The sequence below is a fragment of the Dasypus novemcinctus genome, chromosome 8 (assembly GCF_030445035.2).
Source record: "Dasypus novemcinctus isolate mDasNov1 chromosome 8, mDasNov1.1.hap2, whole genome shotgun sequence".
In the NCBI taxonomy this organism is placed as follows: Eukaryota; Metazoa; Chordata; class Mammalia; order Cingulata; family Dasypodidae; genus Dasypus; species Dasypus novemcinctus.
The window spans coordinates 58,093,319-58,237,497 of record NC_080680.1 but is presented as its reverse complement, the minus strand read 5'-3'; the positions used below and the strand labels follow the sequence as shown (position 1 = coordinate 58,237,497).

Genomic DNA, 144,179 nt, shown 5'->3' with positions numbered 1-144,179 from the left:
ACAGCATTCCTTGCACACATCAGCACAGTGCATGGGCCAGCTCATCACATGGGTCAGGAGGCCCTGGGTTTGAACCCTGGACCTCTCATGTGGTAGGTGGATGCTGCGTCCACTGAGACAAATTCACTTCCTCATAAGTGCCTCTTAATACCCCCCAGGAGAAGTCTAGTACCCTAAAAAAAAACCATGAGCTTTGGATTCAGAAAGATCAGAGCTAGGATTCCAATAGTTATCTTACAAGGTAAATAGCCTTGTGCATATCACTTTCTCTGTGTGTGCCAGTTTGCTCACCAATAAAAAGGGAAAAGTATATCAATCTCATATATTTGCTATGAGATTTAAACAATACATACAGACATTACAAACTGTCAGTTTTTATCACTGATTGTAGAACTCAATGAGAAATTATAATGATCCTTGATAAAGGAAGAGAGTACATTACACCTGGGGTGATTTGATCTGGGGGAAAGAAGTAATAAAAGAGTTTTTACTGAAATAACGGGTGTACAGGGATACCTAAGAGACAAAAAATAAAAGTGGGAAACTGTTCTATCCCTAATTCTCAATAAACAAGTCTCAGAGAGAGAGACAAGGGTCTTAATAAACAGACTGAAATGGGGATTCAATCAACCATGGTGCTGAGAAACAATTAAGGGCTCCCATAGCCAGATACAAGGGGTATTTAAAACAGTCAGTGATTCATGTAACTAATAGAAAAATAATTTGACCAAGGACCAGAAGGAAAGAATTTTGGCCAAGATGGGGGAGGGGGCAAATCCCATTTCTCCAAGGACCTTCTGAAGAGGCAAAGCTTGGGGATAGTGGTAGAAATACCAGTGATGCTGCCATTAATTTCAGCATCTACTATAGTGTTAAGCACTGTACAAGGTACTTTATATAAAAAATCTCTGATCCTTACAACTCTGCAAAGTGTTGTCCCAATTTCAATGGAGAAAACTAAGATTCAAAGATTAGAAATAACTAGCCAAAAGTCACAAAGTAACAAGGCCAATATTCATAACCATCTGACTTTAAAGAATCTTTCTACAATGCCACTGTTGATACAAACACTTTAAGTTTTCTTATCTGAGGTTTATTATCCTCACTTCATTTAAAGAAACTGTTCTAATTCAGAGACACTAAATGACATGTCTGAGACCACTCGGCTTCCATATAGGGTATACCCTAGGACTCAATCAAGTTCTTCTGATACTGGGTCCCAAAATCTTTCCACTTTACCAACATGTTCCAAAAGTCAGACCCAAAGAAACTATCTTCATAATGGAAATAAGAGTTAGAACCTAAAGGAATAGATTCTTCAGTACATAAGGGTAATGTTCAAGGCTCAAAATACATATATTGAATGTTTCTATTTTTGTGAAACTTAATAATACATACATATATGTGCACACACATGCATATGTGTTAGAACAATTTGTGCCTGTTCTAACCTCTATTTACCTCAGACCTCTAACCTCTATTTACCTCAGAGGAAAAGAATTTCAGGGGAGAAGTATGGGAAGAGACGGCTTATCAAACTTTAAGAAAGTTATTTCAAAAAAGATCCAATAGAATCTTCATTTTAATAAAGTGCATAAAACTTTAAAAAATGAAGATCAAAAGGATTGAAGATCAAATGAAAGGACAAAATATTGACTGACAAAGAATATCATGTAGATCATAGGAGTCCCTGAAGAAGAAAATCGAATCTGGGGAACAGAATAAATGCTAAAACTATAATTCAAGGAACCTCTTACGAAATTAAAAAAAAAAATTTGTCTAGATTTGAAAAAGCAGACTGTGTTCCTAGGAATATCAACCCAATACAACCAACACATGTCCTAAAATAATTACTGGGCTTTAAGGAAAAAAAAAAAAAACCTTTCAGTATCTAGGAAAATAAAAGCATATGACCTACAAGGGAAAGAATATCTGATTATTCTTAGACATTTCATGCCAGAAGAATATAGAAAAAAATATTTAAGATATTCAAGGGAAAAAAAGTGCAAGCCAAGGACTTTATATCCAGCAAAACTGACTTTCAAATATAAGGAGTACACACTATTGCCAATATGCAAGAAATCAAGGAACATTGTTCCCACTGCCCTTCCTAAAGAATATAATAGATAATGAACTTCAGACAACCATAATGACTAGAGAGACATTGACATAAGGCCAGGTGATGAGCATTTAATATATAGTTACTTGAAAATTAACATTAAATGAGGTTCAAAAAGAAAGAGTAGTATGCAATGGCAATAGGCTCTAGCAATGTAGGTACATTACAATCCTAAAAATAGATGATTTATTAGTGGGAGAACATAAGCAAAAAGAAATTCTAATGTTTTTAGCAATCATATCTGTGATAATACTATTATTCTGACACTGTTTTGTATGTAATGTAGGATCAAAGAAATTACCAGTCCAGTAACAATAAGTATTTGCTAGTCCCCTCAATTGTTGTCTTGAAACATTTATCACTTTAAGGGCGAGGGGGGAGTTGGAACCAATGTGGCTCAGTGGTAGAGCATTGGCTTCCCACGTAAGAGGTTCAAGGTTCAATCCTTGGTCCCAGTATCTTAAAAAAAAAAAAAAAAAAAGGAAGGGGGGGTGAGCTGGAGACCTTCTTGGCAAATGGTTGTTTTCAGTTCTTAAGAAGGAAAAGTTCATGGTAAGCCTAGAACGTCTTTTCACACCAGATAGCAAGGAAGCTATCAAAAACTACCTAAGGTCTTAGCAAAAGAACACAAGAGGCAACATGAAGAAGCTCCCTTGGCCAAAGACAGAACAATTCAACCTTCAGTAAAGATAATTTTTGCAGTGGATAAAGATCCATCAAATATGTTTAACTCCATAAGTTAAGAAGATATTTTAAAAATTCCTTATCTTCAAAACCAATGAGTTAAGAAAAAGTATAAGAAAGTATCCTGCCAGGAAGCGGATTTGGCCCAACGGATAGTGCGCCCACCTATCACATGGGAGGTCCAAGGATCAAACCTAGGGCCTCCTGACCCCTGTGACGAGCAGCCCACTGCGCACAAGGAGTGCTGTGCCAAGCAGGGGTGTCCCAGGCATAGGGGAGCCCCATGCGCAGGGAGTGCACTCCGTAAGAAGAGCCACCCAGTGCCAAAAAAGTGCACAGCCTGCCCATGAGTGGCACCGCATACACGGAGAGCTGACACAGCAAGATGACACAACAAAAACGAGACACAGACTCTGGGTGCTGCTGACAAAAGCAGATACAGAAGAACACACAGCGAATGGACACAGAGAGTAGACAACTGGGGGGGAGGGCCAGGGAAGGGGAGAGAAATCAATAAAATAAACAAATAAATCTTAAAAACATATATTATCCTGCCTTTTCCATATGAACTGTACCACTGGGTTATCAATAATAGATGAAGAGGGAAGCGGACTTGGCCCAGTGGTTAGGGCGTCCGTCTACCACATGGGAGGTCCGCGGTTCAAACCCTGGGTCTCCTTGACTTGTGTGGAGCTGGCCCATGCACAGTGCTGATGTGCACAAGGAGTGTCATGCCACGCAGGGGTGTCCCCCGCATAGGGGAGCCCCACGCGCAAGGAGTGCGCCCCGTAGGGAGAGCTGCCCAGCGCGAAAGAAGGTGTGGCCTGCCTAAGAATGGTGCCATACCACAAGGAGAGCTGACACAACAAGATGACACAACGACAACAACAAAAGAAACACAGATTCCCGTGCCACTGACAACAACAAAAGCACACAAAGAAGAAGACGCAGCAAATAGACACAGAGAACAGACAACAGGGGGAGGGAGGGATAAATAAATAAAATAAAATAAAAAAGAAAGTTATTAAAAAAAATAATAGATGAGAAGTATCTATAATTATTTTCAAAGGAAATTGAGCAAAAGAAATGAAAACCAATAAACAGACACAGGCATTACATATCAATAACCACTAACACCATACTCAAAAAGACAACTAGACATTATGTGTCTGCTATAATCTTGTCAAACACCACCCCTATTGTCTTACCAAAGGGATGAAACTGAGTGTGCTCAAGCCTCTGGATGCAGGAAATAGAAGGCAAAGGAAGATAAATCATGAGGCTACAATCAGCAAATCCAAACCATGGGAAAAGTGTATGGGATCTTCAACAGAAAAACTGTTGGGAAAAGGAATGGAGAGAAAAACTATAGATTAAAAGAGATGTAAAAAATAAAATAAAATAAAATAAAAAAATAAAAAAAGATGTAAAAGACACATCAAAAAAAATTTTTTTAATGGGGACGATTTAACAACAGCATCTAGGGATGCATATTTGTATGAAAAAACTTCTTTTAAATGTAAGGAATTGATTTCTGTAACTCAGAATAATAGTTAATGGGAGGATACTGTGATTAGATTGGGGCACATAGAAGAGATTTCTGTGATGGCAGCAAAATTCTATTTCTTGACCTGGGTGGTGTTACCAGGGTGCTTACTTTCTAATGAATCTTTAAGTCCTATATTTGTTTTGTCTGATTTTCTGCCTCTGTTTTATTTTTTTTTTTAAAGATTTTTATTTAAATCCTACCTAAAGTCTCCTTCGCCTAACTGTGATTTCTAACTGTGATTCTCTTTCCTTCTTTTTCTGATCCTGATAACGCTCAGGTACAAGAGCCTACCTTTGTGTTACAGGAAGACTAAATCAATCAAGGGTTAAAGTCAGGTCTGTGACAGAATTTAACTGTGACTGAATTTCCATGCTATTGAAAATGGCAGAGAAGATGTAATAAAATCTACTTCCTTTTCTCCAACAGAGTGAAAAGAAGGAAAAGAATGATGAGGAAAATAAAATAGCAAGGAATGGTGATGAAAATGTCAGTGGAATAGGAAGCTAAGTTTTAAAAAAAACTGCTCTGCCCCCACATAATATTTGTTCCTAGATTTACTGGAAACTCCCCTTCGAAATTTCAGAGTTACGACAGACAATAATTTGACTAATCTATAAGTAATTTAAAATTCCTCATAACGTGTGATCAATGTCAGTCATTCTCTTCCTGAGTATCTGTGCAATTCTTTAAATATTGCTATTCATTTGAAAATATTCATTTCATCATAATCTGTGCAAAAAGCCACTCCTGCTGTCATTATTCCAGTTTGTGACAAAAATTCCTTCTCCTGGTATTGTGCTAAAAACTTTCTATAGATTATATCATTTGACTCTAGACAACCTCAAGGGAATCATACTTTTAATATCACCACTTTATATGTAAGAAACTGGGAATTAGAGATAGATATTCAGTAACTTTATTCAAAGTCATAACCACTAGTTAGTGACACAGTCAGGACTCAAACCTAAGTCAGCCAACTTAGAGCTCTGCTGTTGCCTTGTACTTGGTCTTCAGGACATGGCTCGCTCACCCCCAGCCAAAGAGCATGTGAGACCATGATTGTTAGGGAAGCACTTCTGGTCTGTATGTTTCTCAAACTGATCTTAATTCCTCACATCCAAACTAATTACTAGTCAGTCTTCTCAAGGAAGGATGGATGGCTCTAATCTGCGGATTCTCAATCCAAATGGCACTTCCACAGGGCTGGGCTAAAATCAGGCTATCCTCAAGCAGTAAAAGATTCAGGCAAAGTTTAAAGCAGATTTTTATGTTAATATACTAATAAATCAATCTTCTCTTGGTAGTAGAGTTGGGCCATTCTCACCATTCCTACTGAAATAGATAATGGGTATTATATTATTCTTCAGTAAAATGGTTTTTAAAAATAAATAATAGGGAAATTGAGGCCAAGGACAGTCCACTTTAGATTTCAGAACCACTGCTGGTACAAAGTTTTCATACCACCTAATCAGATCCCTTATCCAAAATCATGATTTTCGTACTCACATCTGGGTCCTTCAGTGGGTCATCCAGAATGTACTCATCTCTCAGCGTGTCTGTACAGATGAGAGAAAAAGGGAAGGGGTTGATGAAAAGACAGAAACTTCTATTATTGAGTGCTTACTATGTGCCTGACACTGGGCTAGGCCTACACAATTTCATTTAAGCTCCCAGTAACCCTCTGAGATTATTGTGCACATTTCACAGAACAGAAAACAGGCTCACAGAGGTTGGGTGACTTGCATAAAGAATTCAAACCCACACCTAGCTGATATCAAAGTCCATCCTATTTTCACAACACAGTTCTATCAGCAGAATTATATAATATACTTCACCTTTAAAGTCGAATTTGGTTTAATCATCAAAACAAGGCAACTAAAGGGACTAAAACATTCAAAATTTTAGGATAAAATGAGACTTTCAAGACCAGCTCCATCTTCTCTATGAGATAGATAAGGAACCTAATGCATAAAGAGGTTAGGTTATTTGCCCGAGATCACACAGCTAATAAATGGCTGAGGCAGGATTAAAACAGAAAGCTCCTCATTAATCCCTTCATTTTACTTCCTTGCAGGTTGCACTGCCTTTGTTTCCTCTTGACTTCATGGGATACCATGTTCATTTCCTCGTTACTAGGCACTAACTTAAAACGAGTAGCAAAATAGGTTCTTTTCTCCAAGGTTACCCAACTATAAACACCGATGTTTAAAGTATTTGAAAGAGTTGAACACCAACTGAAATTGCTTCTCAAGTAAGCTTAAGCAGTATCATTTAAGATCCTCTCAAAATGAATAAATCTGGACTTGCCTAGGCTAAAAATCACATGGGATAAAAAATGTTCAAAACATGACAGCCTCGTAAAAATTCACAGCTTACGTTCATCAAACATTTATATAGCGCCTAGCTTGAGACATGTTTAAAGAAAGAATTTTTTTTAAAAAGAAAAAGACGTGGTCCTTGCTCTCGACGGGCTTATTGATTCTCGGGAGGTAAAGAGCCCCGCAGTCGGAGTTGTAAACCTGAGTAGCTCCAAATCCAGGTCCTCTGCTCAGTCGTCTGGGTCTGCGGTCTCTGGCTAGGATGCTCCTAGATCTTCTTCCAAGGAGTACGAAGAGACCAATCCAAGGAGTGAGAGGCGTGTCCCCACAAGCGACACAAACCGCCCCAGGACAGCCCAAACTAACTCGGCGTTCCCTTAACCTTCACTGCAGCCTCCCATACCATTCCTCTCAACACCTTCCGACCAAGTCGATCATCTCGAAGCCCCCATACCGGCCAGTTACCTCAGCGGTCTCTCCAAGTCCAGACCGCACACCCCTAACCTCAGGGGTAGCTTCCAGTCTCAAGGGAAGGAGGAGATCCTGACACAGACCGCAGGGGATAAGGAACTGAAACTGTTGAAACCCGAAGGCCTCTACCGCGCGGAAAGGGGCGGTAAACAGCAAAGGGGATGGAGCGGGAGAGGGAGCCCCAAAGAAACGAAGTTTACAGCAGCCGCGTCCGGAGGGTGGGAACTACCGCCAGCAGTCTCAGACCCTCGCAGGCCTTCTGAGGTGTCCCTGGCTCCGCCCCGACCCGCCCCTTTCCTCCCGCCGTTCGCAACACGAAGCTCTAGGTTACGTACTTCCCAAACGCCGGGTTCCGATTGGAGGAAGATGAGCGCCCGCGAAGCAGCGCGCCTTCTCCAGAAGATGAGCCGGCGCATGCGCTGTTGCTGGGGAGCCCGCGCGCCGCGCTCCCGGCCGCGCGCCATACCGCGCTCGCCTTCTTGTTAGACTGAGAATGCTGCTGCCAACGCTCTAAAGTGGTGTTCTCAGTGTAGTGCCCCAGGTTGCCACCTCAGCATCCGCAGAAGCTGACTGAAATGCTCATTTCTAAGCTTTACCCCTTTCCCGCATCAAGTGAATAGAAATCTGAGAAGTCGGATGCCAGAACCCGCATTTTTTTAACAAACTACCTCAGCTCCTTGGGCCCAGAGTAACCCTTCGGGTTCCGTATCTTGGTGCCAGGACTTGTGGAAAATTCTCAGGGATCGACTTCTGCAGAAGAGGCTGGTTTCCTGCTATACGGACCGCTGCTTTCCTCTTCCTCCTCTAGTGTATACCGGCTTATGGTTGCAAAGAGACCCGTAGGAACGGTTGTCAGTGCGTTCATTCCACTGCACAGCCTTTCACTGAAATATTTCATAACGAGGTACCTTGCAAAAAAAAGTCCTTGGAGCCTTAGCGGGTGTTCTAAAAAATGGCACAGCTTGGAATGGAACAGTATCTCTAACACACACACACACACACGCCTTTCTCTTGCTGATAATTTATACTTTGGTTTCTCCCAGTAGCTGCTTCACAATCTGCTGCGGCTTTGGGGAGATTGGAAAACCAAATCTTCTTTTGTTCTTAGGCCTTTGAAAGCCTATTCCCTGAAGACAGTGTAAACAGGCGGGATTTGATTAAGATTTTATCGTCACTACCACCACCTCCACAAAAAAAGGTGTTTAATACAAAACGAGCCTTTTATTCTGAAATCGTCTCGTGTTAACTGTAATCAACCTGAAACCAGGTGTAAAGTCTTTCCCCATCTCTCCCTCGGGAGAACCAACGGTCCTGAATGCAAATATAAATTAAGTTTAAAACCTTAATTCCTGTGGCACTGAAACCTTAATTGGTTGAATTTAATCATTTAGATTTTAAAAGGAAGCCTATCTTTGCTTTCTAATACTTGCCCGAGAAAGAGGATAATTGCTTCCAAGGAAACGGTTTAAGGAAAGCAAAAAATAGGCCATTCTCACATTTAGAAATGAAATGGAAAATTACAACAGACTAACGAGATAATGGTTTATTTCATATATTTTTAATTTTTTATTTTTGTTTAAACAAAATAAAAATAAATATGGAATGGCAAGAATAAATGCCAAATGTACTGCACTACACTTTATGAATAATAGGTTCAACATGAAGACCTGTAATCTACATTTATTTGTTCATTCAGCCTTATTTGAAAACAGTTACGTACCCAGCATGGAGTTAGGTGATATAAAAACAGGATATATAATAAAGGTACGGTAAGGACCAGAAAAGGAAAATGTTAATGTCAGTCCTGAGTGCCCAGTACCCAGAAAGACTTTGTAGAGAACTTTGAGCTTAGTTTGGGAAGAGGATTACAGATTCACCAAGTTGGTGGAATTGGAAGACATGAAAGCAACAAATACCAGCACTAGAAACAGGATGAGGCATTTGGAAAACTGGAAGAAGCTGTGTTCAGTGGGGGTTGGAGGTGGGGAGCAAGTAGGGAGGGTGACAAATGAGGCTAGAAAAGTAAGCTGAAACCACATCATAAAGGGACTTGTAGGCCAAACTAAAGAATCTATCAAGCAATGAAGCTAATAAAGGGTAATGAAGCAGAGACGTGATAATACACAATAAATAAGACTATTCTAAAATCTTTGTAGATTTTCTATGTTTTTCTGGAAGAAGGTCAAGTTTCCGTTGTTTCTCATTCACCTAACAGACTACTACTAAAGAAAAGCTGTATACAAAGAGATACTCTCCAACCCATTTCCCTTTGACCTCAATATCACTGTACTGTACTCACCTCACTCCTCTTTCTTCTTTCTACTAATCCTTTTTCAATATTATTAGATCCATCCCCATCACACTAACAGAACAGCTTCCAAAGACTGTAATGACCTTGTTGTCAAATCCCACACCTCCTGGCTTCACTGACACTTTTACTCCCCTTTATTTCTCTCCAACACAGGCGAGACTGCACTCCTTAGTTTTTCCAACTCTCTGACCCTTTGTTGTTCTCAGAGAAATGTTTTCCCCTTCTTACCACTCAATCTATTTTCTCAGATTCTGCCCTCAAACTTCATGTTTTACCATGTAAGCTTCTACAGTGATATCAGTTATTCTCACAAATGTGAACGTTAGGTCTATGATTTTCAAATCTTTATCTCCATCTCTGACCTCTTCTGAACTCTGGTCCTGAATTTTTAGCTCCTATTTGAGTTGTGCCATTTTAATGTCTGGCAATATTGAATTCAACATAGCTTAAACTTAATCTTCCTCAATTTCTCTCCAGAACACTCCAAGTCTCTACTTATTAGAGAAGTCTAGAGAATCTTTGTTTCTTTTCTTTCAAGAATCTCTTAATTCCTACATCTAAGAATCACTAATTCCTACATACTGTTTTCCTAAGTCTCCGCACCTCTGTTTCAGTACTGCTTCATAATTATACAGGTGGATTACAAATTTCCCTTCCTCCTGATGCGAGTCACACAACTCCCCCTTCTCTTCCACTACTGAACATTTTTATAAGATGACAATTAACATCCAGGGCATTTTTGATCTGTAAAAAATGAGGAGAGGGTCAAAAACAGAAAAAATCAAAAGCAGACCCAAAGGGGAGTATACCTAGATGACACTGTGAGCAGGTTAAAAGCTGATTCTGAGTCTCAGGGGTTTCTAAGCAGCGCATAAACTATACCCTTTTGACCCTGGAATAACCTCCCCCAGAAGGTTCAAGCACCAGATGCTTAATTATCATGCTGCTTTGATATCAATTCTTAGAACTGAAAGGCTTTGCCTCAATTGTTGCGCTTACTGGCTGGCTTTGGTCCTTTGCGCCTTCAATCTCTATTCTGTATACAACAATGAAAACGATCTTTCTAAAATATAGCTCTGATTACATTACCCCCTTGATAAATCCTTGTAGTCGCTCCTCGTTGCTTACAGGATAAAAATGAAACTTCTCCCCTGTGAATTAAGGGCCTTTTCAATCTGATCCCTACCTTCCTTTCTAGCCTTGCTTCCTCATAGTATACAATAAGTCTCCCCTCTCATTCACAGTAGCAACATAAAACACAAAATATTTGGAAATAAATGTATAAGAGGTAGGCATAACTTTCAGATATATAAGTCAATACAAAAGATTTAAGTCTGGATTATATTATTGAGCATATAATATCATCCAGGCACTAAGCTAAGTAGTTTCACATTTATTTTAGTTGCTTTTTCTCTAATTTTCGTAACCTGTATTTGCTCTGATACATGGTCACTGAAAAAACTAGGGCAATTACAAAAAAATAAAAGTCTTCACAAAGTCCTACCTCCCCATTATACATATAACTGTTAAGAGTATGTGATCCTTTCATGGTTCATAAGCATGATGAATGAGTATTCAAGCATTTGTGTGAATTGTGCCTTCCTCAAACCTTGTGTCAGTCAGTTGGCACCTTTACCCATCTGACATGAAAAAAAAAAAGTGTGGCACATTTCTTTAGCTTCCTAATGTTTTTATAAATAGTCTTTAAATGTTCATTTTTTAAGTATATTTACATGCATGCAGGCACATACACACATAGAGCAGAAACTGCTAATTGCTTATCCACTCCCCATCCCATCTCTTGCTGCTAAACCCAATTGTTTGTGGCAGTAAGAAGGTAAAACTCCAGGGGATGAATATTCTAGTCCTGCCCATACTGTTTCCTGCTGCCAGTCACTGGCTCTCCCAAGCTATCTTGTACCTAAAATTGGCTATGTGACCCATTCTGGACAATAAAATGTAAAGGCACATCTACTGTGAGAATAGAAAATGCCTTGCTCTTCAGTGAGACTCTTCAGATGCCAAACCATTCCCGGAATGCCTACCTCTGTCTTGAAAGTAAACAATAAGTGGCCTTAGAGCAGGGGTTCTTAACCTTTTTTTGTTTCACAGACCCCTTTGCCAGTCAGGTGAAAACCACAGACCCCTTACTAAGTCCACACTATATTGTGTATTATTTAAAATTATATCATACTCACACCAACATATCCCCATGAGAATAATGTTTTTTTGAATTTCAATTCAAGCTCACAGACCCCATGCTAGGAAACCCTGCCTTAGAGTCTAAGTCTATGTTAGTCATATTTTCTATCGCTTGAAGTCGGTGGTGTGTGTTCTGATAGAGGGTGATGATGGATACTTTTTAGTTTCCTAGCTGCTAAAAGAAATGCCAAGCAATGGGTTGGTTTAAACCATGGGAATTCATTGGCTCAGAGTTTTATGACTAGGAGAAGCTCAAGATCAAGGCATTATCAAGTCGATACTGTCTTCCAGAAGACTGTGATGGTCCGGGGCTAGCTGCCCCCAATCCTTTGTCTTGGCATTTCAGTCACATGGCAAAGTACATGGCAGTCTCTCCTGGTTACTCTGGGTTCTGTTGACTTCCCACTTATCCCTGTGGCTTCCTCTCTATGTCTGAATTTATAAAGTCTCCAGTAATAGGATTAGGATCCATTCTGATACCTTAAATCAACAAAAGGTCTTATTTACAATAGGTCCACACCCACAAGAATGGATTAAGTTAAAGAACATGTTTTTCTGGGGTATATCATCCAATTCACCACATGGGGGAGATTGAATTTGTAGTGTTTGTTGATTTTCATGATGTCAGTGTTCACACCATGGTCAGTTTCATGCAATAAACATGATATCTCTGAATGCAGAGTTGAGAAGAAAGGTGTACTTTCAACTCTCAGGAGTCCTGTGTGCTCTTGAGTCTCTATGAGCCAGCTCCAGTATATCATTTCTGGAAGCCAAACAAATGCTAACTAATGCATCATAATGCTATGTGTTATTAACTTTGCATTAAAGCATAGACAAAATTGTCAATATGAAAAATATATACCTTTCTATGGCTGCATTGTAATCTATTTTATGAATACCCATAGTTTATTTATCCAGCGATATATGTTGTTCCTAATCTGATTCTTTTATTTTAAAATTAAACTAAACTATAAATTTCCAGTACAGAATTTGATGGATAAAAGGGTAAGCATTGAAAACTGAAATCTACATAATTATCTGTCCCTATGTTAAGCAATTCTTGGGCCAAGTAGAAAAAACCTGGCTTCTTGTTCAGGAAATTCATGCTCCTGTAATATAAGGCTATGAACAGATTGCTTATCAAGACCAACAGTTTACCTATGAAGAACTACTTCAAAAGACTTCTGGCAGAACAAGACGGCAATGCATGACACTCCACGGTGCGATTTCGGTAAGAATCTTTCAACAATTAGCAAAACTAGGCAGAGCCATCTTCAAAACTCCAGAAAAGTGTTAAAGGGTTGCAGTTACTGGACTAGTGCCAAATCACAGAACACAGCTGAACAAACTATAGAAGTTCTTGAGTGCTCCAGTAGCGCAATCAGTTAACGTGCAGTACTTATAAGAAGTTCTTGGCATCTTTGCTTGTCCCTGCCCACAGTGGGGTCCCTCAGCCTTTTAAAGAAAAAAACAGTGTCTCCCATGTGTGCACACTGGAGTACCTATATGTCAGTGCCAATCTCTCAGGTAGCAGCCTGAAAGACTGAACAAGGAAACTTATCTGGATCACTCTAGCAGAACTTGCTATGCAAGAAGAAGCACCTTGCAGATAGCTGGGGCAGAGAATTACTAGCTTTGAGACAAAAAAGAGCACCCCAGAGCATGGGTAAGTATATTTCATAGGAAGTAAGAGGAGATATTCTTATTCTTTTTTTTCTTTCTTTATATTCTTATTTCTTTTCCTGGAGGAATTCCTAAAGCCACAAATGAGCACAAGCCTTGGACAAGACACAGGCTCAGAAAAGATGGAAAGTATGTGTACTTATTTTCACTTAGGGCCAATGTTCTTAATAAGAGAGCTAAGCAAGGAATGTGAAAGGTGTTTGTTGCATTGGTTTATTTGTTTTTGTTAGCTCCTGGCACCTAAAGAAATAGCTGTCATATCACTAACTGGGCACAACTTCTGGAACAGAGAGCTCAGGGAAGAAATGAGAGTTAATACATTAAAATATTAAAATGTACAATATGTAACAAAAGAGTACAGAACAAACAAAGAAACAGGAAATGACGCATCCAAAGAAACAAGATAAAACTTCAGAGGCCATCAACAAGGAAGATCAGAATTCGGACATTTGGGACAGAGACTTTAAAAAAAGACCTTCAATATGCTCAAGGATATAAAGGAAAACCTGGAAAAGAAATAAATGATATAAGGAAAACTGAACAAATTGAGAAACTCAGTAAAGAGTTAAAAATATTTAAAAAGGGTTAAAAAGATACACTGGAGTTGGAGAATACAGTAATTGAAATAAAAAATGGTCTGGAGGGTTTTAATAGTAGATTGGAGTTGGCACATCAAAGAAACAGTGAATTCAAAGACAAGACCATTGAAATGATTCAGGCTGAGGTGCAAAAAGAAAAAAAAATGAAAAAAGTGAACAGAACCTAAGAGACCTGTGAGACACTATCAAGTGGAAGAATATAAACATTAGGGGAGATCCAGAAGGAGAAGAGAGAAAGGAATATAGAGAATACTCAAAGAAATAATGGCAGAAAACGTCTCAAATTTCATGAAAAGCATGATTATACACAGTAAAGATATAAAAAAAAATAAGTCCCAAAGAGGATGAACTCAAAGAGAGCCATGCCCAGATATGTAGACATACTAGTCATACTGTCAAATGACAAGAACAAGGAATTCTGAAAGCTGCAAGAGAAAAGCAAAGTTATATACAAGAGAGCCCCAAAATGATTAAGTACCAATTTCCCATCAGAAATCATGAAGACAAGAAGGCAGTGGGACAAAATATTTAAAATGCTGAAAGAAAACCATTGCCAACCAATATCTGTTGAGACTGTCTTTCAAAATAAGAGCAAAGGAAGTGGCTCTGACTCAATCGATTGGGCTCCTGTCTACCATATGAGAGGCCCTAGGTTCACATCCCAGGCCCTCCTTGTGAAGGCAAACTGGCCCATGCCTGCAGAGAGCTGACGGCCTGCGCCCGTGGAGAGCTGGCATAGCAAGATGACACAACAAAGGGAGACAAGCAGACAAGCAGAAGAACACACAGTGAATGGACACAGAGAGCAGACCGCAAGCAAGCTGCAAAGAGGGGGCAGTAAATAAAAAAATGAAAAAAAAATCTTAAAAGAAATAATGAGGGTGAGATTAAGGCTTTCCCATATGAACACAGCTGAGGGAATTCGTCACCTCTAGATCAACCTGCAAGCAATGCAAAAGGGAATTTTCAGACTGAAAAGAAAGGCTATGAGACAGTTTAGCTAAGTGGCATAAAGAAGTAAAAACCTAAAATAAAGGTAATCATAAGGTTACCTTTAATTGCCAGTACTATTATATAGTATTTTTTGAAACATTACTCTACTTTTTACTGTTTACCGACTCTAAAATGCAATGCGTGTAAAGTAATGATAAATATATGGTTTTGGACATACAATGTATAAAGATATAATTTTTAACAAATACTACACAAAGTCAGGGGATTGGAGTGGTATAGGAAAAATGTTTGTGTATGCTATTGAAGCTAAGATGGTATCAAATTAGACATGATTTTTGTAGATTTAGGACAATAAATTAATCCCCATGGTAAGCAAAAAGAAAATATTTGAAAAATATATACAAGACAAAATTAGAAGGGACTCAAAATGGTACACTACAAAGAAATCAAATAAATATAAAAGCAGGAATTAATAGAAGAATTTGAGGGACAAAAAATATGCAAGAGTACAAAGACTAAATAGTAAAATGGCAGGAAAAAATCCTGCATGATTTGTAGTTACTTTAAATGTAAATTCATTAAATTCTCCATTCAAAAGGCAGAGACTGACAGAATGCATAAAAAAGCAAAACCCAATTATTTGTGTTTACAAGAGATGCACCTTAAATCCAAAGACAAAAATAAGCTGACAAGGAAAGGATGGAAAAATATGCCATGCAAATAGTAAACCAAAGATAGCTGAGTTAGTTATACTAATAGATAAAATAGACTTTAAAAAACTATTACAGGAAAGCGGACTTAGCCCAGTGGTTAGGGCGTCCGTCTACCACATGGGAGATCCGTGATTCAAACCCCGGGCCTCCTTGACCCGTGTGGAGCTGGCCCATGTGCAGTGCTGATGCGCGCAAGGAGTGCGGTGCCACGCAGGGGTGTCCCCCACATAAGGGAGCCCCACGCACAAGGAGTGAGCCCCATAAGGAGAGCCACCCAGTGCAAAAGAAAGTGCAACCTGCCCAGGAATGGCACTGCACACATGGAGAGCTGACACAACAGGATGATGCAACAAAAAGAAACACAGATTCCTGTGCTGCTGACAACAGAAGTGGACAAAGAAGACCACATAGCAAATAGACACAGAGAACAGACAATTGGGGTGGGGAGGCGGGAAGGGGAGGGAAATAAATTTTTAAAAAAATTTTTTTTAACTATTACAAGGGGAGTGTGGATGTGGCTCGTGCAGTTGAGTGCCTGCCTCCCACACAGGTCATTTCCTGGTGCCTTCTGAGAAAACAAACAAACAAAACCAACAACAAGCAAAACAACTCAGGGAAGTCAATGTGGATCAGTGGTTGAGTGCTCACTTCCCTCATACGAGGTCCCAGGTTCAATCCCCTGCCCCTGGTAACTCAAAAAAAAAAAAAACTATTACGTGAGGAAAACTCACTATATACTACCCTCATAGAGCTTACATTTTAGTGAAAAAACTCAGGTAAGAACTGAAAACAACATAATTCCTTGCCTATAGGTTATACAATCATGGCACCAAACATGCTCTCATGTCTACCACTATCCTGAAATCTATCAATATAGGCAAGTTTTGCCTGTTTTTAACCTTCATATAAATGGGATCATATAGAATATTAGAATATTTAGAAGAGCTATTAATTTTTTATATGTCCCCCTCTTGGACAGTCACCCTATGATAGTTCAGGATTAATTCTAATATCCATTTAGTTCATTCTCTTGAAAATTTTAAGTAGTAGTTATATTGCCTCTAAATAATGGGAATTTGGTCTCTTCCGTTTTGGTAGTTATGACTCATTTCTGTACCCTAGCTTATTGCATTGGATAAAATTCCAGAACAACTTTAAAGAATAGAGATTATAACTTTCTTCTTACCCCTGACGTTAACGTAAAATTCTTCTTACATTTTCTCCTATTAACTATAATTTTGAGTTATTTATTGAAATTATTTGTATGTGAAAAAAGTACCTTTCTCTTACTAATTTGCTGTTGTTTTTTAAACCAAAAACCAATATTTGCATCTATGATGAACACTGTAACTGAAATATTGGATAAGAAAACTAGTGGGAAATAATCAAAATATTACGGAATTTTTTAAAAAAGATTTATTCCCCCCCCCCATCTATTGTCTGCTCTTTGTGTCCATTTGCTATGTGTTCTTCTATGTCTGTTTTTATTTTTATTAGTTGGCTCTGGGAACCAATCCTGGGACCTTCTGGTGTGGGAGAGAGGCGATCATTCTCTTGCGCCACCTCTGCTCCCTGGTCTGCTGCATCTCTTATTGTCTCTCCTCTATGTCTCATTCTGTTGCATGATCTTGCTGCATCAGCTCTCCGCGTGAGTCAGCACTCCTGTGTAGGGCCGCACTGTTGCACAAGGCAGCACTCCTTATGCGGGGCAGCACTCTGCGTGGGCCAGATTGCCACACAGACCAGCTTGCCTTCACCAGGAGGCCCTGGGTATTGAAACCTGGACTTCCTATATGGTAGATGGGAGCCCAATTGCTTGAGCCACATCCACTTCCCTACCTGTATTTTGTCATTTTAAAATACATTCAGTGGATAAAGTTTTTCATTCACCTGGATAAAACTCAAGTTTGACATTTCTGATCACTCTTAGGTAATGGGAAGGCCAAACATCCCCATCGTAGGCAAAGTCTAATTTCCATTCAGTAATTATAATGTCTTGTCCAATATATGAATCAACAAATCAGCAGTTCAATCTGTATTCACAGATAAGATTTCTTCATCTTTAAGTAAGACCTAGTTTCAAGTCGATTACTTGTCTTTATGAAGGAAACTTTGTCAAATTCTTTCTTTCTCACCCATTCCTTCAACTTTTGCTAGCTGAATTTTCTGAACTTCCAGTGTTTGGAACATATAGAGGTAGGAGATAAAAGAATGAGTAGACAATTTATGTTTCCTATCTGTTGTAAGATGACCTTATACTCTGTTGGTCTAAATAATTTGTGGGCACAAAAATGTTTTTCATTAAAATATTACTAACATATACACCTCAACATGAAATTTTACAAAGTGGACACACCTATGTAACTAGCATGCAGATCAAGAAATAGACCATTGCAGGGGAAACGGACTTTGGCCCAGTGGTTAGGGCGTCCGTCTACCACATGGGAGGCCCGCGGTTCAAGCCCCGGGCCTCCTTGACCCGTGTGGAGCTGGCCATGCGCAGTGCTGATGCGCGCAAGGAGTGCCGCGCCACGCAGGGTGTCCCCCGCGTAGGGGAGCCCCACGCGCAAGGAGTACACCCATAAGGAGAGCCGCCCAGCGCGAAGGAGGGAGCAGCCTGCCCAGGAATGGCGCCGCCCACACTTCCCGTGCCGCTGACGACAACAGAAGCGGACAAAGAAACAAGAAACAAGACGCAGCAAAAAGACACAGAAAACATACAACCGGGGGAGGGGAGGGGAATTAAAGAAATAAAAATAAATCTTTAAAAAAAAAAAAAAAAAAATAGACCATTGCCAGACCCCAGAATTCTCCCTCAAAACACCTCTCAGTCACTAGCCTTATTCTAAATTCAACCGTTATCCTGATCAATATAGGTTAGTTTTGCATATTTTTTATCTTTTATGTACACAGAATCATAAAGGATTTATTATTCTGTCCTGGCTTCTTTCACTCAATGTAATGTCTGAGATTTATCCATGTTATTGAATGATTCAGTAAGTCATACTTTATTTATTGCTGGATGGCATACCATGTGGTATGAATATGCCATAGTTTATTCTTCCACCCTACTGTAGATAAACATTGGGAAGTTTACAGTTCAGTCTAATACATGTAATTCTACCAATTCTGTCTTATACATGTTTTTGATGCATATATGTAGACATTTCTGTTATGTATTGTGGCAGTCTGATATTATTTATGATTTCCAAAAAGAGCTATTGATTATGTCTGTAAACTGATCTGTTCATCTGGGCTGGTTACCCTTTGATTGTATTAGATTCAGCTGAGATGTCTTTGATTATGTTAAGGTTAGGGTTTTGATTTGACCACAACATTAGGGCAACTCAGAGTTGAGTCCCTGCCCCCTTGGTGGGCTATATAAAAGGAATCCTCAATCAGAAGTAGATATACAGAACCAAATATGTGAGAAAAGAGGAAGGGGACTCCATAGACATGGAAGAGGATCCTGCAGCCCCAGGAAGAGAGATGAGTCATTAGCCTGATAGTTTACAGCTCGCCTTGTGAAGAGACCAGAGCAGCTGAGCCTGGAAAGAAATGAGCCCTCTAACCTATAGCTGAGATAGGAAGAAGCTGGCACCGTGGAGCCTTAAGAGAGAGAGGAAGGCTGAACCTTCACACACATGACTCACCATCTTGCTTCAACAGGTGGCAACAGACTTTGGGTGAGGAAGTACCTCTTATGGTACCTTGAGTTGGACTCTTTATGACCTTGTAACTGTAAGCTTTTACCCCAAATAAATACCCTTCATAAAAGCCAACAGATTTCTGGGACTTTGCATCAGTACCCTTCTCTGACTAACATATGTATAAACCTAGGAATAGCAATAAAGAGATAAAAAATTCCAGTGTTTACTGCCATCTTTTTCTGGTTTGAAGATTTTTGTGAACTATTCTGAGGTTCTTTACTAGTATCCTCCACCTACAACTCCTACGACATGGGCAACTAGTTTATTCTTCTAGCTACCACTCTCTACTCAGCTCCTGGCTTTCAAACGATACTCCACATGATCTCTGTTTTGGGGTCTCGTTGTCCTTTGCAGGAATCTTCTTAAGCAGGCATCAACAAGGTCAAGGCTCACCCTGTATGTTCCCTTTACCACAGGGGACATATATCAAGTTCTCTAAGAGATTGTATTAATCAGCCAAATGGGTGCTGATGCAAATACCAGAAATCTTTTGGTTTTTATAAAAAGTATTTATTTGGAGTTGAAGCTTACAGTTACCAGACCATAAAGCATAAGTTACTTCCCTTACCAAAGTCTATTGCCATGTGTTGGAGTAAGATGGCTGCCAAAGCCTACCAGTGTTCAGGCATCCTGGGTTCCTTTATTCCTGGGGCTCATTTCTCCCTGGGTTCAGCTGCTCTGCTCTCTCCCATATGTTTACTTCCCAGGCTCCAGCTCAAAAACTCCAACCTCCCTTCCCTGTGGTATGGTTTCTCTGTCTCCACCCCCCTGCTGGGTCTAATATAAATGGAAATATAGAGAGAGATTCATTCAGACAGAGAGAGGAAAAAGGAAGCCTGCATATTTAATTTTGCAATATGAGAGAGAAGGTTGATTAAGCATAAAGCCTCCAAGAAGCTGGGCCCAAGTGGCTGGGCCCACAAAGTAGCTCAAAAGGAGAACAGCCCTCACTATTGCAGGGTGGTAGGAATGTGGAGAAGCATGGGAAACATACAACTCGAGTTACCTATGGACTATGGTTAACAGCAATACTGTAATATTCACGCATCCAGATGTACTGTGTTGATAATGGGGAAGTATGGAAAAAGTGTGCCAAATGTACACTATGGACCACAGTTGGTGGTAATAGCCTGATGACGTTATCTCATAATCTGTAACAAATGTTCCACTACTGTGTGTTGGGTTGGTAAAGGGGTATTGTATAGGAATTATACACATGTGCATGATTGCTTTGTAAGTTCACAACTTCTGTAATAAAAAATATATTTTTAAAAAATAATAATAGGGTGGATTAGGAGGCAATTCACCAAATATAAGATATGGACTGTAGTTAGTAGTAAGATTTTTATTACATTCTTTCATAATTTGTAACAAATGTCTCACAACAATGCAAGGTGTTGTTGGTGGGTTGATGTACGGGACCCCTGCATGATGTTTTACATGTTTGTTTTGTAAGTTCACAACATTAAATAAACACTTATTGTTTATGTATATTCATATATGAATGATATACTTTAATAAATTTTTTTTAATCTGTAAAAATAAATAAATAAAAAATAAAAAAGGAGACCAGCCGGGCTATGTGCCTGATAGCTTATACCCGAACTTGGTATAAGCACAAACAGACAAAACCGATACTGGAGGCCTGGAAAGAGACAAGACCTATGCCAGCTTGCAGCTGAAATCAGGAAGAAAGCAGAGCAGCTGAGCCTGAGAGGTAGCCTGAAGGGGAAGGCAGAGACCAGGCAGAGATCACTGCCATCTTGCTTCAACACATGACATCTCACTTTAGTGAGATGCCTCAACTTGGATTTTTCATGCCCTTAGAACTGTAAGCTTGTACCCCAAATAAATATCCTTTATAAAAGCCAACACATTTCTGATACTTTCCATTGGCAGCCTTTTGGCAAACTAAGACAGACTTCTAGAAATAATTGTGGAGTGAATTGGGGAAATATGTTGGAATTTGAAAAACCACATGTAGGTATAAGAAGCAGAAAAATTAAGTTGCTACTGTTATTGGAATATGGTGGGATTTTTTTTTTCTTTAATCAGAGAGAAAAGATTTGAAATGAGAATTGCATAAGGCAGACATCTTTGTAATTCTAGATATTTCAAACAGGAAGAGACTTATGTTTAATACAGTAGTTTATTGAATAATTGGGAAGGCTAGAGGAAGAAGCTCTAGACTGTGTGAGATAAACTGTCACTTCGGTAGTCTCTAATGAACCAGGCTTCTTAGTTGTCACACTTTTGTGGAGACCCAGTCCCTTGAAACTGAAGTGGCCCTGTGACCTTTTTTAAGCAATAGAATGCAGTGCAGTGACACTATGCCAGTTCTGGGCCTAAGTCTAAGAAAGCGTAGTACTAACTGTTTTTACTCTCTGTGGGAAGCTATCTGCCTGTAAGAAATCTAGAAACCATATGCAGAAAGCACTTAAAGAGGTACAGACTACAAGACCAGAAAGTAAAGACTCAGGAGACCAGCCAATAGTGAGAACCCAGACCTCAGGCATAAGACCCATATTGAGTGCTTCCAGCCATCTTCTAGCTGTGTGAGTTACCCTAATTGTGTAACTGAAGATGGTGGACCCCAAAAGATCATGTCCTTGGAGCAAATCCATTCCCATGGGTGTAAACCTATTGTAGGTGGGACCTTCCTTTTAATTATATTACTTCAGTGGGTCTTAATCCTCTTATTGGAATCCTTTATAAATGGGATGAATATGGAGAGAGACACAGAGAGAAAAGCTATAGCAGCCCAGAGAGAAACCCACAGAAGTTAAGGGAGAAAGTCAGGAGAGCAAGCAGCTGAAATCAACAGAACCTGGGAGAGAGAAAGCCACAAACAGAGCAGGCAGAAGCTGAAAGCAACAGATCCTGAAGGAGAAGGCAGAGACCAACAGTTACAACCAGGTGCCTTTTCAATAGCACCTAGTCTTCAGGGAGAGAGCATCGCTTGATGATATCTTTTCCTTTTTTTAAAAGGTTTATTTCTCTCCGCTTCCCCCCTCACCCCCCCCCCCCCCCCGTTGTCTGCTCTCTGTGTCCATTTGCTGTGTGTTCTTCTGTGACCACTTCTGTCCTTATCAGTGGCACTGGGAATCTGTTTTTCTTTTTGTTGCATTGTCTTGTGTCAGTTCTCCGTGTTTGCGGTGCCATTCTTGGGCAGGCTGCACTTTCTTTTGTGCTGGACTGCTCTCCTAATGGGGCGCACTCCTTGAGCATGGGGCTCCCCTACATGGGGGACAGCCCTACCTGGCACGGCACTCCTTGCGCACATCAGCACTGTGCATGGGCCAGCTCCACACGGGTCAAGGAGGCCTGGGGTTTGAACTGTGGACCTCCCATGAGGTAGGCGGATGCCCTATCCATTGGGCCAAGTCTGCTTCCCTTGATGATATCTTGATTGGACACTTTCCTCAGCCTCGTAACTATAAGCTTGCAAGAAAACAAACTCAATTGTTAAAGCCAAAAATATATGAAGCTGGTATATTGCTTTTGCCAGTGTTTAGCAAACTAAAACATTAACTGAGGCATCAAACATGGAAGTGAAGGCCTAGCCTCTGCAGGCACCACATGGAGCAGTTATAAACTGTTTTCTATGCTTTGCTCCAATTCCTGACTCACAGACTTATGAGAAATAATTAAATGGTTGTTGTTTGAAGCCACAAGTTCTGGAGTAGTTTGTGATACAGCAATAGATAATCAAAAGAAGCTTCTTTCAAACCCTGAGGTAAAGAACTCTCAAAACCATATCACAGAATTGACCTGATAAGAAGATTGCCACTGCCACTGAGCTCAGAAAAATGCAGCCTCTGCTTGCACTTCTGCCAGCAAAATGCTACTTCATACCCTACTCATTTCCTCACTTCTAAATCAAAGTTTCATGCAAGTGCTTATGACCAGTGAAACTTAAGTCACAGTCTAAGCAGAAGAGAGGCTGGAAATGTAAGCTTGGGGATTCTGAGAAAGCAGGATTCATTCTGCAGTGAGTTATTAAGATCTGAAGAGGCTATTCAAAAGATCCTAAGCACTCAAAAATTCTTTACCCTTAAAGAACTATTTTAGGAAGTCAGAGTTTGGTGGTCATACTCAAGGTCCTTATTTTTTTTTAAATATATATTTAATACTGAAGTTGTGAATTTACAAAACATTCGTGCGAGTGTGTGGAATTCCCATACAACAACCCATCACCAACACAACATACCATCTTGGAACATTTGTTACAGATTATGAGATAAGATCATCAGACTATTACCACTAACTATGGTCCATAGTGTAAATTTGGCATATTTTTTTCCATACCCCCCTATTATTAACACAATCCATCTTTGACATTGATGCAATATTGCTGTTAACTATAGTCCATAGAATATATTGTTTTCCCCATGCTTCTCTACACTCCCACTACCCTGCAATAGTGACATGTATTTGTTCTAGTTCATAGAAGGACATTCTTGCATTTGTACTATTAACCACAATTTTTATCCACCTCTGGATTCACTGTATCATTCAGTCCCTAGATTATTCTCTAGCTTTCTTTCAACTGATATTTACAAACCCAGACTACCCTTTTCAGGCACAAACCCATTTAAAAACCAGCTGCTACTCATTAAAATGTGTTACCATCAACTATCCATTTCCACTCTCTTACAGTCAAATTAATTAAAACTTCTACATTAAGTATCAGCACTCTTTCACAGCCCTCCCCTTATCTCCTAATAACCTATACTCTAGGTTTTATCTCCATGTGTTTATTCTTCGTTTTCAGTTCATAATAGTGAGACCATGCAACATTTGTCCTCTTGTGTCTGTTTTATTTCACTTAGCATAATGTCTTCAAGATTCTTTCATGTTATCATATGTGTCCCAATTTCATTTCTTCTTACAGCAGCATAGTATTCCATCATATGTATATACCATATTTTGTTTATCCATTCATTGGTGGATGGACATTTAGGTTGTTTCCATCTTTTGGCAATTGTGAATAACATCACTATGAACATCAGTGAGCAAATGACTGTTCGCTTCACAGTTTTCAGTTCTTCTGATATATTCCTATTAGAGGAATTGATGGATCACATGGCAGTTCTATATTTAGCTTGCTGAGGAACTGCCAAACTGTCTTCTACAGAGGCTGCACCACTTTACCATCCTACCAACAGTGAAGGAGTGTTCCTAATTCTCCACATCCTCTCCAACACATACTGTTTTCTGGTTTTTTAATAATGGCCATTCTATGTGGTGTGAAATGATACCTCATTGCTGTTTTGATTTGCATTTCCCTAATAGCTAATGATATTGAAAATTTTTTCATGTGCCTTTTGGTCAGTTGTATTTCCTTTTTGGAGAAATGTCTATTTAAGTCTTTTGTCCATTATTTTTATTTAATCCATCCTCCCTCCCCCCCCCCCCCCCCCCGCCTTGTGGCTTGCTTGTTGTTTGCTCTCCGTGTTCATTTGCTGCGCACTCTTCTGTGTTTTGACTTGTCTCCCTTTTTGTTGGGTCATCTTGCTGAGTCGGCTATCCGGGGTGCTTGCAGGCTGGCGGCACTCCGCAGTGCTTGGGGGCCAGCCGCTCTCCGTGGCGTGTGGGTGAGCCTGCCTTCACAAGAAGGCCCTGGGATGCAAACCCAGGGCCTCCCATATGGTAGACGGGAGCCCAACTGATTAAGTCACAGCCTCTTCCCCTTTTTTGTCCATTTTTAACTGGATTGTTTGCTCTTTTATTGTTGAGTTGTATGATCTCTTTATATAGAATGGAAATCAAACTTTAATTAGATATGTGGTTTCCAAATATTTTCCCCCATTGAATGGGCTGCTTATTCAACTTCTCGCTGAAGTCTTTTGAGTCACAAAAGTGTTTATGTTTGAGAAGGTCCCATTTATCCATGTTTTTGTTTTGTTTTGTTTTTGTGGGTTTTTTTTTCTTTCATTTCTCATGCTTTCAGTGTAAGGTTTAAGAATTCACCACCTACCCCTAGGTCTTGAAGATGCTTCACTACATTTTCTTCTAGGAGCTTTATGGTTCTAGTTTTTATATATAGGACTTTGATCCACTTTGTGTTAATTTTTGTATAAGGCGTGAGATAGGGACTTTCTTTCTTTCTTTTGCCTATGGATATCCACATCTCCCAGCACTATTTGTTGAATAGATTGCTCTGTGCCAGCTGAGTGGGTTTGATAGGCTTGTCAAAACTCACTTGACCCTGGGAAGTGGACTTGGCCCAGTGGTTAGGGTATCCGCCTACCACATGGGAGGTCCACGGTTCAAACCCCGGTCCTCCTTGACCTGTGTGGAGCTGGCCCGTGCGTAGTGCTGATGCACGCAAGGAGTGCCCTGCCCCAGAGGGATGTCCTCTGCGTAGGGGAGCCCCACACGCAAGGAGTGCGCTCCGTAAGGAGCCGCCCAGTGCGAAAGAAAGTGCAGCCTGCCCAGGAATGGTGCCGTACACACAGAGAGCTGACACAACAAGATGACACAACAAAAAGAGACACAGATTCCCGTGCCACTGACCACAAAGAAGTGGACAAAGAAGAAGAGCAAATAGACACAGAGAATAGACAACTGGGGCCAACTGGGGCGGGGGGGGAGGGGAGAGAAATAAATAAATCTTTTAAAAAACTCACTTGACCCTAGATATGAGGGTCAATTTCTGAACCATCAATTAGGTTCCTTTGGTCTATGTGTCTATCTTAATGCCAGTATCAAGTTGTTTTTACCAGTATAGTTAGGTAATATGACTTAAAGTCCAGAAGTAACAGTATTCCATCTTCACTTTTCCCTTCTAAGATGTCTCTGGCTATTAAGGGCGCCTTACCCCTCCAAATAAATTTGATAATTGTGTTTTCCATTTATTTAAAAAATGCTCATGGAATTTTTATTAGGATTGCATTGAATCTGTATATTAATTTGGGTAGAATTGACATCTCAGTGATATTTAGACCTTTTAAAATTTCTTTTAGCAATGTTTTGTAGTTTTCTGAATACAAGTGCTTTACATCCTTGATTAAGTTTATTCCTAAATATTTGATTATTTAGTCACTATTGTAAATGGAATTTTTTTTCTGACTTCCTACTCAGATTGTGCATTACTAGTGTATAGAAACACCACTGATTTTTGCATATTAATCTTGTATCTTGACACTCTACTGAAATAATATAATAGCTCTAATTGCTTTGTTGTAGATTTTTGGGACTTTCTAGTTAAAGGATCTTATCTGCAAATAGTGAAAGTTTTACTTCTTCCTTCCTAATTTAGATGTCTTTTATTTCTTTTTCGTGCTTGCTTGCTAAAGCTAGAACCTCTAGCACTATATTGAACAACAGTGGTGACAATGGGCATCCTTATCTTGTTCCTGATCTCAATGGGAAAGCTTTCAGTCTTTTGCTATTGAGTACAATGTTAGCTGTGGGTTTTTCATATATGGCCTTTATCATGTTGAGAAAGTCTCCTTCAATTTCTATCTTCTGTAGTATTTTTATTAAGAAAGGTTGCTGAATTTTGTTAAATGCCTTTTCTGCATCAATTGATAGGATCATGCAATTTTTCTTCTTGATTTATTGATGTGGTATACATGCTGACTCATTTTCTTATCTTGAACCACCTTGCATGCCTGGTATAAAACCCACTTGAGCATGATGAATAATTCTTTTAATGTGTTGTTGGGTTAGATTAGCAAGTATTGTGTTTAGGATTTTTAGGTAAATAGGTTTGTAATTTTTTGTTTGTAATATCTTTATCTGGCATTGGTATTAGGGTGATACTGGCTTCATAGAATGAATGTGGTAGTATTCCTTTTTGCTCAGTTTTTTGGAAGAACTCATCAGTGAAACCATCTGGTCCTGGGGTTTTCATTTTGGGGAACTGGTGACTATTTCAATCTCTTTACTTGTGATTGGTTTGTTAAGGTCTTCTATTTCTTTTTGGGTCAGTATAGGTTGTTCATACATTCCTAGGAATTTTTCCATTTTGTCTACATTATCTACGCATACAGTTGTTCATAGTATCCTCTTACAAACTCTTATTTCTATGGCGTCAGTAGTAATGTCCCTGTTTTCATTTTTATTTTATTTATTTGCATCTTCCCTCTCTTTTTCTTTATAAGTCTAGCTAAGGGTTTGTCAATTTTGTTAATCTTCTCAAAGAACCAAATTTTGGTTTTGTTAATTTTCTCTAATTTTTTATTCATTCTAAATTTCATTTATTTCTGCTCCTCTGATCTTTGTTATTTCATTCTTTTTACTTGCTTTGGGAATTGTTTGCTATTCTTTTCCAGCTGTGTAGTTAGGTCATCGGTTTTAGCTCGCTCTTCTTTTTTAATGTAAGCATTTAGGGCTATAAATTTCTCTCTCAGCACTACCTTCTCTGCATCCCATAGATCACGAGTTCCTAACCTTTTTTGTTACATGAACCTCTTTTCCAGTCAGGTGAAAAGCACAGAATACTACTGTAATTTATTGTATACAATTCCTAAGTGAAGGAAATGCTATATTTCAGTTTCAGGTCAGAGAAAATAAAGAGAATAAGTTGATTTTTTTCAACTTAAGCTCATGGACCCCCTGAAATCTTTCCATGGACCCAGTGGACCCCTTGTTAAGAACTCCTGCTATAGGTTCTTTTTTTTTTTTTTTGAAAGAAGCTTTAGATCATCAAAAATATACGGTGATTCCCATATATCCCACATTTTTCCCCTCCCCAACTTTTCCCCATCAACAGCATCCCTCCTCAGTGTGGTACACTTGCTACAATTGATAAACACATATTGAAGCATTGCTACTAAACATGGTCTACAGTTTAAATTACAGTCTATACTATGCACCTCACACTTTTATAGGTTTTGACAGAATGTATAATGGCCTGTATCCATCACTGCAATGTCATGCAGGACAATTCCAATATTCCCAAAATGCCCCATGTTATACCAATTCTTCCCTTTCCCTCCCCTCAGAACTTCTGGTGGTCGCTGCCTTTATATCAATGATACACCTTCTTCCATTGCTAGAATAATAAGTCTACTTTAGTCCATACTTGCATTCTCCCCTTATGTTTATTTTTTCCTCAGTCATGAGGATTTGGAGGATGGTGATGTCCACTCTGTTTCTGATTGAGAGGAGGCTTAGATCCTATGGGCAGATGGATAGAACTGTCCTGCCTGCAAATTCTTCTTTGTGCTCACCCAGTGTCTTCTTAATATCTTTAATCTCTTTAGCCATCTCATTGAATTTATAAAGAAGATGTCTTGGAACATCTGAGATTAGTTGCCTCAACTCCTTTATGTCTTCCAGAGACTTATCTTGTTCCTTTGACTGGGCCATATCTTCCTGTTTCTAGGTATGGATTATAATTTTTTATTGATATCTTGGCATTTGGCTTACTAGATGTATTTATTTTGGGCACAGTGTCTTCTTTAATTTAGGGCTTTCTTGCCCTTTCTCCTTTGCTGGTTGTGTACAGAGGATATAGTTGGTACTGTACACTGTGGAGTTTGAAGCTGCCTCCATTGCCCCAGGAACTGATGAAGCTTCTCCTACCTTTCTCCTCTGCCAGGGGTAGGGACAGAGACACAGCTGTGTGTAATAACCCAAATCGTGCAGACCAAGACAGTCTGTAGTTGCCTGGAGAAATTGATACAGCTTCATACCCCTTCTTCCTCTCCCTAGGGTGGGGATGGAACTGCAAGTGTAGATAGCAATCTATGCAGTGCATGTCCAAAATGACCACAATCAACCAAGGTAGACTGATGTAGTACCAGCCCCCCTCCTCCCCTTGCCAGGGTTTTGTGATGGACCCTCTAGAGTGCCCAACAATCTAATCCGTGTGGGCCAAATGTGCCTGCAGTTGCCCTGAGGAGCTGAGGAATTACTGTCCTTCTGCCCTTTATAGGATGAGGGAGGATCCACAGGTGCCCAACAGTTCAGTTCCTAGAGTCCAAAGGTACCTGCTGTTACCCAGAGAGGCTGAGGAAATACCAGCCCCCTCCTGTCCTATTGGGGGATAGGGGTGGATCCATAGGTGCCAACAGTCCAGTCCATGCAGGCTAAAAGTACCTGCCATTGCTTGGAAAGGATGAGGAAACACAACTCCCCTTCTATCCTACTTGGGGGCATGGATGGAGCTAGAGGTGTCTGACTACTCAGTCTGTGTGGATCAAAAGCACCTGCAGTTACCCAGGGAGTTGGGGAAACACTACCCCCCTCTTGTCCTATAGTAGTTGCAGGTGGAGCCACAGGAGTACAACAGTCAAATTAGTGCAGGCCCTGAGTGCCTGCTTTTGCCCTGAGAGCTAGGAAACATCAGCCCCCTCCTATCCTGGGGGGGGAGGGGGGGGAGGTACAGGGGTGGAGATGGAATTGAAGGTACTCAACAAACCAGTTCTTATGGACCCAAAGGACCTGCAGTTGCCTAGAGAGGCTGAGAAAACACAGCTCCCCTCCTAACCTTTTGGGGAGCAGGGATGGAGCTATAGGTGTCCAAGTATCCAGCTGTGTGGGATGAAAGCACCTACAGTTGCCCAGAGAGGCTGAAGAAACACCAGCCCCCTCCTATCATATGACGGTAGAAGGGTGGAGATGGAATCAAAGGCACTCAACAAAACACTTTGTGTGGGCCATAAGTGCCTGCAGTTGCTCAGAGAGGCTGAGGAAACACAGCTTCTCTCCTATCTTATTGGGGTGTGGAGGTGGAGTCCTATATGGTAGAAGGGAACCCAACTGCTTGAGTCACATCCGTTTCCCATCACTGCAATTTTCAATCAGCCCCACTTCTTCTCATGCTGGGGGCAAAGTTAAAATGGTGGCTACTGGCCTCTTTCCAACTTGGACAGGTTCAAACTTCAGCTGTTCTTAGGATTACTCTTTAGCTCGCTGAATTTACTAATCAGTAGCTGAAGTCGGTACCCAAACTTCTCTTTCTTCCCTGTTTTTGGGAAATTGAGCTTCCAACTCCAGCCACAGACTAGTTACTGCTAGTAGAGGATGGGCTGTCTCTTCCTTCCATTCTTTCAAAGATGTTGCAGGATGCTCTTCTGGTCTCCAGGGCCCCCCAAACAGGTGCTTTAGATAGCTGTGATTAGATTACTAATTGCCTTGTAGGACAAGTTGACTCTTGGACACCTTAATCAGCCACCATCAAGGCCCTTATTTTTAATTATCTTATGGCTTGTTTTATTATTTTTGTCTTACAATTAATAATGTACTCATATGCTATTCTGCCCATATGCCCACCCCACCTCTCATTCCAACTCCCAGTAGTTTAAGGGAAGATGACAGAAGTTGAAAGACCACCTTGAAGGAACAGATACAGGGAGCACTGCAAAAAGATGCCATCTTGAATAAAAATTTAATGTCCTATACAGGTTCCAAAACAGTTCAAAACATGCTTCTTTTCTTTTGTGAGTGGTTTATCTTGTCTCTGGCTTTAGAAATAATCCCATGTTTGCACTCACTTTCATTGTTTTTCTTTTTTTCCTAACAGCTTTATTTAGGTATGCTTTACATGTCATAAAATTCACCCACTGTAAGTGTGCAATTCAATGAGATCTTGTAAATTTATAGAATTTTGAAATCATCACCACAATCCAGTTTTATAACATTTTCATCACCTCACAGAAATATCCTGTATGGCTATTTGAAGGTGTACCCCATACACCCCTAGCCCTAAGAAATCACTAATCTTTCTGTCTCTAAAAATTTGCCCTTTCTTGAGGTTTTATATAAATAGAATCATACTATATCATCTCCATTTTTTAAAAGAAAAAAATTCCTATTTGTCTTTACATGAGAAATATCCATTTGTTCTAGAAACTTTAGAAAATGCAGATTTATAAAAAGCCAATTTTAATTCCATGACCAGGAGCTAACCAGCATTAGTTTGTTGGTGTCCATAAAAAAAAGAGTAAAGTTAAAACTCTATATTGTTTTCTACAAGGCCCTGGATCATCTAGCATCTTCCAAAATCTACAACTCATCTAATGCCTTATTTCTCCATCCCTCCCTCTCCACACTCCAGGCAAACAAGTTTTATTCAGTTTCAGGAATATTTCAAGTTCTTCCATTATCCTTTGACTGACTAGCTTATTCTCTTCCTTTAAGGGACTGTTTAAACCTCATCTCCATAGATAGCTCATCTCCGACAACCCTGTCTGAATTAGTCCAAACTCACTACCTTATTTCCTTCATAGTCTTTGTTTCAATCTAAAATTATTTTATTCATTTGCCTGCTTACCTTTGTTTGTTTGTTTGTTTGTTGTTTGTTTCTTCCATTCAATTGTAAAATCCATGAGGTTGGAATGGCTAATATTGATTATATCCCCTCATGAAACAGGCACTTGATAAGTATTAGTGGAATGAATGAGTAAAATAATATTATTTCTTTTCTCTGTGCTTCAGCTGCCTCATCTGAAAATGGGTAAAAACAGCACTTTCCTCATAGGATTTTTGTGAACACATAGAAAGTACTCATTAATTAGTTTTTGAATCTTTTAGGAGGACTTTGTTGATTACCTAATTCCCTTAGGACTATTTAGCTTTTATTTTGGTTATACTACTCTCTTCCCTTGGAATGTCCTATATCTTTGGATTGCTTTACCTATTTCACACACTGTGGTTGGTATAGTAATAAGGTCCAGGGGCTCATCCTCCCATCCTCTCGCCTATCTAGAAGACCAAGGAGAATATTTAGATTTGGGCTCAAGAATATGAAGAAAGAAATTGTGTATATGTCCTATACCATTTGCTCTATGTCTTCAAGAGAAATGCTCTTTTGCCTTATGACTCTTTTTCTCAACTTCGTCTTCCTGAGCTCCCTCTCAATTCCAGAAAAATGTTTTCATGGTCCTTAAGAATGCGCTAACTTTAGCCAGTATGTAGAGTAGACTTCAGTATATAGGGACCCAAAAAAAAAATCATATGAGATTCAACCCAGCACAAGTTCAAGGGTTACATGGAGGGGGTCAAAACCATAATGCCATAGCATGGAGCAATATGCATTCTTCTATGCCATCTCTCTTCATATCTCCCTTATGAACCTTGATGGTAGACAGCTAACTGAGATCAAGACCCTCCTGTTCACTCTATTTCCATCAAGGAGATGGCTAACACCTGGATTATGCTGTTTTTTTCTGATTTTCTCTCAACTCCAATGACGCCACTCTCCTTCTATTTCTAAGTTAGGACAAGAAGTGTTCTTTTTTAATACAACTACCCCGAGCTTTTGTAAGGCACCCTGAAATAGAAAGCTTTGTTGTGCTTTGAATGCTTTACTGGACCATAATGATATAGGAGACAAAGATAGAAATCCAGTATATCTCTTTTCCTTCTTTATCTTCTCCCCTATCTAGTAGGCAAGAAGTAGCAAGGGTGAACAGGCACTGAAATGAACTTGAGAGACTTTACCAATTATAAACTGGATTGAAGAAACTGATTGAAAAGCTAACTTTTACATCCTTCAGAACTATTTTTGTCTTAATTTTCCCCTTAGCAAGAATGTCAGAGAAGAAAACACATGACAACTTCTTAGTTCTGGGGACTATCTCCCCAGTCCTACAGCTATTTGGACTAATTTATTTTATGTATATGTAAATCCACACTTAAATTCCATAATGTGCACCACCATGTTTCTCCTTTCTATTCATATACATTCAAATGAAATTATAACTACATTCTAAATAGTTTGTGGTATTTAATTTTATACAAAGGGGAAATGTGTATCTGCACTGAAAAAATAAAATTCGATCCATCTGCAGAGTCCTAAAAATGACATTGACATTCATCAGTGATGATGTAGTATGTGGAGAAAGCCTCTAAAATCATTCCCAGTGTATTGTTTACTCATGCAAAAAATTACAAATTTCATCATGGAAAAAAGTAAATATGTGTGAATCCTGGCAACACTAAACATTTCTGTGTCCCAGAAGCCCATGTCACTGAAACACTGCAAAATGGAAAATATTTCCAAAATAGAGTTAGAGGAAATAAAATTATAGCCTAATTTCCATAGCTCTGAATTTATATTTTCACAATCAGTATACTGTCTATCTTTATGTTATTATTTATATCTTCATTTGTAAACACCTTTATATAGTTTTTCAATAATGTTTATTTAATATTACTTAAGTCCTGAGTAAAGGGTCCATAGAGAGGCAGAATTCAGTTTTCTTCTCTGAATTTGGAGAGCTTTTTATTTGTTGCTCAATTTTGATATTTTTTTTAATGCCGCACTTACAAATTATTTTTGTACTTTGATCCCTGTGAGGGATAGGGTTGGGAGCTTAGGTGCTCAGTAATTATCTGCATTTTAAAATATATTGGTTCTTTAAAATAAAAATGGGAAAACAACATTTTCCAAAAGACAAATGACTAGCCAGACGTAATGGTTCATGAACATGCTCAGGCAGGAGGGAAGAAGCTGGTTAAACTAGAGAAGTTACAAGAATTGCACCCAGAATAGAAAAACAGGAGAGAAGGACCAACAGAACTGTTTGAAGCAAGAGCAAGAAAAATGACCAGTGACATTTGAAAGACAAGACTTCCTGGGCAGCATGTTATAGCCTAAATCCAAAGAAGGGAATCTATTTTCCCTCTAAGAGATATGTACAGAGCAGAGGAAAACTGGCTTGCCTAGCAAGATCAATGAGGACAACATGAGATTTAAGGATCAAATTATTGACCAGGACAAAAGGGATGGAAGAAACAGACTTAGACATAATCTTAGTCCTCCATGCAAAATAACTATTTTAATTCTGTAGGGATTAAGATTCAACTTCCATTTGTGTAGTTTATTTAGTGTGGTTTTTTTGTTCTATCATCTTGATTAAGATGGATTATATTTCCCAGAATCTCCTTCCCTGCAAGTCTACAAATTATTATTGACCAAAAGAGGAATTTGAGCAAGATTTGAAGCAGCAGCCATTACTCTCTGAAGGGCACTGTGTTTAGATGCAGGAAGAGACAGGCGTAGAGGTACCAGCCGGTTTAAGTTTATCTTTACTTTCCTCCAATTCACATTCAGCAATTCTTTCCAGCTTCTGACCCTGATGCCCATCAAGACCTCAGACATAACACCTGATTCTTGGTGACTGACTCACAGTGCTGGAGCCTGAACGGAGATGCAGCTTCCCATAGATCTCCTCCTAAACCTTTGCTTTTCAATCCCATTTTGGCAGCAGGACTCTTGAAATGACTTTTAACATATCCTTGGAACTTCACTTCTCCAGTACCTCCCACAATTTTGTAAAATCTACATCCTATTTTTTAAAAGTAAAAAAAAAAAAAAGAGATCTTTATCCCATAATTCATAGGGATTGTTTTTGTAATCCGAAAGTTATTAATTTCAGCAGTAGGGTAATATGGTAGCAAATACTAAAACATGTGGCATTATCTTTGGACAGGGCAGCTTGTAGAGAAGTGAGGGACGTTGAAGACACTGTCATTAGTGACTGGAAAACAGTGAGGAAATTGCCTTGGAGGCTGGAGAAAAGGGACCCTTTTTATGCAGGGTCAAAAGGTTTGCAAATAGGATGTTGGCTGTGTTGGGAATAGACAAATTATTTTTTTATGGCTAATACATGAAAGGAACCTCACACAAATAGTCTAATCCCTCTGCAGTTGGACCTGACATAGATGATATAATGCTTGCTGGATTTGGAGCCAGGGACAACATGTGAGGAGACTTTTGGGGAGGGGAGAATGTTTATTGAATGAGAAAGAGGTTAACTGTGGTTAAAGGAAAGTATGGTAGCTAGTCTCAAAAAATGACTGCTATTGATTCTTATCTCCCCTGTATACATTTGCCCCTCCTCATGTTAAAAGATACAGTTTACTTCTCATTCTCTTGAATGTGAACTGTCCTATGACTTGCTTTGAACAACAACAAAATGCAATATAAGTGACATTTTTGAACTTCTGAGTATAGATGTTAAGTAGAATGACATCTTTCGCTTCTTTGTCCTTAGATTCCAGCCACCATGTAAGAAGTCCAACCGTGAGGAAACCCACACTAACCACATGTATAGGCCAAATAGATGAGTACTGAGGAGCTAGACTAAGTGAGTGAAGAAGCCTTCTTAGACCTTCTATCTGAGCCTAGATCAGCCACCAGTCTAACACAACTGAGTGACCCTAGCCAATGCTACATGGAGATCCAGTCAGCTGAGCCCTGCCCAAATTCCTGATTCACATAATTGCGAGAAAATAAGTCACTGTTTGGAGTCGCTAAGTTCTGGCATAATTGTTTTTCAGCAACAGAAAACAGAAACACTTTGAAATATTTATAGTGTGTCAGGTTGCTATTATTCAAGAACGCCCCAGAAAGAGAAAAATTGTTTATAAACTGGTCTGTTTCTCTGGGTGTGATACCCTTTGGTTGTATTAAATCAAAGGTTTTAAGTTTACTCAATAAAAGATGAGGGCTTTGATTCGACCACATTAGTAGGGGTGTGACTCAGGGTTGAGTTCCCTGATATAAATGGACACACTCTCAAGACCAGACACACAGAAGAGGAGATAGCTGTCATGTTTGATCCTGGGGCCCTGGGGAGAGACAAACCATTCGTCCGATAGTTTGCATCTAAAGAGAACAGAGCAGCTGAGCAGCTGAGAAGGCCTGGAAAGAAATGAGCCCTGTGCCAGAGACTAATCTAGAAAGCCCTGAGAGATGACCCCTAGGCCAGCCTACAGCTGAGATCTGAGGAAGCTGGGCCCACAGAGACTTAAGAGGACGAAGGACTGAGAAACCAAGCAGAGATCGCCTGTCCTCTTGTTTCATTACGTGGCAACAGAGTTTGGTGAGAAAGCAACCCTGTGTTGTCCTCTTTAGAGTCTTAACTGAAACTTCTACCCCAAGTAAATACCCTTTATAAAAGCCAACAGATTTCTGGTACTTTGCATTAGAACCCCTTTGGCTGACTAATACAGTTTGGTATATAGATTTATTAAAGCATACCTGGTATTGGTTTTAGTAACAAATAGAAAATCTGCCTTTCTTTTTTTCCCTTGTGGAGTTTAACAAACCGTTCTCAAATAATTATTTTGGTTAAAATTTCCAACTTCAGAACTGTGTTGTTTCTAGCGGAAATATGTAAACTAAGGAGGACCCTTATAATCATCAGGTATAAAGTATGCAATAACAAACTGGTTGGGTCTCTGATCTCAAAGATCCTCCAAACTAGGTAATGAGACAGAAAGTTTACCTAAATGGATTGTATAGAGACTTATGCATATGTATGGAAGACACTGTTGATTAACTGAATTCCTACTCACAATCCTTTTCTCACTTGTACTTTCCAGCTATGAGTGTCTAGGTAACAATATTCTGCCCAATGAGACATAAACAGAAGTCAGCTGGGTGGGGCTTTCTCTCTACCAATATCTCTTAAGAAAAAAGGTATTGACCTGGTTAACCTGTCCCTTCACCCTATGCCCTGTCTTCCCGCTTGAAATTCAGATGTGATGCCTGGAGTAGCAGCATCTTCAAGGCATGAAGAAAAGGGTAAGTGAAATGAAGAGATACTGCACCCTGCTGCAATGCCAGCATCTGCCTATCTCTTAATTCTTTTGCCTAAGCCATTATTGCAGAGTTTTCTGCTAATTACAGCCAAAAACCTTTTTTAACTGAGGCAATATGGTAATTTAAAAATGAATACTATAGAAAGTAGTGATTATAGGATTTTAAAATAGGAGAAGGAGGTTATAAGAAAACACCTAAGATGTGTAACTAGGTTTGGATCATCAAGAAAAGCAGAAAAAATAGACTAAGCAGAAAGTAACCCAAGATATTTCAGGTGGAGAGAGTGGTGTAAAGGAAAGACAGAAAGAAAAGCATAGAAATAAACCATTGTCTTAGTCTGTGAGTGAGGTAATGAGCTTCTGTACTTGGGCGGTGGCATTGAAAGTATATAGGAAAGGAAATTACTAGGATAAAGTAATGATAGGAAATATTTAGCAAAGGCTTACTATGTGCAAGGCACTATTATAGTTCATGGGATAGGGTTATAAACAAAGCAGTCTCTGCCCTCTTATCTAACAACATAGGAATGTTGAAAGTAAAAGTATAGAAAAAGTTATACCATGGAAACATTAATCAAAAGAAAGCAGAACTAACCATGTTAATATCAGATAAAGCAGAATGCGGAGCAATGAAAATTACTGGAGACAGAGGGACAATACATAATAATGAAAGGGTCAATCCATCAAGAAGTGTTTGTACAAACAACAGAGCTGCAAAACACATGAAGCAAAAGTTGGCAGAACTGAAAGGAGAAGCAGACAAATTCATAATCATAGTTTGAGACTTCAACACCCTTCTCTCCCCAATGATAGAACAGCTAGACAGAAAAAAGCAAGGATATAGAAGAACTCAAGAACACCATCAATCAGCAGCATCTAATCGATATTTATTGAATACTCCACCCAACAGAAATAGAATACTCAAGTTCCAATGGAACAAATACAGGATAGACCATATCCTGGGCCATAAAATAATCCTCAAAACATTTAAAGGAATGGAAATAATATAGAATATGTTCTTTGTCCCTATTTGCAGATGCCATGATTATCTCTATAGAAAATACCAAGGAATCTACAAAAAAATCTCTTAGAACTAAGTGAATTCAGCAAGGTCATAGGATGTAAGATAAACATACAGATATGAAATGTATTTCTATATACTAGCATATACATCTACATGGACACTGAAATTAAATTGTTCAAAATAAATGAAATAGTTGTAAATCCAACAAAATATGTTTGGTACTTGTATGATAAAAATGACAAAATTCTAATGAAGGAAGATGTAAATTAGTGGAGAGATATGCTTTGTTCATGGACTGGAAGAAATGACATAAAAAAGATGTCAATTCTTCCCATTGTTTAAATACCAACCATATTTTTGTGGATATAGCAAGGTTATTCTAAAATTTATGTGGAAAGTAAATAGCTGAAACAATTTTGAAAGACAAGAATAAAGTGGAAGTCACTCTATCCAATTTTATGATTTATTATAGAGCTTCAGTAATCAAGACTGTGTGTTATTAGCAGATGGAAAGACATAGTGGTCAATGGACCAAGAAAACTCAGACATAAGCCCACACAAATATGGCCAACTATTTTTTATTACGATAACATATATATATATCATAACATCTGCCCATTTTAAAATGTGCAATTCAGTGGCATTAATTACTTTTACAATGCAACTGATTTTTGACAAAAGTGAAAAGGCAATTCAATGGAAGAAGGTTAATTTTATCACAAATGGCACTGGATATCCACAGGCAAAAAAATGAACCTTGACCTAAACCTCACACCTTATATAAAAATTTACTCAAAATGGATTATAGATTTAATATAGAATATAAACTAGAAAACATAGGAGAAAAATTTGGGGAACTAGGGCCTGATGAAGAGTTCTTAGATGTGACAACAAAAGCATGACCCATAAAAGGAAAAATTGGTAAGGTGGACTTCATCAAAATTAAAAACTTTGAGTCTGCCAAAGACCCTTCAAAGAAGATAAAAAGACAAGCTACAGACTGAGAGAAAATATTTTCAAAATCTTGACAAAGGACTCATATCTAGAATATGTAAAGAACTCACAAAACTCAACAGGGAAAAAAAATATACCAGGAAGCAGATGTGGCTCGAGCAGTTGAGCGCCTGCCCTACCAAATGGGAGGTACCGGGTTTGGTTTCCAGTGCCTGTTAAAAAAGACTAGCAAGACAGCAAGCGAATGTGATGGGCTGGCATGGCAAGCTGACACAAGATGATGCAGCAAGATGATGCAATGAAGAGACATAGCAAGTAAACACAATGAGAGACACAACAAGCAGACAGTGGAGGTGGCTCAAGCAATTGGGTGTCTCCTTCCCACATGGGAGGTCCTGGGCTCCATTCCCAGTGGCTCCTAAAAAAGAAAGACAGAGAGCAGACAGCAAGTGCAAACAATGAGGGGGGAAGGGAAAAATAAATAAAGTAAATCTTTGGGGAAAAAAAATCCTATCAGAAAATGGACAGAGGACATTTCACCGTAGAGGATATAGAGATTATGAATTAACACATGAAAAGATGTTTAACATCACTAGTCATTAGGGAATTAATGAAAATTAAGACCTCACTAGAACTATGAAAAGCAAAAATAGTGACAATATAAAATGCTGATGAGGGTTTGGAGAAACTGGATCTCCCCTACAATGCTGGTAAGAATTGAAAATAGTGTAGGCACTCTGGGAAACAGTAGGCAGTTCTTGAAAAAACTAAACATGCATCTACCATATAGCCCAGCAATTGGACTCCTAGGCATTTATCCCAGAGAAATGAAAAACAATATCCAATCAAAAGCTGTTTACAAATTTTCATAGCAGCTTTGTTTGTAATGGCAAAAAATTGGAAACAATCAAAATGTTCTTCAATTGGTAAATGGTTGAATAGTGTACATCCATTCTACGGAAGGCTATTCAACAAAAAAAGCAATGAGGAGGGAAGCAGATGTGGCTCAACCACTTGGGCAGCCACCTATCACATGGGAGGTCCTAGGTTCAGGTCCCCATACCTCCTAAAAGAAGACCAGGTGCTGCTTCCTGCAGCAACAGAGCTAGACTCCGTCCCCCACCACAACAAGCTGAGGCCATAAGCCAGCAGACGCCGCAGCTGGTGGGGAGCAGATGTGGCTCAGTCCTCTGGGCCCTTCCTTCTCATGTGGGAGGTCCTGGGTTCGGTTTCTAATGCCTCCTGGAGAAGGCAAGCAAACAATGAGCAGACAGATGAGTGAACCATCTGGGGGAGGGGGGGGGGAATAAATAAAGAAAAATAAACTAAATATATATATATAAAATAAAAATTAAAAGAAAGAGGAGATCTTAAAAAAATTAAAAGCAATGAGGGGAGCTGATATAGCTCAGTGGTTGAATACCTGCTTCCCATGTACGTGGTCCTGGATCCAATCCCTGGTACCTCCTAAAGGAAAAACAAAAACAAAAAAGCAATGAACTATTGATACACATACATGCAGCAACTTGAATGGCTTTCTAGGGTATTAAGGTGAGTGAAAATAGCCCATCTCAAAAGTCACATATGATTCCATATATGTAACACTTGTAAAATGACAAAATTATAGGATCGAGAACAGATTAGATCAGTGGTTCCCAACAGTTAAGAATAGTGGTGCGGGAGTTAATTATAAAGGGTTAGCATAAGGGAGGTCTTTATGATGATGGAATAGCTCTGTATTTTATAGCAGTGATGGTTACACAAATCTACACATGATAAAAATGGAACAGAACTAGACACATACATTGGACCATTGTCAATTTCTTGGTTTTGACATTGTACTATAGTTACTTAAAATGTAACTGTGGGGAAATGGGTGAAGGGTACATAGGACCTCTTGTGTTATATTTATTGACAAGCTCCTGTGAATCTATAATTATTTCAAAATAAAAAGTTTAAAAAAATAGGCCTATACATTGAAGGATCAAGACAAGGGTTTCGTTTAAGGTAAGGGAAATCAGGGAAAACGGACTTTGGCCCAGTGGTTAGGGCGTCCGTCTACCATATGGGAGGTCCGCGGTTCAAACCCCGGGCCTCCTTGACCCGTGTGGAGCTGGCCATGCGCAGCACTGATGCCCGCAAGGAGTGCCTTTCCACGCAAGGGTGTCCCCCGCGTGGGGGACGCGCAAGGAGTGCTCCTGTGAGGAGAGTGGCCCAGCGTGAAAAGAAAGAGCAGCCTGCCCAGGAATGGCGCCGCCCACACTTCCCGTGCCGCTGACGACAACAGAAGCGGACAAAGAAACAAGACACAGCAAATAGACACCGAGAACAGACAACCAGGGGAGGGGGGAAAATTAAATAAATAAATAAATCTTTAAAAAAAAAAAAGGTAAGGGAAATCAACTTGTGTTCATGAGCATTAGGAATGAACCAGCAGAGAGGGAGAATTAGTGTTTTCTCTATTTTTTAACATGTGGCCCTACAATGCATTCTTTCCTTCATTGTTTGCATATCCCCAAAGTGAATTTTATTTTAAAGAATTTTGTTTCCTTGAGTTTATATTATGAAAACAATAAGTATAATGAATACATGATCCTTTGCAATTCAGAGCCTCCCTTCTCCCCACCCCCAAAACAGAAAGAATTAAACTTGGAAGGATAAGGGAAATTCTTAACTCTTCCCTGTGAGACTGCAGGGACAAAGGTATGGAGGTGAAAGGCAGATAAGTACCTTAACTTTGCTTTTTTTTCTGTCTTTTAAAAAATTTTATTGAAGTATATCACTCATTCATAAACATACATAAACAATAAGTGTACTGTAATAGTTGTGAACTTACAAAACAAACATATAAAACATCATGCAGGACTCTCGCACCTCACCCTACCACCAATACCCTGCATTGTTGTTAAACCTTTTAAACTAATGATTAAAGAGCATTGTCAAAATATTGCTACTGGCCAGAGTATTTTCCCCCAACCCTCCCATTATTATTGTGAAATGCTTGAAGGCAGAAATTCTCTGTGGGAGACAAGACTGAGAGGATCCAAGGTTAACTGTGAACTTTAAAAGTATTGAAATGATTTGAAAAAGTCATGGCAGAATATACAGTGGGGAGGAAACAAATTAATGAAGTGCTTGCAGAGTTGTAATGAGAGTTCAGTGGCAATGAGAGTGATTGTATACTTTATTCAGTGGTAGTAATCTTTCTCTTGTGCTCTATCTATGGGCTACAAAGATATTTAAGGGAACAGACAATCAGGATCAACTGAGATGAGAAGGCTTCTGTATATACTGGGTGTATCACATAAGCCTACTGAATTTTCACAAACCTCTAAGAGGAGGAAGGAAACCTCATTCATAAGTCTGAATTTCCTGGAATTGGAGTCAGAATTATTTGTTATTTAAAAAAAAATAAAGAAATCAGATGTTTCTGTGTCACTCAGTTTGTGAATAAGATTCAAACTCACCACATTAATATGAATTTTTAACTTAAAGGACTCACATGATTTTCATTTTCGTTAGCAATATTTGTGATCTAGTAGAGAAAATGAAAATACGGGTCCCAGTCCGCCTGTTGCATCTTTTGAACTGTGTAAAAAGAGTAAGAGTCTCATAAGATCAAACCAAACACAGCATTGATTAAAAAAAATAGAGAGAGAGAGCATTAAAGTACTTCCCTCTTGTTCCAAAGAAGCAAATCTTTTCAGCTGTTCCCACCACTTATCTCTAGGATTTGTCATTAGGTGGGAGGAAAATCCCTTTTGACCAGAGGAACCAGTATATGTTGGTGAAGCTTGAGTCTTAAAATGTAACTGAAAAGTTTCCTGGGACTTAAATATATTGATTAAAATCCAAGATAAAAATTTAAGTGATTCTTTCAAAATGATTGTGTTTTTCAATATTTCCAAAAGCTATCATATCATATAGTATTTTTCTAGTCTATCTTTATCTTATTTAACCTTATAAAATATTTAAAATTTTCTAACTCCTAGGAAGAAAAAAATTAAAATATTTGTTAACTGCCCAGACTGAGTAGTTTTTACCAGGTATAGCTTTCTCTTTCATTAAATATTATACTTTGAAAAAATTTGATCAATTCATCTCAAGAGAAGCATTTCCACCATAATTTTCATGATAAATAGTATATAAAAATGTTTTTATATATACATTGCTTTGATCAGTTTTATGACTAATTATAATGAAAACCTGAGGGAAAAAACCTATACATTACAATCACAAGGAAAAAATGCACTGTTTGCAATTTTAATTTATATACATATTGTTGCAGAGAACAATGATAACTTGATCAATAAGATAGTTTTAAGTATAAAATGTATTGCACTACAACAGAATTCTGTGGTGCCAATTAGAACAGAAATGTGAGTTGAAGAAGAAAAGGAAAACTAAAGAAGCACTTATTCATGGTTTTTGAAAATGTGAGATTATATTTATCAAATTATTGTGTATTTATTAATATATTACATAGGATGTAACATTTTTTAAAAATCTATAATATGCTGGAAACAGCATGCTTTGGAATAGTTACAAGTAATGTTGGAAAATGTTAGATTTCAACTTACAATGCGCATCTTGGTACAATATTTATCACAACTGGTCCTAGATGAGGATTTTCCAGGAAAAAAACAGTGGAGTTCCATTATCAAATAATTTTGGACATGGTTAAAAGTCCCTCTTAGAAATTCACAAAGTAAACGAACATATTAAAAATGTTAGCTTTCTGAAAAGTTCTGCTGTAAGAGCAGCATTCCCAAACTCAACTCACCGGTCTACAGAATCCCCCTATCCCCAATTTATTCCTTTTAATTTCTCAAGAAATACTACTGCTCTTTGTACACCCCTCCAGAAATGCTGAGCTAGAAGAATGAAAGACATAAAGAAAATAAAAGACATCATCAGGTTGGCAGGACTATTGACCAGAACAAAGTATCCTTCCATTTTCAAAGTCATGCCCCTCAGGTATCCAAATCAATACATGAGCTTGAAAGTGCAAGAAAATGAGGAAGAAATAAGTAAGATGAAGAACAACAATAAAAAATGCCACATACACATACACACACACACAACAGAAAAATAAGGAGTGTGGTTCACAGACACATGGGATAAAAGAAGCCTTATTTGAAATATAAAAAAGACAACCAAGTATCTGAGATGAGAAGCAGTCACAGAAGAGATGGCGTAATGATTTTAAAAATTCCACTGGAATAGCGCATAGTGTAAGCAGTCATCAGAATAGGTACCAATAACACTCACAGATCAATTGTCAACCCCTGTCCTCATTTAGCATCTTTCTAGCAGTTCTAATGAGCATCCAGGCCATTAAAGCATCTCTTATCCCATATGTCTGAGAATGACACTCCTCTAACCATTGGGAAGCCAGTTCAGCAGAACATATAGTCACAGTTTCACAAGATAGTGCACCCTGGTTTTTCCCCACTTAAGGACCAAAGCTCTGCATGCTTCTTGATATCTGGGGGAAGCTAGACCTAGACCAGATTTGACTGAACTAGCTCTGTGATAAATTCTCTTTATTTTCTCCATATTTTTACTAGCGTCTCATTAACTATCTCCCCATCATCAGTCTTAAAATATCACATAGGGAAGCAGATGTGGCTCAGTAGACTAGGCTCTTGCCTACCACATGGGACATTGCTGGTTCAGATCCCAGCACTTCCTAAAGAAAACAGCAAGCTGATGCAATGGGCAGGTATGGCAAGCTGACACAACAAGATGATGCAATAAGAGATGTGGGGAGGAATAACTAATGAGAGAGACAACAAAAGCAGGCAGCAGAGGTAGCTCAAGCAATTAGGCATCTCTCTCTCACTAAAGAGGTCCTGGGTTCAGCTCCTGGAGCCTCCTGAAGAAACAAGGAAGATCAATAGACACAGCAAGTAAAAAACAACATGGGGGTGGGGAGAAATAAATAAATCTTAAAAAAAAAATCACATATAAGAAAACAGTTTTTTGCTAGTACTTCTACTGATAAGGGGTTATCGGAAGTCATTCACAGTATTTGAAAACAAACCCTAGTCTCTCCTTAGCTATTTTATGCTTTTTGTAGAAGCCAAGGTACCATTGCAAAACATTTTTGCAAGTATGAATGTTTGTATTTGGTCCAGGAACAATACATTTTAGACTGGTTAGAATTTCTAAAAGCTTATTTTAAAGCAAATGAAAAGCAACTGAACATGAGTTTGTTGTCTCTAGAAGAATTTATGAAAATATGGTATAAAGGTAGTTTTCATTTTCCTTTTATTTTAAATATTATACAGAGCTATTATTAGTGACATTTTTTTTTAAAGCCTTAAAAAGTGCCCCAAATATTGATATTAAGTGAATCAAACACCAGTCTTTGGTATATTAAGCTTTTGTTTTCATGCATCTGTAATTTAATCTTCTTTTGTAATACAAAATTTTGCCTTTGGTACAACTAAATTAAAATTGAGTGCTAATATGTTGTATATACACAAAAGAATATGCTTTGGTGGAAGAAAAATGTCCTTGGAAGTTAAGCTGCTAATGTGGTTGTAGTCATCCTTTTTTAGTTTTTAAAGTTTTTGTTTGCTTTTTGTTTATTTTTTAAGCAGGATGCAACTTAAAATTTCCTTTGCATCAAGGTGTATGCAAAACATTGATGCAGTACATCACAAAATGAAAGTTTGTATTTAATGAGGAGATGCTTTACACTGTACTTTTTGGTGTTTTTTGGAAAAGTTACATTTAGATCTGTTCTGAAGGTGTTCATTTTAAAAAAAAAGTTACAGGTTTCATATGATTTATTCTTAGTTATAAGGATTGAGTTGTGGTTTTTAGAGTGTTCTGTGTTGTAAGGAACTTTGTAGTGATTATTAAATGTAAAATTATTAGGGTTTAAAAAAAAAGAAATCGGTTTGGGAAGTGGACATGGCTCAACTGATAGAGCATCTGTGTACCATATGGAGTGTCCAGGGTTCAATCCCCAGGGCCTCATGACCCGTGTGGTGAGCTGGCCCACGTGCAGTCCTACTGCACACAAGGAGTGCCGTACCACACAGGGTTGTCGTCTGTGTAGGGGAGCCCCAGGCTCAAGGAGTATGCCCTGAAGAAGGGCCGCCCCACGTGAAAAAAGCGCAGTCCGCCCAGGAGTGGTGCCACCCACATGGAGAGTTGATGCAGCAAGATGATGTAACAAAAAAGAGACAGTTTCCCAGTGCTGCCTGATAATACAAGCAGACGTAGAAGAACACACAGTGAATGGACACAGATAGTAGACAACTGGGGGGGGGGAGAGAAGTAAAATAAATCTTAAAAAAAAAAACAGTTCAAGAATTGCTGTTCATACTGATAAGTTTAAGGTGTGTTACAAATATTCTATGTATTAACATAGAGAATTATGTATACACTCCATGAAAAAGGTGTGAAGGAAGGGATTATCATTGTCAAATTTAGGAAATAAGTATTAACTCTCATTTTAGAAAGATTTCCACTGAAATGGCTAAAACTGATGTCTTTGTAGCTGACAAAAAATGTCTATGCTTTCAAAAAGTTAACGTTTGAGTACAGGAAAAGCTCAAAGTCAAAACAAAAATACCCTCAGAGGTCTTCATATCTGCTTTCTAAACCTAAAGGATAAGGGAGTCCCTCTTAGGGTTTTTCAGCTGCCCCCTCCTTGCATTCATGTGAAACAATATTTATTGAAAAAAATATGATTGAGTCCTTGCTAATGCCAGGCACTGATGAATAAGATAACAAATACTTCTCATAGTTTAAAGACTGGTAGGGAAGATTGTAAATGAAATTACACTGCAATAAGATGAGGTCAGAAATATTTTCAGAGGTGATTTTGGGTTGAGTCTTCTAGGACCAGGAGTTAAACAGAATGGGCCAGCGGTGGGGGCAAGCCGGGTATATGGTGAAGTGGAGAGAGAAATTGTCAGGAAATTTGAAACTGGGAATACTTTCAAGTCCAAAGACATAAGGTGAAATAGGGCGAGGCTGCTTTTACTTCCAGCATCTTCTAATTATGAGCTCCTCTGCCAGCTGCGTTGCTGGCTCGCTGCTCCGCCTAGAGGCAGTGAGGGATCATGAAAGGCTTAGGTTTTGGAGCAGACTTGGGCTGGAACATTGCCTGGATCCTTTGACTAGATGTGGGATTTGGGACAAATTGCTTAACTACTGTGAGTCTATTTTCTCATCTGTAAAATGGGAATAGTAGCCCAATATTAAATGAGGCAGTGCAGGTCAAGCAACTGCCTCAATACATTTAGGTTTCTTTTCCTCCTCCCCCTTGCTTAAGTTGTTATGGAAATCGAATTCTTATAATGCTCTCAGATTTGCTCCTCAGATCCCTCTAAGGAGGCTGGCTATGGGGCAGGGATGCATCAAACCGCTCAGGATCACTGTAGTTCAGAAAAACTCTCCAAGTGGCAAGGATGAGCCCAGCCTGATTTCCCTGCCCCCTCTCCCCTTGCCTCCCCCGCCCGCCCCCTCAGATTCAGAAGGGCTGCTCCCAGGGAGTTTGGGCTTTTGTTCTCAGGAGACTTAACTACCACCTGTTTTGCCCTGACTTATTGTTCAAAGGGTATCACCTGTTGTCTCCAGACAATCACAAGTTGAAATTGCCCAAACTTAAAAGATAGCAAGAGCTACTGTCATTCTTTCTTTCCTTTTTTTTTTTTTTGATACTAACACTAAGCCATCTACACTTTTATCCATTTCTTTTCTGAAGACCCCACTTAAAGTAACTCTTTCCTCTTTACTTTCTTATTCTATCATCTAGAATTAATTTAAAAAGTACCTTTTAATATTAATTATAATTTATTGTTATTGTCTGTCTTTCCCACTAAATTCTAAGTTCTTACAGCCTACTCTATAGTATTTTCTACAGCAGTATTTCTCATACTTGAATATGCATAAGAATCGCTTGGGGATCTTGTTAAAATGCAGATTCTAGTTTAGGAGCTCTGGGGCAAGGCTTCCACTAATGAGCTCCCAGGTGATGCTAAGGCTGCTGGGCCCTGAACCACACTTGGAGCTGCAAGGCCTTATAGGTTTTAGCATAAAGAGGGTGCACAAAAATGGTTACTGGATGATGCCTTGGTCTCTCCTACTAAGTATGTTGTAATTGTCTTTAATACATCTTTGTTTATTCCTGTGCATGATATATGAACAATGATGACAGTTACTCCTTTGAGGAATTACTTAGTATGACCTTCTTTCTCTTTTCTGGTCACAAGATTAATCCAGAAATGGGTCACTTAAGGAGTACTACAGCTATATATGGATGTTTTCTACTTTTATCAGCCTTAAAACAGAAAGGATAACTTTTAGAGAATCATTTTGCCCCATTCTTGTACGGGAACCTACAGAAGCTCCCTACTGTACATCAAACCAAATTCAAATTTAGGATGAAACCCTTAAAGACATTTACCAACTATTCCCTCTTCCTTTCCAGTCAATTTCTTTTTATGTTCCAGTTGGAAAACTCTGAATATTGTCTAGGTATGATTTAGTCTCTTCAAACTCCTTTCTGGACATTTACATTGGGAATGTCTTTTTTCAGTCTTTTTAAAGGCATTCATATCTCTTTCAAGAATTTCTCATCCATTTTTGCCTACTCAATATAACTTTTCCTGATTTATTCCCAGCTGTGAGTTCTTTATTTAAAGGTGTATTAAGTAGGTGCTAATATTTATGATTTAACATTCATATGCCTTTTTCATATGTTCAGCTTCTGCTTTGAAAGCAGAAATATCTGTTCTTGTTCATGCTGGATACTTGACGTGCAGTAGGTACTGTTTTGTTCAAAGATGACTGAAACAAAACTTAAAATTGTTTTATTTTCAAAATGGTTTCTTATTTAATACACATTTCTTGGGAAACTGAGTGAATGGTAATGTATAAATAAAATTAGACATTGCTAGTGACATAGCCCTAGAATAGTTAAAATATCAAACTGTCAATTCACTTCTAAAGGCTGCGCATATTACAAGCAGTGTATTAAATAATGGTTTTCATTCTTTGGAGGATCAAAAAAGAAAATTATCTTTTAAAATTCCTAGAAGAGTATTTTATGAGTTAAAACATTTGAGGTTTAATAATTCCACAATGTACCACCTATCAGCTGGCATTGCACTAGGAAAATAAAATTTAGATGCAGTTAAAATTTAGCACGGGCCAAACCCACATCCTATCCAAAAGGCTTACGCTTTCCTGTATTTTCTACCCTTCACCTTTTTGCGTTAGGATTGCACATTGCTTAATAGTTCTTGGTGCTTTCAATAAAAAAGCAATGAGATTGGGCCCTCTCATATTAAAATATCATGGAAAAGGAGACCACAGGCCCATTTAGGGAGGTGCAAGAGGCCTACAGGCTGCACAACTGCCTCATGCTCCGATTTCATCTATGGGTTTTATACAACTCCTGTTCTCTGGGTGGTACAAATCGCGCAGATGCAGCATTAAGGCCTCCTAACCCTGGAAAACGAAGCAAAACCATGCAGTTTAGGCGGCTACGTTCTCCTAATACACAGCCAAGAACTGGAGGCCCGGATACCCGCCCCCAAACTCCGGTCCACAACAATCGTTTCCTCGCTCCCCGCCTTTTACATACAGTACACATACAAATACACACACGCAGAGCGGCCAGCAGGGGCGGGCCGGGCACAACCACTCTGCCAACCGCAGGGGAGATCAGCAGAGGGCCGACATATTTTCGCGCGTTCCTTTACCTTCACACCCATCTCTCTCTCCATCTGGCACATATTACTGCAAAAATGTGAAGTAGGTGACCTAAGTTCTTTAGAAGCGCCGCTTCGGAGCCACACATCTTGAGCGGGAGCTGTTTATCCCCCTTCCCCCGGAAAGCAGTTGGTGCTGTCCCAGGGCTAGCGGGCGCCGAGCGGGAGCCGCGCGGGAGCAGCGCAGCGGCGACGGCGGTAGGGGCGGCGGCGGTTGTGATTCCGGGCCGTTGAGACGCCTCTGCGGCAGCTGGTGGCGCAGGTGGCTTGCGTGGACGCTGGCGGAGGCGGCTGGCCGGTAACCGCAGCCTCGGTGCCCGCGGCCTAAGCAGGTGAGCGGGCGGTGGGGGCCCAACCCGCCCTCCGCCTCGCTGGCCTCGCTGCTGGAGGTGGACGCGGCCCGCCCGGGGCCGACGGGCGGCTGGGGGCGGCGACCGACGGGAAGCAGGTTGGGGGGTGGGCGATGTCGTTTGTGGATGGAAGGAAACATACCCCTTTTCTAATCCATGTCTCTCCCAAATCTCCATCTCTTTTGGGGGCTTAAGCCCCGTGGAAAAAAGCCAGAGGAAAGATGGAGCGGGAGAAAGGGAATTTTGGGGGTCTGAAGCATCCCTGCCTCAGGTGGTGGCGTCTTTTCGGCCGTCGAGAGGCGGACCTGCCGAAGCCTTGCAAGGGGTGGCTTTGGGGCCGCGGAGGCCGCGTACCTCCTGGGGGAGGAGCGGGAGGCGGCTCTCCCCTCACTCCCACCCCCATCTCTTTCTGGCCCCCTCCCCCTCCTCCATCCCCCATCTCTCCCCATAAGGCCCCTCCCTTCTTTTTTCTTGGCTGTAATCGCCCTCCGGCTTTCCCTCGCAGGCGCTTCTGAACCCGCGGAGGTATCCTCCTCCCGCCATCCCAGGCTGCACGGCCGGGCTCGCCGCCTCGGCTCCCGTCTTCCTTCCTGCATCCCCATCGCTTCCCGCACCGCCGCAGCGCCTTCCTGGCCTTAGGACCCCCGGCATCACCCTCGAAATATGACTCGCGATTTCAAACCTGGAGACCTCATCTTCGCCAAGATGAAAGGTTATCCTCATTGGCCTGCTCGAGTAAGTGATTTTTTAGCCTTCGTATTTAGCGGTTCTACCTACCCGCCCCCCCTCCGCCCCCCCGGCCTGCTTCCTACCCTTTCTCTCCGTCTCTCTCCCTATTTTTTTTTCTTCGTGTGCCTTTCTTCCCCGCCCTCTCCCTTAGTCTCATTTGTAACCTGACCTTTTTCATTTTAGTTTTTTGCCCAGTAATCTCCCAGCTAATTACAATCCAGGTGCTCCTAGATACTTGTGGTTAGTTTTTCACAGGCTTTACAGATTTTCTTACTAGGAGACAGTTAAATGCTAGTTAATGTTCCATTGTAGGTGAAAATAAGTGAATTTTATGTTTAAAAATTAGTGAGATATCGACATTTCCTTAATTTTGAATAAAAATGCATACTATCATGGAATTCGTGTAAATCACACACAAACTCTGATGTTAAAAAGAGATATATGATTAAATTGAATTTAGAGATATTCTCTTATATGTAGTTGCTGAGGCCTTCTGGAATTGTTTAATAACAGTGGATATTCTTGAGAATTTTTTGAGTTAGCACCAAAGAAGGCCCAGAAGATTTATCTCAGCATTGTTGTTGATGAAATTCACCTTCTGACCTTGGAAAAGTTGTTCTACTTCTGGGTGTTTCCCTTAGGCAGAAGGAGGGGTAGGACAGATTCCTGGGTTAACATCTGGTGGTACAGAGAAGTGATTAAGTGTCAGTAACTTGAGCTGAGTCTGTCTAAATATCTGGGTGCTATTTTCACTAAAGGAGTTTTTTTGTTTAGCTTGTGGGTTCCAGGTTTTAGCACTGTGATTCATAGGACCTAAAAAGAGTTGGTGTCCGTAGGCTTATAGAAGCCCAAGATCCTTTTTATGTATAAACGTGATTTTCCCAAATCACTAATTTTCTACTAATTTACTTTTTTTTCCAAAAGGTTATTTTTAGGGATATTCCTAAAATTTTAGTTATATCAGCTGGGAGAGTAATGGGGGAAAACATACTTGTCAGACTGAATCATGGAGCGTAGAGCTGAAAGTGCTGTGTTCATTTCTTTAAATTTAACTTTACAGATTGATTTACAGGTTTCCATCCCCAACTTGAGAATTTTTTTCCCCCGCAGTCTATCATATCTATCTTTTTAGTGAAGTCTTCCTTGAACAATATATACATAGCTGCTACTTTATTTTTATTTCCTTTGTGTTAAACTTTTATTTTAAATCTGGATGCTTTGACTTCCAGATAGATTGTAAGTTTCTTGAGGGCAGTAGCCATAAACGGAATTGCTGTATACTCCCACAGTCTTTAGTACATAATCATGCACTTAAAAATCAATGTATTTCATGTGTAAATAGAGCCTAGGGAAATTGGACAGGTTTAAGACCCTTGCAAGAGTAATTTTTCACAGTTTTAGCATCCGTTTTTATGTTGAAATGTTACCAAATCTGAGGTTATCTGATACATCTATATCCAAATTTCCACAATGTAGTTAAAAGCCAAATAGAAATGTTTTTAAAATTGTTTACTTCTCTCCCAAACATCCTCCCCGCCACACCTCAATATGTTAGGTGACAAAGAGTTGGTACTATTAAAATAAAAGTCTTTGGAGTATCAGAGTATTTTCTTTTTTTGTCTCTTTCCTGTATCTCTTTTTTGCTGAGAAGCAGCTGTGCTTGATTGACATTTCTTATGTCCAAGAATTACATTCCTTTTCCTTTCTTCTCTTCAATCTTATAAATTGTAAATCTTTGCTTTAGAGAGTTTAGAGTAGGTGTTTAGGTCTCAGGTATAAAAATGACACTAATTGTTCCAATTTTGATTTTAACATTTTCTCTATCCACATATCCCAAACTTCATTAATTTTTAAGTTTTGAACATTTTTGTAATCTTGTACTAGTAATATCCTTAAAATCAACTTTAAAGAAAAATTACCTAACATCTATTAAACTCACTAGGTCTTGGGCATTTTCAAAGACTGTTAATTGCCAGCAGAAGCACAGGAACCAGATTCAGAAAATAACCCTTATTTTAAGGGTTCTGAGGATTTTCAGAATTCTTTGTACCTCCCTACAAAGTTGAAATGACAGGCATAATCTTCATCATGTGGGGAAATTAAAGTCCCTAGAGGAGGTTGGGTGACAGTGATTCTTTTGATACTTGAAAGCTTCAGACTGCCCCACAGATAACCAACTAATCCTGTCATCTTCATAGTCTTTTTCTTTTTTTTTTTTTAAAGATTTATTTATTTATTTCTACCCCACCCCCACCCCAGTTGTCTGTTCTCTGTGTCTATTTTGTTGCATGTTCTTCTTTGTCCGCTTCTGTTGTCAGCGGCATGGGAATCTGTGTTTCTTTTTTGTTGCGTCATCTTGCTGTGTCAGCTCTCCATGTGTGCGGCACCATTCCTGGGCAGGCTGCACTTTCTTTCGTGCTGGGCGGTTCTCCTTACAGGGCGCACTCCTTGCGCGTGGGGCTCCCTACGCGGGGGACACCCCTGCGTGCATCAGCACTGCTCATGGGCCAGCTCCACACGGGTCAAGGAGGCCCGGGATTTGAACTGCAGACCTCCCATGTGGTAGACGGATGCCCTAACCACTGGGCCAAGTCCGCCACCCCATAGTCTTTTTCTTAATCTATAATGCATACAAAACATCACATAGTAGGTTGGTCCTCTCATTGTCAGCTCTCTTAATGAGGCCAACCGATTCTTACTTTAAAATTATGAAATTGAAAATAGATGTTATTAAATTCTACCTAAATACTCCTGCCTGATGACTTTAACCCTGAGAACTGCTCTCCTTTTTATTAGTGAGGAAAAATGACAATTATTACAAACAGAAAGCAGCACCTAATACTTTCTTCCATACTTAAAAGAATTGAGAGAGGAATGTAAAAGGAACAGGTAACCTCATATGATTCGGCCATGTGAGTGTAATTTTCTCAGAATATGTCTTTCATACTTTGGGAAATAAGGCTTTAAATGTTTGTTCATGCTGCTTTTACATTGTTGGACAGGTTTAGACTCCCTTATCTGAAATGCTTAGGGTAAGATATATTTCAGAATTCAGAATTTTCGTATTTTAGAAAGGTTATACAATGGTATATATACCATATATTTCACTGCTAGTAGGGTCTCAGGTAAAGTGATAACTGAGCACAGTATCTGCAGAGAAACAGTATTCATATTAGATGGGATTCAAGAAATGATTGAATAGCCTTAATGTCAGTCTAAGTTTGCCAGCAAATGAGTTTTTTAAAAAATTGTTGGTTTTCAGAACTTTCTTGGGTTTTAGAATCAGAATAAGGCATTGTGGACTTGTAAAACAGGTTGTTATATTAGATATTTCTTGAACATCTTGCTCTCAGTTTATTCAGGTGTGTTGAGGTACGTATGATTTAAAATAATTTTAAATTTTCTGATCTTTCTTTTAGGTAGATGAAGTTCCTGATGGAGCTGTAAAGCCACCCACAAATAAACTACCTATTTTCTTTTTTGGAACTCATGAGACGTAAGTCATTTCAGTTCTAAAGGCAAATCAAAGTTAATTTGGCAGGGTCCGTTGGGCATAAAATGAAAAGCAAACAGACATTAAGGGGAGAATTAAAACATTTTTGAAAATTGCTTTTGGGAAGAGTCCTTGAGTCTCCCTTAATTATTTTATTTTTAAAGTAGACATTAAAGACCCTATAGATGTAACTTTAAAAAATTGGAATAGATGCTTCCTTAACCAGAAAAGGAAGGTATGTATGAATATTGTCAGCAATCAGAATAACTCATGAATGAAAGTATGTAAGGAAAGTTTTCAGAAAGCCAGTCAGTGTTCAGATTTAATAAAAATGCTCTCTATAAGGACTACTTGGCACCCTGTTTTATTTTAGGCTTTGTGATATTACCTACACAAATTATGTATATTATGGGTAAGATTAGAAGAATAAACCTGGATAATTCCTTCTGTGTATTTATATGGTCCCGAAAGGACACGGGATAGTTTTCAAAAATTGTAACTAAATGTTCACCTGTATTTTTAGGTACATGGGATTTTCCTAGGGCTATCTTATTAATTTCTAAAAAGAATATTCCTGTGAACCTCAAATTTAATAGCCTTACAAGCTCTATATCATCTTGCTGATTTTGGACTTGAAGTTTAGAATTTGAAATAATTTTGATAGACTTTCTTATCTGTTACAAGTAGAAACCTTACCACATCAAATGTAAGTGTAAAGTACACTTGTATGTGTGTACAAGTAATTTTAAAGCACATCACAAGGCCTATAAATGCAATTAAACTATTGATATTTTAATTAGAATTCATTGTATATTCTGAAGAGTGGCTGCAATGGCAACATTTGGTTTACTATTGCTCAAGTACTGTGCAACTTTTCACATTTAATAGCTTTATTGAAATGTAATTTGTATACCATACAGTTCACCTTTTAAAGTGTAAGGTTTACTGGGTTTTAGTGTATTTTTGGCGTTGTGTAACCATTGCCATTACTAATTTTGGAATGTTTTCATCATCCAAAAAAGAAACTCCATACCCATTAGCAGTCACTATCCATTCTCTCTCCCCAGCTGTAGACAACTGCTATTCTACTTTTTCTCCAGATTTGCTGGTTCTGACATTTCATACAGTATCACAGAATTTCTTTAAAATAATTTTGAGTTCAGATTTGGGTTGGCTCTCTCTGTAATTAGATGGAGTATAATTTTGTGAGATAGAGGAGTTTCTGATTCCATGGGATAAACCACTATTAAAGAAAATCTTCACTAAATACTTTTAATAGGGAAAGGTATCTTTTAGTGAAAAATTGTGTACCATGCATTGGAGCAAGGGTTTTCAAAGTGTACTAAAATTTTTGGACCCTAAGCCACGTCCACTGAGTCAGAAACTCTGGAGTGTAGAGCCCAGTGATCTGTTTGAGCAAGCCCTCCAGTCAGTTCTGATGCATGCTAAAGTTTGGAAACACTGTATTAAGGTAATTTCAGTAGACCTTAGAATTCAGTTTCACAAGTTTAGAATTCTTTAAATCTGGTTTTTCTGAAATAGAACAGATGGGTGCTTTATAGAACACATAGTCTGCTTTGTTAAATTTAGGAGGGAAATGATTAATGCCTTCCCCAGTGTTTTTTTAAAAGTGCAAATTTTAACATTGTAAATATTTTGTAAATTTTAAATCTGAAAACTACAAATTAAACTTTCATAAGTATTGTTTGGCTATTAGGTATTTTAGGTTAATGAGGACCATGAATTAATATTCAAGGAACTAAAATACATTCAAGGAATTAAAATGTATTTACCTTTAAAATTAAGCTAATATATTAAAGTTACAGTTCAAAGTCATTTATACTTTGTGCCTTAGTGTTCTCATAAGTATACATTAATCTTAGGAAAGGTGATGCTGCCATACTTGTATGATTGGTATGGTGGCTTACTGTGTGTAAAAATTGTTGATTTTTAGAAACTAGATTTTTGATAATTAATTTGCCCCACAACTTTGGGTGGGGGTGGGTATTTGACCTTTCCATTTGAATTTTACATTAATGGGAATTCATTCTAACAGCTAGTACGGAAAGAGACAGCATGGGAATAACATACAGGAAGAAGTGGCAATTTGGAAAATGTCACTTATATATAACTGATTTATAGATTACTCTCTCATTATAAATTTACAGCAGAATCCTTTTGTGACCTACATTCTTTTCCTAACCCTATAAATGTCTGGTTTTTCTTAGCATTTTATGACATAATATTGAAATCATCCAGCAAGCCAGTTTCAAATACTAGTCAACAGTGAGCTCTTACATATTCCCAACTGTGATCATCTAGGAGATAGTTTAAACCTAACATATTCCAAACAAGACTCTGGATTTCTAACCCCAAGCCTTTTTTTTTTTTTTTTTTAAAGTACCAGGGCCAGGGATTGAACCTAGGACCTCTTACGTGGGAAGCTGTCACTCAACCACTGACCCACATTGGCTCCTTGAGTTAATCCCAAGGCTGTTTATCTTCCAGTTTCTCCTTAGTAGATTGGACTGTCAACCCAGTTCGTTTCTGGAGCCAAAAACCTTGGTGTAATCTTTGATTGCATGTTATAATTGTTCTCTTTCCTAGTCAGTCAGCAAGTCTTGTTTTTTTCCTTTAAAATGTATTCGGATCTATCCACTCTCTTCTTTCTCTCTTGCAGCTGAAGTCTGTACAGTAATTATTCCTGTAAATAGTGTCTTAACCCTACCTTGTTTCCATTCTTCATATATAAAAATATATGTGTATAAAGAGTCAGTGATCTTTTTACCCCAATCAGATCATGTCATTTCTCTGTCCAAAAACCTTCAGTGGCTTCCTATAAAATTATCAACAAAGAAATCTCAAACTTTATCTACAAATGCTGTTTGTAAGGTTCAGTATGAGCTAGCCTATAGTTAACCTCTCCAACCACATAGCATTTCCTACCGTTTGTTTTTATTATATACAAATATACCTCTTCTTGCCTCAGGTCCTGCTTTCTTGTTTTCTCTTTGCTGGGAAGGTTAAACCTTCGGATTTTCTATGTCATTTAGTTGTTCGTTGAAATCTTCCTTTTTATGCTTTATTTTCTCCACTGCATTGATGACTTGGATTTTTTTTGGGGGGGAGGGGGAAGGTCTTTCACCTCTTTCACCCCTAAGTGCTTAGGGAGTACCTTGTCTATCTTGTTTGTCATCATTTACTTAAGTGCCTGGCACATAGTAGCTGTTAAATAAATATTTGGTGACTGAATGAAAGTTCTACACACTAGATAAAATCATTTGTGGATTATGAAGTTACTAATCTGTCTGTTAACCAATGTTTATCGTGTTTAAGACAATTAGATTAGAAGTTTGTCTTTCAGTCCCACTGCCATTTCAATCCCAACTGCTGTTATGACCTTGGACAGGTTACGTAACCTTTCTATCCCTTCCTTTCCTTATTTATAAAATGGGAATAATGATATGTTCTACATATCAAAGTATTACATGAAAAATGTTTAGAATAGTGCTTGCCACATATTAATCAGTAAATGAATATTAGCTATTATTAGTTAAAAATTGTTAATTTTTTTAAGAAGTTTTATTTCATTTTCTAAACAAGATGGATATTTACAAGGTAAAGTGACATTGCATATTTTTCTGAGATTACTAGTAGTGTTGCAGTTTTGAGTTTTGCTGATTGAGGGAATACTGTCATCAAGAACTTTTTTTTTTCCCTGAAAGTCTTGAAAACAAAGGTGGCATTTTGCTTCTTTTTGTCTCTTCTGCTCTTAATTGTCTTAATACAAAGAGATTAGATGTTTAATTTTAGGAACTTTTAAAATATACATCACTGGCTGTTTTAAAATCTCATTTACAATTTAGGAGTGAAAATGAATGGGGGGTACTGGTGGTGGTCAATTTTTCTGAGTAAATCATAGGTTAGGATTTTGATTTCTTTTATTCTGGTTCTTGTTTATAACTTCTATAGTACAAACATAGCCACTTGTGTTCATATGGGAGTTGTATAGTTTCTCAGAAGCCTTATACTAAATAATGAGGAAAGGATCTGTTTTATTCATACCAGCAGGTTCATACCCCATAGTAGGTGCATATTCAGTTATCTATTATTAGACCATTTTTCTAATGAAAATAATGCATGTTAATAAAATCATCATAATATAAAACATCTGTATAAAACTTCCAGTTTTTTGTGTTTTAATAATGAGAAAGCACCAAGTTAGAATCAGTATATTTCAGAAAATGGAGCTTTCTGTTAAGTAATATTACTTGGTAACTGTTAAGTAAGTTTTGAGCTATACAGATCTTTAGCTCTGATAGGCTTTCCCACTTTCTATATGTGACTTGTAACTTTCTTTAAAGGGAGAGTTCTGAGTGCTTGATAACAGCTTTTGTGAGGAATGTGTGTGTTTTGTGATATGTACACTGGTTACAAAAATGGGAATTTAAAGAGATAACTGTTTTTAATGACCTTTGGTATATACACTTATGGCCTTTAGAAGTAAGCTGTATGAGAGTCACATTTATAGGACTTAGATATACTTCAGAATATAAAATTAGTACTTCATTCGGTTAATTTGCTATTTTCTTAGAGTGTTTTACATTATTCTTGGTTCTTACAAGCTTTGACATTTGTGTTTGAAGTCTGGGTTGGAATGTATAAGAATATGGAATTAGTATTTTATTAGTAGATGTTTCAAAGACTACTACTACAGTAATAAAGCAAACTCAGAAAGCTTTTAAAGGAACATTGCTACATGGTTGAGACTCTGCTTTCAATAGAAAGATGACCTTGCTGCAATCAGTTAATTTTTCTGGCCTTCAGTTTTCTAATATTTAAATTAAAGATTTTGGTGATCTATTAAGTTTCCTTTCAGCTCTGGAATTTGGTGGGGAACTTACCTTGCATTAATGTATATTTCTTTGTTGCTAAAATTTTTAAAAGCAAACTTCTTTATGCAGGAAACAAACTCATTTTAGCTGCCTTTTTTTTTTCTCAAGAAACAACCCCAAAATCCATTAATGTTGTAATGTGTTTTTTTCCAGGCTTGTCTATGAATTTTGTTGTGACATTTCCTTTCATTTATTATGTCCTTTTTTTTTTCTTCCCCCAAATAAGCATTTTGGCATATTATTTTAAAATGGAATGCGTTGAAGAGTGAATCAGAGCTACTGTTAACTCTTTGACAACATTCAGGCTTTGTTTTTTTAAAAATTTTATTACAGAAAATTGTTCACATAGACAAAAGTTGAAAGTAGTATAATGAGCCCCCATTTATTAGCTTCAGCAATTAACTCACAGCCAGTATTGTTTCATCTCTAGCCCTATCCACACTTAACACCTTATTCAAATCCTCTTTCAGACTCGATTTTACAGATTTATTTTTGGTATTTGCCATTTACGTAATTATATTCTGCTTTTATTTTTCATGTTAAGCATCTTTTATATGTTATTTCAATATGGAATTCTTTGAAGAATGAATCAGTCAACAGCCACATAAAGTGCTGTGTGGAACCTAGTGATGGCTGCCTGAAACCTAATCTGGAGTCCGTTCACCCAGCCTGTGGGAATGCATCTCCAGGGGGGATACCTTTTTCATCCATCATTGTTAGGAATTGTCATTAAGGAGCTCCTCCAACTTGAGATATCCTTTTACCCAACTTAGAATTTATTGTGAAGATATTTGCAGAGAGAATAAAATATTTATAGCTGTAGTATTTTATAATAGAAAATTTGATATAGAAAATGGTCCAACAATAGATTAATTTTGGGATAGCCATTCAGCAAAATAATAAGCAGTTGCTAAAAGAGTTATTGACATGGAAAGCTGTTTTAATTTGAAAAAAAATCCACTTATGAATGAGTTTCATACATTAAAGTTACATATTTATACGTATATATAAGTGAAAAGTGGGCTGAAAACAGTGGTTTTCTCTAATTGACATAGATCATTTTGTTTTCTTTGATGACAGGCTATGGTATTTTTTAACAGCTTTATTCAGAGATAATTCATATCCTATATAATTCCATTTAAAGTATACTTTCAGCAGGTTTTAGTATAGTTATGGAGTAGTGTGGCCATCAGGACAGTCAATTTTAGAGCATACTCATTACCTTGGGGGGAAAACCCTGTTTCCAGTAGTAGTCACTTTCCTTTTCTCTGCTATTCTACCTTCCTATTGTTCTAGGTAATCACTGATTCATGCACTATTTCTTATTCTGGACATTTCATATAAATGATATTGTACAATAGATGGTCTTTTGTGACTGATTTTTTCTCATTTAACAGTGGTTTTCAGGATTCATTCATGTCATAGCATATATCTATTTCTTTTTATCAGCAAATAATACTCCATTGTGTAGATAATACTGTATCTTATTTATCCATCCATCAGTCTTTGATGCACTATTTGGGTTGTTCCTACTTATTGGCTGTTATGAATAATGCTACTGTGAACCTTTGTGTTTTCATTTCTCTAGGAGTGAGGTTGCTAGGTCAAATGGTAATTTTTGAGCATTTGCTACATTTTCCCAAAGTAGTTGAACCAGTTTACATTCCCACCAGCAATGCATGATTGATTTGTTAAGGTTTTCTCTTAATGCAGGTTCATAGTTATTTAATTTTTGGTATATTGATAAAAATATGAATTTTAATATGACTTAAAAATGAGTAGTAAAATAATAGAACTTGGAAATCTGAATAGGGAGAAGCAGGGGGAAATTGGTAAGAAACTATTCAGAATAAAGTTAACCAAGTACAATAAAAAGATACATGTAAAACGAGATGATGTGGAGAAAAAGCAAATGCAAATGATTACAATAGGTGAATAGAATTCTATAAAGACTTTTAGGTTGGACTATTCTACCTATGTCATAATTGTGAAATAAGGCTCAAGCAAAACAAGTCTAAAAAACAATATAAAGTAATGGCAAAAAAGCAAGAATGACAGTATTGCTGTATGATAAAAATGGAATTTCAAGTCAAAATCATGAAGAGGGTAGAAGGTTACAGGCACTCCTAACTTTGCATAGTTCCAGTAAGCATGAATTTCATTTACCATGGTTTAGGTAAATAATACTAGTCCCCCAATAGCAGGTTCAAATTTCACTTACCAGGGTATATTTACTGTGAGGAATTGCATAAAGTACAGACCTTTACTGCTAGCTCGAAAGTCTGCAAATCACTATGACACATCTTTCAAAGTCTTTTGGTGATTATTCACTGTGCATCTGTTACTCAATTCAAGTGCAGACAGCAAAGCATGTTTTTGTATTGCCTCTTTGTCTCCCAATGATATAATATACCCGTTACATTTTACAAAAATAAATGAAAGAGGAAACTGGCCAACAAAGATGAAAGTGCATCAAAGTGGAAAGTAGTAATGCTGGAAGTGAATTCTGAGTCAATAATTCACTTTGTGAATTATTAAGGAATAAGTAGCTAACTTTGTGAATGTAAACATGCCACAGTTGGAGAGACACTAAATGTGCAGCTAAAGGAACTCAATAAGGGCAAACAAAATGCATGAGGAATGTGGTTATGAATAGGATGAACATGTCCTAGAGGATGTGATGCTGGCAAAAACCTTCACATTAAAAATATGTGAAATATTTCAAAACATTGAAGACACAAAGGATAAAATGTTGGAAGCTGATCCAAACTTAGGAGTGTAATAATTTGCCAAGGCATAGAAAAAAGGCTCACTCCCTGTCAAGTTACATAGTTAGGAGAAGGCAAGCACTATTAAACTACTCAGTAAGGTTTTTTTTTTTTAATTGTGAGGAAATCTATTAATAAAAGGAATTTGCCATTTCAGCCATTTTTTAAATATACAGTTCACTGGTATCACATACACATTGTTATGTAATCATTGTCATTTCAAAATTTTTTTCTAAACAAACAGGTTTTGTACAAAGAAAATAAAACACTAATCTCAGTGTTTCTTATATTGCCAAGTAGAGTGTACTAAATAAATATTTTGATACTTTTTCATTTCCCTGTGCATTTAGAACCTGGTAATAAGGTGTTTAATGTTTTGACAATTTTTAAAGATGGAACAATCCATTGATTTTCATTTCCCACTAATTGTTTTTATGATTTCTCATTGCCATGCAAAGTGAGAGGAATTTTTGAGATTAAAATAACTAACAGTCTCAAGCCTTTATTACCAGATAACATCTAGTTCAGTCTTGCAGCTTCCAAATTCTTTTGATACTGCTTTGTCCTCTGGACTTAGGAAGTATACCTTTAAAATAATACCTTGTTAATTTTTTCTGATTTGTAGTAATGGGCAGGAATGAATGATTCTTAATAAAGCCTGAATCAACAAATGAGTTGATGATTTAAGTTTAACCCCAAAGTTAAATTACTTCATAAATCAGTGTGTTTAATCCTGGTGTAATATTAAGCACTATTTTGAAATTGGGATGTGTAGTTAAAATAGAGATATAGTGAATATTCCTGAATTGCAGAATTTAAATAACGAACATTGGTTTTATCCTTTTAATTGAGCGATATAGTCTACTTTATTTGGAAATTTTTATTTCAAAACCTTTCTTAATTTAAAATTACAGTGGTAACATATACAGAACTCTTGTTTCCCACTTTAATCACTATCCAGCATACAGTCCAGTGGTGTTAATTACATTCACAACATTTTGCTACTACTACTATCACGAAAATCTATTACCAAAGCTTTTTCATCACCCTAAACAGAAACACTCTGTATATGTTGTCCACCCAGTCCCTGGTAACATGTAATCTACTTATTTTCTCTGTATATTTATTTACTTATTTTAGGTATTGCATGTAAGTGAAATCATGTAATACTTGCCCCTATTTCATTGAACTTGATGTTGTCAAGGTTCATCCATATAGGATGTATGAGAGCTTCATTCCTCTTCAGGGTGAAAGAATATTGCATTGTATGTATATACTACTTTTTATTTATTCATTTATCTGATAGATATTTGGGTTGCTTCCACCTTTTCACTATTGTGAAAAATGTATCTGTGAACATTGATATACAAGTATTTGTTTTGAGTCCCTGGCTTAAGTTTTTTGAGGTAAAAGTAGAATTGCTGGGTTTGCAGTAATTCTATGTTCAATTTTCAGAAGAACCACCAAACTTGGCAACCAAACTATTTTGAAGTAAAGTTATATTTGGTTGCAGTTATATTGTGCTATTATATCAAATGTTGTTATTTTTAAATAGAATTACGAGCTTGTGATTGAATTTAATGAATTATTTGGAATTAAATATAAAATTGTATTTACCCTTTTTATAATATTTATAATGGTATTTTATATAAGAATCTTGATTGCTTTATAGGGTAGTGCTATTTAATAACTTCTGTTATGCATTTAATTGAGATTGTTTTGCACTCATGTTTTTTTCTGTCCTTTTTATAGTGCTTTTTTAGGACCAAAGGATATATTTCCTTACTCTGAAAATAAGGAAAAGTACGGCAAGCCAAATAAACGAAAAGGTTTTAATGAAGGTTTATGGGAGATAGATAACAATCCGAAAGTTAAATTTTCAAGTCAACAGGTTAGTCATATTTTATAAAATTTAGTATTATTTATTCAGTCTTGGGGAAGAATCATTATCCTAGCAGTAGGAAAATAAATATCAATTTAAGAACCTTGTGAATTTCAGATTAAATTGTTATGCTCTCATTTATGAGGTTGAACCTTGTCCTTTTTTATACCTTGATGAATTGATGAAAATAATTACCTACATGATTAAACTGATTTCAGAAAACTGGAAAATACTCAATAATTTAGCTCCTCCTGATAGTTTGTTTTAATGCATCATTGAATTTAAAGCCATACATACTGTTCTCTTAAATTCAGGTTTTGTGACTTGAAGGGTGTATGCTTGAGTTTTCTAATTCTCTTTATTTTTGAATCCATAAAATTGAATTAGAATGTGGACCTCATGTGGATTAAATATGTGACAGAAGTACTTCTAGCACTATATACAAATTTTACTAATATTAATGGTGCATAGAAGGAGCACCTCAGACTCTTTCTCATTGTTTTTCATGTGCCCAGAGCTTTTGCTTACTTCATATATATGTGACATTAAATTTCCATGAAATAGTTTGTTTTTGCCCAGTTTTTATCAAACAGTGGAAATTACTGTTTCTCTTCTCTTTCTTCTGTCCTGGTATTGGTGTTACTTTAGAACATTTTTCCATATTGTTGATTGTACTCTTGAACTACATGTATATTCCCATATAGATGTTTTAGGATTTAAAATAAACCAGAATAAGAGGGTCCTATGTTAGAGTAGCACACAAGTATAAGAGGAGGTCTCTACAAGAATGTTATTGGGACAGTTTCTCATTCTTCAATAAAATTCCTTTTTTGAGACAGCAAAACCTTGGAAGAGTGTGAGTAAACTTAAAGGAGATAGCAACAAACTGAAAAATCTGAAACTTTTACTTTTCTAGTCTCAAAGGTACCATGATTTTGTTACCTTTGAGAACTTTTCAGATGCTTTTGTATCTGAACACTTACTCTTTGTTCTGTTGATGTCCGAATACTGTTAGATGATTCATTGTAGTACTCATCATACTATATTATGATTGCTTCTTTACCTTCCTTTAGCTGCCATAGACTTTATATCTTTTATCTATGTGCCCAGTGTTGTTATGTGTGTGGGAAGAAAAGGTATTCACTATAAATATATGTTGTATAACATGGCCAGCAGACAACATGGCTGCAAGACCTTGCTGAGTTTAAACTTGAGGTCCCAGTTTTTCTTTCTGGGACCTCCCCTTGGCCCCGGATATTCCAAACAGGCCTCACCATTGGTGGGGTAACCAGTAACAGCTGGGGCCCCTCCCCTTAGCATTAGAATAATGCTAAGGAATAATAAACAGTTTAAAAGATAACCACACAAGGCAGAGCTTGCTTTCTCTGCCTGGAGGAGCCTGCACCAAATCTTGGTATTTCCATCCTTCTCTCCTATTTCTCAGCAAGCTCTGTTCTTTACCCCATTTCCCAATAAATGGTTTTTACTGGCCCACCTAAGTATTTATGTTCTGTGACTGTTGTATGACTGTGAGAATGGATGGTTTCCTGTCAGTCTTACCTTGACTGTGTAATTAAGAGGACATCTATCTAAAGAGACTGAATCGATTATTTCCTAAAACTAACTTGTAATTTCATTTGCATCATCTGATGTGTGACTGCACATTCATGGTCTTTTTCATTCTTGACATTGTCCATCATGGTCCTAGTGTCCTCTGCTCTTGTTACACTTAATCTCTAGGTAGTTTTTATTGTGTATATTTGTAATTTTCCAATTCCAGTGAAATTTTTCATAGCTTACATAGATAATACCCAGCAACATTCTGTCTTTCCCAAAAGTACGAATGATTGTTCTGGTTTGGTGTACTGTGTGTTTCCCAAGCCCCCATACACTTCCCTAATAGCACATTCCTAGAGTTTGGGTAGAGCAGTGATGTCCTAACTTTCAGAAGACAAAGTCATTTTGATCATAATTTTCAAAATTTCTGTACTATGAGTAAATTTTCTGAGCATTTTTACATTATTTTGTTATAACTTTATGATAATTTTGTGGGTTATCAGCATTGCCTTTATTAAAAAGAAGAAATCAATCTAGAGTTAAGAGGCCTGCCAAAGGAAACAGCTAGAAAAAGACAATTAGGATTAGAATTCAAATACTTAAGACTATGAATGTAAGCTTTTTTCTCTCTAGAATATTTAAATAGTTGAATACAGTGTACTATGCTAATCTAAATAATTTTACATTGTATTTTTGGGTATGTGTTGTTCAGAGCATCAGCATAGTATTTTTTCTCATTTCTGCTTCAATACAAACGCTTGTAAGATTTTTTTAAAGAGCAATTTTGAAAATTATTTTTAAATTGTTTATATTAAAAATTCCCTAAGGAACAGAATCAGGGCACTTTTCTAAATTTCTTCACACAGGCCTTTAATTTTTGATGGGGAGAATTTTGAAGTTGGGGTTAAAAACCTTACTTGGTGTAATTAATAGACTTGATTGCTCACAGGCTACAACTAAACAATCAAATGTATCATCTGATGTTGAGGTTGAAGAAAAAGAAACCAGTGTTTCAAAGGAAGATACTGATCATGAAGAAAAAGCCAGCAATGAGGTATGTTTAATTTCTCTTGCATCCTGAACCCATTTTGTTGTTGGAAGGAAGAAATTTAATGAGTTGACAATATCAAAGTAGAAAAATAATCTTTAAAATAGTTTAGTAATGAATGAGAAAATAAGTCTCATGTAAATATTAAATACGATGTCAATTAGTTTATGCATTTTTAAGATGTATGCAGTTATTCTGATATCTATGCAAAACATGAGGTCCAGTTATACAGTGGGTATTGTAGGCTAGGAATATCTTTAAGGAGAGATATTTTAGGATCAATGTTCTAAAAAGGGTGTTGGGGTAAATTTTTACAAATCATGTTGTTTCCAATTTTATAGCTGATTATTAATGAGTATACGTACTTATTAATGAGTATACATACTTCTAGGCCTCATGGAGTGGTTGTTAGATGGTCTTCATTGTCCCAGCCATCTCATTAAGTTCACAGCCTATAATTCTGAATTCTACTGTAGAAAATGTTTTTTATAGGGAAGCGGACTTGGCCCAGTGATTAGGGCATCCATCTACCACATGGGAGGTCCGCGGTTCAAATCCCGGGCCTCCTTGACCCGTGTGGAGGTGGCCCATGTGCAGTGCTGATGCGCGCAAGTAGTGCAGTGCCACGCAGGGGTGTCTCCTGCGTAGGGGAGCCCCACGCGCAAGGAGTGCGCCCCGTAAGGAGAGCCGCCCAGCGCCAAAGAAAGTGCAGCCTGCCTAAGAATGGCACCACCCACACGGAGAAATGACACAAGATGACACAGCAAAAAGAAACACAGATTCCTGTGCCACTGACAACAGAAGCGGACAAAGAAGACGCAGCAGATAGACACAGAACAGACAACCGGGGTGCGGGGGAAGGGGAGAGAAATAAATAAATAAATCTTTAAAAAAAAAAAAATGTTTTATAAATTTAAATAGATAAACATCATTGGCATACTAAGGTGACTTTGACATCCGAAATGCAGGGTTTTTTTGGTGGTGATACTAGCTTTTTTTCACTTAAAATGTTGACTTTTTTTTTTTGAGGTACCGGGGGCCAGAGATTGAGACTGAACCCGGGATCTTGTATGTGGGAAGCTGGTGCTCAACCACTGAGCCACATCGGCTTCCCTGAGTTGGTTTTTTTCTTTTGTTTTGCTTGTTTTTATTTATTTTTTTATTGTTTGTTTGTTTTTAGTTTTTTCAGGAGGCACTGGGAACTGAACCCAGAACCTCCCATGTGGGAGGTGGAAGCTCAACCACTTGAGCCACATCTGCTCCTAATGTTAAGACTTTTAATGTTTCTAATTTCAAAAGTCAGAGAAACAAAGTAACTTTACCCAGAACTTAGTGAAAATTGTCATTTGTCACTTTTAGCTTAGAAAATTTCCTTCAGCCTTGGCATAATTTGTCCAGTTTCACCTGTATTTTTTTTAGGATATGTCTAAAGCAATTGATATAACTACTCCAAAAGCTGCCAGAAGAGGAAGAAAGAGAAAGGTAATTTTTACTGCCTAAAAACAGGTTTTTTAAAAGAATTCTTAATTTAAGTTAGGTTGAGGAATGTAGAGTTAAGAAACCTTTTACTCTTTTCTTTGTTTACTCTGAATTCTTTTAAATTTTTAAAGGGCAGGTTATGTTGTCATTAAAACTATCTGCAGTTCTTTTCTTAGTGATAAAACAACCTTATGATAGTTGAATGGTAAAGGAAATAAAATGTACCAGTTTTCACTCATTATAATGACTTTGCCTCCTTTTTTTCCTATGAAATGGATAAAGTATATATTGGTAGGGTTGTTGAGAAAATTTAAATGAGTTAACATATATAAATTGTCCAGGATAAATCCTGACACATTATAGGGTAAAAAAAGTTTATTATTGCACAAAATTGATCTATAAAATAAATGTATGTGTGTGTTATGTGTAGGACTAGGTACATGATAGGCTTTTAGTTAATATGATCTCCTTTCCTATAAGAAGTTTTGTTGGCTCTCTGCCTAAAGGAGCCCACACCAAAACTTCGTGTGTATTTTCATCCTTCTCTCCCATTTTTCAGCAAGCTCTATTCTCTTCCCCATTTCCCAATAAATTCTTTTTACTGGCCCCCAAAAAAGTACTTTTGTTCATCACACCCTTTTCTGTGACTGCCTATGTCAGATTCTTATTTTATGTCAAAGATACAAAGATAACTTAAGAGTTCAGTAACTCATGAGAAAGTATAATATAAAAACAAATAATTACAGTGTCCCTTTTACTCCCTTTGTGGTTTTTGGGCGGCATAGGTACACGGTAGCTTTAACAAGATTTTTAAAAATAGGCCAAATTTTAAAATTATTTTAAGATATAATTTTGTCAGGTAGATGAAGGTGCAGTGGAAGAGCACATGCGGTAGTATGAACAGTATATATAGAGGCAATGAGAAAAATTGCATTTCAAGTATAGCATTTCAGTATTACTAGATCAAAGTTTGATGGAAAATGGTCCAATAGAAACCAAGATTGTCCTAAAAAACGTGAACTTAGAGAAGTGATGGGAAGCCATTGCATTGTTTTACATTTTAGATGTCTCCTTTTTTAAAGCAGTGTAAGAGATAAGGATTAATTCATTCAGAATTTTAATACTAACTTCTCTGGCCCAGGCAGGAATCAAACAATGAATAAGAAAGACAAGGTCTTTGTTCTCATTAAACTTAACATCATTTAGATAGGCAATACATACATGAACTAAATGAGGGCTAAATATAGGAAGTTATAATGGTGACTTGGTAACTGCTATAAAAGGACTTTAGAGATTGCAGGGAAAAGAAGGGCCCTACAGCAGGTTATTTTAGTAAAGTAGTAGATAGGGAGCAGTATTTAAGAACATAATTAGGTGAAATTGACAGTTAATTGAAAGTGGCTGATAAAGGAAGTGGGGAAGAATCTAGGGTTACTCCAAGGTGTTAGCCTGGATGACTAGGTTCGATACTGGAAATGGAGAAGCAGTGCATATGGTTTTGGTGGGATGTTGGTTTGGGAGCTGAGTCATGGGAAGGCAGAAATAAGTGTCTGAGGGAATTAGAGTGAAGACACATGGATCTGGCACCAAGGGGGAGAAAAGTAAAAGTCAAAATGCAGTCACTAGTGGAGTAGGTGTAGCTGAGTGGTTGAGCTTCTTCCCATGTACAAAGGCCTAGGTTCATTCCCTGGTACTTCCTAAAAAATAAAATGCAATTGCTAATATAAAATTAGGATAATAGATGAGGTTACCAAGGGTGAATGGTTTACTGGGAAGAATGTACAGACCAGAATCCTGAAGGAATATGGAGGGAAGGGGGTAGCTTTGCAAAATTTAGGCTAATTTTGGTCTATCAAGAGAAAATCCTAAGAAGGATAAATAGAGAATTTCAAGAATGAGGGCATGATCAATAGTGTCCTTATGTAGATGGGGCCAATGAGATATTTGATAGATTAATAGTAAGGACAGAAACCAGATGAAGTGGGTTGGAGAATAAAATGTTTAGTGGTAGTATGTTTAAACTGTTCTTTTGAACTCTTCGGGAGGGATGGAAACAGAATGAGGCAGCTTAATTGGGATTTATAGGGTCAAGGGAATGTGTTTAAAATGAAAGATACAGTAGAAGTTTTAACACTTTTTCCCTGCAAAAGTAGGAAAGATCTGAGTGTGGAAAACAGCAGTATAAACTATTGCATACAAGGATATGATGGATGAGAGGTAAGGGAGAGCACAGAAAGTAGGAGAGGGACATTTTACCTCTTCAACATTGAAAGATAGGATGAATGAGGGATATAAAAGTTTCTAGTAGGGAGACCTGGAAATTCAGGCAGTTTCTTTCTGCTTGCTTCAGGCCCTCACCCTGGTCCATTCAGTTCAACAGACTGGGTATAGGACAAGGCAGAAACTTCATGCTAGCTATTGAGGGGAGAGGGGAGAAGGGAGGTGGGAGATGACTTTGAGGTCACAACTTAGATTGCATAAAATGAAAACATATTTGTATAATTTTTTTTCCAGCAGGGCTTGGCTTAACTGGGAATAATAAAGGAAGAGTTGTACTGTAATCCATTATTGGGATTTGTGGGACAAATGCAGCAAAATTTGAGCAAAAGACTTGCAAATGGATATGAATATATAGTCTCGTGAGGCTATTTTTGGGTAAGGGAGGGGTTTTGAGATCAGGAAGAAAGTAGAATGGGGAGAAGAATGAGTCAGGGTTAGAGGTATCAGTGAGATTGAGTAAAATCTGGAAGATTATGAAATAGGTTGGAATTAGGATAATTTGCATTTAAGATAATTAAATATGTACATTTCAAAATAGCTTAATAGTCCCTTCTCTAAATATTTCCTATCAATTTTATTTTCATAAAGGGATGGTTATGACTTGCATGATTTTGCTATTTAACAGTCATAAATACACGTCCTATGGTAGGGGTGGTCTTTGCTTAGTGTTAATGTAAATATATTTATATTCTTATTTATGGTATTAATTGTAGGTAAACTTGTTATCCTTATTGGTATCGCTCAAAAAGGATCCATTCTACCTGAAATTCTTATGCGAAGTCATGATGCATTTTCAGTAACAAAGTCTTAAGACTTTTTTGCACTGAAGAATTATTTGAACTAAATTTTAGAGAACTTCTGTACTCTTTAACATTTCAGTAGGAAAAGAGTTCTACATAGTCTTGTTTTATCAACTGTTGGTATCTGTGGGTCATCATAACCTGATTCTTACCTCAAAGCTATTGAGTCAGAATTAGGACTGGGTAGGTGGTCTGTTTAAGTGCTTAAAATTCTACAAATAAAACTTGAGGTAGGGAGAAATATTTTCTGCCTTTCCTTGAGAACAATTCAAGGATTACTTAGGTGAATTTGACTTAATGCTTTGAGTAAGATTATGTACCAATTATAAAAGCCGCAACATTTTAGTGACTGTGAAAAGGATAAATTCTTAGTAGTAGAACTCTGCTGAGTCAGATTTGCACATTCTTTATTGGTATTTTTTCTTGCTGATATTTGAGAAAATTGGTATCAGTTTATACTCATCTTTAATCAATATATGATTCTCAAATGTTTGCATTTCAGATTGAGATTGGATTAGGCATATTTCTGTAAAATTTTTGTTGATGTAGTTAATAACTGAATTTTAAGTAGTTGAGAGTTAAGGAAGCAACTAGTAGTGGTCTTCCCATCCTTTTCTGTGGTCTCCTTCAATTTTTTTTCCTATCTCACATTTGCATGTCCTTTGTAATTGGTAGTTGTTAACATTTTTATACTGTAATGCTTGAGTCAATAATACTGATTTTCTCTTTTGGGGCCCTTGTCCCGTCAGGAGAGCTGTACCAGAATTATCAGGGGACATTATAGCTTGCAGAGAAAGTATCATTGGATTTTCGTACTCTCTACCATAGTAAATCTCCCTTTATGTGAAATAAGATTAACTCCTAGGGGAAAACAGCAGATGTGAGTTGCAGTTAGAAATAAAATACGTATACATTTACAAAGTTACAGAATTAGAAATATCAGCAACTCTATTTCTTGCCTTTCATAATACTAGAATATTAACTTAGGCCTTTATTATAAGCAGACAGTGTAAAGTTAGCATTTTTAGACATTCAGTAAAATTACATTAAGAACATGTGAATTCTCACAGTATAACTGCATTATACTTTGGTCCCCTTGCTTTATTTTCACAAATAGCTTTTATAGGTTGAAAATTTCTAAAACTTAAGAATTATAAGCTAAGTTTGAGGATATTGCTCTGAGATGAGTTGATCATTGAAAAATAATAAAATTATAGAGAATTTAAACTTATATTTGAACTCATGTTATCATAGAGTGGCACATTTTTTCCCTTGAACTTGGAATGCCTACTGTGTTTTCTAAATAAGTTAATTAAATTTTTGTGATTTAGGCAGAAAAACAAGTAGAAACGGAGGAGGCAGGAGTAGTGACAACAGCAACAGCATCTGTTAATCTAAAAGTGAGCCCCAAAAGAGGACGGCCTGCAGGTAGGATTATTGATATTTACATCTTTGTTTAGTTTATGGTTAAGATTACAGTCCATGAAAGTGTTGCTGCCTCAAATACTTTGGAGTAAGGTTGATAGCCAATAGATTGTATATAACGAAGCAATTTCAAAGGAGATAAAAATATTATGGTTTCTCATCTATGAAACAAAGTATTTAAATTTGAAAAATGTAAATAATTGTTTGGGTCATATTTAACTTTTTCTTTTATTTCTCTTATACCACCGCCCTTCCCAATGCAGGCAAATAAGACTGTGTTGACAGGAAAATTACTATGAATAATGGGTTTCTTTTACCTCTGACTCATGAGGCATAGCTTTCTCAGTAGTCATAAAGCATGAGAAACAGTGTTAGACTAATTAAAGCCATTAATATTTTTAAATTATAATCTTCGTTTATTAGGATCTTTACAGTATATAGCAAACTTCAGCATTTGCCTATTTTCCTAATTTGGCAAATTGGAAATATTTTGAATTTACCTAATAGAAAGTGAAACAAAGAGAACTGACCAAAATAGGGCCATTTTTTCCATACTTTATAATAGGATAATTATTGAAAAGGGTGAGTATTACTCAGGAAGGTGGGGCAAAAAGAACTGAGAATTTGCATAATTTTTATTTTGGAATTCACTATTGTCATGAGTCAAATTAGTAGTGGTGTTAGAAAACTAATGCAGATTTTTAAAGATACTTATGTATATATACATGTAATATTGATAGGGAATATAACTACTTTTTATTTCAGTTTAAATTTTGTCAAATTCCTGTGAAAACTACATGAAAAATGCTCTTTTAAGCCTCCTCAGCCATATTAAGGACAAATTAAAAATTTGTTGACTAACCTTAAGTTTTCTGCTGTTGCTTATTTAAATTATTGGGGGAGTATTAATCCTTAAAAGTTATAAATAATTGTATCTGTAATATGCCAGTAATATTGTCTTAAGTCTACATCTTTTTAATCTTTATATGTGAGATTTGCATCTTAAAGGGAAAGCTGGTAGTTATGGATGTTTTTTTCATGTGAACATTAGCTACAGAAGTCAAGATTCCAAAACCAAGAGGCAGACCCAAAATGGTAAAACAAGCTTGTCCTTCAGACAGTGACATGTGAGTTTATTTTTAATGTATAGTTATGCAATAAATGAAACACTTGACTTTAATCATATTTCTCTGTGCATTTTTACCAGTTTTCTCTTACTTTACAGGATGTTTGTTCCTATTATTGTAGTAATTCTTAAAAGTTAACCAACAACCTATGTTGAGAAATAGCTTTTTTATGTAAAAAGTAAAAAATTGTAAGAAATTGAGAAAAATCTGATGTGATTATCATTGCTTTAATCTAACTAAAACAGGCTACAAAGATATTTAGATAATAAAAGATAAAGCCATAATAGGGAAATTGGGCAAGATAGTAAGTTTAAGGAAATTATAGACAATTATAGACAATTGAAGCAATTTCCACAAATCATTAGTTACTGTAGAATAATTCTTATTTAAAAATACTAGCCCTTTGTAATAATTTAAAATTTTAAAATATTTTGGAATAACTATACCCAAAAAATAATGAGTTTTTCTCCTCTCCCCCCCAACTTTTTTTCCCCCTTATGGATCCTGTTTATGTTGACTTTTTCTGAGTAGAAACTCTACAGAAGGAATGTATATTCAGACAAGAGAGGAAAACTTTAATATTTGTATTTAAAGATTTTTAAAACATAGAGGTGAATTGAATGAATTAAGAGTGGATTTATGGTGTTGTTTGGAATTAACTGATGGAATGAAACTTTGAAAATTTGGTACTTTTCAAAGTATATTTAAAACTTGATTTTCAATCAAATTTAAAGTATATTAACTGTGAAATTATTCTCAACAGTGGTATAATAGTACTGTGGTTTAACGACTTTCAGTAAAATGTTAAGAAATGAGGTTTTCAGGTTATGTTTTGTTTTTTTTTTTTTTAACCTCACCTTTTCCGAGGCAAAATATTTTGTCCAGTTAAGGCATTAGGCATAAAGTCTAGGGTTTCGTGTTAGTAAAAGATCCTGAGTATGTCTTGATCTGGAGATTTAGGAGCAAGTTACCTCCATTTATACAATACATGGACCTGGGATAGGGAACCATTAAAAATACTTCAGTTTGGAAAGGGGGTGGTTAAGAGGCACACAATAGCCATTATTACTTAGGAAATCTGAAATTCTGCTGGGACAGTATTGTAAGATATCCCTATTTGGAATTTCCACTGAGGAGGTCACAGTTCTCCCTTGGAATAGCTTACCAGTACATTTCTCTCTGTGGCTTTTAGCTGATTCCTCAGGGAATTCTGTGTTTTTTTTTTCAGTATTATTTGTAGTTATATCTGAAGAGGGCATTGGAAAATATTGCTTGCCTTGTCAGCTCATAAACTTTCTCAGCCTGATTTTAGTCTAGAAGGTTGGGAGCCCAAGTTTACCTTTTAGATCTCAGTACTCTCTCTTAATTCAGTCTGGTGGCATTTTTGGTGATAGTGTTTTGTGTTTGTTTTTTGTGTGTTTATTCTAGTCATCTTCATGTGCAGTGGTCTCAAGACTTCCTGAGACATGCTTATCTTGTTAAAGTAACTTTATTATGGACATTTTGAGTTTACAGAGAGACCACCCCTTGTCTGTTTTTCTCAGAACCATTTGGAAGATTAAGGCACCTAATTTGAATTCTTAAGGAAAGGCTGGCAGTTATACTCTTGGTTTGGTCTTTGATCCCAGGGACCCTTTTACATGTTGGAGGTGACTTTCAACACTGAAATTTACGGAAATTTTAGGTTCTACCTGTACCTTTCATACTTAACTTGAAAACATTTATTCTTTTTTGAGCTCTTCCTTCTTGAAGTATCCTATAAAATTTATCTTGGTAACCCTGAAGTCAAACAACCAACCTTATGTCTTGAAACTTCTTCACACGATCATTTGAATACATTTTCTTTTTTCATGTTGTTACAAGATACCATTTTACCCATTGTATATACTATATTACGGATATCCAGTTTCCTTACTGTTAACCAATTTCTCTATAGTGAGCTTTTGCAGAGAACAGAAACAATCTGAAAATAGCAATAGTATATCTGAGATTTGGCTGTGGCTACTGTCAGTGGCCCTGTGTATCAGTGGGGTATAGAGCTAAACTCTTAAAATAAGCTCTTTTGCAATAGAACAGCATGAATATGTCAGTGGCTCTTCTTTGGTATGGGTCCTGAAGTGAGGTGGTCATAGAACACAAAGGCCAGAAAAGCTGTAGCCAGCTCAGTCCTCAGGCAAAATGAAAACTGTTTGTTAAAAGTGACTGAGATTTGAAGTTGTATTTGCATTAGTTTTTGCTTTTGTTAACGTATACTAGGAGACCAGAAAAATTTACAGATTCAATTTTCTTAATATTTCACGGACCCAGCTAAAAGGGGAGTTGTCACTCTGGAAAGGTATACATGGAAGGTGGCTAAGCAGGACCATTGGAAAAAGTCATTTGTAGTAAGCAGTGATAAATATTTTCCTGGGAATTCTCTGGGTTTGATACTGTTCAAATAATCTTGAATAATTCCTTTCCTTATGACCTTAAGATTTTTTTGTTAAATTGATGTTCACAACACTTAACCATTGTACACAATTTAAAAAATTCCACAAATGGATCCATGTTCTTAAAAACATTGTCATCAGTCATACATATTGGTTAGGATACATAACTAGAAGCAGATTTACTAGGTCATAGGGTTTTTGTATTTTTAATAGTATTTTCTTCAGAGGGTAGCACATGGGAATAGCAGTTGGTCAATATTCAGAGACATGAAAATGCTCTTACATGGACTCTAATCCATACCTATGAATTGATTATAAATGTAGTTATAGTAGTAGGGCTATTGAAGAAGTTAAATCATTTTACTTGGATATTTTTTCTTGTATTGATGAAACGAGTAAATGGTAAAGCCATATGGTATAAGAAAATGATAAAGCATACACAATTGAGAAAAGTTTCTAAGGGAAAAAGGACTAAAAGTGAGTAATTTTTCCCTTTCAATTTACTACTCAAAAGTGTTGAAGGAAGCAGTTTGGTGGGAAAGAGATAATTGGATTTGGAATTGAGATATTAAGTCTCAATTTTTATTTGTTAACTGGAAGGGAGGAGTAAATGACCTGAGGTCTCTTCCAAGCTCTCAGATTCATTGCTTAATGGTGCAATTTGAAAATCTCAATGCTGTCCCTGGACAGAACAAAGTTAGCTTGTTAAGCAGGTCACGCAAGCTTCAAGTTTAGTGTATCTTTCTAGGATTGCTTTAGCTGAACATATATATTCCATCAAAAGTATTATGTTGTCAGCATTTACATCATTGGATTGTCCTTCTAAAGCCTATTACCATGACATAAATACATTTCTCCTGTACTAATAATTAGTATAAATATCACTATCCAAAAGTAATGTTAGGGTTGTTGAACAATTTAGTACTTTGATTTGTTTCAATGTTGTCTGCGAACCAATCATGAGCTATTTATTATGCATTAGACATATTACAATTATATGCAGTGTAGAGTCTTTAACAGCAAAGAGTATTTCTTTGAGTTGTGACATACTTGATTACATTTCTGCATTATTTTCTTTCCCTATGTGACTTTTAAAAAATATTTTTATTAGAGAAGTTGGAAACAATCTATACACATGGGTGGAATTCCCATTTAACACCCCTCTACAACAGACTACAATGTTGTGGAATATATGTTAGATCGAGATAGTATCATCAGACTATTAGCACTAACTGTGGTTTATAGTGTACATTTGGTATTTTTTTCCCATACCTCCCTATCAACACAGCGTATCTTTGGCACTGATGCAAGAGTATTTACAGTTATAGTATTGCTGTTAACTGTAGTCCCATAGGTTACATTAATTCTATTTTTCCTGTGCTTCTCCACCTTCTTACCACCTTGCAATAGTGATATACATTTGTTCTAATTCATATGTGACTACTTTTTAAACGTAATTTATTTTTAAACTCTTAAAACCCAGGGATCTTACCCATCTTATATAATGCTGTAGCTGCAGAGTCAGTAACAATGCCCTGGCACATATGATAGTATTCAAATTATTTTTTAAGCAAATTTAACACATTTCAAAACCTTTTCTTGTCACACTATTGCTGCTATAATTTTTATCTTCTAATTTATAGCAAAAGAACATTGTATAGAATTTGATTGGATTGTAAAGATAAACTTATAAAGATGTTTAAAAAATTTTTAATATAGAAGATTGAATTGTAAATTATTATCCAAAATACTTAGTTTGACTAAGAGTTTGATTGAATGAAGAGTATAAATGATCCAAAAAACCTCATTTTTCCATTCTTGCGCTCCATAAACTTAGGTTAGTTGAAGAAGACAAAAGTAAGAAAAAGGGGCAAGAAGAAAAACCACCTAAAAAACAGCTTAAAAAGGATGAAGAGGGCCAGAAGGAAGAAGATAAGCCAAGAAAAGAGCCAGACAAAAAAGAGGGGAAGAAAGAAGCTGAGTCAAAAAGGAAAAATTTAGCTAAAGCAGGGGTTACATCAACCTCTGATTCTGAAGAAGAAGGAGACGATCAAGAAGGTGAAAAGGTAGAAAGTATATGTATTAAGTGAAATATTTGTTCTATTTTTAAGTCTCTTATGAAGTTCTTAGACTTTTACCTAGTAAATCTGCAGTATCTGAAAGTCTATACATATAGAAAGTTAAACTGAATTTCTTCAGCTTTCAGAATAGATTTAGCTTTGTTTAAATGAATACTTAATTTATTGTACATTCTAAATTTACATCTTAACCTTTTCACAATTATACAGAAATTAAATATTACACAATACATTTCAATAACCTCACTTATCTGGAAAAGGTAGGGTGGTAGAGATTAAACCAAATAGAAACCAAATAGACTGAATAGTGAGGACGACCGGTGTAAAAGAGGTGCATTTATATATACATTTTTTTTTTCTCTTTTACGCCAAAGTTTCAGCACTCTTGTGGCCTATTTGGAGTACATTTTATCAATAGTATTTAACTTTATTTGGTTATCATACTTTCCTTTAGAATCTTATTAAAGTGCATCCTTTTCTTTTGGAAAATTTTGCATGTAAAGATTCAGATCCATGGATCAATGTCAAGAATCCCTGTTTTATTTATTTTTATCTGACAATACTTTAGAAGCAAAAATTTTTAATGGGGTAGGTTAAGCCAGTGTGCTTTTGTCAGTAAATGAGTATTCAAGTCAAAATCATAATGTCAAGGCAAATAGCCTGAAATATTTTATTCTAACCAGAAAATACCATTCCTGTATCAGGGCAGAAAATAGATTAAACCCAAAATGCCAATGGAAAGTTAAATAGTCAATACATGTATAATCCAAGGCTTTTTAAAAGAGTAATTTAAGTATTTGTCCCTTACAAAAATTTTAGTTGTTTTTCCTCCCAAGATTGTAATAGAATAAGTGCTAATTATTACTAAGTTTAATTAGCTCCATCCTAATTCTCAAATAAAACAGAAGAGAAAAGGTGGAAGAAACTTTCAGTCTGCTCATAGAAGGAATATGATGAAAGGCCAACATGAGAAAGCAGCAGCAGATAGAAAGTGCAAACAAGAGGAACAAATGGAAACTGAGCAGTAAGTATTTTTTTATTCTGTTTGTTTCTTTTTAAAGCTAGCATGAAAGTTTTAAACGGTAGAATCTCATTTCCCAGACCTTATGAATTATGAGGCCTTTTGTAAAAGTGGCTTTCCCTGTGTTAGAAAATTCTTTGGTTTACGATGGTAATTGTATTTCAGGCTTCATGATTTTTCTGAATGGGAGGATGAAATTCACTGAAGTAACCACCTTGTGAATTACTTAAACTGAAAGTGTGAATAGGATTTAACAGTTAATATTGATTTTGCAGAAAATTTATTTGTCCTTTATTTACTTGTATAGTGTATTAAATACAGAAAAAGTAGAATATATTGGTGGAGGAAGAATGCAGGCAATACCTTTATTCAGTATATTACCAGCAGGCCCTCCCCTAAAAGACAGACAAAAACAACAAAAGCACAGTTGGGAACCCAGGAAGCCAATAAAAGAAAAATCTAAAGGCTGTCAGGGTCTATGTGCAATATAAATTAAGTTCAAAGATATTTAATGTTTTAATACTTGGAGACAGTATTTAATTAACCACGGGGAATTTCTTTCCACTTGAATTTTATATAATTTTATTATACTACAAGAAGGAAAAGTTATAGTGATAATTGATGATTAGACGTCATTTATTACTTTTATTTTCATATTTCTCTGTAGACTGTCACTTTCGAGTTCTTTCCTCTGAAAAGCTTTTCTCTCTTTGTGAGAAGCATCTTACATTGTTCTGTCAAAACTTTGGTTTGTTTTATTTAAGGGTGTGGTTTAAAAGCATGCTCTAAATAATAAGTTAAATATGGGAAATGAAAACTCTTGAAATTATTCCTAAATAATTTTGTATTTTTTTCTTTATATAATATATTCATAACCTGAAGGTTCCCCCTTCCCCCCAAGTATAGCATTTGACTATATGCTTTCTTAGTTGATTGGAAGCAGTTTCAGCTGCTTGAGGGAGTAATTTTAAAATCAGAAATGTTATTCCCTCTGATATGTTAGAATTTTACCACTCTGAAAATATTTATTTTTTGTTACCTATCCTTACTGAAAAGTTGTTGGACTGTTGCTTTTGACTTTATATTGTGCTCCCAAATTAAAGACATAAAAATAGTTGTTGTTTAGTAGATCTAGCCCAACCCTTCTTCAGTATCTCAAAGTTATCTTTAATGTATTTCAGTTTCTTTTTGAATGTCCTCCCAATGTAACGTTCTCAAATTCTAATATTTGTGTTTTCTTTCCTTCTCCTGTTATTACAAAACTTTGTACTTGGACAGTTTTGCTCTGTAAAGCATTTCAGATGCAGCTTGTATGAAATGCATTATGCAAAATAAAGTTTATTGTATTGTATTCCCAGCCAAACAACATGTAATCTACAGTAATAAAAAATATATCTCATTTTGGGCTCAAAGCATTAATCCAGTTACTGAAAAGAGAATACAAGTGGAGCAAACAAGAGATGAAGATCTTGAGACAGATTCATTGGACTGAATTTCCCCTTTATTCCCCTTGATGGAAGAATGTTCCAGATTCTAAATTGAGGACTTCAATATTAATGGCATTATTACTGTGTTATGATTGTTAAAAATTCCTGTAAGGTACACACAGCATTAAGGTCGGCCATCATTCCTGTTAAATTTTTTTTTTTTTAACCAAGCTTAAGTGAAGCTTTGTGTCTTTAAAAGTTAAAAGCTCAGATGAAGATGGTGGATGTACATTATCATTTCATATAGAAAATATAAAAATTCATTTTGTTTTTAAGCTAGGTGTTAAACTGGAATAGCTATTATACCCCTGAGAATGGGGCAGTTGTGCCCTTCCCTTGACATTCCTTTGTTGTTTAATTCTTTAGAATCTTAATAATCTTGTTTTTTTTAATCCTGAGAGATTAAGTCTTAGACTTGTTAAGAAAAAAAAATGAAACTTGTAATCAAAATTTTAAAATAAAGGTTTTTTTTTAAAAAAACTGATTTTTAGAAATTTTTTTGTTCTTGTCTATTTCAATTGGTTCACAATAAGGCCCGAACTCCAAACCAAGGTACTAGAGATTAAGAATAAATTTTTAAGAGGTTACTTTTTGTGATTTACAGAGAGAAGGTTACCTTTTCATTTGTGGATATCATTTAAGTTTGATACATTGACAAAAGACAAAACATTTTGATAGTCAAAGATAAGACTAACTTAAACTCCCTCAAGTTATCAAAAACTCTTTAGAGATATGGGGAACACTGAGATTGGTCTGTTTGGACACTTTTAAAAACATACTTGTGATTTAGAATCCTGAAACATTTAGTTAATTCTCTTCCTACTATGTATGGCTTTAGTCCACTGATGACCCTGAAATTTTTCTTTTTTAACAACATATTACATAATATTGGAAAGAAAACTTCACAAAGACAGCTTTAACATCATTACATTTGTACTATTACTGAAAAATTAAAATTATTTTAGCATGTTAATTTGAGTTTTTCTTATTTATACGAATACTGTGACAATGCACAGTCTTTAAGAATTATAGTCTATTACTTGTGGGTCTAGACTTTTATTATTTCAAGAAAAAAATTCTATAAACTTTGACATAAGGTACATTGGACATTTGGTAATCTTACTAAGTTCCAGCGTTTTGAAATATTTGTGTTAACATTTGATAGGCAGAATAAAGATGAAGGAAAGAAGCCAGAAGTTAAGAAAGTGGAGAAGAAGCGAGGTTAGTTATTTCACTTTCTAAGAAAGGAAGTTCTACAGTCACTGATTTTTCAAGTGTTGATTTTCGAATCAGTCTCATTTTATGCTCTTATATCCTATACATACTTTAAAAAATGTATATATATAAGGCATTTTATTTCATCAGGCTAACTTGCTAAGGACTTATCTTCAAATTTTAATGCTTATTTTATGAAGTCAAATTTTTGTCTTCATAATTTTTGCCAAAAACTGGGCACCTTCTCATTTAAGACAAATTGCCTGGTTTCATTAGAGATTGTGCAGTTTTGGTTAAATGTTAAAGTAAAGCCAGGTATTTAAGGAATGAAGCATAGGCACTCATTATTAGGTAAAGACTACTTATTTTAGAAGCCAGTGCATCTCAGACTAGATGGTGATTTTATGCTTACATAATGCACATAGCTTTCTTTAACCAAATGCTAAATATGGGAGATAACCTCTAGGCCTGACTTCTTATTGAATGTAGGCTGTTTGTATATATGAGCTTTTTTACTGAAGATAACTAAGAACATTTAAAGAAAAAAAATCAAATCTTTCCAGTATACTTTGCTTATACAGAAATACTGGTTTTGGGGAAACTATTTACTGTCTTCCACTTTTAATTTATAGAAACATCAATGGATTCTCGGCTTCAAAGGATACATGCTGAAATTAAAAATTCACTTAAAATTGATAATCTTGTAAGTGTTTAATATTTAACACCTCTTTTAAAGATAGTGCTGCTTTTATAGCTTCATATTTTATTTTCTCATGGTTTTATCTGTACATTTAAGTTAAAACGGAGAGTTACTGGTTATTTTTACTACCTTAGTTAAGATTTTGAAAGTAATCTTATTTTAGGACTTATGTATGTCATGATGATTTAACTGTTAATGAAAGTATTGTTTTGTCATGAAGGATGTGAACAGATGTATTGAGGCCTTGGATGAACTTGCTTCACTTCAGGTCACAATGCAGCAGGCTCAAAAACACACAGAAATGATTACAACACTTAAAAAAGTAAGTGATCTCAAATAATGTAGATTTAAAATTTTCCGCTTTACCTCTTCATTGATAAAATAATTTTAAACAATTAGGAAAAAATAAATATATTTGTTTTCTCAGATACGGCGATTCAAAGTTAGTCAGGTTATCATGGAAAAGTCTACTATGTTGTATAACAAGTTTAAGAACATGTTTTTGGTTGGTGAAGGAGATTCTGTGATCACACAAGTGCTGAATAAATCCCTTGCTGAACAAAGACAGCATGAGGAAGCAAATAAAACCAAAGACCAAGGGAAGAAAGGGCCAAACAAAAAGCTAGAAAAGGAGCAAACAGGTAAGTAGTAATAAATTCAAGGGCTAATTTTAAATTGTTCCCTGGAAGTGCTTTTAAATGGTTTTTGTATATAATTTTATTAGTAACCTCATTTATGTTCAACGAAGAGAAGGTTTTAAAGCACTCAGCATTATATATTACATATAGGAAAGAGCTCCACCTTAGCTTCTGCTTTTATTTTTTATTCAGTTTAAATTAGTTGTTAAATACTAGTTCTTAGTACTAGTAGTAGTCTTAGTACTAGTAGTCACTGCTATTTTCTTGTAACATGAAGGAAAATTCCTAACCTACACAAAAGTAGGAAGAAATGATTTTGCCATTTCTGTTACCCAGCTTTGGCAATTAACAACTCAGCATCATTGTTTTTATATATCCCTTCCATCTCCTCTAATGCCACCTTCTGAAGATTAGAGTATTTTGAAACAAATTTACCAATGAATAGTTCAGAATGTATCCTAAAAATACACACACAGTACTATTATTAGTCATCCCTCCTAATTCCATTTCATGTTGTTAAATATCTTTGCAGTAGGTGCTTAATCCAGAAACCTCTATTCCAGAGCAGTTGGATTTTTAAATTCTCTAATTACGGAATGGTGTAACTCTCCTTAAAGACCTGTTAATAAAATAAGACTTAAAGGATGAGATGGTACTGAGGGAAAACAACTTTTACTACCTTTTGTTCTAAAATTGACAGAATTTTGCTATGATTCGTTTTCTCTAAGAACTAGAATAAATGATCCTGTTAAGAGTTAACAATAAGAGTTAATTGGAATAATCAGATTAATACCCAACCCATAGATACAGGTTTTCTTACTGTGCCTTAGCCACCCAAAGTATTTTGGTGGTGTTCGCTTTTTAAATTAAATTACTGGGGAGCATACCTCCCACATGGGGAGGTCTTGTGTTCAGTTTCTGGTGCTCCCTTGAGACAGGTGAGCAAACAGTGAGCAGACAGACAAGAGAACCATCTGGGGGAGGGAGGAATAAATTAAATGTTATAAAAGAATAGCATCAAAGTCTAATCATAAGATTCATGAGTGGTTGAATTCTAGTGTAATTTCAAATAAAATATAGTACTAAGTACTGGCAATTTTAAGGGCTTGTAATTTATTTTAAATTTTGAGAGGATATCTGAAAGTATTTTATAGGCCGTAACCATTTTCCACTGCAATCCTTCTAAAGGTTCAAAGACTTTAAATGGAGGATCTGATGCTCAAGACAGTAATCAGTCACAACATAATGGAGATAGTAATGAAGAAAGCAAAGACAGCCACGAAGCAAGCACTAAGAAAAAGTGAGGACATGTTTTATTTAGTATATCTTCCCTGTGTGTTTTTTAATCCTATAGTACTGTTCCAGAATTACTGTAATAAGGGAATATATTTTACCATTTAATTCTTAAATTCAGGAAGCAAATTGTAAATCAGAAAGATAAAAAAGGAAAAAAAAGTTTAAAAACTTTGTAACTGACCTACCACTGTATTCAAGGGAATGGATTTCAGCCTGATTAAAAATACTGTTCTTCTCTGAACTTTTTTTACTGATACATGTTTACAGTGTTTTCAAACTTTCTTGAATTGTGAAATGGTAATACATTAAAAATCAGATCTAGAATGAACATGAGGCTATTTTGTATTAATACCAAATTAGTATGGAACTGTAATCACTCAAATCTTCATTTGTTCTGCCATACATACATTTGAATGCCTTGGGAAGCAAGCATATTTTCTAATTCTGGAGTTCAGGGAAATCTTATCTGTATGTACATATCCTGTCCTCTTTATTAAGGTTTGTATTGATATGTGATGTTTTTATGTTCTTTAAAGAGAAGTTACTAAAAGAGCTAGAAATGAAAGGTCTGGCGCCATGATGCTTCTTGATATTGAGCTTTGCTCTGCATATTACTTTTGGAAGGAGGAACAACCATGACAAAAGAAAATTTTGAACAAGGGAAACAATTATACTTTGTTTTGGTGATTTTGAAAAGTATATTGTGTAGATTTAATGCCTTTTTTTTATCCCCCTAAGGAAAAAAGCTGTAATGCCAGTTGTCACCCCTTTTCTCTTTTACTTCAGGGCATCAAGTGAAGAGAGAGAGACTGAAATATCTCTGAAGGATTCGACACTAGATAACTAGTTTGGCAAACCTAGAATATAAAGAACATTTGAGAAGTTTGTAATGGTTTTCATTTTGAGATAGACTGCTGAAAGTTTTAAATTTTTATAAGCATAGGTTTTGATGTTTAAAACTTGTTTTGAGGGAGAAAATCCTATTATCTTTGTTTAAAAGTAATTAAACATTATTCCTAATTGTACTTGTGCAGTATTAACAGCTACGTTTACGGTAAATGTGGGAAAAATGCATTTAGAAAATGTTAAACTGCTTTTCCAAACATTATGGTTGTAGCATATTTTCAACTAGTGTGTGTATGTTAAATGTGTAATTGATAGTAGAAAAAGGTTAAATTTTAAAAACTGCTTTACCTTTCCTCTTTTCTCAAATTGTGGTTTTTTTGTGCATAGTTTTTACAAATCTTGGATTTATCCCAACTCTCTTCACTGTGGGTTTTGTAGAAGTTGAGCATTTTTATGGTAGATAAAATGTTACTTCTATATAAGTACCCACTCCTTCCTTTTATCAAAAGTCAATTTTAATCTCAGTCTACATTGTGTAACATCATTCTGCTTTTTTGTAATAGTGTGATCTGTATGCCTTTTTGTATGACAACTAGATATCCAACTAAAGTGGAACTGGCAATTCTGTGAGGTACAAAATTTGTGTTAATTTTTAAAGATGACTGCATTTTATGCTTGGGAATCCAGTGAAATCACATGACTTTCCCAAGCAGTGAGCAAAATGGGTTATAAATAGGGATGAATCTGGCTTTAGCATCTTGAAATCAGTTATTGAATATGCTTTTTATTATAGTCACTAGTAACTACATATCAAGAACTAAAGTTTATTTATCAAGAGCTAAATGATAAAAGTTTATTTTTGAGAAATGTCTCAAGTTCTTTTTTAGAAAAATCAATCCATGATGCTTATGCAGTAAAATATAAGTAAAAACTATAAAAGGAAATTAACCTATTTTGAAAATGGCTATACTGGGAGAGAGTTTTCATTTTTATGCCATATAACATGACAGAATTGTGAAGAGTAGAAACACAAGTTGCTCTGAGGCAGTAGACAAAGTAAGTCATTAGTATTATTACATTCTTTATATACACATGGATTTAAATCAGAGAGAACCAATGTTAACACAATTTATGGGTATGTTCTAAGACATTTTGAGTATTAGGTCAGTGAGTGGTTTTCAGTAGCTAAATGAGACTACCCATATTCTGAAACTATTTGAATGTGGAAAAATAACTTACTACACGGTAGAATTATATTTGAGGCTGGCCAGTGGTTTTATAAGTTGCTAATAAAAAAAGTGTGTGATATGCACTGCCTCATGGATAATTGTTTTTGTCTATGAGAAGTTTTTAATTCGATTTTTGCTTCTTAAGTACCTTGCAAGTGAACTCTAGGATCCATTGTTTTGAAGGAACTCTGCTATATTATATAAACCAGTCATTATCTATTTGGATTTAAACAGATTTATTCTAGTTAAGCCATAGTGTCATTCTGCAAACTTTTTTGAATAAAGAGTTTTTCTATCAAAGCTCTTACTAGTAAATTACTTCTTTGATATTTACAGCAAGTGACAATATTTCTGTGACCAGCAGATCTAGAATCCTTGTTTTTTGGTCAGAGACTGTGCTGGGGGGGATGGGCAGGTAACTAAAAGCTCAAAAATGATAAAGGAAATTTTTATCTTGTTTACCTCCCCTTTTTCACCTTTCCTTTTTAAGAAGATACAGAATATTCTACAGCTTTATAAGCATTGTGATAAATGGTTTGCGTGCGTTCGCCCTGTTCTATCTAACCAGTAGATACATGTTACAGTAAAGCAATTACCGTCTTCTCTTTCATATTAACCCTCATTTTGAGAAATAATCTCTGGTTGTCAGTGATTCACAGATAACTACCATTCTAGAATTTAAAAATCATAGGAATAATTTATCAAGGACTTTCAGGAACACTGGCTCAATTTAAAACGTGTATTTGGTCAAAGTTGCATAGCTGAACAAGCCAGCAAGACATGTTTTCTTGTTTAGAGATAGTTATTCACCCCTTTTAGTAAGTTATTCATGACCCAGTAGAATCAATTTTTGGTCTTTTAAGATGCTTGGAAAAATTTCAAATTAATCATATGAGTCAAAGAAGCTGATTGTAGTATATGGTGTCACCACAGAAACTCAACCCTTGTAATAGCTATTCTGTGGTTTTAAATAGGATGAAAGATTTTACACAATTTTTGCTGATAACACTAATCTAGTATATTAAACTTGGATGCATCCACATATACTCATCCACATACACTTACCTGGTAAAAGATGTCAGGTCAAGAATTAGGTCTGCCATTTAATCCAGTACAAAAGCTATAAAAGGGCTCTGTGAGGGCTTCACTAACAATGTATTTTATCTAACTGGCCAGAGAAAGGAAAGGACAATCTGTTGGAAAGCAAACCCATATTATTATTAAACCTTCAAGAAACAAAGGAACTGCATATATAGGCAGAAAGGTATTTGTGCTGTGTAATTTTTCAATTTTTGAAATGACTGACCTTTCTCCCTATCAAATTACAATTAGAAGCCTGAAAAAGATACTTTTTTATAGAATGTTGTGCATTTGTATCCACTATCCTTTAAAATCTAGTTCATCTCTTTAGAAGAGTATCAACTGCTTTTCTTAATTAGATAAAATACTGTGTGCGACATAACTGTTTCGTTTAATAGGTCGAAATAGGGTCGAAAATAGGTCGAAAAGGAAAAGCTGTCTTCAAGTGTCTTGGATTAAGAATTATATAGCTGTAGAATATATGAGGTTAGGAATTACTTTTGATTTGAACTTGGTGGGAAACCAATTTAATACACAAAACACTGGCAAGAAAGCGGACCTGGTTCAAGTGGTTGAGTGCCTACTTCCCACATGAGAGGTCCTGGGTTTTGTCCCCCATACCTCCTAAAAACAAACAAACAAAAAAACCAACTGAGGGGAGCTGATGTGGCTTAGTGGTTGAGTGCCCATGGCTTCCCACCTGTGAGATCCTGGGTCCAATCTCCAGCCCCCAGTACCTCAAAAACAAACAAAAATGCTGGCAAAATCTGGGAAGTGATCTATAAACCTTTCCTCTGCATTTCACCACAAACAGTACTAGAGAGATAATTATCTGGGAAGTGAACTTGACCCAATGGATAGGGCGTCCGCCTACCACATGGGAGGTCCGCAGTTCAAACCCCGGGCCTCCATGACCCATGTGGAGCTGGCCCATGCGCAGTGCTGATGCGTGCAAGGAGTGTGTTCTGTAAGAAGAGATGCCTGGTGTGAGAAAGTGCAGCCTGCCCAAGAATGGCGCCGCCCACACAGAGAACTGACACAGCAAGATGACGCAACAGAAAGAAACACCGATTCCCAGTGCCACTGATGATGGAAATGGTCACAGGAGAACACACAGCGAATGGACATGGAGCAGACAACTGGGGGGGGGGGGATAAGTAAAATAAATCTTAAAAAAAAAAAAATTATCTGAGCCTTTTGTGATTTTGGCAAAAAAGTTCAAATGAAGAGCCAGCAGCGTAATATTCTCAATCCATGATAAAACAATCTAGTAGTAGAAAAGGAAAATTTTTAAGTAAATCTTTATCTGTCCACTAAAATGAACTGATTGGCACTACACATGGAATAATGTATTATGATAGTAATTTACTTTCCAAAATTTCTTGTTGAGGATACAAAATGATGAGTGCATAGACACTTGCATGTTTAAGCAAGACCTATGAGAAATGCTGTATTAAAAGGAAACTAATTTTTTTAACTTGTGGATTTAGCTCTTAATATAATTTTCCAGAAGATTTTTCAATCTGCTCAATATAGCACCATTGGTAACAGATAAGCAAAATTTTAGGCACAACATAAGCCAGCCATTGGAAGGATCTTTTTTCTCTGTATTCTTCCCCTTGTGTACAAGTCAATGAAAACACCCCTAGACATACCAGAAATAGGTGCTTGGCATTTCCACACCAATTGACTTAATTGGGAACGTAACATTTAAATCCATAAAGCATATTCCACTGCCAGTCTTTTAAATACAAGTATATAGGCTTCATCAGGTTTTGATTTATATGGTAATTCTCTTTTAGCCATCCAGGAAAATGTGGAATTCAGCTGAAATTAAATATAACCTAGAAGAAAGAAAGTGAAACTTAAATATGACACATTTAAAATGAACTTTTTTATTAGCATTCATAAGAAAAAACTTCCACCCCAAAATGGAAAAGGTTCACAGAAAATATTTCAATATAGACAGCTACAATTTTCTCTGGAGATCTAATCTCAAATTATTTTAATGAGTTAGAGCTAGCAATCCACAAGGTCTTGCATTCTCTTTTAACCAGTGATTACATTACCTAAAATCTGCTCATTTGTTTTTTTCATAAAAACGTTAAGTTGACATACATTTAGCATTTGTGATCCACAAAAATTTCTGGTTAAGAAGTTTTCAATTACTTCATGAGGTTATGACTATATACTTGACAACTATTTACATTCATCCGTAGTAACTATTTTTAAAACATCAAGTGCATCTAAGTTTCTACGGAAAAAAAATCACAAGAGTCCACTCTAAGTTTAAATTACACAATAGCAGCCTATTCTTAGTCATGTATTGTCTATTAAATAATTTACTCTGCTTTTCCCTAATTATTAATACAGGTATCACAAGGAACTTTACCTTGGAAGCCTCGTGGTACAAGGTGTAGCTCTCACATTCTTCCAGGAATTTCAAGGCACTTCCCTCTACTTGATGGATCATTAATTGAATTCTATCATTAGCAAAAAGCACTTGGGACAATTAATAGAACAGTTAAGCCACAGACTGGGAGAAAAGAATCATAATACATTTACCTGACAAATGACTTGTATTCAGAATACATAAAGTACTCCTGAAACTCAAAAATAAAAAGATAACCCACTTAAAAAAAAAAAAACTCTGAATAAAATTTGTAATAAATAATAATTTACTATATAATGTTCCTAAAACATTTAAATACAATCAAGTTACTTCATAACAGAATTTGTGATTTAGACTTTTTTTAAAAATAGCTTTAGCTGATTATTCTTAGTGGGCCATGTTCCTCAGTGGCTTTTCTTAGAAATATTCAATAGGACACAGTTATTTGACAAGGGTTTGTTTTTGTAGTTATCCTTAATTAAAGGTTCCAGGATCAATGTAAGGATAAGCAAGGAATTCCCCCAGTTTGTTGCCTTCTGAATCATAGTGGAGCATTCGGAAGCAAACGTCACAAAAGAAACATGGATCCTCTGGAGCAAAACTGTCATTATTTGTCACCCATCTGTAGATTTTAAAAAAGGATATATATATATTTAATCAAGGTTTTCATGCTGTTAACATGTCCTAAGTTACAACCTTAGTAGTAATGTAAACTTGCCTATAACTGCTTTATTATTCTACTTTAATGAATTATAATTATTATTTTGACACACATAGATACACCATTACCAATAGTCTAAAGGCAAGAAAACATCTAAGAAACTGCAGAATGCTGTTTTTTTTTAAAGTCTTGCCTTTAAAAAAACAAAAATATAAATCTGTACTTAAAAGCACACAATTGCTATCACATACCTATCCCTCCAAGTAACTGGAAATAAGACTTAATTAAAAAAAAAAAAAAAAAGTACAGGGGAATGAACCCAGGACATTGTACATGGGAAGCAGGCACTCAGGCACTCAACCACTGAAGCTGCTCCCAGTAACTAAATATGAAGTTATTTTCATCTAACTGACCGTCTTGAAAAACCATAATAAAACTAGATGCTAAGAATCTGATTATCCTTTTAACTGGTAAGTTAATTCAGTTAATTTGAAAACTGTAGTTGTTTAAACTAGGATTCAGGATAAAATGTCATAGAAGGTTGGCAAGTATAAGTAGGGGTAACATTTCATGGAATGTTTGCTTGCTTTTAACATTCCCTGGTTTTAAAATTTGATTTGATAACTGATTTATCAAGTTTTTCTGTTATTTATAAAAGCATTTTACAGTGGGGAAAACCAAAACAAACGAAGATATTAAAAATTCTTCCCTATTCCTCTGAGTGGTTTCTAACTTTTTTTGAATCCTATTCAAAGTAAGAAATACCCTGTTATCTAAACATGCAGAATCACATAAAATTATGATTTACTCTATGTTCAGTGCCGTGATATTTTTTTCATTGAGGGGAAGAAGCTGTGGAATGAGACTGATTCTGTAAAGTAGTGAGGAGGGAGAAAGAACACAGGGTCTCTGATGATATCACTGAGTCATAGTATAAAATCATTCCTGAATTTTGACCACTGAAAGACATAACCTTAACCCGCACTTCAGTGAGTCACCTCAATCTAAATAAACTCTCCTGAAGATTTCAGTTTAGGTATAGCCCAACTGAATGAGAGTGGGTATTAGTGCAGATTACAGGAGGCCTTATAAGATTCTGTAAGTCTAGTAAGGAAAGAACACTGCCATATGATTGGAGGTAAAGGTAAGAGCTAGGGGACCCTAAGGATTGCCAGCAGCCAGCATTAGAACACTTTAGATTTCAGGGAGAAAACAAGTCTTTTCTTGACTCTGGACTTCTAGGGTCAAAACTGAGTCAGTAAATTTCAGTTGTTTAAGTCAAAACCAGTTTGTAGTATTTGTTATAGCAGCTTAGGCAAATTAAGACACTGTTGTCTTATGCATGCACTGTTATTCATGGTATTACATTTTCTTGTTTAAAAAAATGGTGGTTGTAATCCACACTAAACTCATTTTGCAGCACTTCACTAACTAGATATAACTCATCATTTATACCCAGAAATACAAATCCTCAGATGCAAATTAAAAAGAACTGAAATACCCAAAGTCCAAAGTACTTGACTAATGAAAACCTATATATCTCAAATAAAAAGATGTCACTTACCTGGCTGTATACATTTTACAAACAAAACATTTTCTGGTCCATAGCCAGTGCTTCTTGGTAAGAAGGGGATAAAGTGTCCTATCCAAGCAGTCATCACAATGCACAAGCCTTTTGTACATAAGAAAATAAATGAAGATATTAAAGCACAAGTTTTTGTGATCTATAAAGAATTACATATATCTGTACGTCAACATAAGGAACAACGTAATAGGTATATTTCTCAATTTACCTAGATTAACAGGTTATTTGTTAAAAGATGGCTTTTTGCTTGCTGTACCCTTGTATTAAAGTCCAAATTTGGTTCCTGGTAGAGTGTGACTTAGTAGGACTTCATGATTTCCGTGTCAAAACTTTTTAAGTTTTAAGAAATTGTTAAGCGCAAGTCAATCTCTACTTTGCCCCTAATCAGCTGCATGACTTTGGGTTAATTCCTTAACCATGATGGACCTCAAGTTTATGGGACTGCACAAGATTATTCTGAAGGTCCTGCCGATTTTAAATAAGAATAGGATAGCAAGGGAAACGGACTTTGGCCCAGTGGTTAGGGCATCCATCTACCACATGGGAGGCCGCGTGGAGCTGGCCCATGCGCAGTGCTGATGCGCGCAAGGAGTGCTGTGCCACACAGGGGTGTCCCCCACAAAGGGGAGCCCCACGCGCAAGGAGTGCACCCATAAGGAGAGCCGCCCAGCACGAAAGAAAGTGCAGCCTGCTGAGGAGTGGCGCCGCCCACACTTCCCGTGCCGCTGACGACAACAGAAGCCGACAAAGAAACAAGACGCAGCAAAAAGACACAGAAAACAGACAACCGGGGGAGGGGAGGGGAATTTAAAAAAATAATAATAAATCTTTAAAAAAAAAAAAAAGGATAGCAATATGTCAACTTCACTACAAGAAAATGATTACTAAAAATGTGGCATGACACTAAACAAATTTGCCTATAAGATTAAAATGTCTTCTAAATTACTTTTTAAAAAACTTTTTATTTGCAAGCAATTACAAACTTATAGATAGCTAGAAAGATAATATAAAACCCATACAGAGAACTCCACCATACCCCCCACCATCCAGAAACATGGATCCACCAACTTTTAACATTTTGCCACATTTGCCCTATCACTCCAGCTATCCAGCCAGACAGCAATTTAACAGTGATATATTATGCTTATAGTCTACATTTCAGTTTTTTTCATACATCCCAACAATGTCACTCTAGGCCTTTTCTTCTCCATTATTAGTTTCAGTCCAGGGTTATGTGCTGCATTTGTTATTGCCTCTTTAGTTCTTGCTCTTTTTTAATTGTGGAAAGGTATACAACATAAACTTTCCCACCTCATCCACTCCCAAGCATATCATTCAGTGGGCTTAATCACATTCACAATGTTGCACCACCATCAATCACCAGAACTTTACCAGTGCCCCAAACACAAACCCCATATGCATTTTGCACTAACTCTCCACAGCCTCTGCTTCCCAGTAACCTGTATTCTCTGTCTCTCTGAGCTGCATATTCTAGTTATTTTACTCAACATGGTAACATCAAAGTTCATCCATGTCAAAGCATCTATACTATTTTTAAAAATTCCTTAGGGACGTCCCACATTACAAACTATTAAGTGTAAGTTAATATTCCTTAGCTTTGGAACAAGATTATGTTTCCTTTGTTAGGCACTTTGCATCAAGAAGTTTGCCTTAATCTTCCAGGTGCAACGGCAAGAACCAGGAAGGAAGGAGGGCCCAACAGTGGGCTCGTGATACTAATGGTTACACTTTTGAGCCTATACACCTGCAATAAGAACAAGGCCTAGAGTAGCATTGTGCCTGGGGGTTTCCTCCTGACAGCCTGCATGTTACTCAAATGTGGCCACTCTCACAGCCAAACTCAGCATGTAAATGCAGTGCAGTCCCCCCAGCGTGGGACATGATACCCGGGGATGAGCCTCCCTGGCACCGAGGGATCACTACCACATACCAGCTGAAGAAGCAACTAGAAAATGACCTTGAATTAAAGATTCAATGCGGAACAGCAGAATATACCTGTCTACATATAATGACATGACTTCGGGAAGCTGTTTGACCTAATGTAAGGGGGAAATGGAAAGGAGAAATGAGATTATAAGGCTGTGAGTCTCTAAAAAAGAGTCTGGAGGTTGTCAGAAGGAATACCCCTATGTACAACTGAACAGAGTCTAAGAGACAGATAAGGTAGATACAACCCCAGGTATTGGTTCTTTTGAGGGATAAAGAGACCCACGGGTTCTATGGTCATGGCAGAAGGGGTTCACTGCCATGACTTGCATGCTACTTTATTGGAATTGTAGTCGGTGCTGGGTTTAAGATATATGTAGGGGATTCAAATCTCTGGACTGATAATATGACACCCAGGCCCAGAGCCTCAACAGACTTCAGCTCCTACACTTTGATTTATAGGACTTACTCCACTCAGCTAACATGGAGTTGAAGAAGGTCAACCACCACAACATGGAGCCTAGAGTGTCTACAACTGGAAGCGGGAGGAGTACATCCAGTACCCATATGGAATCTAAGCCCTCACTTGACATAGATGTGCAATGGACACAACCAATCCAATGTCCACAGAGAAAATGTGGAATGGGTGTGGGAACGGTAGCCATGGTGGCTGCTGGGTGTGGGGAACAGGAGGAAGAGATGAGATGTGGAGGCATTTTCGGGACGTGGAGTTGTCCTGGATAGTGCTTCACGGACAATTACGGGACATTATAGATCCCCCCAGGGCCCACTGGATGGAACGTGAGAGAGTCTGGGCTATGATGTGGACCATTGACTATGGGGTGCAGTGATGCTCAGAGATGAACTTACCAGGTGCAATGGATGTGTCATGATGATGGGAGAGAGTGTTGCTGTGGGGGGAGTGGGGGGCGGGGGCGGTGGGGTTGAATGGGACCTCATATTTTTCATAATGTAATTAAATAAATAAATAAATAATTTAAAAAAAAAAAAGAAAAAAAGAAGTTTGCCTTGAGTTAAAGGACCATGCTTTATCCTTCAGCCTAAGAATGAACTTTGCACAAGCAATATATTTTAAGAAAGTGTAAGGAAACTAAGGACCATCAGAGAATAGTGTGGACTGTCTTAAATCTTATACTTATTTTGAGGCACATCCCCCCTCATCTGAGTAGAAGGCAGACTGGCATATTTTAAATTTAAATAAGCCATTATCAAAGAAACAAATGTACTGTATATAGTTTTATGGTAATGTTCAAATTATGCCCAATTAATAATTAATACTTATCTTCCTGAGCTGCAGAACTGACTACAATGTCATTTTATTTTGTTAACACTTTGTTTTCAAGCTAATTCTTTCATTCTTGTATTTGTTTAGTTTTCAGTGTAGTTCATTTCCCTACTTTCTGACAGAATGGTAAACATCCTCTCAGGATGGGTAAAACAGAAAGAGTCCATCAGTTCTATTTTTCCTTGGAGATATGACATTCTTCCTGAGTCCTCCAATTACCTGCTCAAGTCTCTGGACCAGGTTCTTCTCTACGTCTGCTATACAGATGTCATTTTATGTCTACTGTCTACTCTGTATAGCATCTCACTACTTTCTTTGTCTTGCTTCACTTTTTATTTGTGTGAAGTACTTCCTCTGGTAGCTTCCTGAGAACAAGTGCATTAGAAGTAAATTTTTGGGAGACTTGTCATCTGATTGATATACTGAATGCAGAAACCTCAGTTTAAAAAATCTTTTCAGGGAAGCGGACCTGGCCCAGTGGTAGGGCGTCTGTCCACCACATGGGAGGTCTGTGGTTCAAACCCCGGGCCTCCCTGACCCGTGTGGAGCTGGCCCATGCGCAGTGCCAATGCACGCAAGGAGTGCCCTGCCACACAGGGGTGTCCCCACGCAGGGGAGCCCCATGCGCAGGGAGTGTGCCCCGTAAGGAGAGCTGCCCAATGTGAAAGAAAGTGCAGCCTGTCCAGGAATGGCGCCACACATACGGAGAGCTGACACAACAAGATGACGCAACAAAAAGAAACATAGATTTCCGTGCTGCTGACAACAGAAGTGGACAAAGAACACGCAGCAAATAGACACAGAGAATAGACAACAGGGGTTGGGGGGAGAGGAGGGAAATAAATAAATCTTAAAAAAAAAATCTCAGAATTTAGAAGACACTACTCCAATGTCTTTTAGTTTCTAGTTTTGTATTAAGTCTAATACTATCTTGTTGTGGATCTTGATTTTTTTTTTCTTAACAGTTCTTTGGCCTGATTTTTCTCTGAAAGCTTTTAGCATCTTCTTTTTATCCATAGTGTTCTGAGGAGACCTAAGTCATTTCTTGGAAATCAACATGTTTCTATCATTTTTATTATGGAACTTAGCAAACATACACGAGAGTATATTATAATGAATTCCCATGAACCCATCAATAATCACAAACTATCCCTTTACTTACTCCTGTTCCCCACCTATAGAAAATGGATTATTCTGAAGCAAGCACCAGACATTTTATTATTTCAGTCATAAATACTTCATAGTATATCTCTAAAAGCTAAGGACTTAAAAAAAGTAATTACACTATTATGCATTTAAAAATTAAAAATAATTCTTCAATACGACCTAATATCCAATGTTCAAATTTTCACCAATTATCTCAGAAATGCTTCCACTTTTGCTCAGGTCTATACATGAATTTTTACAGGTATGTCTCTTAAGACTTAATCTATGTCCCCCCTCTTTTTTTTTCTAGCCTTGCAATGTATTAAAGAAACCAGATTGTCTGGCAGATTCTCTAATATTTTGGATTTTGCTAAATGCATCACTGTAATGTAGTTTTAGGTCCTTTGTTTTCCATGTTCACTATAAACTGGGTATTAGAAGCTTGATTCGACTCAAGTTCAACTGTTTGGCAAAAATAGTTACTGGTATTTTTAACTTCTTACTGCATCCTATCATGAAGCACATAATAGACTTCCTGTCAACCAAGATTGTGACAAAAGACATTCCAGGGTTTACCCCTAAAACTTTGAACAACTGAAAATGAGCTGAGCCACCTTCCTCAAAACTCCTGAAATAGTTCAAGGATTATAGCAACTGGGCAAGTGCTGAGTCAGCTCAAAAAACAGTAGAAGTCCCCAGTGTGGTGTGGCATGAGCCTGAACTCCTACTGTGGGTCCCTGACCGTGTTTGGGAGGGAGGAGAGTCACCCATATGTGCATGAGGGGGTGTTCTGTAGTTGGTGCCAAGCTTTCAGGTGGTATCAGTATCCTGAAGTACTGAACCAGGAAACTCGTCTCTTGCATATCCTCCAGAACAGACCTGGCAGGCAGAAGCAGCTTGCTGACAGATAAAGCAGTATAAAAAAACAATTAAGGGGAAGCACATGTGTGGCCCAATTGATTGGGCTCCTGTCTACCATATGGGAGGCCCTGGGTTTGCTTCCCAGGGCCTCCTTGTGAAGGCAAGCTGACCCACGCCCGCAGAGAGCTGGCGCAGCAAGATGACGCAACAAAGGAAGACAAGCAGACAAAGAAGAATGCGCAGCGAATGGACAGAGAGCAGACAGCAAGTAAGCAGCGGGGGGGGGGGGGGGGGGGGATAAATAAAAATAAATCTTAAAAACAAAACAATTAAGTACAAATGGACTAGGACAAGCAAAGGCTGACCAGCTTTAAGACACACAACAGAGCACTCTGGAGGGGGCTGGGAGGAGTCTGTTCCATGGGGAGTAAAGGGGACACTCTGATTCCTGTAAACGGGATTCTTAATGCTGGGAACAATCACAAGCTCAGGAAAAGCAGGAGGATCAGAAAGAACAGAGAAGGCCCTGTACTTCACTTTCTCCTAGGGCTGATTTTCTTGATAGGAGGGATAAACTCTGAATTAAGAGCACCAGCCAATGCAGTAATTGGCAAAGACTGTAAAGGATGTTTTTGTTTGTTTTCCCATTGGTTTGCTTTTGTTAGCTCCAGATATTCAAGGAAATCTGTCACATCACTAGTTGGATACAATCCTAAGGAATAGACAGCTCAGGTATGAAATTTCAGAGATAACACATTAAAGTATTAAAATGTACAGTATCAAACAAAAGATTACAAAACAAAGAAAAAATGACCCATACGAAGGAACAAGGAAAATTCAACTAGACTTCAGATATACCAAAGACTTAAAATTGAAATGCTAAGGAGCAGAAAAAATAAAAAGATGAAAAGAAAAAAAAAAAAAGTGAACAGAACCTGCTGTTCTGTTCATCACTGCATAACAATATATACACTGTGGGAGTCCCAGAAGTAGAAGCAAGAGAGAAAGGGGAGGAAGGAATATTCAAAGAAATAATGGCACAAAACTTCCCAAATTTAACAAAAGACAATAATATTCACATATTCAAGAAGCCCAATGAACCTGAAAAAGCATAAATTCCAACAAAACTCCAGATGCACAAGTTAAACTGTTGAATGCAAGTAAAAGAGTTCTGAAAGCTATAACATAAAACAATCATGTTATGTACAAGGGAGTATTTATAAGATTAAGTGCCAATTTCTCATCAGAAACCATGGACACAAAGTAGTGGGATGAAATATTTAAAATGCTAAAAGAAAACAATTGCTGATCAAGAATTTTATATCTAGTAAGACTGTCTTTCAGAAGGGGAAGAGAGATTAAGAAATTCCCAAGATAAACAAAAACTGATGAAGTTTGTCACCAAAAGACCTGCCCTAAAAGCAATGCCCATGTTCTGGTTTCTCCTCAGATCGAATAAATCTTTCGCCTTTTACTAAAAGCATTGCCAAAGGAAGATCTTCAGACTGAAAGGAAAGGACATTAAACAATGCCAAGAGGCATAAAAGAAATAATACCTCCAGGAAAGGTAACTATATGGGTAATCATAAATGTATTTTTTGATATGTAACTCCACTTCTTTTTTTTTTAAGATTTATTTATTTAATTCCCCCCCTCCCCTGGTTGTCTGTTCTCTGTGTCTATTTGCTGCGTCTTGTTTCTTTGTCCGCTTCTGTTGTCGTCAGCGGCACGGGAAGTGTGGGCTACGCCATTCCTGGGCAGGTTGCTCTTTCTTTTCACGCTGGGCGGCTTTCCTCACGGGCGCACTCCTTGCGCGTGGGGCTTCCCCACGCGGGGGACACCCTTGAGTGGCACGGCACTCCTTGCGCGCATCAGCGCTGCGCATGGCCAGCTCCACACGGGTCAAGGAGGCCTGGGGTTTGAACCGCGGACCTCCCATATGGTAGACGGACGCCCTAACCACTGGGCCAAAGTCCGTTTCCCGTAACTCCACTTCTTAATGTTTATGGGTTCCAAAATGCAAACATAAGATAATAAAACTATGGTTTTGGACATTAGTGTATAAAGATATAATTTGTAATAAGTACAACAAAAAGGTGGGGGAATAGAGGGAGATGGGAACAGTGTTTGTGTTTGCTATTGAAGTTAAGTTGGTATCAAATCACGGTAACCAAAAAGAAAATATATGAAAAATATATACAGAGGGAAATGACAAGGGACTCAAATTGGTACACAATAAAACATCAAATAAATATGAAAGTACGCATTAATGGATGAATTGAGGGACAAAAATGTTTAAGACTTACAAAGACCAATAACAAAATGGCAGAATAAAGTCCTATATTATTAGCAGCTATTTTAAATGTAAATTGATAAACTCTTCAGTCAAAAGGCAGATACTGGCAGAATGGAGAAAAAAGCATGACCCAACTATATGTTTTTATAAAGTTTATAAGATATTCACCCTGGTGGTGGACTTGGCCCAGTGGTTAGGGTGTCCGTCTACCACATGGGAGGTCCGCGGTTCAAACCCCGGGCTGCCTTGACCCGTGTGGAGCTGGCCCATGCACAGTGCTGATGCACGCAAGGAGTGCCGTGCCATGCAGAGGTGTCCCCCACACAGGGGAGCCCCACGCGTAAGGAGTGTGCCCCATAAGGAGAGCCACCCAGCGCAAAAGAAAGTACAGCCTGCCCAGGAATGGCGCTACCCACACGGTGAGCTGACACAACAAGATGACGCAAGAGAAAGAAACACAGATTCCCGTGCTGCTGATGACAACAGAAGCGGACAAAGAAGACAACACAGCAAATAGACACAGATAACAGACAATCGGGGTGGGGGGGGGGAGGGGAGAGAAATAAATAAATCTTAAAAAAAAAAACAAAACAAAAACAGATATTCACCCTAAATTCAAAGACAAAAGCAGGTTGAAAATGAAAGGACAGGAGAAAAAGAAGTACCACGCAGGGGAGGAGATGGGGCTCAAGCGGTAGAGTGGCTGCTTCCCATATGGGAAGTCCCTGGTTTGATCCCTTGTGCCTCCTAAAAACAAAAAGCAAACAAATGAAAAATCCAACTCAGGGGAGCCAATGTGGCTCAGTGGTTGAACACTGGCTTCCCACATAAGGTCCCAGGTTCAATCCCAGGCCCCGGTACCTCAGAAAAAAAAAAAAGTACCATGCAAACAGAAACCAAAAGAGCTTGGGCAGCTATACTAACATCAGATAAAATAGACTTTGTCAAAAACTGTTGTGAGGGACAAGGAAGGCCATGATAAACTGATAAGGAGGTCAATTAAACAAGGGAACATAACAATTATAAATACATATGCACCTAATGGCAGAGCCTCCAGCTATACGAAACATATACTGACAGAATGAAGGGAGAAATACGTGGTTCTACATTAATAGTAGACTTCAATACACCACTTTCAATAATGCATAGAACATCTAGGTAGAAGACCAATTAGGAAATAGAAGGCTTGAATGATGCTTTAAGCCAATTACGTAAACATTTACAGAGCGCTTCTCAACAGCAACAGAATATACATTCCTCTCCAATGCACACAGATCATTCTCCAGGATAGTTCATACATGTCAGGTCACAAAACAAGTCTCAAAATTTAAAAATATTGAAGTTATACAATGTATCTTCTTCAACCGTCATGGAATGACAGGAGAAATCAATAACAGACTAGAAAACTCACAAATGTGGAAATTAAGCAACATATTCTTAAATAACCAATGAAAGGGTCAAAGAAGAAATCACAAGGGAAATTAGGAAATCTCTTGAGGCAAAAAAAACACAAAAAACAAAAACACATACCCAAACTAAGGCATGCAACAAAAGCAATGATCAGAGTAGAATTTATAGCACTAAATGCTTACATTTAAAAAAAAACAAAAAGATTGCAAACCAGAGACCTAAATTCACAACTGGGGTCTTTAGAAAAAAAGAGCAAACTAAACCCAAAGCAAGCGGAAAAAAAGGAAATAAAGATTAGGGTGGGGATAAATGAAAATAGAAAATAAAACAGAAACAATGAAATCAAATGTTGTTTCTCTGAAAATGCCAATAAAATTGAGAAATCTTTAGCTAGAATACTGAAGGGAAAAAAAGAGAATAGTAACATTACTAAAATCAGAATTGATAAGGGGGACATTAGCACTAACCCCACTGAAATAAAACTCCACTGAAATAAAAAGGAATATATGGTGATACTATGAACAACTGTATGCCAACAAATTAGATAACCTCAATGAAATGGACAAATTCCTAGAAACACATTGACTCAAGAAGAAATTGAAGATCAGAACAGACCAATAACAAGTAAAGAGATTCTATGAGTCATCAAAAACCTCTCAAGAAAGAAAAGCCCTTGGGCCAGATGGCTTCATTGGTAAATTTTATCAAACATTCCAGGAATAATTAATCCTGCTCAAACTCTTTGAAAAAACTGAAAAGGAGGGAACACTCCCTAACTTTTCTATGAGGTTATCATTACCCTAATATGAAAGTCAAATAAACATATCACAAGAAAACAAAATTACAGACCAATATCCCTCATGGCTATAGATGCAAAATATTAGCAAACAAAATCCAACAGCACATTAGAAGGAAGTATATAGCCCATGATCAAGGGGGATTTATCCCAGGTATGCAAAGGTAATTCAACACAAGCAAATCAATCAATGTAATATTCCACAGTAACAGAATGAAGGAAAAAAACACCTAATCATCTAAGTTGGCAGAGAAAAAGAGAGTTGAGAAAATCTAGCACCCCCTGGATGCTGGATTATCTACATTTGTTCCATTATAAAAGACTCTAGTAAGAGGAGTAAGACCCATCCTGAAGAAGGTGAATCATACCTCATCAATAGATCCTACTTACAATGGGGTCCACACCTACAAGAATAAAGTTCAGAACACGTTCTTGCTGGGGTATGTAAGCATGAAACCACCACACTCCACCCTCTGGTCCCCCAAAAGACACGTTCTTTCCACATGCAAAATATATTCATTCCATCACAATATTATAAAAGCCTTAAATCATTTCAGTAACAATATTAAGTCTAAAATCTTATCAAAATTGGTTATAGATGTAGTCTGTCCTGGGGCACAATTCAACTGTCTGTGGACTGGTGAAACCTGGAAACAAGTTATCTGCTCCCAATATACAAAGGAGGGACAGGCACAGGATCAACATTCCTACTCCCATAGGGAAAAATTAGAAAGAAAAGAAGGTTCATAGAACCCAAACAATTCCTAAACCCTGCAAGGCATACCCATTAGATTTCAAGGTTTGAAAATCACTGATAGAAAGCTATTTGTCCTCTGGGTCTGATGAAGCGGCAATCCCACCCTGTCCAAGTTCTGGCACGGCAGCCATGCTCTCCCTGAACACTGGGGTGAAGGCTCCACCCCTGAAAACACTGAGGTGATAGCCAGACTCTCCACAATTCCTGGGGGAAGAGGCTCCAACCTCTGAGAAGGGGTGGTAGTGCTCTTCCTGAACAATGGGGCAGAAGGCCTGGCCTCTCCAAACTCTGGGGCAGATGTAACCTTTTCACACCCTGAAGTGGGCCTGCTCTCTTGGCTGGGATATCTTCGGTCCAGACCTCAGCTTCCATTGTTCTGTGCTTGAAATAATTTTTCCTTCAATCTCTTCCTTTCCTGTCTCTTTTATTCCAGGTTGGCAACGGTGCCATTCACAGAGGTCTTGCAAAAAAAACCTGTTGGTTTTGCATGTAGTACACAGAGGTCCAAACCGTTAGATGGTAGGACTTTCCACAGATCCTTCTTGGGAAATTGCACCTCTAATCCTGACTTGCACTGAAATGGCTATGATCAGTTACAACCTCACATGGAAGACTATTTTCTGGGGACTTGCCTTCTAGAAGCTCAGAATTTTCCAAACCCTCAGTTTCTGGTTTCTTTGTGCCCAGGAATTAAGTTCTCAGCTTATCCCTTTCCTCTTGCATTTTACTAAAAGCTATAAGGAGAAACCAGGCTGCACTTCCCACATTTACCTTTGAAATCTCCTTGGCTAAATATCCCACTTCATCCTTCTCAAATTCTGCCTTCCATCTGACCTCAGAATTCAATTTTGCCAAGTTCTCTGCCACTTTAAAACAAGGATCACCTTTCTTCCAGTTTCCAGTGACACATGCATCATTTCTGTCTAAGGCTTCATCAGAAGTATTAATAACTTTACCATCCATATTTCTACCAAGAGTCTTGTCAAATCAATACAGGTTTTTTTCTATAAAGCACCTTGCATTTCTTTCAGCCTCTACCCATTACCCAATTTCAAAGCTGTTTCCACATTTTTGGCATTTGCAATAGCAGCACCCCACTACTCCCGATACCAAAATCTATATTAGCCTCCTAGGCTGCTCAAAGCAGATACTATGAAGTGGGTTGGCTTTAAACAATGGAAATTTATTAACTCACAGTTTGAGGTCATGAGAATGTCCAAATCAAGCTATCATCAAAGTGATGCTTTCTTCCTGAAGACCTGCTGCCAGCAACCCTTGGCTTCTCTGCCACATAACAAGGAACATGGCAGCATCTGCTGGTCTCTCCTTTCTTGTCCAGGTTTCATTGCTTTCAGCTTCTTGCTTCTGTAGCTTATTCTTTCTCTCTCTGTGTTATTAATCTCCAGTAAGAAGATTAAGACCCAACCTGAATAAGTGGGTCATACCTTACCTGAAGTAGCCTCATCAAAAATCCTATTTATACTGATTCCACTCCCACAGGAATGGATCAAATTTAAGAACATGTCTTTCTAGGGTACAAATGGCTTCAAACCACCACAGGACACACGAAAAACCCACAGTTAACATCATACTCAATGGTGACAGACTGAAAATGCCAAGGTCATCATACTCAATGGAGACAGACCTTATGAAAACATAAGGTCAGAAATAAGACAAAGATGCCCATGTCATCACTGTTATTCAACATTGTACTATAAGTTGTAGCCAGAGCAATTAGGCAAGAAAAGAAATAATGTAAAGAAAAGTATAACTTTCCATACTTGCAGGTGACATGATTCTACATACAGAAAATCCTGACAAATAAACATCAAAGCTACTAGAACTATCAATGAATAATGTAGCAATGTAATGGATTACAATAACAGCACCCAAAACTCAATAGTGTTTCTATACACTATTAATAAATAATCTGAAGAAATCAAGAAAAAAATTCAATTTACATTAATTAAAACAACCAAGTATGTAGGAATAAATGTACCCAAGAATGCAGAGGACTTGCAAATGGTAAACTCAAAACATTGCTAAAAGTAATAAAAGAAGACCTAAATAAATGAAAGGACATTCCATGTTCATGGATTGGAAAACTAAATATTGTTAAGATGTCAATTCTACCCTAAGTGATTTACAGATTTCAACACAATTTCAAACCAAATTCCAACAGCTTTCTTTGTAGAAAATGGAAAAGCCAATCACCAAATTTATACGGGGGAGTGGAGGTGCAATTAGGTGCCTCCCTCCACGTGGGAAGCCCCAGGTTTGGTTCCTGGTACCTCCTAAAAGTGGACAAGTGGACAGTGAGGGCCAACAATGAGGGGGATGCGGAGAAATAAACAAACAAACTTTTAAAAAATTTTATATGGAAAGGTAAGTAACTCTGAATAGTAAAAATATTTTGAAAAAGAATGAAAAGTTGTAGGTGTCAGAGTTCACAATTTTAAAACTTATTACAAAGCTGCAGTAACCAAAACAGCAGGATACCAATACAAAGAAAGACATGTAGACTGACGGAATTGAAACAAGAATTCAGAAATAAACCCTCAAACCTATGGCAAATTAATTTTTGGCAATGGTCCAAGTCTACTCAATTAGGAAAGAAGTCTCTTCAACAAATGGTGGTGGACCCCTTCTCACACCTTATATGAAAATTAACTCAGAGTAGACCAAAAAATCTAAATATAGGAACCAAATCTCTAAAATTCCTAGAAGAAAACAGAGAGGAATCTTCAGGGAGTTTGTGTTAGGCAATGCTTTCTTAGACTTTACACCAAAAAGCACAAGCAACAAAAGAAACCAATAATCATCACAATATTAAAAGGACAATCCACAGAATGGGAGAATTTAGAAATCACACATCTGATAGGGGTTTAACTTCCAGAAAATATAAAGAAATCCTAAAAATCAACAAAAAACCAACTACTGAATTAAAAAATTAGGTAAAATATTTCAATAGCCATTTCTCCCAAAAAGATATGGTTAATAAGAACATGAAAAGATGGTCAACATCATTAGTCACTGAGGAAATGCAAATTAAAAGCATAATGAAATATAATTTCATACCCACTAGAATAGCTACTGTTAAGAAATGGAAAATAGTCCTTGATACTGATGACTATGCTTAGGAGTCTGTGTGCCTGAAATATGAACTAGGTCTAGAGCTGTAGGATGTCTAAGAGTTACCTCCTGAGAGTCTCCATGTTGCTCAAATGTGGCCACTCTCTAAGCCAAAATCAGTATGTAAATGCATTAGCTTTCCCCCAACGTGGGACATGACTCCTGGGGATAAGCCTCCCTAGCACTGAGGGATTACTACCAATCACTAACTGGAGACGCAACTAGAAAGAGACCTTCAATAAAAGGGTCAACTGAGACCAGCAGAATATCTCAGCCTACATGTTGAGATAAAGGTTAGGTTGATGGAAAAAAAAAACCACACACCACACACACACACACAAATCTGTGGGAAACGAATGTGGCTCAAGCAAATGAGCTCCTACTACATGGGAGGTAAAGGTTCAGCTCCCAGTGCCTCCTAAAGAAGGTAAGTAAGACAGAGAGCTGATGCAATGGACTGGCACAAGCTGATGCAAAAAGAGACACACGGAGGAAAACATAATGAGACACAATAAAGTAGGGAGCGGAGGTGGCTCAAGTGATTAGGCACCTCCCTCCTACATGGGAAGTCCTAGGCTCGGTTCATCATGCCTCCAAAAAATAGAAGACCAGCACACAACAGAACAGCAAATATAAATGAGTGGATGGGGAGAAATAAATAAAAATAAAATAAATCTTAAAACAAAACAAAACTAGAAACCCCAAAACTGTAGGAGTGTACAACACAATGAACCCTAATATAAATTATGGACTATAGTTAAACAGCGTCATTTTAATAATACCATCTCATAATGGTAGCACACTAATACAAAGTGTCAATAATAGGGAAAACTGTCTGTGGGGGATTACGAGAATTCTATATTTTATGCATGATTATTCTGTAAACCTATTACTTTTCTAATAAAAAATAAATTAAAAGAGAGTAACATAATTCTGATTTTTTTTCTGTGATGTTGCTCAGGCGTTGCTTGCCGGTCTATTATAAAGTCCTTCTATCAGCTTTTCAATTGGAAGTCAATGATGTTCATTATCTAGATTCATTTTTCATTAGGGTTTAAAAAAATAATGACATTCTAGCATACCTATTTTTTTATTACCTGGAATTCTTCATTTAAGAATATTCCTCATCAAGTATCTGGTTACCCTGAGTAATGAGGCAAAATAAGTACTTTATTCTTTACATTATTTACTAGTTTTCAGAATAAAAGTTTTTGGTTTTCCTGTAGTTCTCCAAAGGTAAGCAATATAATTTTCCCCATTAGTAATTTTTGGCCAGGAAGTACCCCTTCAAGATGGTTCTTAGGTCTTAGTGACATGGCATAACTTCAGGAATCTAAAGTTACCTAATTTCTTTCCCACTTGTCATCTGTTTTCCTTATCTCTGGGAGATTTCCTTATCTTTACTTTCTAACCTTTCTATTGTAATATTTATTTCAATTATCAATTTTTAATGTACAAGTTTTTTGTTTTTGTTTTTCCTTTATGGAATTTTTCTTCTATTTCCTTTATCTTTTATCTATTTGCTTTGGTTTCTATCTTTCTTGATTTAGATTATGATAAATCTAAATCATTCATATTTATAAAATATCTACTATTTAGACTTGTTCACCAATAAGCCTTACCATGGGTGAGTGGGTAGAGATCAGACCAATTCTCCTGGATCATTTTCCTATGAAAAGAAATCTTTGGTCATTTGCCCAAGGGGGTGTATGGGTGACTACTGCATTCTAGGTAATGAGCATGTCTAATCCTCAAGAAATGCAGTTCACACACCCTCTCTTTGTATAGTGCCTTAACTGTACCTGCTGTTCCTAAGCCCAGACAGAGCCTCTCTGTTCCACCTCTCCAGATATTTCATACATATCTATTTAAATTATTTCTTTCCCTGTTTTTGCTGAGCACATGTAGCTGAATTCATATTAAATTAAATGCCAGTAAGACATGAAATCATACACGTAATTGCAACAGTTACATTTAATTAATGATGATTTCTTTTCCCATCTTTGATTTTAAAGGAAAAGGTTCGATGATGACAAACACAACTTTAAGTTCCATGTTCTAGGAGTTTGGACATATTCTAAAATATGTCACTGACTCACAAAAAGGATTCTTAGTTTAGCTAAATCAACATCCATACCATGCATTAAAATTGTGATCTAGGATTCTTACATACTCCTACCTATTGACAAGCATTTGATTGCTTCAAAAAATCAAAATTTAATTTTGCTTCCTCTCATAATCATTCTACTTTATATTTGAGCCAAAATCCCTAATGATTTTCCCCTTAGTGGATCCTAGTTGCTATCCTTAGTAAGGGGGAGGGGAGACAGAAAAAGTACAACTGCTATTTATCAATTACTATATGCTCAGAATAATTTTTGTTGTAATGCATAAATCTTTGTATATAAAGAATGTAGCTATTAGCAGATACTACTACTGAGCAATAAAATGAACTAAATACATTTTAGAATTTCTATACAAAGGAATTATACAAAAAAAAATCCCAAGCATTTCATCTAGTCAAAATTGTATTATGTATGTATTTTTTCTGTAATCTTTGACCTTTTCCAGTCTACAATTAGAATTCTAAAAATTGAATTCTAAAATTCAATTCAGGGAAACGAACTTGGCCCAGTACTTGGGGCATCTGTCTACCACATGGGAAGTCCGTGGTTCAAACTCCTTGACCCGTGTGGAGCTGGACCATGCGCAGTGCTGATGTGCGCAAGGAGTGCCCTGCCACGCAGGGGTGTCCCCTGCGCAGGGGAGCCCCACGCGCAAGGAGTGCGCCACATAAGGAGAGCCTCCCAGCGCGAGGGAGGGTGCAGCTTGCCCAGGAATGGTGCCACGCCCGCGGAGGGTTAACACAACAAGATGATGCAACCAGGGGAAACACAGATTCCCGTATGGCTGACGGCAACAGAGGCGCACAGGGAGGGTGCAGCAGGTGGACACAGGGAGCAGACAACTGGGGTAGGGGGAGAAGGGGAGAGAATTAAATAAATCTTAAAAAAAAAAGTTAATTCAACTGGTGAGATAGGTGAAACCTGCAATGTATTTTCCCATAGGAACAATGTTGTAAAGAGCTATTCCTAGTTTCAGGCAGTTTCACAACAGTGCAATTACAGTGGGGAACTGTGCCCCTTTTCCCATTTCACTCCTCCTCCCTCAGCAAACTAGAGCCAAATATAATAGAAGCCTGGTCTGGAAAGGGGTAGACACAGGGATAGGACAGTGACCTTCTGAGGTGTAATATTTGCCAAAGGTATCTCAGGATAAGAATTACACAAGGTATTATTTAAACATAATGATTCTTGTGCCACCCCAACCCTACTGATTAAGAAGGGGGAACTTGTTGAACAAGTACCCCCAGGCTAGTTTGGAAAAAGCTAGGATAAGTGGGCAGCAACTGCTCCCAATAAAGGGAGAGAATGGGAGCAAGGGTTCAGCTATGTTTAGGAGGGTAATCAAGACTCAAGAGAAGCTGGGGACTTTTGAAGGTTATCAGTTCCTATTACTGGCATAACAGAAGTATGCTTGGTGCTTCACACAAAACTTAAAACAGTCTCTCAAAAGGGACCAAACCAGAGATAAGAGTATGGCTTATTCCTACATACTGGTCCTGCATAAACTGAGCTTCCCTAATAAGGAATAAGTTAATAGTCCTTATTCATGAGGAACAGGAAATACTTTGTATAAAACTAAAACCTCATTTTAGACTATTTTAGCTCCTTCTGACTTTAAATCTTTACCAAAGTAGCAACACTTCACATTCGTCAGATGTTAGAATTATTCTTCTCTCTGCCCACCCCAGTTCCCTTTTCTTTCCTACAAAGTTTGGCAAAAAGACAAGAAACCTAGAAATATAGCTGCAAATGTGTAAAGCAAAGGGCCTATATGATATACAAAATAGATGACTACCACCTGAATAATAGTCGTTTAATATACAAACAAAAATACCTACTTTTTAAAGTATTTACAGGTTTTCAACACTCTAATAAATAGTAAATTATTTTACCGCCACAAAATGAACAGAGTATAAATGGATGCTAAAGAGTTAGTCACTGCATGAAAAGCAGACATTTGTTTTTGCTGCTCCCAAGCCAAACTGCAGTGATGCTTACTTTTATTTTTATTTTTTAAACTACCCTTGCTTTTATGCTATGAAATAAAAGAGAAGGAAAACAAAACAAATAAAACAAGTGCTACCACGTACCTTATATCTGTAATAACAACAACATGTTCACAGTCTCCCTGGTGACAGTATAAGTAAGGAAAACCCAGTTTAATATACAAGTCATTGAAAGTGAAATCTTCCATTTTAGCAGTCTGAAACTTTCCATAGCCTCTATCATGGGCCTCTGACCACTCAATGATAGTTCTGGAAGGGACAAAAAGTACATAAATATCATTGCTCCATGAAAATCTTAAAATGACAGAGAAGGGTATAATTATGACTGCAGTCTTTCATATAAACTGGCTTATTACCCAATCGACCTGGCAATTGCGATCTTGAGATGGAAACCACTGTGACTGATACATGCTGGCATTAGGAATGCTGAATTTTCCACCATTCATTAGAGCAGCAGTTCTCGAAGTGTGGTTTCTGACACACTTTCTGGGGTCTATGAGGTCAAAACTATTTTCACCACAATGCTAAGATGTTATTTGCCCTTTTCAACTCTCATTCTGTCATAAAGGAACAAAAGAGATTTCTGGGGACAAAGTGAAGTGTGTTATCACTTCAGATAGAATGTAAAATGTATAGTAACTCCATTCTTCTCACTGCTTTATTTTGTTTAGGGAAACAGTTATTTTTCCAAAAAATGTTATTTATGTTAACATGGAATAAGTTTATTATTTTAAAGAAATTAATTAGCTATTTTAAGTATTTCTCCATTTCAATTTCTCACGTTAAGTATAGATAGCTATAATGCATGTAATCAAAAGCCTTGTGGGTCCTCAATTAGATAAAATAAAAGGGCCCCGAGACCAGCAAGTTTGAGAACTGCCAAATTAGAATATAGGAAAACAAAAGACTACAGTAAAAGAAAATTTACATAAACACTCAGAAAAAAATATATACTATAGTTCTAAGACACTGATAATAAAGTATGATTTAATTAACTTGACATTAGATATGGATTTTTGACATGTTACATACTTAAGCAACTTTATATATACATCATCCACTCACCTAGGGCAAATAACACTATAACTGGAGAAGTAGAAAAAAAAAAGGGAAATACTAAGTTACTGCTTTCAACCTAAAGATGAACACAGATTAATAAAGTGTTTTAGTGGGATTCAATTTTTTTAGATGTACATTTCCAACAGAAGTCTGGAGAGATACTAAAATTTCTAAAATAGTAGGTAATACCCATTAAATATCAATCTAGACAGCTGGCAAAGATCTAGAAATAGTCTATGTATGTATTTGGTAGGAAAAATTTTCTTCTTGGGATAAACATTTCAATTAACTTAATACATACACCAAACAGATGAAATAACTTTGAAAGCATTTAAAAATTCAGAGTACTAATTTTTGCCCCTGAAACAAACAAAACATTTTTGACAAATATTCTTATTAAACAAACCAATAATGGGATTTACTGAGATGTTACTAATTTGAGAACTAGAAATAGGAAAGAGTTTTGGAAACTTTACCTGCTCAAATCTCTGCATTCAGGATATCTTTTATCATTGTAAAATGTTCCTTCAAAATAAAAGAAGGCTGACTTGTAGAGATCCTACAAGAAAACAGATGATATTGCAAGAAAACCCTCTATTAACAATTATGAAGTTCCTCTAAGTAGTAATTAAAAATTTATATATCATAAAATTTAACTGTACACTAATAGGTGTTACAGTAACTTTATGGAACTTCATAGAATATGCTTGGCTCATTAATTTCTTTAGTGTTTAATGGGAATTTACCATGTGACAAGTATTATATTATTCACTAGGGATAAAAGATATAAGAACTTGATTCCTGCTATTCTCAATTATATCCTATTGCTGTTTTAATCATTGGGTTTGATTTAAATTTCTGTTTTCCTGAGATTCATGAAAGGAACCCAACTAGAAATGAAATAAATGTCAATATTATTTTATTATGCATACATAGCATGACACTTATTTTGGATTCTATTAACTAAAAACCGAACAATGCCACATCTTTCTCTGATGTTTCCTAAGGCCCCAGTATTAACAATGATGACAGGAAGTTATGTTTTTATGGAATTTTGTATTTTCGATATGCCTTTAAATAATTCTCTATAAAGAAAGATATAAAGATTTTCAAAAACTCTCAAGCAGGGAGAACATGAATTTCTACTCTTAATTAAACAATCTTGCCTAGGGTACCTTAAGAGTAGCACAAATGATTATGAACTGTCAGATTTCTTAACTTTCAGTCTTCCAGGCTTTCCATCAAATGGGTGTTTCTTAATTCTCACTGCACAATAAAATTACAAAAACGCAAAAGACTCCTCAGACCCATTAAATGAGAATATGAGGATGAGGCCCAGGTACTAGTATTTTTTTTACAGCTTTTAAAAAAGGAGTTTCAAATGTCCAGCCAGAGTTGAAGGCCATTCAACCTGAATTCTTTTCATTAACCTATAGAGAACTTTGTGACTCTGTGTAAGTAATAATCTCCTCACCTGTAAAATGAATGTAATAATATCTGCCATGCTATCTTACAGGATTAAAGTGAGAATCAAAAGCAGCTTGTGAACAACGAAATATATAATTTTGTAACCTCACAACTTTTCTAAAAATAATTTAAAAACATTATGCTAAGTGATAGCACTAGACACAAAGTACTACATATGGTATGATTTTATTTATATAAAATGTAAATATAAATAAATCTATAGAGACAGAAATGGATTAACCGTTACATAGGGCTGGAGGAGGATAGAGATTGAGAGATGACTGTTAATAGGGGGCATGGGTTTTTTCTTGTTGGAATAATGAAAATGTTCTAAAACTGATTGTGGTGACAAACACACAACTCTGATTATATTAAAGCCATTAACTGTACACTTTGGAAGGACTGTATGGTATATGAATATATATCTCAATTAAACTGCTTTAGAAAAAAGATATGTAAGTTTCAGGTATTAAAGTAATTTTACCCTAATACCTAATTTCTCTCCAACTTCTTTTTTCTTTCTTATTCTTCATTTCCCCATTTAAAGATACCTGGCATGAGTCAGATACCTTCAGAAGATTGGTTGTGTTATTAGCCTTTGGACATGTCACTAAATCTCAATGACCCTTTGTTTCCTCATCTAAAACATATGAATAATGCTGCTACCTTCCTCATAGTTTGTTGTGAAGATAAAAGGATATAATGTACTATATAAAGCTCTGCTGCTGCTACAAACAAAATCTGGAACTTAAAATACTTCTATACCTCTACAGAGATAAACCAGGGTCCAAAAGAAAGGTTCTGAAGTAATAACACTATTGACTCATTTTGGAATTGAAAACCTAAGAAAGTTTAGCATAAATATAAAATTTTGCTCATTATAAAATGCTTTTATAAAACTTCATCTTAAGTGATTGAAGCAGTTTAATGCCTTTAGGCATAGTTATTAATACCTTATCCAGAAAAAAGAAATTTTAGAGGATGAATTCTAAAAACTAAAAAATGTTTTCCATCTTAATTTTAAGTCATCTATTAATAATTTTTCCTTATTTCAGCATATAAAAGGATAGCACAGAGGATGTAAATAATCTCAACATCAGTGAATTTTCCCTTTCAGTGGTAACCACAAATTGTTACTAGTTCCCCTGTTTTTGTCAGTACCTTAGCTAGTTTAGCTGACCAATTTCCAAAGGGGGGAAAATGAACAACATGGAAAAACTAGTGTTAAGAAGTTACTTTTTAAAATTAATCTAAATGGGTCTGTAAACTAAGAGTCTACTGTTTACAATCTGAAAAAAGGCATTATTTAAATATAATTTTAGGCATCAAATAGTTATTTACTCTCTTAGAACATTTAAATTAACTACATTAGAAACATTTCTAGGATCTCCTGTGAGGGAAAGAATAAAGGAAGAGAAGCAGAGAATCTTAGTTAAGGAAATCTTTACAACTTATATTTGTTAGCATTTTTCCTTTTCAGAAGCTTTATCGTAAGTAATAGAATATGTGCGCAAAGTATTTTCTTAGAGTTCCTCTAAGAAAGACCCTGAAGAGATTATTGACAAAAGAATAAAAAAAGATGGACTCTGAGCAACACAAAAAAGGTATACAGATGAGAACATGAAAACATGAGGGGCCTTTTTATTTTTAAACTATATCAGAAAACACTGGTACTGGTTTTATATATATTTAAAATACATACTCCATTCTTTAACTACCATAGTCTAAAAACAACCTTCAGGTAAACATATCACATTTTAGAGATAAGCTTTTTAATTTTTTTTTTTTTTGAGGTACCAGGGCCGTGGATTGAGCCCCGGGCCTCATATGTGGGAAGCAAGTGCTCAACCACTTGAGCCACATCCACTCCCCTAGAAATAAGGCAGAGATTTTAATATATTGGCCCAACTCTTCAAGTCCTCCCATATACCAAATTAATCAAAGTGCTTTTCAAAAGTCCTACTTATTGGTTAGAATAAAAATTTTCATTTCCTTAGCTACAAGACCTGCAACTCCTTAATTTGTTTCATGATTACCAACAGAATACATACCAAATAGTTTCCTGTCAAAAAAGCTTATAATTTAAGGAGTCATTCTAAATTTTGTTAGGTATGACAGTAGCATGGGGTCACCAGATGAAACAGTATTAGCAAGTGTTAAGAACTGTGAGGCTGGATAATGGGCACACAAGGGTTGATTATACTCTTTCTTGTTTGTACGCCTGAAAATTTCCAAGACAAAAAGTTTTTTAAAAAATCATAAAATACAAATGTTAACCAATGACAACTGCCACAAAATTGTCAGTATAAGCAAAATCTCACTGACATGACTGTGCTTTCTTTTCTAAAACATAATTGAACAACAAGGAACCAAATGAAAAAGGTCTCTGAAAAAAAGATCGCACAAAGTCCACCAACTGAAAACTCATTGGTATATTTTAATCACAGAACTGCTTCTCAAGTTTTCACTTGGCATCTACTCACCAAGCAACCAAAAGGACAGGAAAAGATAGTTAAAAACAGGCATAATGGCAGCAACATGGCAGAATAGAAAGATCATAGGGCTTTGGAGGCAAATCAACCTAGGTCTGAACTCAGTCTCTATCACTGCTCACCTGCTACATGAACTTGGGCAACTCATGACACCCCTCTGAATCACTTTTTTTAACTGTAAAATGGTGGTGAGATACTTTCCAAAACAGTGGACTGCACATCTGGCACATGGTAAATGCTCAATAACCAGAGGTTATTATTTAAACAGATGGATGAGGCAGTAACAATGTAACAATAGGTATAAATTTTAAAAAATTAAAAAAAAAAGACAATGGGTCATTTAGATCTCTTCTTCAAAAGCTTCTGAAGGAATCAGCACTGATGTACAAGTAATAAACCGAACAAGCCTGGTTAAAAACATTCTCCAGGGTTTCCTGGGGCCAAGATTGATTTCTGGATCTGACTCAAACTTCTTTGAGCAATAACAACGTGGATGGAATGAGAGGGGTGAATTCAGATTTTTCTTATTAAATTGATCCCATTTCCTTATAGTTATACTTTATGTTTTTTGTAGGGTTAAGAAACTTTACAGAAGATTGCTTCTTCTCTTCCTCTAACAAAAAGATAAATCCCACATTTTCTAGTCTGTATAACCTTGAAATTTCACTTGTTCCACTTTAACGTAATGTTTATTTCCATGAGATGGCAACCCCAAAGAACCTAACCATCTTAAAACCATTTTCAACATACCTCAAAAAATATTTAAGTGTACTCTAGATGTGAGCCATGACGCTAGGCTCCATGCCAATCGCCAGGACTGAAACATAGTTAGTCTTGTGGGGCGTAAAGAAACATGCCATAAAGTATCAGCATATTGCAATGAGCACTATAATGGACAAGTAAAAAGGTACCAGGACAGAAAAAGAAGAACCAATCAATTTTATATAATAAATGAGTTTTCAGTTGGGTTTGGAAATATGAACTCACCAGATGAATAGATAGGGAGAGAAATGGCTTTCTGGCATGTTAAATCACTCAGAGGTGTGAATAAGTATAGAATGTATGAGGATGCTACACAAACGTAGGGGAATTAGTAGCATGGAAAGTTAAGTTTAGAATCATTATTATAAAAGGGCTTCTGTCAGCCTTAGGAGTCTGGACCAGAGACTGTGAAGACTAACCACCTATAATGAAAGGATCAGATTTGTTTTTGAAAGACAACTTGAGTGGCATGTTTAGGACAGTTTAAAAGTGGAAAGACCAGTTAGGAAGCCTCTATGACAGTCTCAGAAAATGAATCTGAGGGTCTGAACTAGAGAATATGGCAATATAAGAAACACAGTGTGGAGTATATTATGGCAGAATAGGACTGAATGAAAAGGGAGCTGCAGTTACAGAAAAAGGGAGATGACAGAATTATGAGATTAATTTTAATTTCCAATGGTGAGTTTGAGGTGTCTATGTTTCATTCACTTATTCAGTAACAACCTGAGTGCCTCCTATGTACCACGCATTGTTACAGTCATGAGGAAATATCAATGAATAAAGCAAGGTCCCTTTTCTCATGAAGCTTACACTCCGGTAAAGGCAGATAGACAAATTAAGTAATATGATGCCAGGTAGTGATGATTGCTATCAAGAGAAATATGCAACATAAGGGAGAAAAATACTAATTTGGATAGCGCAGGGAACGACCTTTCTGTTGCAGTGATATCTGAGACTAAGAAGTAAAGAAGTGAGCCATGTAAATATCTGGGTGAAGAACATGTAGGTATAGGCAACAGAAGATAAAGCCTCCAAGTAAAAGCCTACTTAGCACATGTGAGAACAACAACAATGGCAGTGTGGTTAGAGGTGACAAGCGAGGAAGAGGTATTAGAAGATGAAGCTGGAAGGCAGGCAGGACCAGATAATGCACCATCTGTAGGCACAGTAAGGGCTTTATACTTTATTCTAGATAAGAGAGGAAGCCTCTGCAGACTTTTGAGCTGAAAAGTGACAGGATCTGATCGATGCTTTAAAAGTTATCATTCTGGCTGGTATATAGAGAATACATAGGAGGGGGAGGTGAGATGGGGGAGCAGTGAGAATTGTCAGTAGGCTATTGCTGCAGAGCAGGTAAAAAAATGATGATGGCTTGACCAGGTTGGTACCTGTGAAGGAGTTGAGATATGGGCAGATTCTAAATATATTTTGAAAGTAAAGCCAGGGAAGCGGACTTGGCCCAGTGGATAGGGTGTCCGTCTACCACACGGAGGTCCGCGGTTCAAACCCCGGGCCTCCTTGACCCGTGTGCAGCTGGCCCACGCACAGAACTGATGCGTGTAAGGAGTGTAGTGCCAAGCAGGGGTGCCCCCCGCGTAGGGGAGCCCCACACACAAGGAGTGTGCCCCATAAGGAGAGCCGCCCACACAAAAGAAAGTGCAGCCTGCCCAGGAATGGCGCCACACACACAGAGAGAACTGACACAACAAGATGATGCAACAAAAAGAGACACGGATTTCCATGCCGCTGACAACAATAGAAGCGGACAAAGAAGAACACGCAGCAAATAGACATAGAGAATAGACAACCGGGGGGTGGGGGGAGGAAGGGGAGAGAAATAAACAAACCACTTTTGCTAATACTTTCAATGTAGGGTAAGAGGAAGCAAGCACTGACTTCAAGACTACTAGCCTAAGTAAACAGGTAAAGAATGACACTGAGATGAGAATACTAGGGAAAGAACAGATTTGGGGGGAAGAGGGTCTGTAGTTTGCTTCTGGACATATTAAGTTGTAGATATCTATTAGATTTCCAAGATAAAGTGTCAAGGAGGCAGTTGGATACATGAGTCTGAGACTCAGAGAAGATATTGGAACTCAAAATATAAATCTGGTCCTAGGATATTTAGCCATGATTCTGGATGAGATCACCTAGGACAGGGGTTCTTAACCTTTTTTTAACATGGACCCCTCTGCCAGTCAGGTGAAAACCACGGACCCCTTACTAAGACCACACTATTACTATATATTATTTAATAAATATACACCCTCACCAAGACATCCCCACAAGAGTAATGTTTTTTTTAATTTCAATTCAAGGTCATGGATTCTTGTTAAGAACCCCTGACAGGCCTGAGGACTGACTTACGGCTCAACAACATTCAGAAGTCAGAAGGTGAGAAGCATCTCACAGAGGAAGTTTAAAAAGTGGTCTGTGAGGGAGAAAGGAAACCAGGTGGACATAATGTCCAGAAGGCCAAGTAATGCAACTATTTCAAGGAAGGAGGATTCAGTTATGTCACATGTTGTAACAGGTCAAATAAGATGAGAACAAAGAGTCCAAGGTAATGTTATTAAAAGTGATTTTGGTGGAGAAGTGGGGAACAAAACGTACTGGAGTGAGTACAAGACGAAGTGAGGAGAGAAAAAGAGAAAATGAATCTAGGGCCTGTTGAGGGGTTTTTCAAAGAAATGAGGTGGTGCTAGAGGGAGATGCATGGTCAGGGAAGAAGTTTTAGAATGGGAGCACATTTGTATACTGATAGGAAATATCTAATATAGAATGGAAAAAGTGGCTGATGCAGGGAAGGCAGATAATTTCAGGAATGAAGTCAGGCAAACAGGGATGGAATTGGGGATGTAGTCAGGGATGGAAACCACTGGTCCAACAGATTGGTCTTAGAAAGCAGGATGTTTATTTCATCTATTGTAAAAGGTAGGAAGGCAAAGCACATGGGCAGATGGCTAAAAGTTGTAGCCCTGGGATCATGGGGAAATTCTCTTCTGAAAACTTTAACAGTGAAATAAGAAGCAAGGTTTTCAGGTAGGGGTAAACCATGAGGAAAGATGTTGGTGATAGGTGCCTTTAATAGAAATAGGTGCCTTTAAAAGTGACCAAGTGAATTGTCTAGGGCAGGGGTTCTTAACCAGGGATTTGTGGAAAGACTTAATGGGGTTCATGAGCTTGAATTTTAAAAAATCAACCTATTATCTTTATTTTGTCTGACCTCTAACTAAGAGCCAGCATTTACTTAACTAATGAATGTAGGCAATAAATTACAGTAGTATTCATTTCACATGACTGGCAAAGGGGTACATGGAACAGAAAAGGTTAAGAACCCCTGGTCTAGGGAAATGTAGTAGAAATGCTAGGTGACACTGAGGCTAAGTGGAAATGCCCAATAGACAGAAATAACAGTTTGGAAATCAGGAGAGAATGTGGCTAGCGATAGGAGTAAACTTAAAACCATGAAAGCTGGGTGACTGCCCAGGAAAAGTATTTAGAATAAGAAAGAGGACTAGGATGAAACTGTAAGTTAAACCAATATCTATGTGGCTGGTGGAAGAAGAACCAGTAAAAGAGGAATTTGTGATCCTTCTTATCAAACTTTATTTCCCTCCTATTTGTTCCAAATATCTTTTTCCTTATCTATAGGAAATGCTGCCCCTCTCCTCAAGTGGGCCAGTAAGTTTGGGTTCCCACCAGCCAGAGTTGTACCTATGCTAAAATTCAGAAGGATCAGGCCCTTCTGCTTTATTACTTCTGAAAATTACGGGGGTGGCCAGTCTTCCCCTTTGCTCCTCTCCATCCTTATCCAATGGGTACACAGGGTTTCTTTGCCCTTTTGAGTACCACAATGGTAAACACCAGAAAGGACCAACTTTGTCTGCTATGTTCCTGTCTGGTATTGGTCTGTGGACTGACAGGTCCTTCTATGGGCAGTGAAAGGTAAGGAATAGGCACTAACTATTGGGACTCTTGGGTCAACTCCAACCTTTTGCTGGGGCAATTATGACAGACTGCAACTCCTACAGTGAACAGCAAATAAAGTCAAACACTATAGCAAGGTGAAAGTATATGAAAGTTTTATGAAAATGGAAAAAAGACAAATTAGATAATTAGGTGGTCACTATGACAGTAAAATGGTAGCTAGGGATAAGTAGAGAAATGAATGAGAGACAAAAGAAATCAATAGAGTATATACCAATATGCGCATTGTGAGAGTTCCAGAAAGAGAAGGGATAGAAAGAATATTTAAAGAAATAATATTGAAAACTTCCCAAATTTAAGGACGGATTTCCCAAATTTCCCCAAAATTTCCCCAAATTTAACAAGACACATAAAAAGCTTAATGAACTCAATAGACTGGATAAGCCCAAATAGACCCACACTGAGACATATAATCAAACTGTAAAATACCAATGATAAGGAGAAAATTCTGAAAGCCACAAGAGAGAACCAACATGTCACATATAAGGGAGCCTCAACAGGATTAAGTGCCAATTTCTCACAGGAAACCACAGAAGCAAAAATGCAATGGGATGACAAATTTAAAGTGCTAAAAGCAAAAACTGTTAACTAAGAATTCTATATCTGGCAAAACTTATCTTTCAAAAATAAGGGAGATGGAGAGCCAATGTGGCCCAAGCACTTGAGAACCTGCTTCCCACATGAAAGGTTCTGGGTTCAGTTCCCAGTGCCTCCTAAGAAGATCAACAAAAAACAAGCGAAACGAACGAAAAAACCAACTCAGGGGAACAAATGCGGTTCAATGGCTGAGTGCTGCCTTCCCACATACAAGGTCCTGGGTTCAATGCCTGGGCCCTGGTACCTAAAACAAACAAACAACAAACAAAAAATGTGGAGCTATGAAGATATTCTCAGATAAACAAAAGCTGAGGGATTTCATCACCAATAGAATAACCCAACAAGAAATACTGAAGGAAGTTTTTAGAGTTGAAAAGAGGATATTAGACAATAAATCACAGTTGCATGAAGAAATAAAGATGAGTGGTAAATATAATGACATGGGTAAATGCCATTATAAATGCTGGTACTATTGTGTTTTTGGTTTGTAACCCCACTTTTAGGCATTTGAAATGCAAATGCATAAAAAGTAATCATAAATCAATGGTTTTGGACTTATGAAAGGTTAGGGACAGAGGTTTACAGGAACAGTGTGTGTATGCTGATATAGTTAGGAAGGCATCAAAGCAACTGAGATGGTTATAGATTTAGGTTATTAAATTAACGCGTAATGGGTGTAGGGTTCTGTCTGGAGTGATGGAAAAATCCGGTAGTGAGGACAGCACAGCATTTTGCGTGTAATTAATTGCACTTAATTATATACTTTAAAGTGGTTGAGCTGCGCAAGTTCATGTTGTATATATTTCCACAATTAAAAAAAAAGAGGGAGAGAGATTAAAGGGACAGTAACAACTAAAGGCAATACATGATCACAGACTAGATCTAATAATAAAGGAGGAATGCCCAAAAGGACATTACTGAGACATAAAAACACTGCAGTGGGAAACGGACTTTGGCCCAGTGGTTAGGGCGTCCGTCTACCATATGGGAGGTCCGCGGTTCAAACCCCGGGCCTCCTTGACCCGTGTGGAGCTGGCCATGTGCAGCGCTGATGCGCGCAAGGAGTACCGTGCCACGCAAGGGTGTCCCCCGCGTAAGGGAGCCCCACGCGCAAGGAGTGCGCCCCGTAAGGAGAGCCGCCCAGCGTGAAAAGAAAGAGCAGCCTGCCCAGAAATGGCGCCGCCCACACTTCCCATGCCGCTGACGACAACAGAAGTGGACAAAGAAACAAGACGCAGCAAATAGACACCAAGAACAGACAACCAGGGGAGGGGGGAAAATTAAATAAATAAATAAATCTTTTAAAAAAAAAAAAACAAAAAAAACACTGCAGTAAGACTGTAAGCTGTATATCGATGTTAAATGGCTTGACCTTGATAACTGTACTTAAGGTGGTTATGTAAGTGAATATCCTCTTCTTAAGAAATGTACATGGAAGTACTAAGTGTTTAAGGAGTATGATGTACACAATCTACTCTTAAATGTTGGGAAAATAAATAGAAAGATAGAATGATATGGCAAATGTGGCAAAACATTAAAAGTCAGTGGATCTGGGTATCTGGGTGGGGTGCATATTGGAATTCTCTGTATGGGGTTGGTATTACTTTTCCAACTGTCTGGTAAGTTTGAAGTTATTCCCTAATGAAAACTTAAACAACAACAACAAAATCAAGTATAGTCTCCTCTTTAGAGAAGTTCTGATTAGAGAGATAAGGCAATAACTGATGACACAGTATGGGACAAGAAAGCATTTGCTGGAATGTTGATGTGAGTAATCACTATTTCCTTAGCTTATTACTTCTTGTTTTATGAGGAGATTAAAAAAAATCACCTTACTTTGCTGATGTGCTCAGGAGCTTGGTCAGGAGTGTTGCTGAATTCCCCACCAATCTGGAGATCACTGACACAGCAAATTGAATCCCTCAGTTCTGTGAGTTTCTGACTGCCCAAAACCAGCACTGTCTGGTATGGTTTGTGTTCTTTGTGCTACAAGTCAAAATGTAAGTAAATAAGTTTCTATTTACAAACAAAGGAATTAAACTGCAGATTCTGTTACAGCCAGGTCTACATTATGTTTCTAGTTTTCTTTATCATATTATCCCCATGATTTGATAATAAAGTTTTTTTAGTTTATGCTAAAGATTATAATCAATATGCTACTAAACTGACTGCATTAAGAGCTTCTGGAATTGCTTTATTTAGCAGCACTATCTTCTAAAATTTCCTGGAAATTACATCATTGAAGTCAGGCATTCTATATTTGATTCTCAGGTTATAAACTCCAGTTTTGGTGTATTTTGGGGAGGGGGGGAAGAGGGGGCTGTTGGTAATTTGAGATCTGAAACAACTTTCCCACAGAAACAAGGTAATTAGTATTATCCATATTCCAGATGCTTCGTAAGTTTATTTGGTCACCAGTGTATTTTTGTATAGCAGTATTTCAATTAACCCTTACCATTATTTATAACACATCTATTTGGGAAATCAAGAAGATATTCACTATTCACCCTGCACTGGAATATAGTTCTTTTTATTAGACACTGCTTAGAAATTCTTGGATATCTCCAGACTGTTAACTTTCTGCATTTTTATCAGAGATGTCTTTAATTAGATCAGTAAATGAAATGGAAAACAAAGTTTACCCCACTCCTCGTCTAGCCGCCCATTCTGTAAAAGTACCTTCAGAATTCACAGAATTAGAATCATGTGGATTTCCATATATTTTCAGTTGCTTCTAGTACAGAAATCAGATATACATTCAGACTATAATTAAAATCCTATTAATCAAGAGATTATTCAAACTATGACCTTATTTGCAATATTCTTTACTAAAATCAAGGACCCAAAAATACAGATTACCAATTCTACAGAAGAGATCAGACAGCATATGGTTGTATTTAATTTTTAAAAGAAACATTACTCTTTGACAAAAATTACTCATCTGTGAAATTGAAAAGATTTAAATACTAACCTTATGAAAAATAACAGGATATAAGATATTCACAGATAGGATAAGCTCCCCTTCTTCAATCATGTCTGCTGAGTTTTCGGGCTTTTTTCCTATGGCATGTGACTCCTGAATGAGGAGGGTACAAATTAAATGACTGTTTGAAATCAGACACTGTGACTCAGATAAAAGGAAAAGTGATAAAACTACTATAAACAAGGGCTTGAGTTGGTCCTGGGTTTGACTCCTAATTCTACCTCAGAAACTGTTAAATGTCTCTAAGCCTTAGTTTCAATTTCTGTAAAAAAACAAAACAAAACAGAAAATACTTATTTAACTGTTGTTGGGAATGTGTACATAAAGCATCTAATAAGATATCTGGCACTAAGTGTTTAGTAATTGATGATAAAACAGAGACACTAACATTGGCATTTTACAGTTGCTAACACTTTTATGTACCTCATCTCATAAATATGAAAGCCATTTTACAGATGAAGCTCAGAGTTAAGTGATATATCCAAGGTCACACCACAGAGTTAGGATGCAAATACAGATTTGTTTAGCTCTAAAACCCCATGCTTTTTACAACATTGTCACATCTGTAGTATATCATACTCTCTTTTTTACTTTTTTTAAAAATACATAGATCATACAAAATGTTACATTAAAAAATATAAGAGTTCCCATATACACCCATTCCCCGCCCCACCCCGCACTCCTCCCACATCAACAACCTCTTTCATCAGCATGGCACATTCACTGTATTTGATGAATACATTTTGGAACACTGCTACACAGCACAGATTATAGTTTACATTGTAGTTTACTCTCTCTCAGTTCCCTCAGTGGGTTATGGCAGGATATATAATGTCCTGCATCTATCCCTGTAATATCATTGGGGACAATTCCAAGTCCTGAAAGTGCCCCCACACCATACCTCTTCTTCCTTCTCCCTGCCCTCAGCTACTCCCATAGCTACTGTCTCCACATCAATGATACAATTTCTTCCATTGCTAGAGTCACAATAATTCTATAGCAGAATACAAGTTAAGTCCTCTCTAATCCATATTTTATTCCTCCATCCTGAGGACCCTGGGATGGCAATGTCCACTCCACCTCTAAATCAAGAGAGGGCTTAGATCCATAGGGGATACTGACATGGACTGGTTAAAAAGGAGGAAAGGGTATTTTAAAAAATAAATGGGACTGATGATAGATGCCTTTATGCACTATTCAGTGTCCAGGACTGTTTGGCACATAGTAAGTGTGCAAGGAAATTACTGAATGAATCCATCTTGCCTGTTAGCTCTTAATTCCGCATTATGCATAAATGTTCATTTTCCTTAGGGTTTTACATAAGAGATAATGGATTAGGACTAAGAATATGATTAAACCAAAATCAGGAGCAAAAACAAAACAACCGAGTAGGGTGGTGAAAATGCATGACTTAGCCTAATTCTGAGAGCAAAACCAAGGAAACAGGAAAAGATAAGAGCAAAACCAAAAGCAAAGAGAGTCAAATACATGGTCATTTGAGTTCTGAGTGTCCTATTCTCCTTTCAGTTTCCAGTCCCAGTAAAGTCTTCCTGTTTGCTTTCAAGCAAGCAAATCCAACATAAAGGCAGGAGTCACCACTAACACTCAGCCAATGACAGGGGATTTATCATTTGTGGGAAAAGAGTAAAAAGGATGAAACACTTACCATTTCATAAGCAAATGTTTCTTGTCTGCAGACCCGATCTATCGTTATGGTTTCTTCTCGATGTTCTAAGATCCTCTTTCTCACTCTGTTGTAGGTAGAAGAAAAATCAAATACGAACATTAACTACAGCTTCAAAAAAATCTTTAACATTTTAAAAAACTTTTCATTTTGAACTAATTTTAAACTTACAGAAAAGTTGCAAAAAAAGTACAGAGTTCCCCTATTTCTCTTATCTAAGTTTCTCTAATGTTAACATCTTACATACTCAAAATAATAATTATCAAGAAAAGGAAATTAACTTTGGTACAATATTAACTATAGACCTTTATTTGAATTTTACAAATACTTCCAGTGAATGCCCTTTTTATCTGTTCCAGGATCCTGTGAAGGATCCCACAGTGCTTTTGTTATCTGTCCTTAGATCCTCCAGCTGTTATAGTTACTCTGTCTCTCCTCTTTCATTATCTTGACACTTTTGAAGAATTTTAATCAATTATTTTGTAAACTGCTCCTCAATGTAGGTCTGTCTGCTGTCTCCACTTGTGATTGTAAGGTTGTATCTATTTGGCAAGAATACCTTAAGAATGAGCTGTCCTTCTTAGTACACTGTTATCAAGGGTTCATGATGTTGAAATGCCTTATTACTGGTGATGTTTAACTTGGTTAAGTTCTTTTCTACCTGATGTCCCTACTGCGGTGTTATAGTTGATTCTCATTATGCACAGATTCTTTATTTGTGAGTTTGCCTACTTGTGAAAATTTATTGGTAACCCCAAAGTCAATACTTACAGTGCTCTTGAAGTCATCTGTGGACATGTGCAGAAGAGCAAAGAATATGAGTTTGAACAAGGTGATAGATGCTTTACTTTCTTATTTCAGCTCTCATCCCAAAAACAAGTGTCCCTTTCAAGGTGTATTTAGTGTAATGTTCTTCACATTTTTTGCATTTGTTGGTGAATTCACTGTTTAAAATGGTCCCCAAGCACAATGCTGAAGTGCTGCCTAGTGTTTCTAAGCCAAGAGGCTGTGATGTGCCTAATGGAGAAAATACCGTGTTTTAGGTAAGCTTTGTTTAGGCATGCATGTTAGAGTGCCATTACCCTGAGAATTCCATATTAATCAAACAATACCCTACTTAATGAATTCAAACTACCCCCAATGCAATTTAAGGCTAAAATTGCTTAAATTTATGCCAGAGGCTTTGTTTAAAAGTTGCTCTAAAATGTTCCAAAGGCAATAATACTATTTCTAGGTGGGGTAAATGGGGGCAGTCTCTAAAAGGGAGAGAAACAAAGAACTTCCCAGGGAATCACTGTAAGCAAATATTAAGTAGGAACCAAAAGATATAAGGAGTCTTTAAGCAGAAACTCACACAAAACAAGGTTTTATATTGACTGAGTGAGGAAATATGACCGGAGGCTTGCAGGAACCTAACCCTGTATTTCTCCTAGGGGCAATGGTTCAGTATTCACTAACCCACTGTTCTTGGTGATGTTACAGAAGGTAACTACCAGAAATAAGCCTACAGTAGATTTTCCTTTGTATTTGATAAGTATCTTGGGAGAGAGATTTTGCGACTATGTGAATCTTGTTTCTCCTCGAACTTTCACCCAGGAATTTTAGCATTCATAAGTAGATATCGTCTGCAACATTTACTACTGTGGTTTATGCTTAATGTTGATTCTTTATTTCTTATGTTTATTTCCCTGAATTCTATTATAAGGATGATCGGTCTCTTTCCCTCTATTTCTTTATTTGTTTAATCATTTATAGTAGTGTGAACTCATGGGTATTAATTTTATTCTATGGGTTAAAGTCTAATAGCATCATTATATATTTTGTTCCTCAAACTGTTCGAGCTTTGCCCATTAGAAGCTCCTTCAGGTTGGCCCCTGTTCTTTCACCAAGCCCTCATCTCTTTTTGATCATTTCCAAACTTTCTGATACAGGAGGTTCCAAGCTAATCCTGTATTTTCCCCTATCCCAGCCCTGGAATCAACTACTTCTCCTAGAAGTCCAGGTTCCATTTATTGAAGCATGGTATTTAGATAAATATCTAGCACTAAGTGTTCTCATTATTACTGTTTCTAGGCCCTTGTAGTGATGTGGGCTATGGGTGGGAGGCTCTTTGTCTCTTCAGAGATAACCTAAGCTCTCTGACTAGTGGGTGTGGAATGGTAAGAGGCTGCAGTCCTGCCCTTGGTGACAATGGCAAGGACTCCAGTTCCAGGAAACAGTTTAACAATGCAAGGTCTATAAACTTTAAGTATTTAGGGGAAATGCAAACCAAATATGCTAAAAGCTTATCTAGAATGTCTGAAGTCCATGCTAAAAGCTTACCTAAGATGTGGAAGATATATATGCTAATTCAAGCTTAATGAGAGCTGAAACAAAGGGACCATTTGGCCTTCCCTCTCTGTATAAAAGAAATTTGAAAATCTTTTCCGGAGCTCGGGATTGAAACAGAAAGCTCCCTAGTCCCGCAGGCCGTCAATAAACCATTTTTCCTTCTCAAAATCATTCTTGAGTCCTGGCCTCTCTATATGCAAATAATTGAACCTCTCTCAAATTCTACAACAGTAGCAGTTTGATATTGTTTATGAATTCCAAAAATAGATAAAAGATTATGTTTGTGAACTGGTCTGGGCATATTAGATTGTACTGGCGTCAGAGGTTTCACTTTTACTTGATTAAATAATGATTAAAGCTTTGATTGGGCCACATCAGTGGGACACTGAGTCCCCACCCCCGTGGACAGGGACTCAGAGAGAAAATGACAAGGCACAGAAATTAGTTGGAGTTCTGATCCTGGACCCCGGGAAATAAACACACAGTAAAGCAGATAAGTGAGGAAGGAAAAAAGGTTCCATTTGACATGGGAGAGGCCTGGGAAGAGAGATGAGCCATTCACCTGATAGCCGAGAGCTGGCCTTGTGGAGAGAGCAGAGTAGCTTAGCCCGGAAAGAAACAAGTCCTGGGAAGAGAGGAACCCAGGAAGCCTGAACCCTTGCAGACATCTTGCTCCAATACATGGCAACAGACTTTGGTGAAGGAAGTAACTTATGCTTTATGGCCTGGTAACTGTAAGCCTCTACCCCAAATAAATAGCCTTTATAAAAGCCAAAAGATTTCTGGTATTTTGCATCGGCACCCCTTTGGATGACTAATACAATCTCTGCTAGAAAATGTATATATATATATACTAGCCCTTGTATGTATACACATATACTGTATATGTATTTAAAACCCTGAGTTTATACTGGTACATCTGATTCTAAGCTAATACCACAGGGTGTGTTTTTTTAGCTTTCCACATTTCCTTCTTTATAGTACCTTCCTCTGCCAGTGGAAAAATCCATCTGTCATTATCTACAATCTATAAGGTTATTTGATCAGTTCTGATATACACATAAAGGTTTCCAAACTGCTAAGCTATTCCCCTGTGAGAAACACTTTTAGTACCTTATGAACAGGTTTTATTGTCTTTTGCTTTATAACCTTGAATCAAGATACTTTTCTACAGACTTAGTTTAATTTGATCTTCCTCAACTTCTTAAGTGTTATGTTATTAACTTGTACAATAGTCTGCCTCACTTGTTGGTTTTTGCATTCTATTTTGGGTCTACCCCACAAACACCCTGATTGGTTGTAACTGCCTGATTAATTTGGGCTATATAAAGGATATGTGAAATATTACTATGGTTCTAAAAAACAGAGTTATTAAAAATACACTCAGGGTGCACTGTGGATGGTACCAGAACGGAGGGCAGGCCTGGGCCTTGTGCTTGTGGGCAGGCGCAGTGTGGATCCTGGCCAGGCACTTGTGTCCACCTCCAGCACTGGGCCATGATACACTGGGTGCGCGCCATGCCAACCATGCACCTGACTGGTCGGTCCTCCCTGGAGCCCGGGAGAAGCGCAAGAAGTAGGGGCCCTGGGGAGGCTGCAACTGGTGGAGTTCAGGGGTTAACCTGGTAGAGGTGGGCGAAGGAGTTTGGACAATGGTTCTGTTGAAAAGAGGAGACATTTCTGCCAGGCCTTGGAGGCTGTAGGTGAAGGCAGTCAGTCTCTAAGAGAACTGTAGTAAATTAAGATTTAATTTTTTTGTGAATTGTGTAGTGAGGATTCATTCCTTCTAGACTTGGTCCTAAAAATACCAAGATTTGTTTGGACTGCTTGTTGAGATTTGTGCTAGTCCTGGGAACATGGGGGACAGCAGCTGGCAGAGATAGGGTATCCAAACTAGTGTCATTCCTGGTGATAAAAAGACTGACTGCTTTAGCCCCAGTCTACCTGTGTGTGAAATAATGCAAGGCACTTCTGGTTCTTAAACTTATTCAGGTGGTCCTTGCTCGGGTGGACAAGAGGAAACACAAATCTATTAAAACACGGCTAAGGCCTCATCCTGATCAAGAACCCCTGACACAGAGAAGCTCTGAACATCCAGCAAAAATTGGCAGAAACATCTTTCTCAAAGCTCCAATAAACAGGAGACTTCAGAAGCAGACTGGAGCTGAAAGAAGACAGAATCCATAAACTTTAAAATAAGACAGTTTAAATGATCCAGTCTGAGGAACAGAGCCTGAGTAACCTGTGGGACACATTAAGTAAACCAATATATGTACTGTGGGATTCCAGCAGGAGAAGAAAGAAAGGGGCAGAGAGAATATTCAAAGAAATAATGGCTGAAAATTTCCCAAATGTAATGAAAGATACGAATATACACACCCAAAGATGCTGAACAAACTCAAAATAGGATAAATCCAAGTAGACTCACGGTGTAACATTTTATACTCAAACTGTCAAATACCAAAAATAGAGAACTGCGAAGCTGCAAGAGAGAAACAACATATCATGTACAAGAAAGCCTCAATAAGATTAAGTGACAATTTCTCATTGGATACCATGGAAGCAGTGGCTTGACATATCTGAAGTGCTGAAAACAAAATTCTGCCCACCAAAAATCCAGCAAAACTGACTTTCAAAAATGAGGGAGAAACTAAGACAGTCCCAGATAAACAAAAGCTGAAGGAGTCTGTCACCATTAGATAGGCCCTAGAGAGATGCTAAATAGAGTTCTGCAGGTTGAAAGGAAAGAACAATAAATAACAGACAGAAGCCACATAAAGAAATAAAGGTCTCCAGTAAGGGTAATGGCAGGGGTATATATAAATGCCATTGTATTTTTGGTTTGTAACACTTTTTTATTCCCAACAGGATCTAAAAAGCAAATGCATAATACGTAATAAGAAATCAGTGGTTTGGGACTCATAATATATAAACATATAATTTGTGATTAAAACTATTTAAAGATGGGGGGATGGAGGGGTATATGAACATGGTTTGTATATACCTGTTCTCCTTTGAACCCCTTTCTCACTCAGCCTCTAAAAGTAACCATTTTCTATATTTCTGGTTCAACCTTCATTTATTTTCTCAACTAAGAAGACACTAGCATATTTTCTTATCTCTCTTTCTGTAGCAAAGTTCAATGAGGAGGGAAAAAAATCAGTAATTTGAATATGGAAGGCTTAATCTAAAGAATTATTTACTTTAATAGGGGATTAGAGTAATGAGGGATTGATTAGTACAAAGTAAAGGGAACTCTAAAAATATAGGAACATCATATGACCCAGCAATTCCACTTCTTAGATATATACCCAAGAAAATTGAAAGCAGGGACTCAAACGAATATTTGCACACTGATTTCACAGTGGCATTATTCAAAACTGCCAAAAGGTGGAAGCAACACAAGTATCCATCAAAGGATAAATGAATGGATAAACAAAATGTGGTATATACATACAATGGAAGACTATTCAGCCATAAAAAGGAATGAAGCTCTGATATACGTTACCACATGGATTAACCTTAAAGAAGACATGCTGACTAAAATAAGACAGACACAAAAGGACAAATATTTAATAGAATAAGCAAATTCATAGAGACAGAAATTAGGTTATAGGTTACCAGAGAGTGGGGGGCAAGGAGGGTATGGGATGTTACTGCTTAATGAGGGCAGAGTTTCTGTTTGTGGTGGTAGTGGTAGCATAGCATTGTGAATGTAAATACTAATACCACCAACCTGTGCACTGAAAGTGGTTAAATGGGAAACTGAGTTTTATAACTTTTACCACAATAAAAAGTTGAAAAAAGAACTCCCCTTTCTCTCTTCAGGACTGAGGTCCAGACCTTGCTGGCAGAGAAGTTGCTATGGTGCCACGCCAGTGGAACTTGGTGGAAATCCATCCTCAAACGTAGTGGGAAAAGCACCTCAGGAAAGGTGCTGGCCACTGGGTGCTATTGACTCCCATATACTGCACGAGCTGGATACTGGAGAAGGTGTGCGCAATGGTAACAGTCTGCCAAGCCATCATACCAGAATTAGAAGCAAAACCCTTTCCTCCTGCAATTCTCTCTAGTGACCTTTACTGACAAAGTTTAACAGTGTGCCAGCTGACAAAGGGAAAAAAAAATTTAAGGATCCAGGTCCATTTTTACACAAAGGGCAAAAAAGGTGAATTTGTAGATGTGAGCCAATAAATTGATAAATGGCCCAGCCTCCTTTTAACTTGAGGAGTAGTACACTATAGGTAAGCTTCTGGGCATTGCTTTCTTAACAGTATATCCTGGAAATCACATTCTAACTTCATTCCTCCTCATTCTTTATTATAGCTCATAGTACTCCACTGTGCAGAAGTCCTATAGTTTGTTCAATGCTCTCATATATACATATAAGCATTAAGGTATTTCAAGTATTTCACAATTACAGACAATGCTGCAAAGAATAGCCTTGTACATATGTACTGTTGCATTGTTGGAGGTGTATTTTCAGTATAGGTTGATAGATAGAGAATTGCTGGGTCAAAAGTTAAGTGTATATGTAATTCCATTAGGTACTGCCAAATTTCCCTATAGTAGGGCTGTACCAATTTGATTCCTATCAGCAATGGGTTCAATTCCTGGCCGGGTACCAAAAAAAAAATTTTGTGTGTGTGTGCTATTCTGATGGGTGACAACTCTGTACAGTTTATTTCCTGGCAAAGGTAGTACCCCTCAATAGACATACCTTTCCTAGCTATTCTTGTATGCTTGTTTTTCCTTGTTGGTATTTTAATTGGGAGAACATCAGATTTATAGATTGCTTTTAGTAGAAGTGACATTATTAAAATATTAAGTATCCCTGTCCAAGAATAGGGATGTGTTCTGATTTGTTTAAGTCTTCTTCAGTATATCTTTCAGGAGTGTTTTAATTTTTCTTCTCATGTGTTGCCCATTTTTTATTAAATTTATTCCTAAGTATGCTTTGTGGCTATTATAAATGAGACTTTCTCTAACATTATGTCCTCTAATTAAAGAAAGTTTGCATATATATGATTTTTATATATAAATATTATATCTTGCTACACTAAATTCTTAATGTCTGAGTTAGTTTTAGCAATGATTTGAGATATTCCGGACAACATACTTTCATATAATCTGCAAACAGAGATAGCATTTATTTCTCCTAATTTTAAGCCTCTAATTGACTTCAAATGGAATGGTTAATACCTCTTGTACAGTGCTGCATAGTAGTGGAAACAGTGGGATTCCTTGCCTTGTTCCAAACTGTTTCTCTACTAAATAAGATAATTAGCTTTAAGACTAACATATGTATTTCATATTGAAACAGTGTTCCTCAATTTCTATTTTCTTGAGTGTTTTTATCATTAATATTGAATTTTCCCAAAGGCTTTCTTCGTGTTGCTGGAATCAAATTATTTCTCCTTAGATTTATTAATATGATATAAGATATTAATTGATGTCCTTATATTGAACCAATCTTGCATTCCTGGAATAAATCTGTTTTGGTCAATGTGTATATTTTCTTAATGTGGTGGATCCTGTTGGCTATTATTTTGTGAGTTTTGGGTGATATTAGTATCAAATTTTCTTTCTTTGTACCTTCTTTATCTAGTTTATATATCAGTGTTGCATTTGTTTCATAGTAAGGGTTTTTTCCCCTTTTCAATGCCTTAGATAATTGAGACTATTTGGTCTTAAGTGTTTGGTAGAATTCCCCTGTCAAAGTAGCTGGGCCTGGGGCTTTTTTAAAATTTTGGAATAAATCCTTAATAACTTTCTGGTTTCCAATGAAAACTGGTCAATTTCAGCTTTCTCACTTTAAAGGGGTCAATTTTGGTAATCTGCACTTCTGTAGAAAATGACAATTTATCTAGGTTTTCTAATTTATTTGTATAAAGCAGGGCTCAGCAAGCTTTTTCTTCAAGAGCCAGATAGTTAATATTTTAGTGTGTGGGCCATATAGTCTCAATCACAACTACTCAACTTTGCTATTGTAGAACAAAAGCAGTCTTAGATAATATGTAAACAAATGGGTGTGGCTCTGTCCCAATAAACTTTATTTATAAAACAGGGGGCCAGACTATACTGTACTTTGCCAAGCTCTGGAATAAAGTGCTGCAAAATAGTCTTTTATGGTTTAAAAATTTTGTTTCAATGGTTACTTCTGCCTTATTTTGCCTGTTTGTGCTTTCACTTCCATTTCTTCTTAATTAAGTTAGCTATTCTATTTCATTCTTCATAATATGATTACTTCCCTCCTTATATTTTCTTTTGGTTTACTTTGTTCTTTTTCTAATTTTTGAGATGAGAATCTATTTACATTTATTCTTTCATTTTTATTAATAGGTGTTTAGTGCAATGAATTTTCCTCGATCACTGCTTTAAATGCATCCCTTAGGTTCCAAAATATAGTGTTTTCAATGCCACTGTTTTCTTTAAAATTTTGTAATTTGTTTGAATTGTTCTTTTTGCCCAGGGCTTATATAATAAGTTTAAAAATTTTCCTGATGGAAAAGCCTTTCTGATTTTGATTTTTGTTAATAAATTCTAGTGTTATCACATCAGCATTGTTTGTAATATTTCATTTTATGGAAATTACTGATGATTCCTTTGTGACCTAACACATTATCAATTTTTATGAATAATAAAATAGTATCTATTATCAGTGTATACTTTTGATTTTGTTGCTTAGAGCTTCTATTTCCTCACTTTTTATCCATTTAATATGTCTTGTACTGAGACTGATATATTAAAGTGTCCTATTGTTAGTGTGCTTCTATCGAGTTTATTTGCATTTCTTATAGTTTTGTTTCATAAAGTTGGTAGCTGTATTACTTGGTGAATATATATTCATATGAATTGCAACTTAATTGTGATTTGTGGCCTCTGGCATTAAAAAGTGTCCTTTCTCACATTTAATGCATTGAGGCTTGAATTTTATTTTATCTGATATCAGGATTGTTACCCCTGGTCTCTTTTTGTTTCCATTTATTTTTAGTCTCTCTGAAGCACTTTGTTTTAGATATCTCTTTGTCTCAGCAAGTTTTATTTCGTAAGCCAAACCTGAAAACCCCTTTACTAGGTTATTGTTAAGACTGATTTAATTGGTCTGAACGCTATCACAAAATTTTACAATTACATGTATTTTGTTTGCTGTTTTATAAGATGTGTACTATTTGCTCATTTAATCATTTTAAATTGGAAGATGGTGGTATCTGTATTTTGTTCTACTCGTTATTTTTGTACCCTTCAATACCCATTTATTTAACCCTTTACTATCTCGTTTGTCCATTGTTTTTCCCCCCAGAATTCTTTAAAATCCACCTTTTGCCCTCATATTATCCTTTCTTCTCTTTCCTTCTTCTAATTTTTTAGTTGCAATATTCTACTTTGTTACAATATACAATAGCTGTACATGAGTCATCCTCCCTCTTCCTCACATTATTTGTCTTTTTGCTGATATTTTCCCAGTAGTCATTTGCTTGGATAAAGTTCATCCTCTAGTATATTTCTCAGAAATGGCCAGGGGGTGCAGAATTACCCAGGTTCTTGTATATTGAAAACTTTTTTCTTTTTTCCCTATAGCCTTGATATATGAAGGAAAGCTTGGCTGGACATAAAATCCTTGCTTCATACTTTCACTGAGTTTTTTAAAAATACTGCTCCATTGTTAATTTACTATATAGGTCAGCTTTGCAAAGTCTGATGCTAGTCTAAAATTCTTTTGCTTTTGTCTTCCACTTCTACTTTCTCTGACTCAGCTTACTTTTTCCTTTATGTCATTTTCTTTTTTTTTTTTTTTTTTTATGTCATTTTCATTCTCTTGGTTGTTTTCATGCTTTTCTTCAATGCCTCATTAAATTTTCATTTGAGTCTTATTCCCTCTTGGGTATCATGTAATTTATTCATTTACGTAATAATTTTGTCTTTTTCTTCCATTTCTTTCCTGAGCTACATCAATTCTTTGTTCATTTCTTCCTCTTTACATCATTTCCAGTCTTAGTTTTTATATTTCTGATTAAAGATGGTTTTTCATATCCTCAAATGCTTGTATGAGTATATTCAATTCTGTTTGGAGTGTAGATTTACAGTTTTCTTGTATTCTGGTTATTTTCCACTGGAAGGGGATAATTCCTCAGTTGATTTATATAAACAATTGTTTCCCAATTTCTGCAATAATTTCTCTTTGGATTTCATTTCCTTTTGTTCATTTTCGTGATGGGGAGGCATCACAAGATTCCTAGTTTAGTGATGCTCTTTTCTGTCAGTTTGGCAAAGTACAGGTATATTAGAGGGTTTTTAAAAATTGTTTGTTTTGGTGGTGGGGAAAGAACTGTGAATCCTCTAATTTTGCAGTTCTCTTTCTTGTATGACACTAACCCCATACCCCATCCCCCTCTTCTATTCCCTTTCAATATCTGGTACATACTGGCCCACTAAGCAGTGCTGTCATGACCACAGAAGTGAGAGGAATGGGCAAAATAATCCAACTGAAATGGCTAGTTTAACAAATGCTAAAGCTTTTGGAATGAATGGTAAGTTTTGGTAATACCCATGTAGAAACAATTATCTCTCCTATTCCTAGGAATAAAAATCTCTTTACATAGCAAAAATCTGAAAAGTGTTGAAGCTAAATTATTTAGCTTGCTATGGATTAAGGAGAGCAGATCATCAAAGAATAACTAACCTCTACCAACAGCCCCATTTTTCCCCCTTACCTGCAAAGGAAGAGAAAGTGCTAGAAATTTATTTATTCTATGCCATAATAAAGGGCTCATGTGCTTAGATTGTCTTTATTATATTTTTAAGTTATTGGTTGGGGAAAGAAAGGTTTAGAGATAGCACAGAAATATCGATTTCAGCTTTTGCACAGGTTTATTTGTGGACCCTTAAGATTATTATTGGTCATATTTTAAATATACCTGCAAAGTACATCAAAACAATCCCAGTTGAGAAATGCCATACTAACTCCTCTTACACTAGATTAAATATAAGTCTACACATAGAGTTATATGTGGAGGGACTAGAAGATAACCAAGAAGATCCAGCTGACCTAATAGAGGAAAGCAGCCATGAAAAGCAAAGTGTGTTAAGTAGTCTTAACACTACTACTTGACATGACTTAATAAGTCAATTGGCAATTGGCATGTTATTAACTACAGCAGAAAGGACTGTTTCATTTTAATTATAATCAATCTTTTTTTAGTCAATCTCTAAAATTAATCACTTCCTCAGGTTTCTGAAATTTTCATTCATTCTACAAATATCTATTGACTCTCTAATATGTGCCACAGTTTTAGGAACTAAGGATATAGAAGTAAATGTGACAGATATTCCTTATGGATCTTTCAAGTCTAAATCAGAAGATAGAAAATCAAACAAGTATATTATAATAAAATGATGAGTAATTCAATAGGTAAGTATGGGGTACTATATTGATGCAAGTGAGGGTACCTAAACAGTCTTTAGTCCTTGGTTAAGACTAGAAGGATGAGTAGAAGTCAGCAAGGCCAGGGGTATAAAGAGTGAGTGATCAGGGCAAAGGCCTAGAATGAGAGTACATTCTAGGGAATGAAAAACAATGCAGTACGGCTGAAGCCCTGCAGAGATAAAGCTGAAAAAGTCAAGAAGTTCCATTCTGCTTTGTGAGTCACTTAAGGATTCAGGATTTTAGCCAGATGTGCATTTTAGAAAAACCCAACTAATTAATTAGCAAGAGTTAGAGAGTGCCAACTGGAGCAAAGCTACAGAGTAGGCTTAAGGACAATATGGAGATGAGAAAGTTTGGATTCTCAATGAACCCTCAGGGATTTTAGAAATGTTAGAAGAGTTGAAGACAAAATAAGTACATCAATACCCTAAGGAAGAGATGTGGGCTGAGGCAATCTGGAAAGGAATCTTAGGGTCTGAAAAGATGCAATAGGTTTCAGATGGGGGAAGAGCCACATGCATTATGAGCCATTTGAAAGGGGAAGTGATTGAAAATTAATCTGGAAAGCAGATTTGGGCTATATATGGAAGGTTCTGAATGTCTGGCCAAGAAGTTTGACATTTTCCCATAGAGGAGATGTAGAGTCATCAATAATTTTTGAGCAAATGAGCATGCTCAGGTGATAGTGTGACCAATAAACGAGAAGAAGAAAAGACTAGACTGAGGAATGATCTTAGGAGCTTTCCTAGTTCTCCAAGAGTTGCTAGAAAAATATTAGCAGGGAAGGGGAACTGATTTAGCAGTTATTACAAAAGAAAACAAGGTAGAGTTGAAATAACTGCCTGAATATTTGAGGTGGAAAAAAAAGAGGGTAGGATCAAGGATGGTATAACACTAGCTGAGGTAGTCTGAAATAAGTGGGCTATAAACTGGAAATTATAAATTTCACTACCACAAACACAATTTTTCCATAGTAATATTATCATAAAACAGTGCTTTTCATATATATCCTGCCATAACCCACTGAATATACTGGGGGAGAGTGTAAACTACAATGTAAACTATTATCCATGTGGTGCAGCAGTGCTCCAAAATGTATTTACCAAATGCAATGAATGTGCCACAATGATAAAAGAGATTGTTGATGTGGGAGGAGTTGGGTGGGGCGAGGTATATGGGAACCTCTTATGTTTTTTAATGTAATGTTTTGTGTGATCTATTAACTTAAAAAAAACAAACAAATAAACAGTGCTTCTCAAATGTGGTTGCCAGACTGTTATTGATCTATGAACTGTTTATTATGCAAACTATACAGAAAATAAGCATATAGAAACTTTCATAACAATGACAGTAATTTTATGTTTGTTGAATTCTAATAATTTAAAGGATGGAATTATATTGTCTTTTTTTTTTTCCAGGAGGTATTGGGGATTGAACCCAGGACCTTGTGCATGCGAAGCACATGCTAAACCACTAAGTTACACCTGCTCCACTATATTATCTTTTTTTAATTCCATTTTTCTAGTAATGCATTTCTATTGTTTTATACAAAAACATATGTCAAAGATTGAAAATTAAAAAAAAAAAATAACAAAAGCTGGTCCTTTACCACAGATAGTTTGAGAAGTACTGTCAGAGTGTTTAGATTGCTCCCTAAATCTATCTAGTAAATTAACTGTACCTTTCTGAACACACTGAAAAACAAATTCAAATTTGAATATGGACTGGATATTGGAGAATATGTGCTTATTGATAATTTTTTAGGTGTAATAACCATTGTAATTATGCAGAAGAATATATTCTTAGGAGCTATATGCTGATGTATTTGGGGGTAAAGTATCATGAAGTCTGCAACTTACTGAATGGTCCAGCAAAGGAAAAAACACCACAGACACATACAGCTAAACCAACTATGGCCAAATGTTTGAATTTAAGGGATGGATATATGAATGACAAAAATATTATAGTTTCACCTTTTCATACCATAATGTTGAAAATGAAAAAATAAAAAAATAAAAAAATAAGGGTATTACAAAAGCAAGTCTTACATACCCCAAAGTCACCAGGTCAGTATCCTCCGGGATGACTTCCGGATCCTCGTCTTCCTCAAAGCATTTTAATTTATCAAGGCTAAAAAAAAAAAAAAACCCAGAAATGAGAAACAATCACTTTAAGATCGACCATGTAGCTTATACATATCAGGGTTATGTCCTAAATACATCCTCAATAACTAAGAAATCAGTTAAAATCTATTGGAGGCTCAGAGAGACTAGAACAAAGCAAAGATTTTTGGGCTGATATTCTGTAATGAAAAGGACATATAGCTGATGGAAAGCCGTCAATACTGTTAAATGGTGAAAGGCCGTCAAAAGTTATTTTTGTATTTTCACCCTCTAACAGGGCATTTTTTGCTTTTAACTGCGTAATGGCATACCCGGGAGGTCTCCAAAAGAGACAAGAATTAATCAAGGTTTTAACACTCCTCGGATTAAGTCTCCTCCAGTCTCACCATTACTCCGGTTGCTCCATTGTCAAACTGTCAACGGCAATTTTACCCTGATTGCTTTTCTTTATTAACAAGCACTTTTTAAAAAATTAATCTTTTCGAGCAGCTTTCTCGCTCCTTAACCCTAACTCGGAGAAATTGTGCACTGGGATCACAGGGCTTCTCGGGGTGTGTCTAACAGATAAAGGATCCGGCCCGATGAAATCTTTTAAAAGGTCGGTCCTCCTTCCCCGGAGTTATAAACTATAGGCCTTCCCAGGGGTGGATCCCGGCAGAGAGCAGCAGCAGGGCGGCATCCCACCTGGTCCCTACACAAGAAAAAGCCCTTGGCCCGCACTCACCCGCACACCGCTCTCAGCTCAGCCGCCGCCTCCAGGCTGCAACCCAGTTCCCGGGCCACGGCGGCATCCTCCCGGTCGGAATCTGTGCCCCCTCGGCGCCCTGGCAGCGCCGGCGCCGGGGGCTCCTTCAGCGACAAGTCTCCGGCTCCGCGCAGCCGGCCACGCCATAGCTCTCCGAAGGCGCCCACGTGGAAGGCACGTGTGTTTAGTTCTGGGAGCTCGTACTCTGGAAAGTTGCAGCCGCCGCTGCCGGGGACCAGGTTCTGCATGCCGTCCCCCACACTACACGTTGGGACGCCCAGACTGCCTTCAGCCATGTTGGCCCCACTCTCTTCGCTGCAAAAGCTGGGCAGTCGGGACCTCGCAGAGCGTGATGGGACTTGTAGTTGCGCAGAGTCTCGGTGGGCAAGTGGCTGCGCGGCTCGCGTCCGGCGTCGAGTACTACATTTCCCGGCAACCCCCGGGTCGGGCCCTTGCGCTTGTATGAACGCATTGTTCTCGGCTCTGGGCGGTGCAGCAGAGGGAGTGGCTCTTCGCCCACTGGGGCCCGGCGGGTGCGGGTGCTGCCTGGACTGTTGCGTAGCAACTGAGGCTCTTCGGCCTCGCTAAACCCTTCGTCCTGCTCACTGCTTTCTCTGGTAGCACCGTTGCTTTCTCGTGGGTTCTGGGACTTTTCCTCGACTCCAAGGTTAGCAGGCTACGCTGCTGTCTCACTGCCACAGACACTGAGAGACAAGGAGTGCGAAGGCTGGGCGAGGACAGGAACGCAACCAGCCCCTTCACATCTGGTTCGTTCAGAACTCACCCATAGGTCCCAAGTTTCTGTGTACGTATATATACATGTACATTTATGCATTGAAAGTACACACGCACAAATGTTTTAAGCACGATTGGAACTCAGTCTTCAGAAGGAGTTTTTGCCATCTGTCTCACGAGGCCCCAAAGGACGAACATAGCAAGACATAAAGGGCCTGATTTTGTTGTTAACATTGGGGAGGGTGGAGGCTGGGTCATGGTTTTCTTGAGATACAATTCACATACCCTACAATTCACCCAGTTAAAGTGTACAGTTAAATGGCATTTCGCATACTCACAGAGTTGTGCAACCATCTGCAAAATGAATTTGAGAACATTTTTTAGCATCCCATATAGAAACCCTGTATCCGTCTATCGCTGCCCAATCACCCCATTTCCCCCAGCCCTAGGTAACTGTCTTTCTGTCTACAGATTTACCTATTCTGGACATTGCTTTAATGGAGTCATGTAATATGGGGTCTTTTGTGACAGGCTTCTTTTCATAGCATAATATTTCCAAAGTTTATGTTGTAATATATGTCAGTACTTCATTCCTTTTTATAACCATACAACATTCCATTGTATGGATATATCGCATTTTATTTATCTATTCATCTATTGACGGACATTTGGTTGTTTCTGCCTTTTGGCGATTATAAATAATGCTGCTATCAACATTCATGTACAAGTTTTTGTGTGGATGTGTATTTTCATTTCTTTTGGGTACATACCTAGAAGTGAAATAGCTGGGTTATTTGGTAACTTTATGTTTAAGATTTGAGAAGCAACCAAACTGTTTTATAAACTGGCTACATCTTTTTACGTTTCTATCAGCCATTCATGAGTTTCCAATTTCTCCACATCTTGGCCAACACATGTTATATGTATATTATGACTTTTTATGTGTATCTTATGACCTTTTATTATACCTATACTAGTGGATGAAACATGGTATCTTGTAGTTTTAATTTGCATTTCCCTACTCACTAATGATGCTGAATATCTTTTCATAAGCTTTTTGACCATTTATATGTCTTTGCAGATGTCTGTTCAGATCTATTGCCCATTTTTAAACTAGGTTGTTGGGAAGTGGATGTGGCTCAAGCGATTGATCTCCTGACTACCGCATGGGAGGTCACAGGTTCAGTTCCCAGTGCCTCCTAAAGAGGACAAACAAGACAGTAAGCTGACATGATGGGCTGGTATGGCAAGCTGACTCAACAAAATGATGCAACAAGAGACATGCTGAGACCAGCTCAGCAATAGGTTTGCAGGAAGGGAAGGTGATGCAGAACTGAAGAAATAAAAGGATAGAAAGAAAGACAAAAGAGAGGAAATAAAGATGGGACCAGGGACTCACAGCTTCTGAAACTGAGAGCCTCAACTCTACTTTCCATATTCTATTTATTTAGGAACTAATAAGCAGCTGTTTGTTATTTACTATAATAAAGGACAGGTGCAACATTTATGATAATAAGGTACAGGTCATACAAAGTTCAAATGCCTCCTCACGCAAACATTTTTTGTTGCTGACTAGACAGTGTTTCATCTAGTCAAGGTTCAGTGTTCCTAAGCCCACACTTTTTGTCTGCTTTATGGAAATGTTTCAACTTCAAATCGTGTTCCTTACTGTTTTCCCACAACAGAGACAGAAGGAGGAAAACACAATGAGAGACCCAACAAAGCAGGGAGTGGATGTGGCTCAAAGGATTAGGCACCTCCCTCCCACATGGGAGATCCTGGCTTTGGTTCCCGGTGCCTCCTAAAAAAAAAAAGGGAAGGCAAAGCACACAAGGAAGAGACACAGCAAGTGTAAACAACAAAGGGGTGGGGAGAAATAAATAAAATAAACCTATAAAAAGAAATAAACTGGGTTGGCTTTGTATCACCCTGGTGTTTGTTTGCTTGTTTTAATTACACTCTTTTGGTTTTCTCTGCCTAGCGTCCTGTTTCTTAGGACTGGCCTTCCCTATTCCTTGTCTTCTTGGGTCTGCCAATCATAAAACCCTTCCCACTGTGGCCACAGTAATTGGTCCAGAGTTGAGCAATAGATTCAAATAGAACCAATCAGAATCTTCTAGAATTTTAATGATGTAACAGCACTCTCTCTCCATTCCCAGGACCTAAGGATGTGTCTCAGGTCTGCCAAAGAAATAGAGCTGTGAATTTAAATAAGCAAAGACAGATGATGGAGGAAAAAAAGAAGTCAGGTGACTTGGGGCGAAGTCAAGTGGCTGAGGCTATCTACTCCCCTAGATTTCTTTCTCATTATGTATACCAGTAACTTTTTTTCCTTAAGCTAGTTTGAGTTGGATTCTTTTGCAACATAAAGACTGATAGCCAAGGATTGAGGGAAGAGGTGGAGTAGGAAGCTCTAGGAATTGTTCCCTCCACTAAAATAACTACTGAGCCAGCAGTAGCTGTCTGAATCAATTATTTTGAAACTTTGGAGTCTAGTAGAACACTGCACAGTGTCCAGGGAGGACTGGGAGGAAGAGGCTCCTAAAGTGAAGTAGATACTGGTGAATTTCAGCCTCCCTGCAGTGCTATAATCCTTCAGCCTCAAGACAGGCAGCATTTAGGGACTGTATCTTGGGCTCCTGGAGCAGCTTGCTGGTGCCATGGTGGTACATAAAGATCTAGTCGTCCATGCTCTGGGGGTTTGTGGTCTGATCACTGATCACTGATTTTGATCAGCTGCTTCAGATCCCTGAGGTCAGTTCTGAGAGCAGCCATTATTCCAACCCACCTTGGGCAAAGGTGGCACAGGAAACTTACAAGATAGTAACCTTCCTCAAAACTATAGAAAACAGCTAAAGAGCTGCATTAATTGGGCAGGTGCTGAATCAAGAAACAAAATTTCAAAAGCCATAAAAGATGCTCCTGGCACACTTGCTGGCCCCTCTACCACTCACTCCACATCCTCAGCCTGGCACGAGTTTGCATTCCCATTGTGGGTTCCTGGCCCTGTTCCAAAGGGAGGAGATGACCCATCTGCACATGCTTGGGTGTACATATGTCAGTGATAATCTACCGGGTGGAAGTCTGAGAGACAGAGCTAGGAAACATGACTCAGGCTAAAGCTCGCCTTCCCAGAGTTTGTCCAAGGGCAGAGAAGCCACTTTCAGACAGGCTGGGACAGTGTTAGAAAACTATAGGTAGAAGAGGCCTAGGCTAAAGGACTACCCACATTGTGTCATAAAGCACCCAGGAGAGGGTGAACGTCTATTTCAAAGGGAGTAGAGCATCACTAGAGCTCCTCTAAACAGTAAAGGAGGGGATTCTTAAGGTCACTAGCAAGCACAAGCTCAGGAAAAGAAGCAGGTTTTGCAATTCCACATAGGCTCAGATAAGATAAAAAAGACCCTGCACTTCACATTGCCTAGGGCTAATCTTCTTGATAAGAGGATTATTTCTGAAGGAGGCTGTGGTGGTGTGAAGTTGTAAGTACCTCAGGAAAACATGTTCTTAGGTCTAATCCATTCCCGTGGGTTAAAACCCATTGTAAGATCTTTTGATGAGGTTTTAAGGTACGTCCTACCTCAGCTAAGGATGGGTCTTAATCCTATTACCTAGAACCCTTTAGAGGATGAAATTTCAAACACAGAAAGCCACAGGGAGCAAGAAGCTGAAATGGAACTCAGACCAGGAGATGCTGCCATGTGCCTTGCCATGTGACATAGGAAACAAGGATCTTCAGCGCCCAGCTCCAGAATGCCAAAGCCTTTGGGGAGAAACATCACCTTGTTGATGCTTTGATTTGTACATTTTCCTGGCTCAAAACCATGAGTGAATAAATTACCACTGTTTAAGCCAAATGATTTCATGGTATTTGCTTGATCAGCCTAAAAAACTAAAAGAGACCGCCAGCCAAAGCAGAGTTAACAGAAAAGACAGTGAAAGGTGCTTTTAACTTTGGCTTGTTTGTTTT

The 144,179-nt window shown here is 37.3% G+C and overlaps 3 protein-coding genes, 1 long non-coding RNA gene and 1 other non-coding gene across 8 annotated transcripts in view; 2 read left to right on the top strand and 3 right to left on the bottom strand.

Annotated features, from left to right (window-relative positions):
- Window positions 1-7,443, bottom strand: part of CCDC171 (coiled-coil domain containing 171) — a 549,802-nt gene extending 542,359 nt beyond the window's left edge. For 3 of the 4 annotated variants that reach the window (XM_058301890.2, XM_058301891.2, XM_071216746.1), the window contains exons 1-3: window positions 7,136-7,443; window positions 5,859-5,908; window positions 4,012-4,141 (exon numbers count right to left, since the gene is read on the bottom strand). The gene's annotated coding sequence lies outside the window, so the exon portion shown is untranslated. Of the gene's footprint in view, window positions 1-4,011; window positions 4,142-5,858; window positions 5,909-6,659 lie in introns of all 4 variants that reach the window. The other variant, XM_071216743.1, reaches the window with a different exon arrangement.
- Window positions 7,444-10,991: 3,548 nt separating this feature from the next.
- Window positions 10,992-11,098, top strand: LOC111765556 (small nucleolar RNA U13). The gene has a single exon (XR_002797862.1). It is a non-coding gene; the product is annotated as a small nucleolar RNA U13 (small nucleolar RNA).
- Window positions 11,099-37,690: 26,592 nt separating this feature from the next.
- Window positions 37,691-40,268, bottom strand: LOC131279449 (uncharacterized). Its single transcript, XR_009186798.2, has 2 exons — window positions 40,223-40,268; window positions 37,691-40,041 (listed from the first exon to the last, which is right to left on the bottom strand). It is a non-coding gene; the product is annotated as an uncharacterized lncRNA (long non-coding RNA).
- Window positions 40,269-49,469: 9,201 nt separating this feature from the next.
- On the top strand, window positions 49,470-86,610 carry PSIP1 (PC4 and SRSF1 interacting protein 1). Its single transcript, XM_004464303.5, has 16 exons — window positions 49,470-49,870; window positions 50,394-50,623; window positions 54,037-54,113; window positions 63,526-63,664; window positions 66,162-66,266; window positions 67,680-67,742; window positions 72,151-72,247; window positions 73,296-73,371; window positions 77,638-77,866; window positions 78,784-78,902; window positions 81,552-81,607; window positions 82,234-82,304; window positions 82,522-82,623; window positions 82,729-82,942; window positions 84,128-84,239; window positions 85,022-86,610. Exons 2-16 carry the CDS (start codon window positions 50,552-50,554, stop codon window positions 85,080-85,082), a joined length of 1,593 nt encoding a protein of 530 aa, XP_004464360.2. The 5' UTR covers window positions 49,470-49,870; window positions 50,394-50,551; the 3' UTR covers window positions 85,083-86,610.
- On the bottom strand, window positions 85,886-139,826 carry SNAPC3 (small nuclear RNA activating complex polypeptide 3). The gene is made up of 10 exons (XM_071216742.1): window positions 139,454-139,826; window positions 138,659-138,736; window positions 124,831-124,915; window positions 123,153-123,257; window positions 122,018-122,167; window positions 111,347-111,429; window positions 109,896-110,060; window positions 92,008-92,115; window positions 89,783-90,404; window positions 85,886-89,234 (listed from the first exon to the last, which is right to left on the bottom strand). The coding sequence occupies exons 1-9, from the start codon at window positions 139,768-139,770 to the stop codon at window positions 90,257-90,259; spliced, it is 1,239 nt and encodes a 412-aa protein (XP_071072843.1). The 5' UTR covers window positions 139,771-139,826; the 3' UTR covers window positions 85,886-89,234; window positions 89,783-90,256.
- Between the last annotated feature and the right edge of the window lie 4,353 nt (window positions 139,827-144,179).

Excerpts from the sequence above, each read along its gene's own strand:
- PSIP1 (XM_004464303.5), top strand. The coding sequence starts at position 50,552 with ATGACTCGCGATTTCAAACCTGGAGACCTCATCTTCGCCAAGATGAAA. Across the intron at positions 54,114-63,525 it reads TTTTTTGGAACTCATGAGAC|TGCTTTTTTAGGACCAAAGG; the intron begins GTAAGTCATTTC and ends TCCTTTTTATAG. Across the intron at positions 67,743-72,150 it reads GAAGAGGAAGAAAGAGAAAG|GCAGAAAAACAAGTAGAAAC; the intron begins GTAATTTTTACT and ends TTTGTGATTTAG.
- SNAPC3 (XM_071216742.1), bottom strand. The coding sequence starts at position 139,770 with ATGGCTGAAGGCAGTCTGGGCGTCCCAACGTGTAGTGTGGGGGACGGC. Across the intron at positions 138,737-139,453 it reads GAGCTGAGAGCGGTGTGCGG|CCTTGATAAATTAAAATGCT; the intron begins GTGAGTGCGGGC and ends TTTTTTTTTTAG. Across the intron at positions 111,430-122,017 it reads CTCCTGAGCACATCAGCAAA|GATCTCTACAAGTCAGCCTT; the intron begins GTAAGGTGATTT and ends GTTTTCTTGTAG.